Raw genomic sequence first — 144,179 nt, 5'->3', positions numbered from 1 at the left:
CCCCATCCAGATGTGTAACTGTCTAAATGCTTTTTAAAAGACAAAATTGTACCTGCCTCTACTATGCTACCAAAAAATACCTGTTGGACTTTAACCAGTTGTGAGATTCTTACTGTACTACTGCTTCTGGCAGCTTGTTCCAGACACTCACCATCCTCTGAAAAAATTACCTCTCTGTACTCTTTTTTATCTCTCCCCTCTCGGTTTAAGTTTTAGACTCTCCTACCTTGGGAAAAGATGTTGACTACCTATCTTACCTACGCTCCACATTATTTTGCAGACCTCTATAAGATCATCCTTAAGCCTCCTATGCTCCAGGGGAAAAAAGTCCTAATCTTTCCAGCCTGTCTTATAACTCAAACCATCAAGTCCTGGTAGCATCCTAGTAAATCTTTTCTAATTTAATAATATCCTTTCTACAAGTCTTCGAAGGTGGCAGTACAAGTGGAGGAGGTTGTGAAGAAAGCCTATGGTATGTTAGCCTTTATAGGAAGGGGTATAGAATATAAGAGCTGGAGTCTAATGTTGCAGTTGTACAGAATGTTGGTTAGGCCGCATTTGGAGTACTGCGTCCAGTTCTGGTCGCCTTACTACCTGAAGGACGTGGAGACTCTGGAGAGAGTGAGGAGGAGGTTTACCAGGATGTTGCCTGGTATGGAAGGACTGGGTTATGAGGAAAGATTGAGCAAATTGGGGCTGTTTTCCCTTGAAAGACGGCGACTGAGGGGGGATCTAATAGAGGTATATAAGATTATGAAGGGTATAGATAGAGTAAACAGAGGTAAGCTATTTCCTATGTTAGAGACACACAGTACGAGGGGCCACAGGCTTAGGGTGAGGGGGGAGAGGTATAACACAGATATTAGAGGGAGGTGTTTCACACAGAGGGTAGTGGGGGTATGGAATGCTCTGCCAAGTAAGGTGGTGGAGGCAGGCACGCTCGAGTTGTTTAAGAGTAACTTAGACAGACACATGAATGGGTTGGAGATGGGAGGATATAGGAGATTGTTTTAAATAAGGTTCATTAGCATTGGGACGTCCCTGGTAATGTAAGAGGATGTGGTATGATAATAATGTTTTTCTCTTTTAATTCACAGGTTTTAAGTCGGTCTGCCTTGTTGTCCAACGAGGGGCATACACGCGATGGGTCGTACTTGGGCTGCTCTTGAATGTTCGAGATTGGCCTAGTGCTTCATGTCGTTAGTGTGTGCTTAAACTGGACCAGATACTGGGCAAGGCGACAGCTCAGTGACTATCACTGATTGCTGTGCAGACACATGGATTTGGGCCGGTGTCTGTGGGAGTTTGTGCATTCTCCCCGTGCTTGTGTGGGTTTTCTCCGGGTGCTCCGGTTTCCTCCCACACTCCAAAGATGTGCTGTTAGGCCGATTGGAGGTAATAAATTGTCCCTAAATTAGTTTCCCTCAATGTGGATGGCCGTAAAACATTAGATAAGGGCCATGGGTGGAGGGGGGACTGGTAATGTTAAAATGGCGGCACGGGCTCGTTGGGCCGAAGGGCCTGTTTCCCGGGCTGTTTTTGTTCTTAGTTCTTTGTTCTTTATAATAGGGTGACAAAATCTGGACACAGTATTTGAAATATGGCCTTTCCAATGTCTTGTAGAACTTCAACAAGACGTCCCAACTACTGTATTCAGTGTTCTGACCAACGAAACCAAAGGCCTGATTTTGAAAACATGTTAAAGTCAGGCGTGAGGCCATTAACACGATCCGTGCCCGCATTTACCAAACACCGTGCACTTTACCGAAACCTGGGAATGGCGGCGATTCGATTCGCGCCCAAAACAGGCGCAACAATGATTTAAATGCATTTGCATGTATTTAAATTGAATTAATGAACTGCCCACCCAACTTTATCAGCATTTCCTGCTTTACCACCGCGTATATCAATCCGGAACCGCACCATAATGGACCTGCGAATTAAAAGTCTGAATCGGGTGCTCCAGCTGCTGAAGAGCGTGTTCAGTGCTTCCAACGGCTCTCTGTCTCAGATCAGTGGGGGTGGGGGTGGGGGTGGGTCAGATCATTCTCTGGCTCGCGGGGGGGGGGGATGCAGGGGGAGTGAGGCCAGATCATTGTCTAGGTCGGGGGGGGGTTGGGGGAGATCACTCACTGGTGGGCGGGGGTTGCAGTTGGATCTCTGGTAGGGGGTCAGATGGATCTCTGGTGGGAGGGGTGCAGAGGGATTTCTGGTGGGGTAGGGGGTCAGCTGCCACTTTGCAGATGATTGGTGGGGGGAGGAGGGGGGCAGGGGTGGCAATCGGTCTGGGTAGGGGGGGGGTGTTGGATTAAGGAGACGTGATGTGTGTGGGTAGTGGGGAGGTGGATAAGGGGGACAGTGATGTGTGTGGGTAGCGGGGGGGTGGATAAGGGGGACAGTGATGTGTGTGGGTAGTGGGGAGGTGGATAAGGGGGACAGTGATGTGTGTGGGTAGTGGGGTGGGTGTGGATAAGGGGGACAGTGATGTGTGTGGGTAGCGGGGGGGTGGATAAGGGGGACAGTGATGTGTGTGGGTAGTGGGGAGGTGGATAAGGGGGACAGTGATGTGTGTGGGTAGTGGGGGGGTGGATAAGGGGGACAGTGATGTGTGTGGGTAGTGGGGGGGTGGATAAGGGGGGACAGTGATGTGTGTGGGTAGCGGGGGGGTGGATAAGGGGGACAGTGATGTGTGTGGGTAGTGGGGGGGTGGATAAGGGGGGACAGTGATGTGTGTGGGTAGCGGGGGGGTGGATAAGGGGGACAGTGATGTGTGTGGGTAGTGGGGGGGTGGATAAGGGGGACAGTGACGTGTGTGGGTAGTGGGGGTGTGGATAAGGGGGACAGTGATGTGTGTGGGTAGTGGGGGGGTGGATAAGGGGGACAGTGATGTGTGTGGGTAGTGGGGAGGTGGATAAGGGGGACAGTGATGTGTGTGGGTAGTGGGGTGGGTGTGGATAAGGGGGACAGTGATGTGTGTGGGTAGCGGGGGGGTGGATAAGGGGGACAGTGATGTGTGTGGGTAGTGGGGAGGTGGATAAGGGGGACAGTGATGTGTGTGGGTAGTGGGGGGGTGGATAAGGGGGACAGTGATGTGTGTGGGTAGTGGGGGGGTGGATAAGGGGGGACAGTGATGTGTGTGGGTAGCGGGGGGGTGGATAAGGGGGACAGTGATGTGTGTGGGTAGTGGGGGGGTGGATAAGGGGGGACAGTGATGTGTGTGGGTAGCGGGGGGGTGGATAAGGGGGACAGTGATGTGTGTGGGTAGTGGGGGGGTGGATAAGGGGGACAGTGACGTGTGTGGGTAGTGGGGGTGTGGATAAGGGGGACAGTGATGTGTGTGGGTAGCGGGGGGGTGGATAAGGGGGACAGTGATGTGTGTGGGTAGCGGGGGGGTGGATAAGGGGGACAGTGATATCTGTGGGTAGTGGGGGGGTGGATAAGGGGGACAGTGATGTGTGTGGGTAGCGGGGGGGTGGATAAGGGGGACAGTGATGTGTGTGGGTAGCGGGGGGGTGGATAAGGGGGACAGTGATGTGTGTGGGTAGCGGGGGGGGGTGGATAAGGGGGGGCAGTGATGTGTGTGGGTAGCGGGGGGGGTGGATAAGGGGGACAGTGATGTGTGTGGGTAGCGGGGGGGTGGATAAGGGGGACAGTGATATCTGTGGGTAGTGGGGGGGTGGATAAGGGGGGGCAGTGATGTGTGTGGGTAGTGGGGGGGTGGATAAGGGGGGGCAGTGATGTGTGTGGGAGCCATCCCTCCTGTTTGTTGCTCCCAAGCCACTTTCTCTGCTTTCTGCGGCCCGGGATTAATCTGACATGGGCACAATTTTTTGAATTTTTTTCTAACTGCACATGCACAGTCCAGAGGGCTAAACTCTGTCCACAGCACGAATGGGACTGGAGATGGCTGAGTGCATATGGAGGTGCCTGAGCGCAAATTTCTAAGTCGGATCTGCATTATGTCCAGATTCAGCACTTAGAATGGTAAAATCGGGCCCCAAGCATCCAAGTGTCTTCTTCACCACCCTGTCCACCTATGACTTCACTTTCAAGGAGCTATGAACCTGCATTCCTAGATCTCTTCATTCTATAACTCTTCCCAATCCCCTACCATTAACTGAGTAGGTTCTGCCCAGGCTTGATCTACCAAAATGCATCACCTCACATTTATCGCAGTTAAACTCCATCTGCCATTTATTGGCCCATCGGTCCAATTGATCAAGATTTTGTTGTAATCCCAGATGACCTTCTTCACTGTTGACTCTGCCACCGATCTTCATGTCATCTGCAAATTTACTAACAATGCCTCCTAAAGTCACATCCAAATCATTAAGATAAATAACAAATAACAGTGGACCCAGCACCAATCCTTGAGGCACACTGCTGGTCACAGGCCTCCAGTTTGAAGAACAACTCTCAACAACCACTCTCTGTTTTTTGTCATCAAACTAGTTCTGTATCCAATGGGCGACCTCAACCTGGTTCCCTTGAGGTTTAACCTTACGTAACAACCGACCAACCTATCAAAGGCCTTGCTTAAGTCCATGTAACACCATTTTTTAAAATAAAACATACGGGAGGAGCAGGTTATGCTAAATACCCCAGGTGAGTGAGCACAGAATGGTCTGATCAAAGCTGTAAATTGGAGTTGAGAGTTACAGTATTGGGTTTCCAAATGTTAGCCAGTGTAGCCTCAATGAAGGAATTGTTTGTCCAATTCCATCTGCAGCTTAAGGATACCTACCACTAGCTAACTCATACCAATCACAGATCAGCATATCAAGGAGGTGAAAGGCTCTAACTCAATGGGCACAAACATGGCTGAGAGTCTCTCAAGAAAGGGTACTTTCTTGCCTGTGACATACCCACCATGATCAAAAAGGTGTGGCAGACACACTTCCTAGCCTCAGTCCATCTTCCTTTTGATTTGCTGTTATGGGTCAAATACAATTAGTACAGATGAATGCCATAGAAGGAAGGAATTGTAGCCAGGACGATGTGCTGACTGAGGGAACATAACAGGTATAAACTCAGAGAGTGGAATCCCAAAATTTAACGGTGGGACATTCAGTGATGATAATGCCAATGTCAACATCCTGGGCATTATCATCCATCAGGAACTGAACTTGATCACTCATATAAATACTGTGGTTACCAGAGTAGCCCTAGCAAAACTAGAGTCAATGGGAACTGGGGGGAAATATCTCTGCTGGTTGGAATCATACTTGACACAAAGGAAGATGGCTGTGGTTGTTGGAAATTAATCAACTTCATTACGGGACTTCCGGCACTCCTAAGGATAGTGTCCTAGGCTCAACCATCTCCAGCTGCTTCATCATTGACCTTCCTTTCATTATAAGATCAGAAGTGGGGATGTTTGCTGATGATTTCACAGTCTTCAGCATCATTCATGGCTTCTTAGGTACTGAAACAGTCCATGTCCAAATGCTGGGAGACCTGGACAATATCTAGACTTGGGCAGACAAGTGGCAAGTAACATTGATGCCACACAAGTATCAGATAATAGCCCTCTCAAACAAAAGAGAATCCAACCATCACCCCATGACATTCAATGGCAGCACCAGTTCTGAATCCCCTACTATCAACTTCCTGGGGTTATCTTTAACCAGAAACTGAACTGGACGAGCCATATAAATACTGTGTCTACAAGAGAAGGTCGGAGGCTAGGAATCTTATGCTGAGTGGATGACACGGTGGCACACTGTGCTGCCTCACAGTGCCAGGCCTTGGGTTCAATTCTGGTCTTGGGCGATTGTGTGGAGTTTGCACATTCTCTTTGTGTCTGTGTGGGTTTCTTTCAGGTAGTTTCTTCCCAAAGTCCAAAGATGTGTGGGTTTTGGTTGACTGACCATGCTAAATTGTCCCTTAATGTCAGGGGATTACCAGAGTACATACAGGTGGTTATGGGGATAGGACCTGGGTGGAATTTTTTTGTTGTTTATATCCAATTCAATCCAATCAAAGTCCTATTCAAAGTCTGAACAAGTGAGACATTTTAGATCCGAGCTGACAAGACAGACTCACCACTGCCTGCCTTGGGCTTGATCTACATGGTCCAAACTACTTGGAGCAGGCATTGCACCAAGCCTTGATCTCATTTGCATCTTAGACAAAAAGCTGAGATGCTGCTTTAAGAAATTACTTCAAATGAAGCCTCAGTGTAACCTCATGACTTCAACCAGGTGCAGGACACCAAAACTACACTTCATCTTAGCCAAAAGGCCGATTGAATTATTGTCAATGTAACTGGCCACCTTCTGTACTGTAGGGATTCTATGAGTAACTCACCTCCTGACTCCTGAAGCCTATCCACAATATACCGTGCATAAGTCAGGAATGTGATGGAACACTTTCCACTTGCCTGGATGAGTGCAGCACACATACACCAACAACTCCATTTCTAACCACACATGTATTCACAGAGCCCCAAATACAAATATACACTCAGCACACATGCAGGTTGTATACACCCACTCTCACATACACCCAACAACACATATACACAGTTGTATACACACATATACACATGCACACACACCCATGTTACAGTAACACACCATTTTCCTATTTCATCCTTCTGAACCAAACCAAAGTTTGCCAATCAAAAAAGTATGTTCATTAATCTTATTGCTAGCTCTAGTCAGCAGAGGGCGATACTGTACCAGATTTCACATTAAATTCCAAATAAAGTATTGGTGGCAATGATTGAACAAAGATATTTGCTCAAATTAGTCAACTAGACGCATTCAGTGGTACACTTCGATCTTATAGTGTTAACTTTCTCTTTGTTGGCCCCCTGCATAACAGCATGTGGCAAGCAGATTATTGCTGTCCGTCACAAAAGTTATAAATGTTCTGAATTTTTCTTCTGGTTTTATCACAATTTTTTGCTTTCCTCTTAAAATGCTGATTAAGTTCCAAAGATGCTGGAAGTTCTCCAGTGTCTGGCAAGTCATGACTTTAAGACTTTCTAATTAAAATGATTTGGCACCAAAGAGCACAATGCATTCACTTATTGAACCGTGGGGAAAAATGGCCAACAAACTGATTAATTGTCAGGGGAGGAAAGGACAGAATTACAGCCTCAGCTGTATCCTGTCAAGCGAACTATGAATTTACACCGTGTGCCATATCCCGTTCTTAGGCATGGTAGCGCAGTGATCAGCACTGCTGCCTCACAGCGCCAGGGAAATGGGTTCAATTCCGATCTCAGGTCACTAACTGTATGGAGTTTGCTCATTCTCCCTAAGTCTGCATGGGTTTCCTCTGGGTGCTCCAGTTTCCTCCCACAGTGCAAAGATGTGCAGGTTAGGTTGATTAATCATGTTAAATTAATTCTAGTGTCAGGGAGATTAGCAGGTTAAATATGAGGACTTATGGGGATAGGGCCTGGGTGGGATTGTGATCGGTGCAGACTCAATGGGCTGAATGACTTCTTTCTGCACTCTAGATTCTACGATCGCACAATTGCAACGATCTAGGGGCTGTAGGCTCAAGATCTTATTGCTAACTCTAGTCAGTAGAGGGCGATAGTGTACCAGATTAAAGAGAATCATAGAACATTGGTAGTGCAAAAGGAGGCCATTCAGCCCATCATACATGCTGGTTCTCTGAATGAGCAATTCACTAAGTGCCACACCCTTGCTTTTTCCATGTGGCCCTGCAACTTATTCTCTTACAGATAATGATCCAATTCTGTTTAGAAAGCTCCAGTTGACCCTGTCTCCACCACAGCCTCAGACAGTGACCTTGTCTTGACCACACTCTCAGACAGTGACCCTGTCTCCACCACACTCTCAGACAGTGACCTTGTCTCCACCACATTCTCAGACAGTGACCCTGTCTCCACCACACTCTCAGACAGTGACCTTGTCTCCACCACATTCTCAGACAGTGATCCTGTCTCCACCATACTCTCAGACAGTGACCCTGTCTCCACCATGCTCTCAGACAGTGACCTTGTCTCGACCACACTCTCAGACAGTGACCCTGTCTCCACCACATTCTCAGACAGTGATCCTGTCTCCACCACATTCTCAGACAGTGATCCTGTCTCCACCATACTCTCAGACAGTGACCCTGTCTCCACCACACTTTCAGATATGATCTTGTCTACACCAAACTCTCAGGCAGTGATTTTGGCTCCACCACACTTTCAGACAGTGACACTGTCTCCACCACACTCTCAAACAGTGAACCTGTCTCCACTACACTCTCAGACAGTGACACTGTCTCCACCACACTCTCAGACAGTGACCTTGTCTTCACCACACTGTCAAACAGTGACACTGTCTCCACCACACTCTCAGACAGTGACCCTCTCTCCACCACACTCTCAGACAGTGACACTTTATCCACCACACTCTCAGACAGTAACCCTGTCTCCACCACATTCTCAGACAGTGACCCTGTCTCCATCACATTCTCAGACAGCGATCCTGTCTCCACCGCATGCTCAGACAGTGACCCCGCCTCCAACACACTCTCAGACAGTAACACTGTCTCTACCACACTCTCAGACAGTGATCTTGTTTTCACCACACTTTCAGAGAGTGACCACGTCTCCACCATACTCAGACAGTGTCCTTGTCTCCACCACACTCTAAGATAGTGACACTTTATCCAACATACACTCAGACAGTGATCTTTTCTCCATCATACTCGCAGACGGTGATCCTATCTCAACCACACTCTCAGATAGTGACTCTGTCTCCCTGAGGTGTCATCTTTCAAATGAGGTATTAAACAAGGTCCTCTCTGTCCTCATAGGGTGATATACAAGTTCTGATGGCTTCATTTTGAAAAACTGTAGATGCCTGTTTATCCCTCACTGAATGATTTGCTTATTATCACATTGTTGATTGTGGAATCTTGCTGTTTGCAAATTGGCTGCTGCATGTCAACAGTCTCTACTCTTCAAAAATATTAATGACCTGCCAAGTGCTTTGAGACACTCTGATGTTGCTGTACAAATGGAACTTCTTTGTCTCTCATGTTCTTTTTTAAACCACTGTTATGAATATTGTGATTTCTTTTTGTGTGTGTTGCAATATTTTGGTTATCTGGTACATCTGGTGCAATGCCCTCAGTGGGTGGGGTAGAGTGCCCGTAACGGGTGGGTAGATAGAGTGCCCGCAGTGGGTGGGTTAGAGTGACCACAATGGGTGGGGTAGAGTGCCTACATCGTGGAGAACATTGCTTTCTGGAGTGTGAGTGGATGATTTACTTTTTGACAAACTGATGAATGAAAATTACGAAGTTAAACTATAAGTGGACAAATGAAGCAAAAGTGGCAAGGGATAGAGAAGCTGAAAGGTTTAAAGGCTCAATCACTGGGGAAGCAGAAAACAAACAGATTGTTCAATGGTCATAATCTATTGATTGCCACATTTCATCTCATAGAGGCAAGCCTGGAAGAGATACTACACTGGAGTATTTTTAGCTGAAAATGTAATCTAAGGATAAGCTCATACAGTCGTAAAGTGGGATACCATGTACACCTAGCGATAACATTGAGGGCCACTGTTGGATAAATTTACTACAGCTCAACTTTGCCCCACAGGGCAGAGCCCCACATTTGCTCTGTTTGAAATCAGTAAGGAGAGAAAAGGACCAGTGTAGCGTGGAAATAGCTGTCAGGTTCTGACTTCACATAGTTGAGCGTGCTGGCTGTGAGGAGCTGACGAACCTCTTTAAAGATGGCACAAACTTACTCACGCAAAATATTTTCAGCCCACAAGCTGCAAAATATGCATTTATATACAAAAAAAATCAACATTATTATGCCTGCGAGCACTTCCAATTTACAAATCATTACACAAACAAAATACTGTGTGTGCTGGGAATCTGAAATATGAGTTAAAAATGCAAGAAATGTTTAGCGGATGTGACAGCAATAATGGAGAGAGAAACAGAGTTAATGGGAAAGGGGTGAGTTTTCTGCAGGCGATGGGAGTCGAGGCTGCCAGCTGGAGAACCTAAGACCCACACTGCCTCCTTTGGGGAAGGCTGACAAATTATGAGCTAATCAGGCAATTCACTGGCCAGCACAGCAGGCTTGCCACTGGATCAGGACCCCAGATGGGAAAGTCCCTGCTGCTGGCCAATCAGAGGCCAGGAGTTCTTTTGCTCAGCAGTGCCACTGCGGGGCTGTGGCTGCTGATGGAATGTATTCAAGAGGTGGCTGGATACAGCACTTGGGACGAATGGGATCAAAGGTTATGGGGAAAAAGCAGGATTAGGAATTGGATGATCAGCCATGATCGTAATGAATGGTGGAACAGGCCTGAAGGGCCAAATGACATCCTCCTGTTCCTAATTTCTATGTTTCTTTATAATACCATCATAAGGCCCAACTTCACAGAGTGACCTGACCTGAGGTAAGTGATGATTGTAGGGGTTTTGCATTTTAGAGATCACAAGGGGGAGGGTTGAGGAGGTAGGTGGGTATGGCAGCAAGGGCAGAGGGTTGGCTTTCAGTAGGCTTCTGTTCCTGATGCTGTGTCCCTCAATCGCATGTTGAGTGCCTTTGAACTTTGTACATCTCCTTCCCACTGCCTAGAAGATCACAAGAAACCTGCATGAGCTTTGTATGTTATGCTCCCTGCATGGTGTTAGACCCGCTCAACGCTGAGTTAATGCCAGAATCAATGGAAGGTTGCCCTTGATTGGGCATTAATCGGCCCTTCAGATCCTTAAATGGCAGCAGGAAGGGAGGACTGTCCGGGGGCCTTCTTGCCATGGATTTAATCAGAGAGGTGGCAGAGTCCCCACTCGCTAACACCCCGCCTCACCACCAAATCCACCAATGAACTTTGTCGAAAGTGAAAAATGTTAGAGATACAATAGGTTTTAAACAAGTATATAGACAGGGGAAAGTGTGGAGGGGCAGGGGAGAGAATAAATGGAAAGTTCTGTAATGAGGGACAGGAGGAATTAAAGGATAAAAAAGAATGATGGTGCAAGACAAAAAGGGGATATTATTAGGACAAGAAAAGATAGAGAAGCTGCAAACATTAGCACTTTTTTATCCACAATAATTTTAATAAATTGATGCGAAAGCATTTATAATAAAAATTGCACAGGTAAATTTGTCACATTGTAATTACACCTTCCTGCCAGTAGTGTCCAGTTTTAGGAATCTCAGCTTCTCAGCCTATGTAATAATCTTTCAGTGTTATACAGCCTTAATTTAAACACCTTCCAAACATTCCAGTTCAATGAGACAAACAAGGACAGTAATTCAATTATTTCTTTATTTACCAACTCAAACATAAACAGTTGCAACTCATTCGCTCTTTACTCAACTTTAACTGAACATCAATCTTCAACTGCACTTTAACTCTGAAACTGCACTAACTTTAACTGAACGTCAACTTTTACCTATTTAACTGAAAATAGATACTACCGAGTTTAGGGAAACCTTGGCCCAGAGCATTGCTCTAGGTTTGTGGTTGATCAGTTCAGGAGGAGCACCGTCAGATTGCTCTTGGAAAGTGCTGGCACGAGCATGATGGGCTGATTAACATCAATCCATCTGATATTAGTCTATAATCCCATGGCTGCAAAATTTGATTGCAAAGAGCAAGATTGTTTGGCACTGTGAATGCTACTTTGCCTCCAAAATACCATCCATGTCATTTGCAGGCACACATCTGGTATGAGTCACGATGAGAATGTCACATATATAGGCGTATGTTCAGCATATGTATGGGGAGTGGGCAAATTGTGGCAGTAATCAACTGCTGTTGTTGCTCATAACTACTCCTATCAAGAGATCTGCTGTCATGGTATATCAGGCTTGTCTGCCTTGCACCACCCTCACACCCACATTGTCTCCCCTGCACCCACATTGTGACATCTATCTATCATCCAACTGCACCTCAGTCTCTTTTCACTTGTCTTATGATCTGTATGTGAAGGTTGAGTATATGGATTAGCATCCACATTTTAAAGGCTTTTATTTCTTCCACAGATCTTCACTTATCATCCTGATTTCTGAGGCATACAAGAAAGTGGCTAGAATGTAGAATCTTAGACTTTTCCCTGTTACAAGATAAGTCTTATAATTAACACATCTTCCACCTTCAAAAAAATTACTTCTCGCTATGACTAACCTTCATCTGACTGCATTTCACCAATCTCTAATTGAAATGTGTTATTATTTCTTTATATTTTGATTTTCAAGATTGCTTTAATGAGATGACTCATATAGTTCTAAAATGATGGCACTCCATTGCTTTCAGTTTCTCAGGTTACTTAAGAAAGAATGAATGTCTCAAGTCACTTGGACTGTATTCTTTGGTTTATATTTCTCATCACTTCTTATACTGTATCTCCAATGGCTTTTCTTATTCTATCAATGCCTGGGGCTTTTCCTGTACTCCTCAGTTTCAAATAATTCTTTATCGCTGATATTGAGGCATAGACAGGGTGGATGGTCAGAGGCTTTCTCCTAGGGTAGAAGTGTCAATTACGAGGGATTCAAAGTGAGAAGGGGAAAGTTTAAGGGAGACGTGCAGGGGAACGTTTTCACCCAGAGGGCAGAATTTTACTGCCACGTCTGCCCAAGTTTCGCACGATCCTCCCCAAGGCCAACAGAGAAAGCCATTCTCCGAGCCAAGCCTGTCCCTTGAATCGGGGCTGGCATGCCGGTAAAATTCCGGCCAGAGAGTGGTGGGTGCCTGGAACTGCCAGAGGAGGTGGTGGAAACAGGCACTTAGTGACACGTAAGAGGCATCTGAATGGGTAGATGAATAGAGAGGGTACAGAGGGATATGGGCCTAGTAAGGGCAGAAGGTTTTTTTTTAGTTTAATTCAGGCATCATGAATGCACAGGTTTGGGGCATCGAATGGCCTGTTCCTATACTGTGCGTTTCTTTATATTGTAATGATTGATCCAGAATTTGCCTCTATGTTTTGAGGCCTACCAAGATTTGGACCATCATAAAATTCACTTAAGTATTCCATCCATCTATGCGCTACAGCATCCCTTTCAAACAATATTTTACCATCTTTATCTTCAATGAACCCACCATTTGTTGTTATCCCTTTCTTTCTGTCTGTCAACCATTTCAACTTCTGGTGCCTAACTCTTATGTTGTGATTTCACTCTCATTTTGCAATTTCATTCCAGCTCCAATACTTCCTCACACATCTCCTTATACCATTTTGCTTTAGCCACCTACAGGCATTCATTATTTTCGTTTCAAGTTCCTCGTTCTCAGGTATGTTTCTTTCCTTTCCCCTGTCTGTCATCATTATCAGTCTCTCATCTGTCATCCACTTGTTGGTCTGCATTTTTTGTGCCCCCACCATGTTTTCGATGGTAGGGGGAGGGAGCATGCAAAACAGGGTGGCTGTGTGCCCTTCCACCTTCCTATCCGGCCCTGAGCACACCTCTACGATATGGGAAGAGTGGGCTGCCTTAGAAATTAGCAGCTCACCCACCATATTTAACTAACTAATCAATGATCAGATGGGCTTGTTAACAAGTCAATTAACACCAATAATTTGATAAAATTAGCAAAATACTGCAGATGCTGGAATCGGAAACAAGAATGGAGAATGCTGGAAAAGCTTAGCAGGTCTGGCAGCATCTGGAAGGAGAGGATACAGAGTTAACATTTCTGATCCTTTTGGCTCTTCATTAGAACAGAGCCCAGTAATACATTGCCCATGGCATAAAATGGTTGGCATGAGCAGTTGGGCATATTATATTTTTAAAAACATTCTCCAAGGGTAGGGAAGTAAAGTGGGTCTGGGGGGGTGGGCAGAGCATGGCACTATCATTGTGGATCAGAACCCCCTAAGATAGAACATCACCTTTCTTCCTATCCACCTGCTCCATTAAACATACCATCCCAGACTTAACTGGCTCTGGGTTCATGGGCACCTTGTTCCTGGTTGCAGTCCTGGCAGCACCCACTAATAGTGTTGCTGTGACTGATGGAGCTGGAGGCCAATTGGATTAGGTGGCAGCTCCCAAGAGCGGGCGCCCTCCCCAGTGAGTGTTAAAAGCCCCATGTTATGGCTGCCTGGCAGACTGGCATGGAGTGAGGTGGCTCCACACTAACTTTGCATCCAGTGGGGGTGAGCTATTCCCCCCTCACCCTCTCCCCTTATATTTTGTCCCTTGACTCTTTTTCTTTTCTTACTTGGGAATGTTTCTGTTGTTTTTCCATTTGCTTTGTATATCTGGTTCTGAGACCGCAGTTTGTTCTGATTTCTCAATCAAAAGACATTTGTACATTTTTTTAACTTTGAGAGTAAATGCCTCTCTGATGTTCTCATCCTTCAGTATGTCAAGATCTAAATGGTAACTTTTTTTTCTCTTTTCATAATTTCAGTTTCACCTTAATTTTTGCCACAAGGAGACAATGAGTTGAATTTATATCCGCATTGGGATACATATGCATGTTTTTTATAGTCTTTCTAAAATGTTGTTTCATCATCGCATAGCACTATAACACTGCGTTGACACTTTGGAGCTGAACACTATAATTGACGCCACCTCTTAAGTTCAGCCAGCTGAATATGTAGAAAGGAGCCCCCGTGGCAGTGTTCTTTATTTATGGTTTACTGCTAACTGTTTTCTGCTGATACTTGCTGATATTGTTGAAGATTTTGCTGGTTTCTAGTGTTGTTAAAGTTGAGGTCCAAAGAGAATGGTGTTGCATATGACATGTCCAGTACAGGTATGTCATATTATGAACTTCCAGTCAATAGTTTTAAAAATTGGGCACAAACAAGCGTAGCTGCAACAAATCTTTTGGCATTTGGACGATGGACAGTAACTGCGTGTACCTCACAACCATTTATAGAATTCACACACCTTGTTGTTTAAGGATGGGTCAACACCTAAAGCCAGCAGAGTTTCCAGGCTGCCTGTCTCATATTTCATAATGGACAAGGGAGGATCAAAACTCAATGGCTATTGATGGCCTCCCTTTCCAAACCAAACTGGATAGATCACAGAAGTGTTAACCCAGCCATGATTGAAGCTGATTTCAGTGACTGCATCCTTATTGACCCAGGACACAGGAGATCCGAACCATCAGTCATCAGCCAGTTTGAGAATCAGATTCTGAAATTAGTTGTAAGTAATTAAACAGCTGAAATGTTTAACCTGTTCCACTTTCAACTTTCACCTGAGAACCAACCTCCTAAATATTCAGCTGCAAGAAACCTTGCAACCTGCTATGAAGCACTCAATTTGTAAGACACATACTTTAACTCCAACTCATCAGATCCATTCAAGATTGCCATTGACATCAAGAAAGAATTTGACTGAATGTGGCATCAAGCAGCTTTAGTAAAACTGAAGTCAATGGGAAGTGTGGGGACAACTCTCTGCTCTTTAGAGTCATGCCTAACACAAAGAAAAATGGTTGTGGTTGTTGGAGGGCAATCACCTCAGTCCCAGGACACTGCAGGAGTTCCTCAGGGTAATGACCTAGACTCAACTTTCTTCAGCTGCTTCAGCAATGACCTTCCTTCCAGAAAGTCAGAAGCAGGGATGTTTGCTGATGATTACGCCAAGTTCAGCAAAATCCATAACTCCTCAGATACTGAAGCAGTCCATGCCAGTGTGCAGCGAGATATGGACAAAATCCAGGCTTGGGTTAATAAGTAGCAAGTGACACTCAGACTACTCAAAAGCCTGGCAATTGCCACCTCCAACAAGAGAGAATCTAACCATCTCCCCTTGACATATCAAATCCTGGGGGTCACCATTAACTAGAAACTGCACAGGACCAGCTATGTAAATGCCGTGACTGCAAGAGCAGGTCAGAGGCTGTGTGTTCTGTGGTGAGTAACTGACTCCCCAAAGCCTGTCCACCATCTACAAGGCCCAGATTATGAGTGTGATGGAGTACTCTCCACTTGTCTGGATGAGTGCTGCTCCATCAACTCAAGAAGCTCGACACCACCCAGAACAAAGCAGCCCGCTTCATTACCATCCCATCCATCACCTCGAGCATTCATTGCCTCTACCATCGACACATGATAGCAGCAGTGTGCACCGTCTACACATTGCACTACATGAACTTACCAAGGCTCCATCAGCAGCACCTTCAAAACTCCTAACCTCTGCCACCTAGAAAGACAATGACAGCAGATATATGGGAACACCACCACTTGCAAATTCCCTTCCAAGTCACGCACCATTCCAACTTGGAATGATATCGTCGTTCCTTCATTGCTACTGGAATTCCCTTCCTACCACATGGACTGCAGCACTTCAAGAAGGTAGCTCACCACCACCTCAAGGGCAATTGGTGGGGGGGCGCAATAAGTGCTGGTCTAGCCGGAGATACCCACTTGCTGTGAAAGAATAAAAAATAATACATTCTGTTCTGCAACTGTGTCCCAGTCTCTGCTGGAGTTTCCCCTTTAAGAGGTGCAGAATGACTTTAAGTAGAGCATGCTTGCTTTTCCTCATGCTAGCCCGTTATGATTTTGCAACCCGTGCTCTGACCTGCACCAAAAGCCCCTTTCGCTCTGCCTGTACATTGCAATCATTGAAATGAATCAGCAACATAAAGTTTGCAGGTTTTCTGTGCTGTAAGCTGTGAGTGTGGATTAATCATGCCTGCAGTCCTCATGCCCATTTTCAGATCTTATTGAATTTCACAGTGATATGATTCCATAATCCTGTACTACAATGAATTCCATTTCTTTGCTTCTCCAATTGCACAGTGTTTTATTTAACCATGCATTATAAAATAAAGGAATGTTTCTACTCAGCAATGTTTACAATACCCCACAAAGTGCCCAGGCCAACACAAAAGATGCAGTGTCAGGCGATGTTACTCCAGCCTGCAGTTAAAAAGTTTCACAGCACCATGTGCAGCACATTCTGCTTGCAAAGCAGAAGAGAACATTCCTGGATAGTGTGATTTACATCTGGTCATCCCTGATGCTAATTCTAACCAGCTGTTCTTGATATTTTCTTCTGGGTACAACTCACAATAAACACATTTTTTTCCCAGAAGACTGGCTTGTATCTTTTGAGTCTCCCCTCATTCTGCAGCCATCCTGACAAGAACAATCCCTTGTCAATGGATTTCTCCTCCCTGATAACTCCCGTGACAGGCCACATTTTGTTCAAAAACCTCTTGGTGGGTGCCAAGAATAACTTGGAAGCTATTTCTCAACTCTAAACTGAACTGTCCTGTCTTATTTCTCAGGTGGGTGTAAAATTGATGGGACTAATTGAAAAAGAGCATAGAAACGAGAAACAGGAGTAGGCCGTTTGGCCCTTCAAGCCTGCTCTGCCATTCATTTTGATCATGACTGATTATTGAATTCAATATCTTGATCTCCTTTTCCTCCCTTATCTCTTGATCCCTTTAGCTCCAAGAGCTATATCTAATTTCTTTTTGAAATCAGACAGTATTTTACCCTTAAGTACTTTCTGTGTAAGTGAATTCCACAGTTCCACCACTCTCTGGGTGAAGGAATTTCTCCTCACCTCTGAAAGGTTTACCCCTTATCCCCAAACTATGACCCCTAGTTCTTGACTTCCCCACCATTGGGAACATTCTTTCTGAATCTACCCTGTTATAATTTTACAAGTTTCAATGAGATCCCCTCTCACTCTTCTAAACTCCAGTGAATATAATCCTAACCGACTTAATCTCTCCTCATATGACAGACCTGCCATCTCAGGAATCAGCCTGGTAAATCTTCACTATGCTCCCTCTAAAGAAAAGATATCCTTCCATAGATAGGGACACCAAAACTGCACACAATACTCCAGTGTGACCTCAAAAACGCCCTAGACAATTGTAGCAAAACATCAGACGTTCTGACCTCCATCATTCTTTCTGCCAACAAAAGAGGTTAATTAGCCATTGATTCTAGTTCTGGTTGTGAGATCCAGCCATGTGGCAGCTCTATTAAGCTATATTGCAATTGTTATGGATGGGAAAAAATGGTTTTCTCTCATCACCTGCTTGTAAGCAGAAACTATTTCAATTTTTAAAAATGTGGAGTGGCATGGTTTCCCAATCCCTTGGGTTTTTTTATCTGATGTATTAGTAATCTGCAGCAGAGTGAGGATTAACTCGGAAGGCTAATATAATTTGACGTACAAAGCCCAGGGGAGGAGTGTTAGCAACTTTGCACACGTACCCATGCGCATATCCACACGTGCACCTATTCACCCAAACCCACACATGCCCTACACACACACCCACACGCTCACCTCCACACACATCCATGCGCGCACTCGTACATTCACACATACATCCACACACACACCCTCGTAGTCACATATCAACACACATTCACACACACTCACACATGTACACACAATCTCTCACATACATCACACCAATACCCTCACACACTTTCACACACATACACACAGACACCTGCACACACACTCTCACACATGCACTTGCACTCTCAAACATGTACACGTACACTCACACGCACGACATGCACATGCACACACACCTGCACACACCCACAGGCACACCAACTAACTGCACATACACATACACTCAAACTCACCCATACACTCACCACTCCCCACGCAGATAAAAACCCACACAAATATCCACATGTGCACAACCCCACACACTCACTTACACACAATAAAGGGGAACAGATAAAGGAATTTTACAGTATAAGGACCACAGAAACAAATACTAATTTATGCAATTCCAGAGCCCCAAATTAAGAGACCAATGAGGAATTTGTTCATGTAGGAGCTTGAGTTCTGCTGGCTGAAGTCCGGAGTAGTCATATTCACTTTTCAGTTAGTGCTGAACAAGATGAAACAGGTACGCAGAGACTAGATCAGTTCTGTTGATATGAAATCTTCTAGCAAAGACAGGCTTGTTAAGTAGCCTATTATTCTGCCTGGAGGGGCCAGCGTCTTGGTGGCTCACTAGTTGGACATTAAAACAGAAGACTGACTTAGTTCTCAATGGTAGATAGAGATTTCAAAATGGCCACTTGAATCATGTGACCTTTCTCCACAATGGCTTCAAAAAGGATGCTTATCCAATGTCTGAAATTGGCTTTGATTTCTGGGTTGATATTGTCCCAGTCATTAGTTGTTGATAGAATAACTAGCAGTATTGAAGGTCTAGTTTTGGAAAGCTATTATCTTGGCTGACCTGTTGCCTCTGCTAGCAAAGTGAGCTTATCAGATGCCATTGATTTCCCTTTGGTTCCCTTTTGAAACGGCCCTGGACAGTCCTATGTCTGATGTGAGTCTGTTAGCAGCTTAGTGGTCATAGTGAGTTTCGATGTGTGAGCCTCTTGGTTTTGTGAATATCAGGAGTCTGTTTGATGAGGTACGAGATTCCAGAGGCTGAGAAAATAATTTTTTTGTTCTTGGAATCTCTGAAAAATATCTCCCAGGCAAAAGGTCAACTGTGTGGTCATATCACTTGTAGCAGCCATCTTTAGGTATAGCAGGAAATCCATTTTTAAAAATAGCAATGAGGATTGAGTTTTGGTTTTTGGATTTCTTCTCATGTTGTAGGAACCCAAGTGTGACTGGATTTCAAAGTAATCCATTCTATATGAAGCACTTAGGTATGTCCCAAGAGATGTGAGATGGTGCCAAACAAATATACCCTCCCCTTCAATATAGATTCTGATTATAAGGTTAGAGGTTTCAAATGGATGGTGCAGATAAGAATTGCAAAAGATTTATACTGGTGCTTTAAGACATGTAGACTGGTTGGAGAGATAAACTACTTCACTAAAGCATGTCTGTGAATCTCCATGCCATATGGTATAATTGTTTAAAATATGATATAAACCTACACAGAGAATTTCCACAAGGGTTGTCCAATCATTTGCCATACCTTAGTGTGGAAGATCAGTGGTAACCATTTTGCTGCTTCGCTAAGGTCTCTGACAATCTTATACTGACGTTGGGAGAACTCCCACTGAATTCCTACTACACAATATTTGGAAACTAACACCTATCTGCTCACTTCATAACTTTATACTCAAATGGTCAATGGACTTAGTTGAAGGTAAGTAAACACCTCAATCAGAGTAGCAGGGAATGGGATTACATATTAATGTCCCAGGGTATTCATTTATAAAACATTGATCATTTCAATGCATATTTCCTTCAATTTATTGTGGCCCTTTTGTACCTAATAAGAGATAGAGGAGCTGTTCGATATGATGCTGTGCTTAAATTCCATTTTGTATTCAGGACAGGATTTTACAGGAGAGCGAGGCAGTAAAATTCCAATCTCAATCTCCAAGCCCCCTTTTGTAAAGGCTGGTACCAAGTACCATCAGAGAAAATAGATTCCAATTGCTTGCGTATTTTTGGCTTCCTAATTGGTACATCTATCAATTTGACAACTCTATGCTTGTCTTTCCTGTACAGATAAGGGATTCAAAACAACCTTTTCATTTGTCCTGATGCCCATTATTTCAAATTTTATCAGGAAATTCTAAAAATATATGCACTATAGTTTGAACAAGTCAATACGTCTAGAAATGAATGGGTTTTCCCCAAATATTATGACTTGTATACACAGGGAGGTGATGGTCTGGCGATTTTATCACTAGAATATTAATCCAGAAACTCAGCTAATGTTCTGGGGACCTGGGTTCGAATTCTACCACGGCAGACATTGGAATTTATACTCAATTAAAAAAATCTGGAATTAAGTGTCTACTGATGACCATGAAACCATTGTCGATTGTCAGAAAAACCCATCTGGTTCACTAATGTTCTTTAGGGAAGAAAATCTGCTATCCTTACTTGGTCTGGACCACATGTGATTCCAGAGCCACAGCAATGTCGGTGACTCTCAACAACCCACTGAAATGGCCGAGCAAGCCACTCAGTTCAAGGGTGATCAGGAATGAACAATAAATGGCCAGCCAGCAATGTCCCGTAAATGAATTAAAAAGAAACAGCAGTCTATGGAATTCACTGGAATTGACCTCAACACTAGATTTAATCTACAAATTCAACCGTATGCAAAGAGAATCTTTGTGTATTTTGCTTTCAAACAGTACAAATGACAGACATCATTTGGTTAATATATTACATTAAGAATCCTTTTTAAAATAGAGAAACTAGCAGAATATATGCTACTGAAGAACAAACAAAGAACAGTTCAGCACAGGAACAGGCCCTTCGGCCCACCAAGCCCACCCCAAACAGGTTATCCTAGCTAGACCAACTGCTTGTATCTCTCTATTCCCCACCTGTTCATGTATCTATCCAGGTAAGCCTTAAATGCCACTACTGTGTCTGCCTTAACCACCTCACTTGGCACTGCATTCCAGATACTCTCTGTAAAAAATCTTCCCCGCATATCTCTACTGAACTATTTCCCCCTTACCTTGGACTTGTGCTCCCTTGTAATTGTCATTTCTGCCCTGGGAAAAAAGCTTCCATTTGTTCACCTTACTATGCCCCTTATAATTTTATAAACTTCTATCAGGAAGTTGAGGGAAATGAACCGGCAGTGTTTCTAGCTTTAGCTGCTGAGGCACAGGACTTCGAGTTTAATTTCCCATAGTGTACAGAACGTCTGCAAAGGAGGCTGGCATTAATTAAGAGACATTATAAGTGCCGGCTTGAAATTCTGCAGGAAATGAAATATTCTGCAGAAGGCTTGAAGCAGAGATGTGCTCAGATATCTTTCACTGGATGTCTCCATTGACCTGAACTAACCTGCTGCAGCTTTGATTTTTGATGCATCATTTGTTTTTCTCAAGTCAGAAAATGTGTGCGTGAGCTGGGCACAATTAGAATAACAACGTGTCTAGCTGGCTATATCAGAAGGACATTTTTTCCCAATCCATCGACATGCTTATGCATGCAGAATAATTGACCTACGAGGACCTGACATGACTCATTGAAGGGACATGTGTTCTTGGTACGTGCAGTATTTCTCAAACCATTAAAAGTGCAGTTTTCAGCAAGCAGAATCAAGGAAAATTGTTCATCAGCAGTAAGTAGGGTCACAGATTTCTGCATCTTATTAACAGAGGCTGTACATATAGGCCAGGTCCACAATTTGTGGTTAGGTATATTGAAGATCCACGATCGTGTCAGTAGATTTAAACATTGGTTTATTTGATGTTAATTATTATGATTTTCGTTCACTGTGCAAATTCCTAAAATCAACATATGAATGCCCTGTACTTTGTGAGATGAATTTAAGGCAAACTATGAAATCATTGTATGGGATTACACATTACTCACTGAGAGAGGAAAGCCTGCTTAACACACTAATTCCAGTGCACAAAACAGCCTAACTGCTGTGTATATTACCCAAGTAACGTTACCACTTATTTTGAGAATTTCATAAATTCTTTGCTGGGTTATTGGAAGAAGGTGGGGTGGGATTCTCCCATGTTCCCTTGCCAATGAGTTCAATAGTGGGCAGGGGAGGGAGAATACGGCGAGATGCCCAAAATTAGTTTTATGATCGTGTGAATTTCCTGCGGGATCTTCCGCTGGCGCCCACTATGTCTGACTGGGAAATCGCTGGAGGACAGCATGAAACTGATTTGCATCCCACTAGTGGGCTACAGATGAAGGCTGGACTGGCTTACTCCCCCCCGATCCTGATTCTCCATATGCCAGTCAGAAAATATGCTGGAACAAGACACATCTGCAACAATGTGATGGGCAGAAGTCAGGACTCATCAAAAGAATGCCTGAGCTGCCTCTGGAATTTGGGATGGAAATCGCCAGCAACCCTGGATCCCAGAACACTACAGCAGAGTATTAAAGCTGCATCAAGTGGATCTTCCAAATGCAGTGTCATCGATGAGATCCATCAGCTGGTATCAGTTGAGATCATTACAGACCAGGTCAACTGGTTCAAATATAGCAGTTTCATACAAATTAAAGATTTGTGAAATGGGAAATATAAAAAAAAGCAACTACTCCACTAGGACAGCACAGTGGTTAGTGCAGCTGCCTCATAGTGCAAGGGACCTAGGTTCGATTCTGGCTTTGGGTGACACTCTGTGTGGAGTTTGCACTTTCTCCCCATGTCTGCGAGGGGTTCGTCCGGGTGGTCCAGTTCCCTCCCTGTCCAAAATGTGCAAGTTAGGTGGATACGGCACGCTTAATTGCCCCTTAGTGCCCAAAGATGTGTCGGTTATGTGGATTAGTCACGGTAAATGGTAAATTATAGGTATAAGGCATGGTTAAGATGCTCTTTTGGAGAGTCGGCATAGCTGTGATGGGCTGAAAGACCTCCTTCTGTACCGGAGGGAATCTTGGGATTATGTACTCAAGTAAAGAAAACACATATGTTTTCTGTCATTTGTGTAGATCAAGTGCTTGACGCAACTAAATAAACTGAAAATAATGACTGCATTGTAAGCGTCAAATTTTATTGGGATGCCAGGAGAACTCAATTAAATCACAGCTGCAATATGTTACATCTAGAAAATACAAATTCACATTTGAACATTATTTACACAATAGAAATTTTGCCAGATTTCAGCCTTTTACTGAATGGATTCTCTCTCAGATACAGTTATTCATTTTTCTGACCTCTTTTCTTACAGACTCTGCACATAGCCCCTGGGTGTGGAGATGGTGCATGAAACAGGCTGTGACAAAATAATGGAAGGATTATATGAACCTTGAGTCATAGTAGAAAACGGACTTGGAAAGTGGTGAGAGAGATTTGTAAACTAGAAACATGGAACGTCTACTGGAAAAGGTGACAACAATTTAAGATAAGAAATGCCTGTGTGTTACCTTTGTCAGGTCCCTGTATATTATGCACTTTCAGTCAAATAGTTTTCTTAAGCTGAACACAAGCAGACTATTAAAATGGCTACTGTGAATTATGTAACCTTTAGCATTTTGAGCTTCAGTCGATCCTAAATCTCAAGTGAATATCTAATGAAATATGGACATTCACAGCCATCCAGGGAATTTACACTACCTTTTGTTTGAGGATGGATCCAACCAAAAAACCTATAACATTCCAAATAAACTGGCTCTTGTTGTTTCACTTTGGACAAATGGGGACATTGAAATTCAGTTTGTGTAAGGTGGATGTGAACAGATTGTACCAACCTTCCATTGTATTATGAAGATTTCCCGTATCCAAACTAAACGGGGTGAATCACAAGGACAGCATGGTGGCACAGTAGTTAGTGTGGCTGCCTCATAGCGCAAGGGATCTGGGTTCGATTCTTGCTTTGGGTGACTCTCTGTGTGGAGTTTGAACTTTCTCCCCATGTCTGTGTGGGTTTCCTCTGGGTACTCCAACAGCAACACAGGATGATTAGAATCATCATGTACACCATTCTTTGTTTTGAAAAAGGACGTTAAATTTGTGGAAGACACATGATGAGGGAATCATTTTGCTGTCTCATTTTACAATCAGCAAGAAACTGCTTTCAGAGTTCTGCCAAAACCTATTAAACTAGCTGTAAGTCACCTAAGCAGCCAGTGTATTAAACAGCAATACCTTGAAAGTGGGAGATCCTACAGAGAGAGAACTCCTTGACCTGATCCAGTTAAAGTTCACCTAAAAACTAGTTCTTTAGAAATTCAACAAGAAACCTTCACTTTACCAATCCTTTGTTTCAACTTCAAAGCATCAAGACTATCCAAGAAACAACAAGCCTGCTTCATGCTAGTCTAAATCAGAGAATGGGATAATTATAACAGTATATTAGTTTAATTCATATCTAATTTTTGTGTATTTGTGAGATGTCACATTTAGTACAGGGTGAATTTGTGAGAATTAATAGCCTTTTATTTAAATTCACAAAAGTTTGTTGCTATGTTATTTAATTGGGGAGAACAATCTGAGGGTAAAAAAAAACACCCTTTTACACAAATGTACTGATTACAGACAATTAAAGGAAATAGATGAATTCTGTTCATGACATAGGTAACAGAACTTAACATCCATGAGAGTGAAGGCTTTGCAGTACCTCCAACATTGACAAATCCTGGGCATACTCTCCCATTGACCAAAGTGTCCCTGAGCATGATAGATCCCCAGATGGCAAAACCCAAGAACTTAAAGAATAGTGAATCAGGACCCAGTTCAGGCTTGCACTGATTTTTTTAAAAGCTCTAAACTGCTGGTCTAATATTGAGAGATGAAGGGTAGAGAGAAAGAGAGAGAAGGTATTCTCAGAGCATGCATGAGAGAGAGGGGAACCCACAGAGATAGTGATAGAGAGAGACAGAAGAGAGAGAAAATATGGTGAGAGCAAGAGGGAGAATCAGAGAGAGAAAGGGGAGCATAAAGAGATAAAGATATAGAGAAGGACATACAGAGTGACAGAAATACAGAGAGCGAGAGAGAATGGCAGCATATAAATGCAGCAGGAGATGAGATGACCTTCTGAGGATTTCCAGCATTTTTCTATTTATTTTTGTTTACCAGCATCTGAAGGGTTTTGTTCTTGTTTCATTTTCAGTTCTATGTAGATTTATCAGGGGGCCGGTGTGGTGAAACAGAAACTGACCACCCCATACTGGGGAGAGGAACTCACAAACGCATTCATATTACTGATCTAAAACCAGATCAAGATACTGTGGCACCAATATTGACTCAATGGTGGTTGGCATTGTAGAGTAAAGGGGAGGTTAATCTAGTGCTAGCTACTGAGCATGTGTGTGAAAATGATGTCATTTACTGAAGCAAGAGAGCTGTGAAGCTAATAGCTCCAGCTTTGCCTTAGTCTTAATTAACCTTTATAAGTAGTATGTAAATAAATGTATTTTCAACAAATGATCATTTTCTCCAGTAAGATCTCATCTATCATTGAATCATAGAATTCCCACAGAGCAGAAGGAGGTCATTCGGCCCATCGAGTCTGCACCGACAACAATTCTACCCAGGCCCTATTCCTGTAACTCCACATATTAACCCTGCTAATCCCCTGACACTACGGGGCAGATTAGCATGGCCAATCTACCCAACCTATACATCTTTGGAGTGTGGGAGGAAACCGGAGAACCCGGAGGAAACCCATGCATTCACAGGGAGAACGTGCAGACTCCACACAGACAGTGACCCAAGCCAGGAACCTGGGTCACTGGCTCTATGAGGAAGCAGTGCTAACAACTGTGCCACCACGCTGTCCCAAGATTCATTAGTTTCTCATTCTAGCTTAGGATCGGCATGATGGCACAGTGGCTAGCACTGCTGCCTCACAAAGCCAGGGATCCGAGTTCAATTCTGGCCTCGGGTGATTGTCTGTGTGGAGTTTGCACATTCTCCCCATGTCTGCATGGGTTTCCTCCGGGTATTCTGGTTTCCTCCCACAGTCCAATGATGTGCGATTAAGTTGATTGGCCATGATAAATTGTCCCTTATTATCAGGGGGCTTAGCAGGGTAAATATGTGAGGTTACAGGGATAGGATGGTGGGTGGGAATGTTGTCTGTGCAGGCTCAATTGGCTGAATGACCTCCTTCTGCGCTGTAGGGATTCTATGATAAAAATCTTAGTAACAGAGGCACAGCCAGGACAGCCATGGGTAATGCAGCACAATGGGGAATGACAGTGGTGGCCAAGCCTAACTGATATAACAACAAGCTGCAGCCCAACCTCCACATCAAGCAATGAAAATTTATTTTCAACAAGTTTCAGGAAGGTGACAACTTAGACTTCAGAAGGAAAAAGGGAAATAAGAATACTAGTTGAAGTGTTTTTTTCCCTTCTGGCTGAGAGCATGGCACTTTTCTTGGTGAGACTATAATCTTTCTTACACCAACCAATACAGAGGTAGACACTTTCAGAGGCTATGTCAGCTATTCGAAATTTCGGGTTCATTCTGTTCATAGAACATAGAACATAGAACATTACAGCGCAGAACAGGCCCTTCGGCCCACGATGTTGCGCTGACCAATTAAAAAAGCAATGACCCTCTAACCTAAACCAATCCCTTTCCATCCATAAACCTATCCACGGACCTCTTAAACGCCCCCAAACTAGGCGCATCTACAACTGCAGCAGGCAGGGCATTCCAATCCCTCACCACCCTCTGGGTAAAGAACCTACCTCTGACATCCGTCCTATAACTACCACCCCTTAATTTAAAGCTATGCCCCCTCGTGAATGATTTGATAGGAAACTTGAGAAAAATGAGTCTACTTGAAGAGGCCGCTGACAAAAATAGGGCTTATGAAGGATCACTGACAGAGGAGTCAGATACAGGTATTAATCCCTATTGTAAATAAACCTCAGGAAATTAAAAATGCAATGACGATTGAAACACCGATTTTCATGTTGAGACGGATGAAAGAAGCTTTATCCATCAGTATTCACAACATGAATATATAGCCTAGGATCGTGAAGAACATACCTGACTGAATATTTTGGGACAGCTGTATCTAACTTCTTCATGAAATTTTTGGGCAACATTAAACTTCTTGGTTAACTTCTGCACACTGCATGTTTTCTTTGCAGATGGTGCTGCTGAAAATACACACATATCTGAAAATGAACAAATTCCCAATGCCGGTGGAAATGTGGCAGGAGATTTCTCCCATAAGCCTTTCAACATGAGCCCCCTGTTGCCTTGGTGTACCCCCTGGGTCTTATAAACACATTCTCCCATACCCATGCCTCAGGATCAATAGTGGGTTGGAGGGGGAGTGGGAGGGAGAATTTGGTGGGAGACCCAAACTTTAGTTTCACACTGGCGTGAATTTACAGCCAGGACTTACTGAAAGAAGGCCTGGGGTGGAGGCCGTCACTGACCCTGGACCCTGGACCACCAGAGCAGTGGATGGGGAGAGCATCTTTCAGATGGATCTTGCAGCTTCAGGATCATCCAGGAAGCCCACCTTCCTGCCTCAGAGTGTTCACAGTGTTCATTTTCTTCTTCAATGATGGTTCAGTGATGTCTTTTCAATATGGCACCCGAGTATGATGGCAGGACGTGAGTCATCAAAATGGCTCAAAACACCCGATGCATGATTAGTTGCACCAGAGATGGAAGATATGTTTTTCTGACAGCCTCCATAGCAGGTCCCTATCCCCATCCCTGCCTCAGGACTTAGTTCCAGGTGGGGGAATTCTGCCCATTGTTTGGGAAATGGACTTTTCAGTCCACCAAATTACTTCTCAGAAAGATGTTTTCCAGCAATGTAACTCACCTATGCTTCCACTTCCATTGTCTGTATTGTTACTGTTATGTTAATGTATTCTGATTTGTTAATAAAGGTGAAATCCCATGCCCCAATTAGAATTGAGTGTGTGTTGTTGAAGATCTAAACAATGGCAATTATTTTGTTACTGCAAGCCTGACTTCATAAGTGAGGACGCTGCTGTGGAGAGATGGAATTAAAGAGAATCTAAGGCACTGGGACACCTCCAGAAATTAGGAAGTAGAGGAAATTACTGAGGACGTATGTGATGGAGCCTGTTACTAGATTGTGCCTGCAGATGGCAACAACTTAGTGCTAGAAATAACTTGTCATACATTATCAATTATGATGGACTCCCAGCATCTAAGTCTTCCAAATATTCATTATGGCTGATATATCTAATGAGTAATGAATACCAACCCCATCCCCCCATCCCCACCCCCACCCCTCCTGCCTTTCCCCATCTAAATTAAGAGCCAATGACCTTATTCTTGTTGGAATGTGGTTCAGAATGTGCAAATCCAAAATGGAAATATGCCTACACAAATTTACAAATGAAATGAGGAAACTATGTAATTAAGGAGGCTGGGGTTTTATGACTAACAGCAGATTGTTTGCATATTACTGCTATGTGGATTCTCCAACACATGCAGCAATGCAAAATGCAGTCAAATTCAATAGATATTGTGGAAGTTGGAGTTGTTACCACCCTGGGGAAACAGTAGTTGGTTTGTCAAGTATTCAACAGCTTGTCAAGTATTCAACAGTCTGTGCAAGTTGCAAAGATTTGCTGGTCTCTGCATTTTACGTGTTTCCTGAACAACTTGTCCCAGATAAGTGAGTGGGCAAAAATATGGCAAATGGAATTCAATATGGGCAAGTGTGAAATCATCCAGTTTGGACCCAAAACAAATAAATTGGAGTATTATGTAAATGATGAGAAACTATGAATTATCGAGTTTTAGGATGCCAGAACAGAAATGCCAAGGTATATTATGAAGCCAGACTAGACCGCAATTATTTTTCTACTTTTTGGCATAAATGTGAGAAAAGGGTGTTTTCACCTCAGGAGCGACAAATTAGGGATCTTTTTATCAAAACCAGCTTTATTTATAACACAGTTAAACACTTCAGTGTTGAACAATCTTTAAACATGAAAAGAAACAATTCTTAACTCTAACACTTCACATTCAGTTCCAATTAAGTAATATTTTTCTTATAGTCTTAAACCCCGGTTTAAAATTAGCAAATACGTGCATACTTGCTTTGACTTTGGTTAACAGTTTTGAAGCTCCCAGAAAAATAATTTATAGAGAGGGAGAGCTGTTTGTAGATTTCAATCTTTAAACAATCCTCTCCAGCAACTGAATCCACAAAGCTGCTCTTCTCAGCCACAAACCTAGCTTCTCTTATTCCTAGTATCACGTGATTATATGTTCCTATGTACCTAACTCACCTTCCATTAATTTAATCAAGAAACATCCCAAGGGTTCTTTTCTTTGGTAAACAAAAGTTCATTAAGCCTTCTGCTAAATAAAAGCTCACATGGCTAAAATGAGTGATTATCCTGCTTTCCAGGATCTGCCAAACCAACTGATTGTAACAAAACACAAGCAATCCCCACTTAAACATATATTAATAGTACAGTATTATTACATAAGTAACAAAGAAATTGGGAGTCCACACTCATGAATCATTTATAACAGATAATAGAGCCGACGAGAAGTTTAATCATTCTGGAGTATAGAAAAGAGAAGACTTGGTGTGGGTCTTTCAAAACTGTCAAGGCTTAGAGGCTTCAATCATGAGAACGGGCTGCAGAAACTTTATTCTCTTGAACGTAAGTGATTGAACAGAGAACTGATTGAAAAGTTTAAAATATTAGAAGGAATTAATAGGCAGACAAAGAAATATTATTTCCTTTTATGGGAGAAATCAAGAAAAAGAACACATAGCCTTAACAAGTGAGCCAGGCCATTCTGCACTGAAATCAGGAAGCACTTTTACGCAAAGGCTGTTAGAAATCTGGAATTGTCCCAGGCTGTGAACGTTGGAAGAATTGGATTGTTGGATTTTTGTATAATGAGGCTATCATGGAGCAAGGCAGAGTAAATGGATTGAAGTACAACTAGTATTTATATCTTTAATCTTTAACGGATTCTCAGGACAGGCTCAAGGGGCTCATTCTTGCTTTGATGGTCCAAACTGTCCCATCTGGTCCAAAATCGACAATGAGTCTAAAATGTTGGCCAGTGAGACTTGCTACCAATGTGAGCTTCTAAATGAAAATAATAAACTGCATTTGGTTTCTGTAGTTTTGAGTAATGCTCATTAGATTCTGTTTAATACTATCTCTCCACAGGAGCGTCCTTATCTATGAAGTCAAACTTGCAGTCACAAAAAAATTGTCATTGTTTAGATCTGGTTCCAGAGATGTGGGGGTGTAGGCACTTCAGTTGCACAGGAAGTAGAGAAGATGAAATTATTTTCTGTAGAGCTGAAAAGGTTAAAGGGAGATTTAATAGGGCAGTTCAAAATCAGAAGCGGTTCGAATAGAGTAAATGTGGGGGAATTGTTTCGAATGACAGGAGGATCAATAACCAGAGGTCACAGATCTAAGGTAACTGGGAAAAGAACCAGAGGAGAAAGAGAGGGCACAGTTTTAAAGCAGTAATTTGTTATGATCTGAAATAGGATATTGGATGGTTTGATAAAGTCTGTTTAGAATGTTTATTTTATGTTGGTTTTTAATTCAATATTGCGGCCAGGGGCAAGGTAAGACATGGAACTCTTAGTAAATAGGGGTTTGGGGTAACATTTACTGATACTGGAATCAGCAGAGTCAATCATGAACAGTCCAGTGAGAAAAGTGATATGTTTATTACCTTCTCCTTTGCCCTGCTCTTCCCTTCCTCTGTGGCTGTTTGCCATTAGACCTCGTGGTAAGAGTTGTACCCTCATAATGGCAAAGTTGTGCAGGATGCAATGGACCATCATAAACTTTAATATCCAGCCTGCTGAGTATGCCTGGTTTCACCAGGGCAGTTAATCTTTTTGACTAAACAATAAACTAAATCAAATTAACTGAGGGCCAAATTAAAAGGGAAGCTCCCAAAAAGAAAGGAACCACCCGAAAGTGAAAACAACTCAGAAAGGAAACTCAAAACATCAAACCAAAATGTGGTTAAAGGGGTCAATAATAAACCCCAGCTCTTACGGTGCCCAATGAGCATGGACGGCCTCAACAGTGCCCTCGGACATCATATGCTCCCTCTCCAGGGATCAGGGCAGTCCAGGCAGCTGAAATATTGCCTAAGCAGCCCAATGGTCGACTCAATTACACTTTGTGTAGCAGCATGTCTTTCATTATATCCATGCTATACATGATTGTGTCATGTGTGCACTGGAGTTGTGAACCCTGAGGTCAGCAGATAACCCTTGTTGTCCACTACTTGATCTGCAATTGTGCCTCAAATGCTGATGGTATAACATGTGGATTGGTGCAGAATGACAGCACCATGACTGCTTCCAGGAAACCTGGTACTCAACTACATGATATGATGAATATAGTCACACACCAGCCAAACTTTAAAGAGCTAAAATTCCTTTTGCTTTTGGTCAATCACAGCATTGACATCCACCATTCGCAAAATGATGCGTCCAGTCAATAAAATCCTGCATCATGGGGATTTTTGTGATGCCATGTGTTCCCTCAGCTTGCTTCACAATAAAGAGACAATAAAGTGTGTTTAGTTCTTTTTGCATAAGGAGACTCTATGACCATCCCTCCCACTCCCCACTTAATGCAGCAAATTGGCAGATGTAGCAAACATCACCTAATTCAACTTGGAAGGAGCCAGATGCATAAATGTTCACAGGCACAGTCACCTTCACAGCCACTGACAATGTGGGTTTTGCTCTGTTTTGAGGCCATGGTTGTCGCTGAAGCAGATAGAAGATTTCATTGAGTATGTTTTGTCTAAATGGAACGTCTGATGCACTTTTTTTCACTGAAGTTGGAGAATTGTAACCCAAAATGAATGTGATCCCTGGCAGAAATTCTTCCCCTCCTCCTTCTTCCAGCATCTTGCTCTCCTCTGTTTCACCTCTGTTTATTCTCCCTTTAGGTAATTGGGGATGGAAACTACTGAACCCACAGTGAGACTGGAGTGGTCTAATCAGAATTCTTAAAGTCAGGGCAAAGTACTTCCTGCCACAAATTCCTGATGGACTTCACCAATTTTAAATGGAAAATAAATTGCCAAACATTTCAACAAACCTAGCGAGAGCCAACAGCACTCAATAAACATCTAATCTGGAAGTAGCTAATGATTTTTTAACTAACTTGTAAGGATCCTTCCTGCATGTTTAGCTAGGCTAGATTATTTTCTGATTGTATAATTTAAAGGCTACAATTTTAAAATTATGATTCAGAGTGAGCATTACCTAGAAGACTGAGTTCCAGGATGAGAATGTAAATTGCATGCTCATTGATGTCATGATCTGCCTATTCTGTATACTGTTAGGAACACTGTGTAGCTTTAAATTTCATTGATATTTATATTTGTGTGTTCAGAAAAGTGGAACATGGTTTCAGGTTCCTTTTCTTTTTTGAGAGATTGGTACCAGGAAGTCCCTGCTAGCAAAAAAGGCAGGTTTTCGGGATTTGTTTGTATACATACATTTTGAGTGAGGCTTTTCAACCTGAGATGGGTTATAATGTAATTTAGTAGCATGGTGATTTGGGGAAAAATAAACAAAGTAGAGAGAGTGCTGCTGTTGACGAATGACAGGGGTTCAGTGAAACAGACACCAGGAAAGACAAGTTCAGAGTGAGCATATCAGAGAACGCAGGAGTTTTAAGCTCTTTCAGAAGAAATACTGAAAGGCTGAGTTTAGGGAACTCATGTGTTTCTTCTGCTGCTGAAGTAATAGCCAGTTTGAAGTACAGTTATGGTTGTCTCAGGAAGAGATGCTAGCTAGGGAAAAAAAAAATTTGGTGAATGCTCAGAAATCAGCTCAAAGTAACCATTTGCAACTAGGCCTGCCCAAGCAAAAAACCCTGGTGTAAGATAGTGGTAAATCTTCACTGGGTTTTTGTGTCTATAAGTATATTGTTGGGATAAAAGAATTAGTGTGAATTTGAATCATTTTCTGGTACTAGTATTGGAATCTTTCTAATCTTTCTGTTTGGTGTAATGTAGTTCACTTTTCCTAGCTAATAAATACATTATTACTTATGCTTAAAGTTCAACTTCTGTGAATTTATTCAGTATCTTTCCTCCATAGTTTCCATAAAAAACCCAGCAAAGTTAGGATCTGCCAAGTCAGGCTTTACCCTGGGATTTAACTTGTCCAGTATTAACTGGGATCGTCACAATACTTGCAATGCACACTCTCTGTGCAAACACTAACACCCTACCCAAAATGGTATTTGGTGTGGCTTGTAATGGAAATATGGTAAAATCGGGGGACGTCACTTTGGAAGCAAAATGATACCCATAACACAGATGTCTGTGTATGAAGGAACTGTGGCTTATAATTTTTAGTTTATAATTCTCAGACTCTCTCATTTTAAGACTGTGATCTTAAGATCCTAAACTGTAAAACATTATCATCTTAAGATCTCATAATGATAGATCATGAGTATTGTGGAAAATTCCAGTACTATGATTCTAATTTTTAAAATAATTCTAAACCTCCATGACCTGTAGGATTGTATTTTAAGATTATGATTCTATAAGTCGCGATGGTTAAGAATCCATGATCCTAAAGTCTTATCATTTAAGGCTACATACTGCCTAATTCTAAGACTGTACAATTTTAAGGTTAACTATGTTTGTTCAGGCGGTGTAAGGTTCTATAATTTAGAATTAAAGCTTTGATTCCAAGATTGTACAATTCCAAGCTTCGGTTATTGTCTGACTGTATAATTTTAAGGCTGCGATTCTAAGATTGCGAAAGCCCAAGAATCTGTGTCTATACGATCTCGCGTTGCTGCTCGGGATTTGAGTAGTCGATGCTTGAGAAATGTTGTTTGAAGCTTGCTACTACCACACTGCAGAGCAGACAGAGTTAGTTCTTTTCCTGTCTGCTGTGTTCCCTGCTCTCGCTCTCCTGTTGGCTCCGCTACATTTCTGGCATTCCATCATCACCGCCTCCCCCCCCCCTCCACATTCCGGTTGAACCATGGTGATCAAAGTTTTTATCGCCTCCTCCTCTGGCTCCAAAGCGGTAAGAGAAATAAAACAAAAATGCTCTATAGAAATAATTTACAAACTGTCCTTCAGCTGGTCAGGCTAGAACAAAGAAAATAAACCAAAAACAAGTTAAGAGAGAAACTTCATTCAGGGGGATTTAATTTCTCCCTGGCGGGTTGATTGGTTGATTCCAGCATCCGCAGTAATTTGCTTTGATGTGATATTGATTGGGGTTAGTTTTTGCTGCGAAGTTGAATGCTGTGTAAGCGTTGTTGTTTTAATTTTAAATATTTGGGGATGTTGTAACTTTTCTCTCTTTTTAAACAATGTCCCCCAGGACTGATGACAGTTACTTGAGCAGAGTGTCTTAAAGACGAGTTGGATTTCCCGAATGGTTATTGATTCAGTTGCAAAGCCGGTGTGGCATTGAACGGGCAATGTACATTTATCTCAGCTGATCTGGACAATGGGAGAGGGGGGTTTAAATGGCCTCTGAGCAGCGTTTCGTTCTGCTGGTTTTCAGGATACGCTTTTGTTAACCAGGGCAGACGAAACTTCGGTGGCCGCTGCTCCATTTATGCTGAAGTCTCCGCTCATTCTGATACGGGACAGGAACTGTTCATGCAAAAATCCAAGTTTTTTTTTCTCGCAGAGTCGTACAGTAAATGGGAAGCAAAATGCAAGTTAATTTAGTAATGTAATATATCCCATGCTCTGATCAGTTGGTTCGTGGGACTCCTGTGCCGGAGTTTCAGCTTGTTTTAGACTGGAACTTCCAGTCCAGACAGCCAAAGGCTGACAGTTATTGTAAATACATTTAACTGTGATTGCCAGAAACTTTAGCATGAGTCAAATCTCTGGTGAGATGTTTGTGCTTCTGGAACATGGAGAAAACAAGAAAAACAAGTATAACTTGGCGGAATTTGGAATTTTGTACAGTTAACAAAGCCTTGCCGTCCACCACCAGAATGTTTGGGCAATTAAGTTTTCATCTGATTTATTATTGTCACATGTATTGAAAAACAGTGAAAAGTATTGTTTCTTGTGTGCTATACAGACAAAACATGTCATAGAATACATAAGGGAGAAGGAAAGAAGTGTACAGAATATAGTGTTACAGTCACAGGGTATGGAGAAAGATCAGCTTGATATAAGGGAGGTCTATTCAAGAGTCTGACGGCGGCCGTTCTTGAGTCGGTTGGTACATGATCTCAGACTTTTGTATCTTTTTCCGGATGGAAGAAGGTGGAAGAGAGAATGTCTGAAGTGCGTGGTGTCCTTGATTATGCTGGCTGTTTTCCCAAGATAGCAGGAAGTGTAGATGGAGCGAATGGAGTGTGCAGCCCATGAAGTTACACTCTCTTCCTGCTGTTTTTCAAATCTTCAGCCTTAGATTTTCACAGAAGTCAGACCTCAGCTCCAGAAGGGACTCTATTGCACATTGAGATTGCACAATTTTATAAAAATTAAACAAAAATCTGCATCTGTAGGTCAATTTGTTTAACCAACAAACATTTTGCAGAAGATCTAGAGTCAGTTTGTTCACTTTGTCTACTTCATTATCCCCATTGAAACTTGCGTGTTGTCGAAATTGAAGTTGCATTTTGGTTTTGTCACGATGAAGAAAAAGAACCTGCACTTACATAACACAACCTAGGCTTCATCCCCAATCAATGTACCTTTGAAGTGTAGTCACTGTTAGAATGTAGGGGAACACAATTTAACACATGGTCAGGTTCTACAACCAATAATCTGATAAATATTCTGTTTTAGTAATCTGGTTGAAGGATAAATAATGGTTGGGATATTGAGAGATCTTCCCTGTTGTTCTTTGAATAGTGCACTAGAATCCAACTGAGAAGACAGGTAGTGCTTTAGCATAATGTCTCATTGGGAAAATAATTGGTATTTCCCAAAAATTCACTGGAATGTCAGTCTAGATTATGTGCTCAAGTCTCTTGAATGAGGCTCGAACCTGTGATTTCAGACTTGAGGTGAAACAACAACCAGTACTGATTGAGTAGCAATACAAAGTAGTTTCCATAGCCAGCTATGTTCCTTCCACAATGAACATGGAGCAATATCATTTATAATAGTTCCACAGAAACAACATGAGGAATGAAGGAACAACTTATCAATAAATTAGCTAGGAGAGGAAGAGATGATGCAACAGTGTACTCCTAAAGGTGAGTATAATGGTCATGGTCAGTGCTTTGTTCTCAAAGATCTGAAGTGAAATAGAATGGGTGCAACCAAAACAAGTTGAACAAAAACACAATGCTGTCATCAGCCTTTGGTTAGTGGTGGCACTGACAATTTTGAGGGTTGGAAGCTGTGGGGCCAAACCCCAAACAAGGCATGGGCACATAATTGAGGCTGTGAAAATTTAGGGAATGCTGCATTGTTGAAAGTGCCATCTTTCAGATGAGACATGAAACCAAGGCTCGCTGATGTTTTTAATTCACTCGTAGGACATGGGCATCACTGGCTGGCCAGCATTTACTGCCTATCCCTAGTTACCTGAGAGCAGTTAAGAGTCAACCACATAGATGAGGCTTTGGAGTCACATGTAGGCCAGTCCAGAAGAGGATGGCAGATTTCCCTCCCTAAAGGACATCAGTAAAGCAGATGAGTTTTTCTGACAATTGACAATAGTTTCAAGGTCATCAGTAGAAGGTCCCATGGCACTAACTGAAGAAAGATTTTTGAATTCATCTAATATTTAAGTCCAATATTTATCCCTAAACAGATTTAATTCATGGTAAATGCTCAGGGTTACAGGGAAAGAATGGGGGGAGGGGGGCATGGGTAAGATGTTCTGTAAGAAAGTCGGTGTATACTCAACAGGCCGAAGGCCTTCTTCTGCACTGCAGGGATTCTATGATTCTTTGTGATACTTTACACTGTACTTACTTGCCAAACAAAAATGGTGACTGTTCAATGGCTGTATATGGCATAATGGGGCATAGACTAAGGGAGTGATTGTATAAAGCACTGTGTCCAGATTATGTTTACTGTTAATAAGGGCAGTCTGAAAGAATGGGTCAACAAATATCATGATCTACATTGATGACTTGGATGAGGGGACAGTGTGGTAGCCAACTAAAGAGATAGATGGAAAAGGAAGCTGTGAGGAGAACATAAAGAGCTGAAAATTCTGGCTACGCCAAGAGTAGGAATGGAAGTGCGTGGGTCCAAAGTGCCAGTGTTGGCCAATGTGCCAGTTTACCACTGTAGTTACTGTGCTAGCCATTTTTGCAGGCTTTGGATCTGGCAGGACTATCCTTCCCCCTTTGTGATGGGTAGCTGGTTAGGCTTGTTAAGAGTTTCATTAGAGCCAATTACAAGAGGCAAACTATTATTTTCCAGCACTCCCGACAGACTGAGAGATCCTCTCTATCTGCCAGAGTCAGGGTGGGTCAAACTACCTGCTGCTTTGGCCCCCATTTCTCACCCCACCTCATCTCAACTCTTCGCCCTCAAGCCCTATGATCCTACTCTCACCCAAAGTAGTGGCTGTATCAGTTTTTCACTTAAAGATTTAAAAATGTTGGGGAGTATTCATGTTGAGGCATCGTCTCTGTTACTTACCTTCCAATATAAACTTCTACTGTTCTCAGCTGGGAAGCGTCTGGCCATTCACCATTGAGAGCCCACCCACTATCCTTACATGGACAAGGAAAATCCCAATGAGTGATTGTTTCACCATGAAGATGAGTTCAGGACTTGTGAATAGTCCTGATTCTCGTTTCCCACTCCCCAAGGGAAAATCCATCCTGAAGATCCTACAAAGTGATATGTAGCAGTTAAGGCAGTGGGAAAAGAAAATGATGGATGTTGTATAATGTGGGAAAATCTGAGGTTGTCCACTTTGGTAGGATGAATAGAAAAACAATGTTATTTAAATGGAGAGAGATTGCAGAATGCTGCAGTACAGAAAGATTTGAGTGTCATTGCAAATGCATCACAAAACATGAGCATGAAGGTACAGCAAGTAGTTATGAAGGCAAAAGAAGTTTTGGCCTTTATTGGAAGTGGGATGGAATATTAAGCTGTAGAGGTTATTGGTGAGACCACACCAAGAGAACTGCAAATAGTTTTGGTCTCCTTTCATCAGGAGGGATATATTTGCATTGGCAGCAGTTCAGTGAAAGTTCACCAAACTGATTCTTAGGATGAAGGGATTGTTTTGTGATGAAAGGTTGAGCAGGTTGGGATTATACTGATTGGAGTTTAGAAGAACGAGAAGGATCTTACTGAAACATTTAAAATCCTGGGCAGACTAATCAGGGGAGATGCTGAAAGGATGTTTCCCTTCTTGGGGGAAGCTAGATCGAGGGGGAACAGTTTCAGAATGAGGGATTTCTATTTAAGATGACAACAAGAAGAAATTTCTCCTCTCAGAGAGTTGTGAATGTTTAGAATTTTTATCTTAGTTAGCAGTGAAGGCTGACTCCATGAATGTGTTCAAGGTGAGATAGACATTTATTAACTATCAAGGAGTTAAGCATTATGGGAACAGCTAAGAAAGTGGAATTGAGAGCAAGATCAGGCCAGCGGTGATCTTATTAAATGGCGTAGAAGATTTAAAGGGGCTGAATGCTCCTATTTGTTTTATTATGTTTGTGCTGTTGAGATATGAAGTTAGGGGAAACTCAGTGAAGGATTTCAATGTGTTCTCATTGCATGGAAGGAAATTGCAGGAATGAGAAATGATCCAAGTGCATCAACATGGGTATGGTCACACTTTCTAACAACTCACTTCAAAATGCTTTCTCAGCAGATGAATAAGCTGAGTGCAGGTAAACCATAAAGTTGTGACATTCTTGACAAGTACAATTTTTCCTTAGTGCAAACATGATAGTTAATGTGACGGTACAATTGTCCCATTGTGTGTCAGCTGTTTCCAAACCTGGAAGCGTCCATTTACCAAAATGACAAAGAACCTTTCAAGAGTGAATGGAGGTGAGAGACTGTCGAGAGGTATTTTGTGAACATGAGGAATTGAGCACCTTATTAGCTAAGGGAACAATGAATTGATTGTAACTTAAGGAGTATCTTCATACTTAACAACTGTCACCTAGCCCAGTGATTATTTTTGTTTGCGGGGAGGCCAGGGTGCAGTGGTTTTGTAGTTGGACTCATAAACCAAAGACCCAGAGTAATGTTCAGAGAACCTGGGATCAAATCCCATCATGGAAGATGGTGAAATTTGAATCTAATAGAAATGTGGAATTAAAAGTCTATGACATGAAACAATTTTGTAAAAACTCATCTGGTTCACTAATGTCCTTAGGGAAGGAAATTGGCTGTCCTCACTGGACTGGCCTATGTGTAACTACAAATACACAGCAAAATGCCCTGAGGGATGGGCAATAAGTGCTGGCCCAGCGAGTGAATCCCACATCCCATGAACAAATCAGAAAAAGGAACTGAATAGATTAGTGCAAGAAATGTACTTTTATTTATAGTGCTTTTAAAATGAGATTCAGATTTAAGTAGGAGCAAAGAAGGAGAAAAAGGGAGATGATTGAAAATATGAAGCCTTTCAGGAGGTTTTTGGAGGTGGCAAGCATGAGGGGTTTAGGATGAGAGTTCCAGAGTGTAGGAAGCAAACGTGGCTGGAAATATAAATGTATTCAAAAAGACAGGAATGGAAAAGGCCAGCTGGCTCGAGTCATAGAATGATAAAATCCTACAGTGCAGAAGGAGGTCATTCGGCCCATTGAGTCTACGCCGACAAAATCCCACCCAGGCCTTATCTCTGTAAACCCCATGTATTTATTCTAGCTAGTTCCTCTGACAATAAGGGACAATTTAGCATGGCCAATCCACCTAACGCGCACGTCTTTGGACTGTGGGAGGAAACTAGAGCACCCAGAGTCTATGTTATTCAGTTATGGTTCATCACATGGATCCTAGTGCCCCCACCCACCAGCCCCCATGAAATAGGCAGGAAAAGGCAAACAAATACTCAGACACCCTTGGCCAACTCAAGGAGCAAGGGATCCAGGAAAATTTCTTAACCCTGTTCCCTTGAAGTCGAGTTGCAGAAGAGAACAATGAACAGAAAATAAATGACCTGAAATGCCATCTACTATTGGTGCCATAATGGTAGAAGGAAGAGGAAGGGAAAGGCCTTAGATCAATAGGAATATTGGAATATGATCTTGACACTAAAATAGAAGAGAGATGAAGGTGCTGGTGGATCCTGAATCAAGGAATTAAAGAATGGATGAACTGAATATTTTTTTCTCATGCACCCCTGTTTTGAAAAAAGTGTAGTTGGGTGAGTTGCTTTTAAATGTTCATTGTCAGCACTGAACAGTTGCTGGACATACTCACAACAGATCTGTAATATACAGTAGACAGCTGTAATGACAACCATCTGAACTCAAAGGTACAGCCTCAAGAGGAGGAAATGTGCTGCTTCATGTTATCGTGAATCCCCCATTCCACTGAACCACTCCGGTATGCTGGTGGTCCCTGAATATTCTAGCCCACCTCCCTTCTTCACCATTCTGCACCCCTCCTGACCCGTGCTGTTGGCCAGCAGGGTGTAAGAGACAGACGATTTCCTGCTCTCTCTGGCCATTGAGCTGCCCATTTCAGCCTTTATAGCTCACTGGCCATTTGTTGATGAGGGCTGATCACCAGCATGGTTTGCTTGGGCTGCTTCCCCCTGTATCCAGGAGAGATGCGATCACAAAAGCTGACTGCCTACTCCATTACTATTCTCAATTGAAACAACCTGATCCCTGGAAATTAGGAGGTGACGGGCTTTTCGTATGTTTCTGCATTTCCTCACTTACTGACATGCTTTTTTGCAAGTTTGAATGGGAAGAGGGGTCTTTGTGAATGTCATGGAATACTTGCATTTATATAGCACCATTCACAACATCAGGAGTGCTTCACAGTCAAAAAAGAATTTGGATAATTTACACATGGTAAGCTTCCACAAGCAGCACTGTGACCAGATAATGTTTTTTGATGTTGGTTGAAGGATAAATACTAAACAGGGGACTAAAGACAGCTTCCTTACTCTTTCTCAAAATAATGCCATGGGATCTTTCAAGTTCACCCCAGAGAGGGCAGATGAAGCAGGGTCTAATGCATCATTCAAAAGATGGTGTCTTCAACAGTGCAGCATCCACTTGGTACTGCACTCAGTGTTGGCATTTGCAAAGGGTTATTTAGGAAAGAATGAAAATCATGGGCTGATTCCGAGTCAGTGATTGATTTGATGCTATAGATTTAAAATTAACACAAAATTATTGCTTTTAAGAAATATTCATAGAATCAGAGAATCCCTACAGTGCAGAAAGAGGCCATTCGGCCCATTGAATCTGCACCAACCACATTCCCACCCAGGCCCTAACCCCATAACCTCATGCATTTACCTTAGCGAGTCTCCCAGACACTAAGGGACACATCTAACCTGCACATCTTTGAACTGTGGGAGGAAACCGGAGCACCCGGAGGAAACCCACACAGGGAGAATGTGCAAAGTATTCCAAACAGCAAAATCTCTAATGTTTGATAGACTGAGAGAGGTCACTCTTCTCCTTTATAAACAGGTCCTAAAGTGAGTTTACACGTACTGCACAGGAGAGAGGCCATGCATGTTGGAGGCAGCTTGGTTGACTGGGACTGGATCTGTTAGTTTTGTTTTGTGGTTGTTAGTTTTGTCTGTTTTGCCACCAATTGTGAATTATCTGGCCTGCCCCTTCCAAATCCACCCTTTGGATAACTCCCAGCGTTCTGCAGTGAGAGTGGAGCTTCTTACAGCAAGACTGGGGTGGGGAGGTTACTTGGGACCGCCACTGTTTACTGCTCACCGATACATCCCCACACACCCATTCCAGCATGAAGCTGAGTTACTGAACCTACGTGTGGGCCTGGGCTTTTTGAAATCTCCAGTTTGCTTGGGAAGGCATCAACTTGCTAATTGCACAAACAAGTGGAAGGAGGGGACAGTGCATGAGTTGAGAGAAAGCAGGTTTTTTTAATGTGAGAAGGAAGAGAAGCTTCTGTTAATAAATGAGCCACTGTTCAAAGGTGCGCTCCTCTCTTGTGGTATAGTTCATCACCGTGGTTACAGTTTGAGACATTTTGAACAATGAAACTTTTGAAAAGGTGCTCTCAGCAATGAAACTAGCTCCACGATGCAGAGATTCTCTGAGGGGAAAGTAGATTTTTATTTTTATAAAGCTTTAGGTTGACTATTTTTATGTTGCCCAGCCCTTTATTGGGCTGGGGAGAAAAGCAATTACTGTTTAGCCATTTTAGAGCCTGTGTTTCGGTTTACTTGGAAGCCACAGGATGATGCTGAAAGGCTGTGGAAGATAATGTTGGATGGATATATTTCTGAGGCTTTATGTATACATTGCATGTTATGGCAAAGCCTTGCATTCTCTAATGACGCTTTGTATATGGCATAATGAAGCTTCAGATAAACAGTACATCTATGACCAACATTTGTATATACCGTGTGTCTCACATAATGAAACTTTGTTTACCTATTAGATCCTTTTAAATTTGCAATGTGCAGTGTCTTTTGTGCCAAAATTTCACACATATTTACATTACTTCTGCTAATGAAACCTTTTTCTGTGTGACTGGAGAATTGTGACACTATTGACACCAAGGTTCTCCCCTGTTTCTGTCTACCTGACATTTGTTATTAGGTTGAGTTGGAATGTCCTTTCTACTCAACATGGTAAAATCAGAAGAATTTTGGACAGTATTCTCCCAAAAATTTCTAAGCCCCCAATGTATAGGAAAATGGGAGTAAATCCCGCTGTTTTTTCCAGTGTGATTTCCAGAATGAATCTCTGACACTCTGTGCATCACAGAATGCCTCAGCGGGATTCGCTGTGAAAATCAGCGGTCGGGGCCTATTCCCACACGAGAGCTGGCAGCATAGTGCTGAGTGGTTCATTGCACATGTGCCAATCTGTTAGAGCGGAGTCAACGCACGCACAGTGCTCCCCCTCCCACCTCATTGCGGGTCTCCTGATCGCTGGCCAACCCTGCAACCCTCCCATTGCTGGCCTTCTGAACCCTAGACTTCCCCGGCCAGCCTAGATGTCCCACTCCCTGTTGGACAGTCCCAGCACCTGCGGCCCCCACCAATCCAGATGGTCAGCCCCAACAGCCCTCACTCCCTCTCTCTCCTAGTCATCTCAAGTGCAATGTGGCAGTGGGTCCTACCCACCCCCCCCTCCAACCCCCCCGCCCACCGCCCCCCCCTCACTCACCACCGCCAACCCCCCCCCCCCTCACCACCGATCATTCCACTCCCTTAGCACTGCTTGGACGTGCTAATCATATTAAAATTATGACTTTAATATGATAATCAGCTCCATGCCGATTTCCAGCACAGAGCTGATGACGCTAAAATACGTGGTCCTGGAAATGTGTGGAGTCTGTGATGCCAGCGGGAATCTGGTCGAATGGCCCCCCTCTGATGTCTCCTGGCCGCTGCACTACCCGAGCAGGACAGCAGGCTGGAAGGATCACCCCGTTTATCTCTCTTCTTGATGTCCTAAAGTGATTCACATCAAATGATTATTTTTCCAAAAGCATAATCGTTATTAGGGGAACTGTGGCATTGAAGTCACACATGCCCGAGTGCCACAAATAGCAGATGAGATGAGCAGATTAATCTATTTTCGTTCTATTGGTTGAAATAACAATGGTGTCCAGGAAAACACTACTTCTCTTTGAATATGCCTCTGGCTAACCTCATTATTGAGGTTATGGTTTAGTGCCTCATTTGAAAGATGGCATCTTTGCCAATGCAGCATTCCGTCAAACTAATACTCCGGTGTCCGCCTCGATTGTGTGCTCAAGCCAGTAGTCGTGAGGCTTGACTATTCCAAGGCTGGCCTGATTATCTTCCCATCTCAAGAACCTTTGTAAACCTGAGCTTATCCAGGCCCCCAAAACTTCTGAGAACTCCGCTCTCCTTGAATTCTGGCCTGTTCTACATCCCTGCTTTTCTTTGCTCCACCATTGCTGGCCAAGCTTTCAGTTGGTTCAAAAATTCTCCCCCTTTACCTTTCTGCCTCACCAACTCTTTTATTTAAGGAGTTCCTTTAAACCCTGCGAAAAAGCTTTTGGTCACCTGCTCGAATGTCTCCTTCTTTGGCTTGATATCAGTTTATTTTGTTTGATTATACTCTTGGGAAGTGCTCTGTTAAAGGCACTGAGGGGAGGCAGTGGCATAGTGGTGTCGTCACTGGGCCAGCAATCTAGGTAATGCTCTGGGGACTCAGATTCAAATTCCACTAGAGCAGATGGTGAAATTTGAATTCAATTAGGAAAAATCTTGAATTAAAATCTAATGATGACCATAAAACTACTGTCAATTGTTTTAAAAACCCATCTGGCTCACTAATGTCCTTTAGAAAATTAAATCCACCATTCTTATCTGGTCTGGCCTACATGTGATTACAGATCCACAGCAATGCAGTTGACACTTGAATGCCACTCCATTCAAGGGCAATTAAAGATGGGCACTAAATGTTGGCCCAGCCACTAATGCCCACATCCCATGAATTGAAGTAAAAAAGCAAGTTATTATTATGGAGTTCCAAATCAGAGTCAAGAGTGGCATTGGCATAAGCCGCCCTTTTTGGTTTCTGCCAGTCCTTGTGACCCTGGCTCTGATTCCATTACTGCTTTGGGTGCAGTAGCTTTCGATCTGCTGGACCCTTGAGTTTAGTTTTGTACCCTATGTCTGGTGAATCACAAGGCCTCTGGAACATTGTCCTCTCTCTTCCATATCTGATGAAATCTAAATCCAGGCTTGCAGTTTGGCTTCCCGACCTCCAATGATTAGAATTTCATAAATATGGTCCTCTCACACACCCAAGTAGCTCAAAGCTTTCCAGGACCAAGAAATCCACTTGATTATCACCGAATGCACCACTTTAAAGGTGTGCTCTCAACACTGCCAGCACAAGCGCACAGAATCCACACTGTGCACCATCTGAAAGATGCATTGCTGCAATTGGCCAAATTTTCTTTGACAGGGGACCTCCCCATGATCTCCGCCATCAAGAACAAGGCACAAGGTGCTTGGGAGTACCTTTCAGTTTTCCAAGTCGCAGAGCATCCCGATTTGGATATTTGCATCGCTGCAGGGTGCCAGTCCTGGAATTCCCTATCCACTTCCTAGAATTGTGACAGTACCTGTCCCACATGGCTGAAGAAGAGAGTGAACCACCATCTTCTTAAGGAGAAGGTGGTGGGGAAGAGGGGGACAGTGAGTAAAAATGCTGGTCTTTCCAGCAATGCCCACACACTGTGAGGGGATATTTTTATTTATTCATTCAAATTCTGCTCATCTATCTCTCCTACCTTTGTGTCAAGTTTATGACCCACATCTCAGATCTTCCCATATCCTTGTTACAGCATTTATCTCCCTCCCTCTGCTCCACTATCTGTGGATCTCCTCCTGTTAACTCGTTGTCTCCTTTTTAAAAAAATTCTTTGCTTCACAAATAGGTTTACATTAATGCTGCAATGAAGTTAATGTGAAAATCCCATCATTGACTCAGTCACTTTTGGCATTCTCCCTCAAAACCATTTTGGCACCTTCAGTTGTACCTTTTGTTTTATTTCCCCCCATATTATTCCTTTTCTTGCTTGGTCTCAACCTTATGAAAGACTCTGAGACATTCTCTTGTGTAAGGTGTGCTATATAATTCAAGTTGCAGTAATCCTTATGTCTGCACAGAAGTATTCAACCTTATTATTCAACAGCTTCTTGTCTGGATTCAAACCATTTTATTGTGTCTAGATTCCTAGCTTTATACAAAACAACCTTTCCCTTCATTGTTAGTTAGCAGTTGTCATCTAACCTTACACAAATGGATTACATTCTTTGTCACGTATCTCAATTTTCTGATTCTGAGTTCACAGTAGAACTATCCCTTTTCCACACCCTTAACATCCACCCCCCCCCCCCGCCCCCCCAAATCCTTCATCTGCCAATCCCAAAATAAGTAGTTTTGTGCAGTCCAGTTTGTCAACACACTTGTATTTTCTTCAAGTGTTCATTCCCCTTTTTTTTGTTTAAATTCAGAATCCAGGTTCCTGTGGGCATTATTTCTAAAGAAAGAAGGAACTTTCCATTTGTGTAGCACCTATCACAACCTCAGAATACCCCAAAAGTGCTTTTCAGATAAGTAAAGCTTGTTTGAATTATAGTCACGGTTGTAGCTTAGGAAGAATGGCAGCCAATTTATGCACAGCAAAATCCCACAGACAACAATGCGATAAAAGACTTGGTAGGTTGGCAGTTTTAGTTGTGGCTGAGAAAGAAACATAGAAGGATTTTTCTGCACACATGAGGCCATTCAGCCCATTGTTTCTGTGCCAGCTGAAAAGATTTATCCACCTTTATGCCACTTTCAGCTCTTGTCTGTAGCCTTGTCAGCTATGGCACCTCAAGTGCATATCCAAATAATTTTTAAATGCAATAATTGTTTTCACCTCTCTTATATTTAATAAGTCACAGATGCCCATGACATACAGATTAAAAGTAATTGGAGTGAGAATTAGAGAAAAAAAATTCTCCTCTATTCTCACTCCAATTACTTTAAATCTATACTTCCTGGTCATTGGATGGGATTTCTGGATTGGTCAATCTATTAAAGTCCCTTATCATTTTGAACATCTCAATAAAACCTTTCTGTGGCCTCCTCTGCGCCAAAGCAAAAAAATCCAGCCTATCCAATCTTTTGCCTTGGCTATAATTCTCCATTCCTGGCAACAACCTTGTACATTTCCTCTGTACCATCTCTGCTGTCATCACATTCTTCCTCTAATGTGTGATCAGAACTGTATGCAGTAGTCTATCTGCGGTCTAACCAGTTTTCTATACAGATCTAGCATTGCCTCTCTGCAGTTGTGCTCTAGCATTTGGTCAATAATGGAAAGTAGCCCATGTTCCTTCCTGACCACTTTATCTGCCTGATTTGGTAGCCTTGCAATCTGCAAACATGAACTCCAAGGTCCTTCAATTCCTTCATATTTTTTCAGAAATCTTACCATTTATTGTGCATTCCCTTGCCTTATTTATCCCCCCCAAATGCATTACCGCACATTGTATTGAAATCCATTTGCCACTTTTTTGTCTAATCCATTGATAATTTCCTCCAGTCCACAACTTTCTTCCTCACTATCAACGACACAACCAAAATTTCTTCATCATACCAACTAAATTTCATTCTAATCATTGATATATACCACAAACATGAGGGGACCCAGTACTGATCTCCATGAAATGTCAATGGAAACTATATTCCAGTTACAAAAGCACCAGTCAGCCATTACCTTTTGCTTCCTGTCACAAAAGCTATTTTAGCTGCAACTTGCCACTTTCCCTTGGATCCCATCAGCTTTTAACTTACTGTCCAGTCTACTGTGTGTGACTTTGTGAAAAACCTTCCTAAGTTCCATATGGACTACATCAAACTTGCTATCCTTGTCGATCATCTATTTCAAAGATTCAGTCAAGTTAGTCAGTCGTGAACTGGCCTTAACAAATCCATGCTGACTGCCCTTGATGAATCCATATCTCTCTAAATGATTTTATATGATTTCCCAGAATTTAATCCAATAATTTTCCCATTGCGAGTTTAGATTAACAGGCTGATAATGAATTACTCTGGCTATCCCTTCCTCCCTGTCATAATGGTACAATGTTAGTCATCCTGCAGACGTCTGACATGACTTGGAAGGATTGGAAAGTGATGGCCAGAGTCTCCACTATTTCTACTCTTGCTTCCCTTCACAGCCTGGGGCACACTTAATTAATTTTGTTACCCACTTTGAAGGATCCTGAACATGTCACTATTTCCTTCCTCAATATTAACCCATCCAATATTCCCCATTTCTTAACTGCAACATTTGCTGCCTCTCTCTTTCTTTTGTGAAAACAAATGTAAATGATAAGCGGCACAGTGGTTAGCACTGCTGCCTCACAGTGCCAGGGACCTCAGTTTGATTCCCAGTTTGGTCGTGGGTCACTGTCTGTGTGGAGTTTTCATATTCTCCCTGTGATGCGTGGAAACTAGGTGCCCTGGTTTCCTCCCACAGTCTTAGGATGTGTGGGTTAGGTTGATTGGCCATGCTAAATTGACCCTAGTGTCAGGGGATTAGTGGGGTGAATATGTGGGGCTACGGGGATCGTGCCTGGGTGGGATTGTTGTCGGTGCAGGCTTGATGGGCTGAATGGTCTCCTTCTGCACTGTTAGGATTCTATGATGATTCTATGATTCTATTCATTAAGAACCATATCCACATCTTGTGCCTCCATACACACGTTTTCATACTGTTCTGTCACAGCCCTTCTCTTTCCTTACGAAATGTCTACAATTATTGGCCTGGGCATCAGGTGTCTGTATAGGACTTGAAATGTCAACTCTGTTTTTCTGCCTAAATGCTGTCAGATTTACTGAGCTTTTCCAGAACATTCTGTTCTTGCATTAGGATAACTCCCCTACTTTTCTTCAAATTGTACCACAGGATCCTTCACATCCACCTCAAATGGGATAGTTGGTTGAACAAGTCATCCAAAAAAACTGCTTTTCCAACATTGTAGAAATCCCTCAGTATTGTTCAGAAGTCAGTCTGTATTCTGTGTTCAAATCCCCGAATCAGAGCCGAAGACCAATAACAACAACTTATATTTAGATAGAATCATAGAATTCATTATCCACACAGTGCAGAGGGAGGCCATTTGGCCCATCGAGCCTGCACTCACAACAATCTCACCCAGGTTTTATCCCTGTTAATGCCATGTATTTATCTTGCTAATCCTCCTGACAGTAATTGGCCATGCTAAAATGCCCATCAGCCTAACCCACACATCTTTGGACTGTGGGACGAAACTGGAACACCTGGAGAAAATCCATGCAGATATGGGGAGAATGTGCAGACTCCACACAGACAGTGATCTGAGGCTGGAATTGAACCCAGGGCCCTGGCGCTGTCAGGCAGCAGTGCGAGCCACTGTGCCACCATGCTCCTCACACTAGTTAATATAGTAAAGAACAATACAGCATAGAAACTGGCCCATCGGCCCACCATCTACGTTGATACTAGACATTTTTTCTAAACAAAAGACCTTTTGCCACTACACGGTCCATATCCCTCTATTTCCTACCTATTCCTGTACCTGCCAAGATGCTTCTTAAACATTGCTGTTGTATCTGGTTCTAGCACCTCTTCTGGCAGCGCATTCCAGGCACATAACATCTTCTGTGTAAAAAAAACTTGTCTCTCACATCTCCTTTAGACTTCCCCCTTTTAACCTTAAACCTATGCCCCCTAGTAATTGACATTTCTACCCTGGGAAATGACTATCTATTCTATTCATGCCTCTCATAATTTTGTAAACTTCTATCAGGTTGTCCCTCAGCCTCCAACCCTCACGTTGAAAACAAACCAAGTTTGGCCAATCTCTCCTCATAGCTAATACCTTCCAAACTAGGCAACATGTTGGTAAATTGTTTCTGCACTCTCTCCAAAGCCTCCGTATCCTTCCGACACTGTAGTAACCAGAACTTTACACAATATTCCAAATGTTCCAATATTCCAACATGACCTGCCAATTTTTATACTCTATGCTCTGACAGATAAAGGCAAGCATGCCATGTACCTTCTATGCCACTTTACCCATTTGAATTGCCACTTTCAGGGAACTGTGGACCTGTACATTTAGATCCCTCTGTAACTGTTCCAAGGCACTTAGAGAGACATCAAGCTCAATGTGAAATTTAGAGTCATCAGGAAATACTCGATCTGATGACTGAAGAAATGGTTAGAGAGGTAGGTTTTAAGGAGTGTCTTAGAGAAGGATAAAGATATAGAGAGGCAGAGAAGTTGGTGGTGTGGAGGGGGTGGGGGATGTATTGCAGTCCTAGAGACCATGGCCTAGACAGATGAAGATTTGGCCGCCAGTAGTGAAGCAAAGCAAGCAGGGACACGTAAGAGATTAGAATTAAAGGAGTGTGAAGTTCTGAGGCAGGTTTGGAAAGTTAAAGGTTACAGGGATAAGGAGGGGAGAGGTTAAAGGAAGATGAGAATTGAAAAACTGAGGCCACGTCAGACGGGAAGTCACTGTAGGGCAGCGAACACAGGAGTGATGGGTGAAAACAGGGCTATGACCTTTTGACTCAGAAACTGGAGTGCTATCATCGAATGAAGACTGATACTTGGCATATGGTGAGTCTGCTCTCATTTCCTGTTCTTTTGAGGCCACAGTTGTTTTCTTTACAATCTCTCTGGCTCTGTTCTGTGAAATTTAGGCTTTGGTTCGCGGAGTCATTTTGAACACAATGCAATGAATAAAGACTTGCACTAAAAGAGAAATGCAGAGCTGGGGTAAGGCAAAAAAATCTTGTCAGGAAACTTCAAACGGTTTCCTGGCAATTATTCAAAAGCTCCTTTCTCCTCGTCCTGTTTTCCTCCTTATTAAGGAGTGAATAATAATCTTATGGATAAGTCATGCAGGATTTGATGGTATCAAAATCTTGCAAATTTCAAACATTTCACAGGAGTTTGAGTAATGCAATGCAATGGAGTTTGGTTCAGGGTGAGTTTGAGCTCCACCCAATGGCAGACATCAAGAACTACAGTTTTTCATTGCACTACCCAGGTGTAATCCTTTTAATGAGGATAATTCCAAAAGCATGCACAATAGCCTGTGACATGATGTTAAAGAAAGTAGTGTTGAATCATAGAATCCTACAGAGCAGAAGGAGGCCATTCATAAGAACATAAGAAATAGGAGCAGGAGTAGGCCATCTAGTCCTTCGAGCCAGCCCCGCCATTCAATAAGATCATGGCTGATCTGAAGTGGATCAGCTCCACTTTCCCGCTTTCTCCCCATAACCCTTAATTCCCCTGTCTATCAGAAACCTATCTACCCGTGACTTAAATATATTCAGCGAGGTAGCCTCCACCACTTCAACAGGCAGAGAATTCCAGAGATTCACCACCCTTTGAATGAAGAAGTTCCTCCTTAACTCCGTTCTAAACTGCCCCTCCCTTATCTTGAGGCTGTGCCCTCTAGTGTTGCTGTCCTTTTTGAGTGGGAAGAATCTCTCTACCTCTACCCTATCTATCCCCTTCATTATCTTATACGTCTCTATAAGATCCCCCCTCAGCCTTCTAAACTCTAACGAGTACAAGCCCAGTCTATTCAGTCTCTCTTCATAGGCTAACCCCCTCACCTCCGGTATCAGCCTAGTGAACCTCCTCTGCACTCCCTGCAAGGCCAATATATCCTCCTGCAATGTGGTGACCAAAACTGCACACAGTACTCCAGCTGTGGCCTCACCAGTACCCTGTACAGTTGCAGCAAGACCTCCCTGCTTTTATATTCTATCCCCTATTCAGCCCATCAAGTCTGCACCAATCACAATCCCACCCAGGCCCTATCCCCATAACCCCATGCATTTACCGTGATCGTCCCCCTGACACTGAGGGGCAATTTAGCATGGCCACTCAACCTAATCTGCACATCTTTGGACTGTGGGACGAAGCAGGAGTACCTGGAGGAAACCCAAGCAGACACGGGAGAGAATGTGTAAACTCCACACAGTGACCCAAGCCTGGAATCGAACCTGGGTCCCTGGCGCTCTGAGGCAACAGTGCTAATCTTTTTGCCACCGTGCTGCTTAGTGTGTAAGAATGCATTGATATTATGCACTTTGCAAAACATCCATGAATTGTTGCTTTTTTTACATTTTTAAAAATGCTGTCCTTGTTGAAACTGAGGAGTTGTAAAAGACTCTCAAAGTCCTCCGAATTCACCTCTACTATCCTAATAGCCACATAATAAAAACAATAATGTAGTGGCTTATTAATCACAGCAATCAGTCTCTAGCAACTAGTGTACCACAGACTCAGACATGAGATGAGGAAATCACTAGTGGAGGGTTTTGAGAACCATAGGCCCAAAGCCATTGATCCTCCCAATGTTACATCTGCCATGTTTTTACTCCTATGAAAATCACCGCAGACACTGGAAATGCAAGAGGGGAAAGGGCTTTGAATATGACAAGTGGATATATGCTTGCTGAATAGGAAATGTACCTGTGCTCTGCTGCTGTAGCAAATGCTTTGCTACAGCGTGCTCTCTGATATTAAAGGTTCCTATCAGTGAGGAACAAGAGATCTGGATGGTAATGTTGACTGCATAGATCAAAAGGGAAAACCCAGGGCCGTGTGTCTTGTGATGATAGGGAGAGAAAAACAATTGCATAGTGAAGGGGGATGTGCCATGTTACACAAATACAGTCTACATAGAGAACAAAGGAAGACTTGCATTTATATAGCACCTTTTACAACTTCAGGATATCCTAAAACACAGGCAGTGAAATACTTTTAAAAAATGTATTCACTGTGGGAGCGCAGGAGCCAATTTCTGCACAGCTTCCAGAAACAGCAATGTTGTAAATATCTGTAAATCTGTTTTATTGATGTTAGTGAGGGATAAATGATAGCCATAGGATCTTTTACATACACCTGAGAGGCAAGATGGGACTTCAGTTTAGCATGTCTGATAGTCCGTGTGTACTGCATTGGAGTGTCAGTCTAGATAATGTGTCCCAGTCCAATATCAATATTCTGGGGGTTATCACTGATCAGAAACTGATCTGGCCAGTCATATAAATACTGCGGCTGCAAGAGTAGGTCAGAGTCTGACCCCTAAAGTTTGTCCGCCATGTACAAGGCACCAGTTAGGAGTGTGATGGAACATTCTCCACTGGCGTGGATGAGTGCAGCTCCAGTAACACTCAAGAAGCTTGACACCATCCAGGACAATGCAGCCCACTTAATAGCACCCCATCCACCACCTTAAGTGTTCACTCTCTGCATCACTGACACACAGTAGCAGCAGCATGTGCCATTTGCAAGGAGCTCTGCAGCAAGCCATCAAGGCTTCTATGACAGCACCTAACTCACAACCTCTACACCTAGAAGGGTAAGTGTATCAGTTGCAGGGGAACACCACCACCTGCAAATGCCCCATCAAGTCACACACCACCTTAACATGGAAATATATTGCTGTTTGTTCAGTATTGTTGGATCAGAATGCTGGAACACCCTTCCTAACAGCACTGTAGGTATACCTATGCCTCACGCACTGCAATGGTTCAAGAAGGTGGCTCGCCACCACTTTTCCAAGGGTAATTAGGGATGGGCAGTCAATTCTGGCAAAGACAGTGATGCCCAGAGCCCATGAAAAATTAAATAAAATTCTCTGGAGCAGTTTTTGAACTCATGAGCCTGTGGGTAAGAGATGACAGTATGAAGATTTACAGCTGAATGGCAATGGAGAGAGGAAATTAAACCAATTCTGTGAGGTTTCAGAATCACGTGCACTGTCAAACTAATTGTACAATTTGGATTTCCCGTAATTCAAACACCCTAAACTTCTGCTTTTGCCATTTCTTAGAAATTACAAGCTAGCACTGGCTATTTGTTAGTCATCCCCAAAAATCCGGGAAAGATCAAGTTTTAAAAAGAATCATAGAACCCTACAGTGCAGAAAGAGGCCCTTCGGCCCATCGAGTCTGCACTATCCCACCCAGGCCCTACCCCCAAATCCCAACATATTTTACCCGCTAATCCCTCTAACCTAAGCATCCTAGTACACTAAGGGGCAATTTTTTCACATGACCAATCAACCTAACCCGCACATCTTTGGACTGTGGGAGGAAACCGGAGCACCTGGAGGAAACCCACACAGACATGAGGAGAATGTGCAAGCTCCACATAGACAGTGACCCGAGCCGGGAATCAAACCCAGCTCCCTGGAGCTGTGAAGCAGCAGTGCTAACCACTGTGCTACCATGTATAAAGACAGGCACTCAGTGCAGAAAGGCAACAAAAATCTTTTACACCAACTTGGCTAAGAATGCAGTGTTGGTATATCACAGATTGCATAGGAATATATGCACATAGGAACAGGAATAGACCATTCAGCCCATCGGATCTGTTCTGCCATAATAGCGTAAGATATAGGAGCAGAATTAGGCCACTTGGCCCATCGAGTCTGTTCCGCCATTCAATCATGGCTGTTTTTTTTTATCCCCATTCTCCTGCCTTTTCCCCTCAACCTCTGATCTCCTTATTTATCAAGAACCTATCTATCTGTGTCTTAAAAACACTCCCCAGCCTTCTGCCACAAAGAGTTCCACAGATTCACCACTCTCTGGCTGAAGAAATTCCTCCTTATCTCTGTTCCAAAGTATCGTCTCTTTAGCTTGAGATTGTGCCCTCTGATTCCAGTATTTTCTACTCATGGAAACATCCTCTCCACGTCCACTCTATCCTGGCCTCACACTATACTGTAAGTTTCAGTAAAATCCCCCCCCTCATCCTTCTAAACTCCAATGAGTCCTCAACCGTTCCTCATACGACAGCTCTTCATTCCAGAGATCATTCTTGTGAACTTTTTCTGGACCCTTTCCAAGGCCGGCATATCCTTCCTTAGATACGGAGCCCAAAACTGCTCACAGTATTCCAAGTGAGGTCTGACCAGATCATTATACAGCCTCAGAAATACAATATGATCATGGCTGATCATCCAGTTCAATGCCTTTCCCCGTATACTATCCCCAAACCCCTTTAAGCCATTGGTATTTAATAATCTGTTGACCTCTATCTTGAACACACTCGAATGACTGAGCTTCCAAAGCCCTGTCCAGAGACACACAACCTGCTGAGTAAAAACAAATGCCTCCACATCTTGGTCCTAAGTGACTTCCTCCTTATTTCAGTCGACACGGGTCAGCGGGCCACACATTTCACATGTAAGGATCTGCTCATTTATCTGATTTCCTGGACATTTTAATGGTTTTCCTTCTGCTTGCTTAAGTGATTTAACTGTTGCTGGTAAGAATGTTTAATCTCTCCTGGGCTCTGCCTGTTCCACTTGCAGCTCTCCAAATACTCCATAAATTGCCATAAGCTTTGTAAGTCATTTACAGTAAATATTCTAAACATATCAGCAGTTAGCACTGATTGATCTTATCGCTCTGTTTCTTTTATATAGGGAAAACATTTACACATAGGCCCATCGCACAGCAGGTCCAGGAACACACTGAGGAAGTGAGCATGGCAACCTGTTAGCACCAGGCCACTGTGACAGCTCCTCATAGGTAGACTGGAGTGTGGTTTCTGATATACAAAGGCACAGCAAAACAAGGGGAGAGGGCGGGATATGAATCAGGAATTGAGAACAGTGTGATGGGGGGGCGGAGCTCTTGGAATAGAGACAGGATTTGTAAGTTGAGCACAATAGGAGGGGTTGGGGATCAAAGATAGTGAGGGAGAATCAAGTGCAGGCCAGTGAGGGAGTCAGAACTCAAGGGCAGTGTTGGAATTAGTTGGGTGGGAATATAGGGAGTGGGGAGAGGGGAGATGGTTCAGAGATTAAGGATAGTAGGGGTATATGTGGGAATTGGGGCCAGGAAGTGAAGGGAGGTAACTTAAAGTTCAAGCATATTATACCTTGGTCTGAAATCTGTACAGAACTGATCCTAAATCTTTAAAGTTACGTGGAACGCTGTGTTGCAAATTACACATCTAGGATCTGAAAGTTAACGTCTTAAAGATTATTAAACTACATGTTGTTGAGGCTACATAAATTCCAAATTTATCCTGCGATAGAAATATTGAGAAAATACAGAATGTTTGTTTCGTCACATTAGAGAAAACATCAAAGCACCGTCAACCCTTTGGGTAATGTTAATTGAAAACCAAATTCAAATGAAATGAAATTTCATTGGAGAGGCACATCTCACTTTGCAGAAAACAGAAATCATAATTGGAAAGTCTGATGATGATAGGAAAGATTGATGGGAAAAGAGATCTAGTCAGATAAAGAATAATCGTTCTAAAGAGCCTCATGAACTGGATAATGTTCCATCAATGAAGACGATCCATGCCTCCTGAGCAAGATTAACATGGAGGACCATGGTCACCAATGCCCTTTTAGAGCATGGTAACGGAGGAGCTCGTTAATGGCATTGGGCAGGTTGGCATTGTAAATGTTAATGGTGATTTCATCAAACCTGAACAGGCTGGCACACTACAAAATACACAGGTTGTAAGAAGGTGTCTGAGAGGAGGAGAGGGATTGGAGGACATTGAAAAGTTTAGGGCCTTTAGGATTGATGGATAAAGGCTGGCCTTGGGTGGGTGGGGTGGGAGTAGGAGAAAGGCATGAGTCCAAGTAGGAGTAGGAGAAAGACAAGAAGTCAAAATACAGAGTTTGGAACTGGATTTTTAGGATTGGAGAAGGTTACAGAGGCAGAGATGAAACAATGAAAGGATTCGATAAAAGCATGGAAATTTTCAGAAGTTTTTCCCAGACCGTGGCAGTGAATTTGGGATATTATGTGTCGTAATGTGGAGTTTGAATGGTCTGGCTGATGCCAGGTGTTTAACACACACTGAAAGTTTGAATGACTAGATGATATGAGAGTCACTGTCAATTGCTGTTGGTTAAATTTCTCACAGCAGAGAAACAGTCTTGTACTTAATTTTTGTGTGGCACATTGCAGTGAATTACAAGCAGGAATGATGTTAACCGTGCTGAAATCACGCTTGCACAATCTCAAATTAGACTGACAGGCAGTAGTGATCCGTGAACCTTTGCTGGTAAATTTTTCAGTATAATCATTCTATCGACATGTCCTGTGCAATGTAAAACCAGGGCAGACAAACTGTGACTGTCACATCAGTGTGACTGATCAATTCACTTGTTTTTGGCATCAATACAATGTCTCCTCTGTCCCTACAAAAGCAATTGGTTTGCCTCAGTTTTGTTTAGATTGCCCAGAGAAAGAGGAGTATCAAATAGCGACAATCATTTCACAAGCTCTGTGCTGCAGAGTACAAGCCTGTCCAACAGCCGCTGAGACAAATCCAAGCCGGTATCCCTCACAGAAGTTCATAAAAATTTAGGATATGGATGTCACTAGCAGGGCCTGTATTTATTTCCCATCCTTAGTTGCCTCTGAGGAGGTGATGAGCCTCTGCAGTCTGTGGTTCGGATATCTCCCACAGTGCTGTTAGATAACGATTTGCAGGACATTGAATCAGTGGTTGGATCGTGTGTGGTTTTGAGGTGATGGTGCTGTCTGTTCCCTGGTGCCTCACATTTTCCATATCTTTTGCCTAAACACGTAGAGCAAAATTTTCACGTTTAAAGCCTGCACATTTAGGGCTTTTTATTGCAGAGATTTTGTACAGTAATGTGACTTGTTAATTAATACTAAAGAATCTGATGTAAGATAAAAATCAACCTATGCTTAGTCGGGGGCGGGGGGGTGGTGGTGGGGGGGCTAAAATTGGCTTGTGTGCCTTGAGGTGGAGAGAAGGGAAAATCCCAACCGGAGGTGCCACCTTTGAACATTGTGCCGGGATGTCTGTGTGTGTTTGTCTTTGTGGAGCCCTCCATAACTCTCCACAAATGATTCAACCCAGCCTGAGAATTTAGTGTAGTGGGTTCGTGGCCAGCAGCAATCAGATCTCCAGGCTTGCCAGGCTGACTGGTTGAGGGAACTGTGCAGCTCAGTAAGCTGAGCTGGAATTGTGCCCTGATCTTGTGTGGGCAGTGTCTAAACTAACATCACTCAATTAGCTCCCCAGTGTGGAGCAATATACCACACATAGCAATGTGATATACCAGGTCATTATCTCAACACTGTTTGTGGGAGCTTGCTGTGCACAGTTTGGCTGCCATGTTTCCTCCATTACAACAGTGACCATACTTCAAAAGTTTTGCGTTAGTCTGTAAAGTGCTTTCGAACAACCTGAAATTGTGAGAGCCCCAAAACAAATACACAATTTTCTTCATTTTTACACGTACTGCAGTTCACAGTTCACTTTTTATTTGTTCTGTGTGGGCATTGGGATAATCACTGTAAACTTTGCATTTGGCTTTTTTTTACAAAATTTGGCATTTTTAATATTAGTGTCACTTTATCAATAGTGCAATAAAGAAACATTTTGAATCTTATTAAGGAGATCACCCCTTGTTGCAATGCCCCATGTGTCGAGAAAAATAAAAATAGAATTGTGCAAAAATTGAGTGTCTCCTTCAAATGAGTGAGGGTATTTTTTTCTTTTAATCGCCATGGCGTATGGAGTTTAAGCAGGGATTAATCTGACAATTAATGATGCGATTCCAACACACAGCAAGAAGTTTGCTGGGAACCTGAGTTACATGATGAGGTGGGGGATTGTTTGGGAGAGGGATTGCTCTTTGAGTTGCTTCTGCATATCAAATCCTCAAACCAGGATTTTTAGTGTACAAAGAGCAGCCGGCAGCATTTGCTCATTTCCTCAATTAATCCTAAAACATTCTTTTGCAGACTGAACAGTTCCAGTAGTGTCTGAGTGTCACCCTGGTATTTTCAGTACTTCCAAGCTGAGACTGACTATTAATCTCATTCTTGCCTGACTTTTTTCCTCTGGATTTGGATTTTGAAGACAGTGGAAAATGGCTGTTGCCCAATTTAAATATTATTGTATCCAGGACACTCTTACTGTGCTCAGTCCCTGTCCCCAAATTTGTACTGCTTTGGCTAATTATAAAATCCTGCAGTGAGACCCCGAAAGACAAGTCATTTGAAAACCATAAAATTCTCAATCAGGTCATTCTGTTAAGCATTTGTAATAAAAATAGAAAATGCCAGAAAAACTCAGTAGGTTTCATGGCAGCGTCTGTGGAGAGAGAAATCAAGTCCAGCTTGACTTCTTTGGAACAGTCAAGAACAACTCTCTTCTTTGAGTTCTGAAAAAGGGTCATATTGGACTCAAAACGTTAATTCTGTTTCTCTCTCCACAGATAGAATCATAGAACCCCTACAGTGCAGAAAGAGGCCATTCAGCCCATACTGACCACAATTCCACCTAGGCCCTATCCCCATCACCCTGCTTGCTTACCGTGCTAATCCCCCGACACTAAGGGGCAATTTAGCATGGCACCTCTTTGGACTGTGAGAGGAAACCGGAACACTCAGAGGAAATCCACGCAGACACAGGGAGAATGTGGAAACTCCACACAGACAGTCACCTGAGGCTGGAATTGAACCTGGGACCCCAGCGCTGTGAGATAGCAGTGCTAACCACTGTGCCAGCATGCTAAACCGGCTGAGTTCGATCCGACATTGCATTTGTTGTCTCCTAACTTGTATTGCTCTGTATTAAGTAAGAGAATCAAATATCTCCGGTTTCAGGCAGGAGAATTTGTTTTTGTTTGTCGTTAATGCAATGATGCCCATCAGTGCCAAGTTCTATAAAGGTTTCCCTCTTGCTAATTTTATTTCTCTTTTCCACAATTCCTCAGCTGGGTCTTCAAGCTGGAACGTGGGGGTAGAATCTTCCTTGTCCTGCGGGGGTGGGGAGGGACTAGAAGGTGGGCCTAGGATGATTTCACACAGGTTGGCGTGAGCAGAGGGGCTGACCTGACATTAGCGGCTGGCAAATCTATGTAGACTTTTGGGCTGATTGAGGGTGCCACAGGGACCTCCCCAGCAGCAGACCTGCCTACCCACAGCTCTCCCAGTCCCTCATCTCTGCCACACATAACTGGCACTGTGGGCCAAACCCAGTAGGTACCTGGGGATAACTTTCAGTGGTTGACCTGGGAAACCTTAGGAAGCCCCCCACACTCACCCCTACAATGGAGCCACCATCAGCAATGAGGCCATATGAAGATTCCGCTGCTAGCAAATGGTACACTGCCCCCCGCCACTGAGAAAAACACCAAGCGATATCCCAGCGATAGTGCTGCTACTCCCTAAGATTCCTCACTTCATTTTCTTCCCATTGCCTATTCTGTTGATTAAATGTTTCACCTTTACTTCCATCTTCTCCTGGCTTTGAAGCAAAATCTGTCCATATTGGGGCAGCATGGAGGCAAAGGGTGGGGTGGTTGGGGGATCTTGATGGCTTTGGCGGTAGCCACAATCTGATAGTTGATATTGGGTCAAAATCCTGGAACTAACAACAATGTGGAATTACCATCACCTTCCCAAGGCAACCTAGAGATGGGCATTATAACTTTAAAAAATGGAATATATTTCAATTTGTGAACTAAAGTGGCTATGTCACTTTAATCCACTGATAATGAGTAATGCTAATAAAAAAGTGTCCTAAAATTCCAGGTTCACAAAAGATCAAGTAAGACAATTGACAGAATAAAAAATATAAGGTCAAATGGGGCCTAGTTGCAGAGCTTGGCACCCATGTGACCCTGGCACACGCCGTCAAAAATCGAGCAGCAGTGTTTTGGAGAGCTTTGCTTTGGGGTGTTTCCTACACTTTAAAGGCATCACCTGATGAGGTTGAGGAGACAATTCCAATCTACTTCATGCCAAAGTGAACAAAATGAGCACCTCTGCTGGTGGGCATACTGTGAGTAGCTGCTACATGTTCAGCCTTTTGTGTCTGACTGCTGGCAAATTGACTGGCTGCGTAGCTCTTGAATTGCGATTGAATTTGAAATCAGGCTGCCTCTTGTTGCTACCAAATTTGGTCATTAACTGCTTGGCAACAGTTCAATTTGAGAATCCTCTGTTTTTTACTTTCCCATAAATGGAAGGCCATTGCTGCTGTTTTGATCTGGATTACATTAATATCCAAGCAACGGTCGCATTAGATCCTGAGCATAATTTATTGATAAATGATGTTCACATTGATTGTGACAGTGTGTGGGTAAAATTCTGTTGCTGCATAAGCCTTAATTGATTTAATTATAGGCTTCACGTATAGACTTGGGAGGCTGTGTTTGATAGTATTGTGCACTGTTTGATTAGATTAGTAGCATAGTAGAGTGGCGCATTTTGATTCCTGGTTAATGGCATTTATATTTTGTTGTGTTGGTGTGACATACTAGACAGACTGGACGGGGACTGCCTTTGGACTGACCTGACAAACACTGCTCCTGCAATGTCACTCTGGACTTTATCCTACTGTATTGATTTTAACATCTCGAGGCAATGGCACTGTGCCATTATTCTCAAAGGAAATGACCCCTCAATGGCCTATTGACGGCAATAGCAGAAGGCATTGAACCTTTTGTTTTTCTCCCTGCTCCCTTCTGTTTTGCAAATGGTTTGACCTACTCATGACTTCACGAAACGAACAAGTATCCCCCACTCCCTCACCAATGCAGAAGGCTGTTGCTGCTTTGGGACAGTTTGTTAATTTGGTGCTTTATGAAAACAAAGCTGGATGGCTGCTTTTGCAATATTTCCATGTTTGTCCCCTTCAAGTGTTTTGTTTAACTGTTTCAACAAAATATGTTCCTGAACAGTGGAAAGACATCGTGACCAGATTTGACTATTCAGAAATTTTGTTCTAATATTGGGAGAGTTAAATACTTTTCTCCTTTTTCTTATTTTACTCCCGGACTAAAGCATAGAATGGTGGGATGTACTAAAACCTTTTCTACAGTGCCTCAGTAATGTACTCAATCTCAGTCTAGAGCAGTCCTCTCCACAACCCCACTGAGACATTGCTCTGTCCGACACACCAGCCATTTTGTGGCCTCCCTAAATTATGGAAGGTTTTATCACAGACATCAGCTAACATGCATCTCCACAAGTGTTGATATCTATAAGTTGAAACAAGAAGCTATACTATACAGATCAGGAAAATCCCCAGCTCGATCTCTAGTCTGTATTGAGTTTTGTTAATCTTAAACAGAGTGCTGGTGGGACCACCACTGGTGCTGTTAGCAAAATGATATTCATTGGAATTTCTGCTCCTGCTCATTGGGCAGAAAATCCTGTCAGAAAGTGCAAGTGCGATGCAGATGCAGGATTGGACTGTGTTGCCAATTCTGCTGGATATCAATAGCCTATCAGCATTATATGTTATAAAATATACAACACGGAAACAAGCCACTCCATCCAAAAGGTCCATGATGGTATTTCTGCTCAGCTTTATTCCTTTTGTTCTTCTATATCCAACTCTATCAGTGGAACCCACCATTTGTTTTTCACAGATATGTTTATCAAGCCTCTTCCTAAATCTTTTTTCTCCTTAATGCATCTATACTATTTGCTTCAGTCACTGCTGTGATAGTAAGTTACGTATTCTCACCACTCTCTCGGTTACTTCTGAATCCCTGATTGAGTGTTTTGGTAACTATCTTATATTGAAAGCCTTTAGTTTTGCGCTTCCCACAAAACACGCACGTCCAAATCTTTCAGATCACTCTTTGGCCTTCACTTTCAACAAAAAACTGACTGTGTCCTGTAGGCACAATGGTTAGCACTGCTGCCTCACAATGTCAGGGACCCCGGTTTGATCCTGGCCTTAGGTGACTGTGTGTCGAGTTTGCACATTCTCCCTGTGTTTGCGTGAGTTTCCTCTTGGTGCTCCGGTCTCCTAACACAGGGGCCATGCTAAATTGCCCCTTAGTGTCCTAAGATATATAGTTTAGGGGGATTAAGGAATAAATATATGTAGTTATTGGGATGGGGGGGATGAGCCTCTGTCGGAGAGTTGGTGCAGACTCAAGGGGCTGAATGGCCTCCTTCTGCACTAATCTGATTTCTTTTTTTCCTGAAGGGATGATCTTTCAGCTTTTGTATTAATTCTAGCGAAAGTAAGTTTAGCATCTTCTCCACTGCCTCTGTATTGGTATTATAATGTGGTGATGAGAACTGTGCTAGGTGTGATCTAACCAAAACTTGAAATAAGTTTTGCATAACTTCTCTATATTTCAATACTATCCCTTCAGAAATAAATCCTTGTACTTTGTTTGTTTTCTTTATTAAGCTGTCTCATTACTTTTAGTGATTGTTGTGATATGCCTTTTAGGGATAATAGCATGGCATCAATAATAGGGAAGTGTGTCATGTAATACAGTCTCAGTTTCACTTCAGCCTGTGAGCAGAGCACAACACACTCAGCTCTGCTGTTGATGTCTTCAAGCCTTTCTACCTTCTCATAGATGCTCTCATGTACCAAGGCTCACTGAACTCACACCCCTTATGAATGATTTTTGCCTTTATATCAATATAAAAAGATGACAGTGATTTGCGTATTTGTCCTCTATTTCCTTTTCTTAGCAAAATGTATTCTTTATTTTATTGAAACCTATTTGCAAGTTGCGTGATGGAAAAATTGATGATGAGAAATGAGACAGACGTTAAGCACATGGACAGAGCGGGGGAGGGAGCATGATGATGAGGGAGAATGCAGAGAAAAAGAGAGAAATAGAAAAAAACAAATAGGAAGACAAGGAAGAACTGTGAAATCAAATTATCAAGGAACATAAAACTTTGGAATTAAAAATATGATTTCCAAACTTGTGGAAGGCAACAAATTTGGGGGGGAGGGGCAGCGAGAGTCACTAGAGGAGAATATTGATAAACTGTCAGAATGGGCAGGAATTGCCCTCTGCAGTAAGTGCTGGTGAGCCAGCAATGTCTATATCCCAAGGATAAATTAAAACAAAGAGTGCTTCTCTCAGGCCCACAGAGGAAATAGATGTTGTGGCCAGATTGGAAGGTGGGCCATTCATCCATTACCAAACTTGTGTATCTAGGTAGAACTGTGCTGGTAGTAACAGACAAAGAACATATTATGTATCATTAAGATAATGACTACTAAAGGATCAGCACAGTGTATATTTAGTCTGTAGTTTTAGAATGAGTAACTGCCAGGCTGTGCACAAGCTCCTCGGGCACTGGGGCCTCCTTTATGTGTTTCTGCATTAAAATAATTGGTGTATTGGTTTCATTTGCAGATCAAGAAACAGCAACAGGAGGTATTGGATTACCTACAGGCCAACAAAATAGAGTTTGAAAGATGTGACATTGCAGTCAATGAAGAAAACAAAATGTTTATGAGGGAGAATGTTCCTGAGAACTGCCGACCTGTAAGTGGAAACCCACTTCCACCTCAGATCTTCAATAACGACCATTACTGTGGGGTAAGGCGACCTCTCACAAACATTGTCTCTCTATTAGTATTTGTGAGCTTTTCTTGAAAATTCAATAACTTATCTGACTGACTGAAAACATGCTTCAGGATTTTAATAGGCCTAGAAAGGAATATTGTTGATATCAGTGGACGAATGTTTAATTGTGCAATATCACCTATGTTAGTGATTTTCTACTTCCTTAGTATTCTGTTATACATCCTTCTCTGCTCCAAAACCATGACTTTCTCTCTATGTCTCAGCTCAGCCATGTGGCCACTTGATCAGAAACTTCACTCCTGTCATTTTGACCTTGCATCTCATCCTCTATCATTTTTAACCACCCATCCACTCTTCCAAAATTCTTCTCCAGGTTCCACAACCCAAGCCTCTTGTTTGTTACTCTTCTCCTGCGCAATTTTCCTTAAACTGACCTGCTCTGAGGCATCTTCCTGTGTGTGAGGAATGCCTTAGATCTCCAGGTGGTTGTGCACCTGTGCCTTTGCCCACTCTTGGAGTAAAGGTATTAACCATTTTGAACCTATGTAAAAAATGATGACAAAGAAATACATTTACATATCAGCTTTCTAAAACTTAAGGTTCCTGTAATAATCTCTCTCTTCATCAGCTATTGCGAGCTGTAGTGTCACTTTATTGATTAAAGCTGCTCAAATGATTCAAATCTCCAAAACTTATGGTTATTTCTTTTAACACCCTATTTAATACCAGAAATCAACCCTGGATTTGAGAGAAAATGACGTGGAAATGCCAGCGTTGGACTGAAGTAAACACAGTAAGAAGTCTCACAAATCAGGTTAAAGTCCAACAAGTTTATTTGGTAGCACAAGCCATTAGCTTTCGGAGCACTGCTCCTTCATCAGGTAAGTGGGAGTTCTGTTCACATACAGGGCATATAAAGACAAACTCAAATTACAAAATAATGGTTGGAATGCGAGTTTTTACAGGTAATCAAGTCTTAAAAGGTATAGACAATGTGAGTGGAGAGAGCGTTAAGCACAGGTTAAAACATGTGTATTGTCTCCAGCCAGGACTGCTAGTGAGATTTTGCAAGCCCGGGCAAGTCGTGGGGGTTACAGGTAGTGTGACAATAACACAAGATCCCGGTTGAGGCCATCCTTATATGTGCGGAACTTGGCTATCAGTCTCAGCTCAGCGACTCTGTGTTGTCATGTGTCGTGAAGGCTGCCTTGGAGAATGCATACCTGAAGATCAGAGGCCGAATGGCCGTGACCGCTGAAGTGTTCGCCAACAAGAAGAGAACACTGTTGCCTGGTGATTGTTGAGCAGTGTTCATTCATCCATTGTCATAGCATCTGCATGGTCTCCCCAGTGTACCAAGCCTCGGGACATCCTTTTCTGCAGCATATTAGGTAGGCAACGTTGGCTGAGTTGCAAGAGTATGTACCTGGCGGATGGTGTTCTCACGTGAGATGATGGCATCCTTATCGATGATCTGGCACGTCTTGCAAAGGTTGCTGTGGCAGGATTGTGTGGTGTCATGGTCACTGTTCTCCTGAAGGCTGGGTAGTTTGCGGACAATGGTTCGTTTGAGGTTGTGCGGTTGTTTGAAAGCAAGAAGTGGGGATGTGGGGTTGGCCTTGGCGAGATGTTTGGCTTTATCAATGACTTGTTGAAGGCTCCAGAGAAGATGTCGTAGCTTCTCTGCTCGAAGGAATGCTGGACATCGAAGGGTACTCTGTCTGCCGTGTCCTGTGTTTGTCTTCAGAGGAGGTCGGTACAGTTTTTTGCTGTGGCGTGTTGGAACTGTTGGTCGATGAGTCAAACGCCATACCCTGTTCTTATGAGGGCAGCTTTCAGTGGCTGGAGGTGTCTGTTGCTATCCTCCTCATCTGAGCAGATCCTATGAATATGGAGGGCTTGTCTGTAAGGAATGGCTTCTTTAACATTTTAGGGTGGAAGCTGGAGAAGTGGAGCATCGTGAGGTTATCCGTGGGCTTGCGGTGCGGTGAAGTGCTGAGGTGACCATCCTTGATGGAGATGCGTGTATCCAAGAATGCAACCAATTCCAGAGACTAGTCTATGGTGGGTCTGATGGTGAGATGGAACTTATTGATGTCATCATATAGTTGTTTCAGTGATTGTTTACCACGTGTCCAAAGGAAAAAAATGTCATCGATGTATCTAGTGTATAGCATTGTTTGAAGGTTCTGTGCGGTGAAGAAGTCTTATTCGAGCCTGTGCATGAAGATGTTGGCGTATTGAGGTGCGAAAAAGAGAGAAATAAAAAAAAGACAACACATCCTTCGGGATTCTCAATCTTGGTCACAGAGAACAGTGTCAATGCCCCTAACTTTACTATCCCCAATTATGACTAAGTCTCTTTTTTCTCCCCCCACTTGAACGGCTCCCTGTACCATGGTGCTGTGGTCAGTTTGCTCATCCTCCCTACATCCCTGTTCCTGTCCACACTGGGAGCAAGAATCTCAAACCTATTGGACAGGTTCAGGGACTGAGGCTCCTGGAACTCTATCTCCTGGATCCCTCTACCTGCCTCACTCGCAGCCACACCCTCTTGTCCCTGATCACTGGCTGAATTCAAGTAAGTTAGTCTAAGGGGTGCGACTGTCTCCTGAAACACAGCGTCCAGGTAACTCTCACCCTCCCTGATTTGTTGCAGTGTCTGAGGCTCAGAATCCAGCTCATCAACCGTGAGCCTGAGTTCCTCAAGCAACCAACACTTACTGCAGACATGCTCACTGGTAACCACAATGGAGTCCACCAACTCCAACATCATGCAGGAACAACACATCATCTGACCCTCCATCCTTATTTTATTTACTTAGTTTTTAACAAACTAAGAACTAAACCTACCCTGTCTCACCCATTTCTACCTAAGCCCGTTGAGCCAAAGCCTTTCAGCCTTTACTCTGCTACCTGCACATTCCGTGCCTGCTACCGACGTTGCCCGCTGTATAGTGCGGCCTGCTTTTTAAACCTCGCGCGCTAACAAACCCTTCCCAGGTCACCCCATGGCCTACTCCTGCTTTACCTTTAAAAAACTTGGAAAAAAGAGAAACCCCGCGAAAAACTAAGAAAAAAGGTCAATCGCTTACCCTTAACACTCCTGCCACAAATTGCTCCTCTCTGCTTGCTTTGGTCGATCAATGAACACTTCTGCGGTCATGGGCATTTGGCTTCTGATCTTCGGGTAAGCGTTCTCCAAGGTGGCCTTCACGACACACGACAGTGCTGAGAGAGACTGATAGCCAAGTTCCGCACACATGACGACGGCCTCAACCAGGACCTTGGGTTCATGTCACACTATCTGTAACCCCCACGACTTGCCTGGGCTTGCAAAATCTTACTAACTGACCTGGCTGGAGACAATACACATCTCTTTAACCTGTGCTTAACTCTCTCTCCACTCACATTGTCTGTACCTTTAAGACTTGATTACCTGTAAAGACTCACATTCCACCCATTATTTTGTAAACTGAGCTTGTGTCTTTGTATGTCCTGTTTGTGAACGGAACTCCCACTTACCTGATGAAGTGGCAGCGCTCCAAAAACTAGTGGCTCGTGCTATCAAATAAACCTGTTGGACTTTAACCTGGTGTTGTGAGTCTTCTTACTTTGGAGAGAAAACCCAGAGAACAAAGTTCTTCTTGATAATGGTTTGGCATTGATGATGATCAATGATTTCTGAGTTTAACCCTGGCAAGCTTCATTGTTTATCATGCAACGTTGTTTGATCTATTTGTGCATATTTAATGCAATACATTAGTTAAAAAGCAGGAGCAAGGTGAATACACTTCAGTGCGGGTATGCAATGAGAACTGATGTTTTTAAAAATAAAACTTCACCGAAAATAAATCCTTACCTAATACAGAATGTTTGAAATGTAGCACTGATGATCAAATTTGAAGGTCGGAGACAACGGCTGGGATTCTCTGGCCATTCACGTCGCACAGCCACTGCCAGCGAGAACAGAGAATTTGGCGCTTGGCCAAATCTCTGTTCACTGCAGCGGGACTGGAGAATCTCAGCTCTGCGTGTGGTCAGAGAATCTGACCCAATGTGTGAGAATTCATCAAACCAGTGGGAAACATTTTATCAAAAATAATTCAAATGAGCAACACAGAGTTTAAGATGCTTTGAAACTCATTCCAGTACGTTTGTGTGGATTGTTTTTTTCCTGTTGACAAGTTTCCAAACTTTGTGTGGAGTCATTTGGAACTATTAATACATTCCTAGGTCAGGATGTCCCCCTGGTGGGGAGCGAGGGCCAATTAAATTGCCGTTTACTTGGCAGAACTGTAATATCCCACAGGCCATGAGGGGCTTACAGTCTTGACCCTGCTTTACATTCCAGGAAGCCAGGTGAAGGATAGACCTGGAACCAATCTTGATATACTTTGAGTTTTTTTTTATAGATATGAATTCCTAACCTAACAGCCACAGGTTAAGTCTGTGTTAGAGTTAAAGCGAATCCTCCTGTTAATACCCACCCTCTGCATTCAATTGGACACAAATAATATACAATTAACTCTATTTAAGTAAACAGAGTTTTTATGTGCTATCAAACTTCTAAAACAAATGAAATCAAAGACCTCCATATTCTTAAAGCACTTCATTGCAAAATATCCCCACTTGAGGATCCTAACTAATTTCTTTGTTAAACAAAATTAAATGAATAGACAAGTCAGACAGTTGTAAATTTACATCCACCCATTTAACTTCAGAGACATCATTGCTTTCCAACATGCTCCATGTCAAGTTTTAGCTGAGCCTTTTCCAAAGGTTTACTCAGCAGCAGCAAAGGTACCGCACTGTAGATTATGTCAATATTTATAAAATGACCTATTTTAGCTATTCTTGATAGAAATATAACCCCCTTTACTCATCTCAATATGCTACCATCATAAAACCTCCAGCAAATAGTACTTTTATATTCTTTAATTGTGCATTGATCCTCATCAATGAGTCAAGATAACATTTTAACCCATCTGTCCCACATACTGTTGAACTTCAAGCATCATCTAGTACTGCACAGTTAACTTGTTCATCAAAGGCTAAATTTCTTTGTGACTGTTACACTTTATTTGGATTCAGCATTATTTTCATCTTCCTCATGTATCATTTAAAGGACCTTGAGTGCCTACTTTGGGCATAATGATATTAGTTGTTCCTGAGATTTATTTGCCCATTATTCTGGTTCTAATTTTGTTCTGTTATGATGATCAAATGTACTAAAAGTACTTTCATCCTCTTTCTGTCTGTACTTAACTCTGCTGTTGGTTTGTTGCCTTCATCTTGCATCTGGATTATTTCGACTCTGCCAATCATTGAATCTTCTATTCTTTGTGTCACATTTGTTCCACAAAAGCTGGAGAAAATGACTTTCTTCAGGATTTTCTTAATGCAGCACCCATCTGATCAGAGTCTCCTTCACTGAGAACTAAAGATCAGTTAGTACCAGTTGCCTTCCCAAATGAGACACATTGGCACATTGCAGTAATTGAAATGCTAGTACCAATCCAGATAGCCCTGAATTAAATTTAATCCATCTTTTGTACTGTATATATTAATGTGCATGAAATAGCAACTTGACAAAACGGGCACAATTTTATAATCTCACTTGTCCTGAGACTGTAAAATCACACGAGGTCAACAGACCTTCCCATTATCTGCCCCTCACCTGCTACGATTTCCGTGGCAGGTGGTATGGTAAAATTCCAGCCAATCTATCAGATTCTGACCATGCCTCATAGACATTTAATCGATCTTTTTTCATGTAGATTTTATCCAAGAACCCTAACTAAATATCCAAACCTTTCTTATTAGGCAACTGATGGAGATGCACATCACTAAGTAGTCTACCTTGTTTCCTATTGGTAAAAGCATAATCCATGTTCACACTCATCCACTAGTCATATGATTCAGGCTCCAAAACTGAAATTATCAAAGAGTAATCACACCCTGAAAGTTTACACTTGCTTTCTACCATTTTCCACAGTGGCCAATAGGGTTTTAGTTTTATGTCTCAAAGTTATTTGTTTCCAACTTTCACCTTAAGGCAACAATGTTAAATTCCAGAAAGCCATGTCGTTAAGGATAAAACTAGAGCTAATCTTTACACATTCCTAAGCTTTCTCTTCATTGAGATACATACCAAAAAAGTACTTCCAAACCATATACCCACTTTGTTCCTATGCATATGAGCACAAGTGAATCCCCAATTGCCTATTGCCTGTAATCAATTAAGCACAATTAGCATGCAATTAATACCCAGGATTTCATGGAACGTATGATATATTCACAAGGAGTCACTGGAGCCATTGACACATTCCTGAAAGTTCCCTGGAGCCATTGACAACCCACTGGAAATTCTTCTGGAACTATTGGTATCTCTTTCAACACCAACCAAATAAACAAACTCAAATTAAGGACAAATTAAAAGGGGCAGCTCCCCAAAAGGAAGGAGGAACAATTATTGGTACACTCTCAGGAATTTTCCTAGAACTATTGTACGCTCCTGGGAATTTTAGAACTATTGAGACACTCCCGGGATATTCTGGATAGTTTTGGCATCCTGACTTTAGAAAGGATATAATTGCATTAGAAGCAGTTTAAAAATGGTTTATTGGACTGATTCCTGGCATGAAGACATGCCTTATGAGGAAAGGTTGATTCCATTGGCGTTTAGAAGAATGAGAGATGATTTTGTTGAAAGATATAAGATCCTGTGTGTTCATTTATAGTTTAGTATATATTTGACACATCCATTTAGATCTTGCATGACAATTTGCAAACCAGTTCGTTCTTCCAGATATTATTGAGAAATGCATTTATTGAAAAGTAGTAGAGAAAACAAGGGCTAATTGCTCTCCCTTATGAAGTGCTGGTAACCCAAGCTCCCGGATTCCGCGCCTATTGGGCACCGCAGGGGCTGAGGTGCGTTATAGACCACGACAATCACATTTTGATTTGACGTGTCTTAAGTTTCCTTTGTACTTTTTTGTTTCTGTTCGGGCCGTTCCCCCTCCTTCTGGGGAGCCGCCCCCTTTTTCTTTGTCCTAATGTAATTTGAGTTTGTTACTTGGTTTGACCCGAAAGACCCACCCCCCCCCAAGCTCCCGGATGCAAATTAATTGGTTATGTTTGTTGCAATGAGCTGTTATGATCTCAGATGCACTGCCTCAAAGGGTAATGGAAGAAGGTTTAATTGGAAATCTCAAAAGGGAATTGCATAAATATTTGAAGGGGAAATATGTAAGATCCGTGGAGCCATTTGGATAGCTCTTTTAAAGAGTCAGCACAGACATGATTGGCCAAATGGCCTCCGTGTGTGTTGTATCATTCTATGATTCTATGATTCTATCTTCTCTCTTTCTAGAACTTTGAAGCGTTTTTTGATGCCAGAGAGAATAATGCTGTGTATGCATTTCTAGGCCTGACACCTCCACCTGGATCAAAGGTCAGATTTAGAATAAGCTGAGACTTTCCATTAACTTTGAAGTGCATAAACCAGATTTTTAAAAATTGATTTGAAGGATTGTCAGTTGGTCCCAATTGAACTGTGTTGAAATCACCACCAACCATGTTTTCATACAAGCACTTTAATATTTTCCATATCAAATTTTGCTTCTCCTTTTATTTTAGCAGAAATATTAATCCATGATCACAGAGGAATTGAATATGAATAGATACAAACACACACCAACATCACTCACAATATTTGTAGTCATGCGTTTTGAAATTGGCTTCTTTTATATATCTCTGAGAAAGATTTTCTGTTCCTTGATGTTCAGTAAGATTACCATCACTGAACATGTCACTATCAACATTCTGGGGGTTACCATGAGCTAGAGATTTAACTGGAACTGCCACATAAACCCTGTGGCTACAAGAGCAGGTTAAAGGCTTGGAATTCTGCAGTGAATTACACCCCTCCTGATTCCCCAGAGCCTGTCCACTATCTACAAGGCAGAAGTCAAGAGTATGATGGAATACTCTCCACTTGTCTGAAGCTCCAACAACATTCAAGGTTTGACACTGTCCAGGACAAAGAAGCCCACTTGATCATCACTCCACCTCAAACGTTCACTACATCCACTCCAGGCGCACAGTGGCAGCAGTGTGTGCCATTTACAAGATGCACTGCAGCAACTCACCAAGGCTTCTTCAACAACACTTTCCAAACCTGTGACCTCTACCATCTAGTAGGACCAAGGACAGCAGAGACATGGAAACACTACCACCTGCAAGTTCCCCTCTAAATCACACACCACCCTGACTTCGGGCTTTATCACCATTCCTTCACTGTTCCTGGGTAAAATTCCTAAAACTGCTTTGCTTAGTACTGTGGGTGTAGCTACACCACATGGTGTGCAGTGGTTCAAGAAGGCGACTCACCACCTTCTCAAGGGCAGTTAGGAGGGGGCAACAAAAACTGGCCCAGCTAGCGACACCCACCCCACAAGAACGAGTTTTTAAAAAACCCTGAATGTTCCTCCAGATTTAAGAGTTTCCGAGCTTGTATACAGCCACGTAGTATGTACATACACTGAAGCTAAGGGGGCTTTGTTCCTTTAGTGTTGATAGACTTTACAAATCAAATGACTGTGGGGAAAGTTTTCCCGTTCTGTCTGCCATGGGAATTGGAGCGGGTGAGACGCGGACCATGGAAAGGCCCATTGAGCTCAGGTGGGATTTTGCAGTTTCAGGGTGTGTGTGACTAGAAAATCCTGCCCTGTGATGAAGCTAAATGGTGGACATTGAAATGGCATTGTGGAAAATCAGTGCGTGCCACACTTTCCCAAATTTCCCTATTCTGCTGTTTGACTCATGCTGTTAATTTGTTTTAGATGGTTCAGGTTTTCCACTGGAGAGGACTTTTCCATATTGAGTATTGTTATATTAATGTGAAAAGTGCAATGTTTATTCTGCACTGTTGTATAATTTTGTTTATCCTCTAATTCATGATACAAATACCTGGGTCATAACTTCTGCTCTCCTCTTTCTGTTGTGTTTGATGTGTGACTATTTTCACCTCCGTTTATTATGTGCTGTTAAAGAGGGTGCCTATTTTGCCTCTGTAATAGCTAACATTACAGACATTTATTTACATTTGATGTGGTGGTCTTTCATGCATCATGAACTCTTATAGAACAGAAGGAGGCCATTCAGCCCATTGTGTCTGTGTAGATTCTTTGGTTCAGCTATCCAATTGGTCCCACCCTCTTTCTCCATATTTTAACCACTGACCCGATTACCTTTCAGGTAGTGCATTCCAGACCATAATAACACGATAATAATAACAGTATAATAACAATTATGTATTGGCAGGGAATAAGTTTGGACGGTGCTGTGATTCTTAATGCAGTTGAGCAGCTGCCAGTGGTGACAGTTTGAGCCTGTGTATCATAGAATTGTCACTCCACTGAAGTACTGCATGGCCACTGACCCCTATTGGGATTGTTCCTGGATTTTCATCACCCAGGTGGCAGCGGGAGCCAGGAAACTTCCCAGCTCCACATACCCGCCTGGGAGAATGTGCATGCAAAGTCAGGATTTTCAATGTCTGGTGGTGGTGGGTTGTTGGTAGTGGGTGATGGCTGCAGACTGCAACGCAAACCCAGGTAAGAATTTGGAGACAGCCACAGGGGGCAGTCTGGTGCCAAGGTGGGCTATTTAAAAGGCCCATCTTGGTACTGTGAGACTTCATCCTAGTTGTAACAAGAAAAGGTTAGGCCCCTATACTTCACCCCTCATGCTCCACACACTCCCTACGCCCTAACCATGCCACCTCTTGCCCCCTATGACTGGCTGCAGCTCTCCACCCTACCACCATGACCATTCATGCCCCCTTGCCAAGCCATGGCACTTTTATGCCGATTGACCCATTGTATACCGTATAGGATCACCGAACTCTATAGTAACAATCAGATGTATATAAAAAGGCTCCCAGATGAAGATATATAATGAAGCTTGGCTGAGAGCCCAGGCATCTATTACTCTTGTTGAAACACCTACACACAAGAGAAAACATTGCTTGACTGATGTTGTTGGGTTTCTGATCTCTCCTGTCAAAAGCACAATGTTTCTTTATACACAGTTAAGGGCTTTCATGTGCTTACAGTTTATGTTATTGATACTTTAAAGGGTCTGGATAACTGACACTTCTATTGCTTTGTAAGGATTTTTTGAACAAATTGGAAAGTAATGAATGAATAACTTTTAAGATTTTTTTTTGGATGGAAAGACATAGCTTGGCATGGAGGGTGCATGAAGGGCCATGGAGGTTAGATGCAAAGCCTGGAATGGGGGACATCAAGAGGACCTTTTGACCTTACGTTTCAAATGTTCCCTTATGCTGACTGTGATTCACAAAATCATTCTGGGTGCAGTCTGTGATCCATGACTCTTGGTAAAGCTGGCCTCAGTCCATGAAAATTGCAGATTCCCACAATGGAACCAGCCAGGTGGAGAATGTTGGGTGCAGTCTCATAATCTGAAGCAGCCCCTTCAAAAGACACTCCCAAAAAAATCAGAAAGCCAGAAAAGCAGTCCAGAATCTTGGAATTGGGACCCACCCGCTTCTGCTTGCTCCAAACTTAGTGAAAATCCAAGCCTAAATGTACCTTTCAAGAGGCAAGAGCAAAGTTGAAAGAGTGAGGTGGAAGGGAGGAAAATTTTTTAACCAAAAATAAAGTTAACTTTACTGTAAAATCCAGGCTGTAAATTAAACCCACGAAATTGCCACAAGGCACACTGCTCGCAAAACGCAAATATTGGTCAGATAAGCGAATCTTAAAAGAATCTCAGATTTATATGTCATTGAAACTTGTACGAAGATGAGGTTTAAGCACTGAATGCAGTTTCTCACAACGCTCAGCAGCAATTGGGACAATAGCTTACATAAGATATAGGAGCAGAATTGGGTCATTTGGCCCATTGAATCCGCTCCGCCATTTGATCATGGCTGATATGCTCCTCATTACCATTTTCCTGCCTTCTCTCCATAATCTTTCAACCCGATGCCAATTAAAAATCGTCTAACTCCTCCTTAAATTTGCTTACTGTCCCAGCATCCGCTGCACTCTGGTGTGGTGAATTCCACAGATTCACTACCCTTTGGGAGAAGTAGTTTCTCCTTAACTCAGATTTGCTGCCTCTTAGCCTAAGACTATGACCTCTCGCCCTAGAATGCCCCACAAGAAGAAGCATCCGCTCCACGTTTACTTTATCCATACCTTTTATCATCTCGTATATCTCAATTTGATCTCCCACTCATTCTTCTAAATCCCAGAGAATATAGGCCTAAACTGTTCAATCTCTCTTCATACGATATTTATATTTACATTTATATAACATCTTGAGGCACTTCAAATGTCCCAAAGCACTTCCAACAGCTGCACGGGTCAAACATCTGGTCAATGATTTACCGTAGTCTGTGGTGTATAAGTCGACATAACATATAAGTGATCTGATTTATTTTCCATACCAAAATGCAGTCTTGGCATATGTGCCCAATTTTCAGTGAATGGTTGCATGTTTAGAGCTATACTCGCTTGAGGAATTAGCCTTAATTTTTCAGCCCAGAATTATGTGTTCGGAGTAATAAGTCTCTCCTTATAAATCAAAACATGGGATCAAGTCACATGGGATATTGCTAAGGAGATGTGCAAACGTTTAAGATATGCCCACTTAGAGAAGACTGCACGTAGTGGCTGATGAGCTGAAATGGGTCCTCCTGTAAATAGAATGAAGTACAAAGCTGGTTTCAGTTAGAAGTCATCATATTTGTTAACATGTGAAATAACGACTGCAATTAGGGAATTTGGTGTTAGTGAAAAGTTGGTGCAAAAATGGAAGAGTGATTTGGTCTTCAATGAAGACACTCGAGATCAAATTCACCTTAAGAACAGGGAGCAACGTGTTCTTGCGAAGTGTGTATCGAATGAGTCCTCAAATCAACAGAGTGGTTACATTTTCACCAGAAATGCAATGTGTATATGTGCAGTGAACAGACCAAAACAAATCCTGAGCCCAGCAAAGATTTCACAGCAACAGCTTGTTGCTTTATGCAGCAAGATCTGAATCAAATCTAGGCTTGGGCTGACGTTTGGCAAATAACATTCACGTCACACAAATGCCAAGTAATGACCATCTCCAACAAGAGTGAATCTAACCATCTCCACTTGACATTCAATGGTGTTACCATCACTGAATCCCCCTGAACATCCTTGGAGTTACAATTGACCAGAAATTCAACTGGATTGACCACATAAAAACAGTGGCTGAAGAGCAGATCAAAGGCTGGGAATTCTGCGGTGAGTAACTCACCTCTTGACTCCCCAAAGCCTGTCCACCATCTACAGGGCACAAGTCAGGAGTATGATGGAATACTCCCCACTTGCCTGGATGGGTGCAGCTCCAATATTCTAGAAGCTTGACACCATTCAGGACAAAGCAGCCCCCTTGATTCGCAGCACATTTACAAACATTCACTCTCACTACCACTGACAAACAGTGACAGCAGCGTACACCATCTGCAAGATGCACCATAGGGCTCCTTTGACAGTATTTTCCAAACCCATAATCACTGCCATCTAGAAGGACAAGGGCACATGGGAACACCATCATCTGCAAGCTCTCCTCAAAGCCATTCACTATCCTAGCTTGGAAATATATTGCCATTCCTTCTCTGTTGCTGGTTCAAAATCCTGGAACTCCCCCCCTAACAGCACTGTCAGTGTACCTAAACCATAGGGACTGCAGCAGTTGAAGAAGGCGGCTCATCACCACATTCTCAGACGTAATTAGGGATGGGCAGTAAATACTGGCCTAGCCAGCGACACTCACATCCCATAAATGATTTAAAAAAATTGTCGAAAGATCCATGGATTCCTAAATGCCCAGCGACTGAACTGTGGAGTGGGAATGTTTGAAAACATTCTGGTGAAAACCATAGACTATGAGAAAATGAAATTCACAGTAGCACTCTTCTGTATGGCCAGCTGAACACAATTAAAGCCCACGGTAATTTTCAAACATAAAGCCACGCCAAAAACTAAGTTCTCTGCAAGGGTTTTTAGGCATATCCATGCCAGCAGGATGAGGATGGAGTGAAGATTTGGATCAGTAATTTGAGGAAAAGGCATTTTGGTGGCCCACGTTAAGATCGCAGTTTAGTAGAATGGGATTTTTCAGATTCCACATAACTGGTGAGATTAAGAGGTGTCAACAAAATGAATAAAACCCAAATTGTATTAATACCATGGAGCCTAACATGTGTAGTTCGGCCTTTGGCTATGTGCATTGACAAACCATTTGAGGATCATGTTCACGCTCAATGAAATAGGTTGATGGTTTATGGAGGAGAAAAAGTTTGCAAAGAATGGCAAATGTGTTTGTATTTTGTGTGGTTTCCTCATCAAATTGTGGGAGGCTATTAATGTACAAAGTGTCATCAGATTATTCAAAACTTGAAATATCCAATTCAGTGCTTAGAGAGGAAGATGATGTGTTGTGGATGGATAGTTCTGAAACAGAAAGTGCCAAATCTGATCCAAAGTGGGATTTTTGAAATGATGCCATAACCAAAGTGATTTCAGATCAGTTTGATGAAATCTACGGCAGATGTGGATGATAATACATTTGACAGTTCATTAGGGTTGAAACTATCCTTACAAACTGATTTCATTAAATAAAATGTGACACGTTGATTTAATTTGAAATGCAGTGTTATGCCTTTTCACAGTGCAAAATGATGACTTTAACAAGATCAGTTGACAGTTCATACTTGGTGTAGAAATTGCTTTTGAGGGATTTTGCAAAGGTTGACTTGTATATTGTGATCTACAGTAGGTTTTGAAAGCATTGAAAAAGAAAAGGGAGAGATAAGGAGGCAGAGTGGTTAAGGGAGAGCATTCCAGAGCTTCGGTCCTTGACAGTTAAAAGCACGGGGCACCAATGGTGTGAAGGATATCAGAAATGTACAAGCAGCCATAATGGGGCAAAAACAGAGATCTTGGAAGGTTGTAGTTTTGGGGGAATTTAGAGATAGGGAGCAGAGAGACTAAAATTTATGAAGTGATGTAAATCAGTGATGTAACCCTGGTGTGTCAGTGAAAGCACCCAGAAACAAGTTAGCAGGTTTGTTAAAAGGGATTTTGAACTGCCAAATGAGTAAAGCTGGCCTTCATTTGAGAATTTTTTTGTCAGCATGCTGCCACAAATAAAATTCAATCCTGTGGTTAGTTCTCAAGCAGAGAATTGAAATGTATGAAGAAGATGAGGCCACACTAGGGTATTTCCACTGAAGCAGATTATTAGTGAACTAGAATTTCTGTCTGTTGCCAAATGTAAAAATTCTCCCCATCCTTCAAGCTGAGAAATTGTTTTATATTTTAACAAACAGAATGTTAGTTTGTTATTGAGACTATACTGATCAGAGTTGATCCTGTGAAATTTACCATTTACACAGGATAAATCTCAGTCCTAATAATGAGGTAATGAATGCTCCCTGTTACTATATTATTCAGATTTTATTCAGGTATTTTTAAGTTTATTTATTAGTGTCACAATTAGGCTTACATTAACACTGCAATGAAATTACTATGAAAACCCCATGGTCGCCACACTCTGGTGCCTGTTCGGGTACACTGAAGGAGAATTTAGCTTGGCCAGTGCACCTAACCAGCACGTCATTCAGACTGTGAGAGGAAACCGGAGTGCTCAGAGAAAACCAATGCAGACACAGGGAGAACATGCAGACTCACACAGACAGTAACCTAAGCTGTGAATCAAACCGGGATCCCTGGCGCTGTGAGGCAGCAGTGCTAACCACTGTGCCACCCTACGGTTATAGTTCAATGTCAGGGTTAACACCCATCCAGTGGTTTCAGACATGGTGTGAATGGTTGTGACGCCAGCAGGAATGGATCTCTCCAGGCAAGGGTTCAATATAGGGATCTGATGTGGATGGCCATTGTCGCAATTCAGCTGTTCCTCATGTTCCACTTGTGTTCCTGCTACTTGTGCTGTGTAGAAATAATATCATATCAAATGGTGGTTAAAAGGCCAGTGCATTTCTCGGGTGCTTCATTGATGGGAGTTTGGGGGCATCCTTTTCTGCAGGATGACATACACTGTAATCTCTCTATTTTTACACCTGCGTTGTAGTTTTTCAGACTTTATCCAATATAATTCTGTGATGTTATATCAGCCAGTAAGTGTTGTTAGATTTAGTCTGCTGTAACCCAATATGTGGGTATGCCGGCGTTGGTTAACCCAATACCTCATAGAAGGTCTTGAGGTGCAGTGGATTGTGTCCCAGCCTCTGAGCCAGAAGCTCTGGGCTCGAGTCCCACTCCAGCATTTTAATGGCCAAGAAAGGTGCGTTCATAACGTGGTCGGACAGATTGCATATCAACCTGTAAATCCTTCCAAACATACCAATGGCTAGCAGCAAAAGTGAGAGAGACTCCTAGCCAGCCGGCTTTGATGCACAGTGGCACCCGTCAGGGTATAAGCCTCTGGCGACAGACTGCTTTTCTTTAAATTAATTTTTAAATCGGGTACTCCAGTCCCACCGACGAGCTATCATGTCTGGTTCCCATTGGTGGGGACCATCTGTGATTCTCGCTGGTGAGGAACTCCACATGTGAGGTCGGAGAGCTAAGTGAGCCTGGAATATTGCATCCTAGGCTCACTGATAATATTAAAGTGAACGAATACATATTTAAATCAGTCTTGCATGCTTCTCAGGCACGAGGCTGATTACATCAATAAAAACGGCCTGAGAGGATTGCGACTAGCCTGACATTTTTAGCCTCCTGCTAAAATTTCCCACTCAGCTCGGTTACTCGGCCAATGCAGTCGGATGGAATGATCACACCCATTGTGTTCTTCTGAACCATATTGTTCCCTGTCCCCTTCTCAGAATTTCCTGAATATCCTCTTAAAATCAACTTATCTGCTGGTACAAGTTTAATCAGTGAAGATTTAGCAGATCATTTGTACTCTAAGGTATTTATGAAGCAAAATCTAGCCCTATTTCTTGCATTTTGAGTTCACAAAATTGCTCAGGGGATTTTTGTGATTACATAGAACCAATTCCTGTCTGCCATTTGGATGCATTGTTTGAGCATGAGTATGTCAAAAATGATCAGAAGTTTGACAGCTGAATGCGGTGCTTGGAGATCTTGGGCTAATTTTAGAGTGGTGGAAAGGGCCCTCTAGGCTATTCAGCTTGTGTTGAAGTATTTGCAATACTAAAACAAAGTCACCTGTCTGCTCCAGCAAATCTACTTGCCTTCACTAAAGGAAGAGACAAGTTTATTTTTATGTAATGGCAAACGTCACTGTGTCAGTGATATGGGTGGCACGGTGGCTCAGTGGTTAGCACTGCTGTCTCACAGCGCCAGGGACCTGGGTTCAATTTCTGGCTTGGGTCATTGCCTGTGCAGAGTTTGCACGTTCTCCTTGTGTTTGCGTGGGTTTCCCTCGGGTGCTCCGATTTCTTCCCACAGTCTGGTTAGTTGCATTGACCCAAACGAATGCCGGAATGTGGCAACTAGGGGAATTTCACAGTGACTTCATTGCAGTGTTAATGTAAGCCTTACTTGTGACTAATAAATAAACTTTACTTTATAACTGCGCTCTCGTTCAGACACCAAATCCATTTCCAATTGCATCTGGAAAAGGCTTTATTTATTTGTTTACAGGATGTGGATATTTATTGCCCATCCTTAACTGGTGCTGGTGATCCACCTTCTTGATCCACTGCATTTTGTATGGCACCAGTCCCAGGATTTTGACCCAGTGATATTGGAAGGAGGGGCAATATTTTTCCCTCAATAATAATAACTTGGGTGTCCCACTGAGCGACAACCACCATCAGATTACTGCACCAACCAGGCTTCTCTGTGCCTTGACATATGGCTCCCCTTTGTTGGCCCAGTCTTCCAAGTCCAACTTCTCCAGAAATGCGGAAACTATAATTCATTGCAGCAGAGTAGCAACAGTGAGGTAAGTCTTCCCCTTTTTACAGCGTGAGTTACCATATGGTAAGGTTGACTGTCCAGTGTGATTATTAATGAATAGTCCGTAGGGTGGGGGTAGGTGTGTGAGATAAGCAGGTAGTATGGCAGTGGGTAAGATGCCAAGTGAGCACTTCAAGGTGGGTTGGGAAGGGTAGTCAGCTTTGAGCCTAGTTAGGTTGGATCAATGGGTAGTTAAGTGGTGGGGGATAATCAACTCTCTTTGGCAGATCATCTCAGGGGAGTCAGGGTGGTCAGATCGGGAGGGGTAATGGGGTGGTCGGGCTGGGTCATGGATTGGTCAGGTGATTAACAGGTTGGTCATGGGATAGTTAGGGCTGAAGAGTGTGGGAGTCAAGTGGGTGGAATCAGTGGGAGTGATTGGAGGTCAGTAGCTACCCAGGAATTAGATTTGAATTTTCTGTCTTAATATTTCTTGGCTAACGATCAAGTTAAATAGGTTGGATCTGTTTGAAATCTAAGACTCTATAAGATGGAATCAAAGATATTTGCGGAGGGCCCCACGGGAATCACCCATCGGAAGTTCAATTTCAGACTATTTTGGGCAGTTTCCACAGAGATCAGTGCATCAGGACTTCCATGGGATCTCAGCAGCCGTCTTGAGTCTGCAATGATCTGGGGAATGGAAGGTCTAGGCCAATATTCCCAAGATTTAGCCAAAGTTAGCAGAATATGTAAATGGAGATCTAAACATGCCAAACCATTTCTAATTCAATGACAAAGTCAGCTATGTCTCAGTAACAGCACTCTTACCTTAGCCTCAGTGTGGGCTACTGTACTCATTCTATCACTGGCTTTCATCAGAGTTAAAAGCAAGACTGAGGATGCTGGAATCTGAAACAAAAACCGAAAATGCTGGAAAGTCCCAACAGGTCTGACAGCATCTGTGGAGAGAGAGGATAGAGGCAATGTTTCGAGTCTGGATGACTCTTTGTCCTCTGACAAAGCATTCCAGCCCATGAGATTTTTAAAAAACGATTTTGAGAGGTTTCATCTATTGTCCCAGAGTCTGTGCCAAAAAACAAAAAGCTCAATCAAAATTAGTGTCGCAAAATAGTTATCTCAAAATGCAACATTTTATTGGGGAAAGCTAGGTTTTCAGTGTTTAAAATATTAATCAGTGTAATCTATTAAGAATACAAGTGTTTCTATATAACAATATATAATGAACACACAACCTGTTTGCAGACACTGCAAGGAGAGACACATTTGTCTACTATTTCTTTTCCATCATTCACAAAAGAATGAATGTGTGTAGTGGAAAGAAGCTGAATAAATCTAAAAATGTGAAGGCCTTTAAATGTAGTGCAGCTACAGCACCCCAAAAATATTTAAATACTTAATATCAGCAGTACAGCACATCAGTGCACTGATACGGAAACAACACACTGTGGAATAAATGGGCATGTCTTCTCTCTCCCAAAGATTTCAACCAGCAGCATCCAGAAATAGTGCCACACACAGGTATAGCTGTATTTAAATGGCATTATCTCATAGAATTGTCCATGTCATGGAGTGAGTCACAGCATTCCTTTTATGGGACAGATTTGCATTATAATAAAGGGACAAAATTATCAGCTTCAATGTTTACAAAGCAGACTAAGAACTCTGCATGACTCACTCATGATAGAATAAAACTATACTTTGCATTGGTTAATAAGGCGGTTGGTATCTTTTATACAGAGTAAACTTGAATGTGTGTGTGAGTGTGTATGTGTAAGTCAGTATGATTGTGTAAGTGTGTGTATATATGTGTGTATGGATGGTGAATGTGTTTGTGTGTGAGTGCTTGTGTATGAATGTGTCCACCCACGTGTGTATGGATGAGTTGGGGTGTGTGTGTGGATCTGTGTGTGTGTATATATATGGATGTGTGTGTATATGTGCTTGTCTGTGGATGTGTGTGTATATATGGATGTGTGTGGATATGTGCTTGTGTGTGAATATGTGTGTGCATGAGCATATTGATACTTGTACGAAATTTCAATAGAAATCATCTGACTTTTGAAGTAAAAGGGAGAAAGCCAGCTATTTCTTGTGGGATTTTTTTTTTCTGATTTTGATCATGTGGGTTCCCAGTGATCAGAGTTGTGAATTTATTAATTTAATGGGCAGACCCAATCCCTTATCCTGCAACTTCAACATATTCCTTGCAGCCTCCATCCTGCCAAAGAATGGCCCTCAGGCTGAACTTAATCAAACCATATGACCACCCCTATAGCCTTAAAGTGATGGAACAAGTTGAATTCAGTTGCGCTTTGACAGGTAATTGTGTGGCCTAGCTTCCAGTGAGCTACGACCAATTATGAAGGTTGAAATACAATCAAACTGATTTGGAAACTGTTGCAGAACAGGGGAAGCCTTATCTTTTCTAAAACCCAGACTGAACCAGTTTGCCATTTTCCCAACTACATTCTAATTTCTACTCTTTGACAGTTGAGTGTTTCTCTGCAGTTCTAAATAGTCGCCATGGCTACCTGCAGAAGGAGGTGACGATTGCTGGTTGATTGATTGGTGAGGGGGTACAGTTGCAGTGAATCCATCATGGGACAGGAAGAGCCCAGAGATACAGGAACACTTATACATCCATTCTAATGGAGGAAATAACACAGCCATTGTGTATTCAGTGAGGATTGTCATGAGTAATTATGCTGCATGTGGGTCAGGAAGGATTAAACTGTAGCTCAATGGATGGTATGTCACTCAGGATCCTTTCAATCAAAGCCAGGTACCATATTTCTATCTGTTTAAATTTTACACACTGGTTTGTTCTAAAATGTCACAGGCCTGTAGGTTTGGAAAAGAATATTGAAGTGTTGGCAGATGAGTCCCAAATCAGAACAAGATCTCTTCCAATAATCAATAAATAGTGGGATAGAGTGCAAATTTGCATAAATCATTGGTTAGATCTCAGCTGGAGTGTTGTTTAAAAGTTTATTTTATTAATGTCACATGTAGGCTTACATGAGCACAGTAACAGTGAAGTTACTGTGAAAATCCCCTAGTTGCCACACTCTGACACCTGTCTGGATACACTAAGGGGCAATTTAGCATGACTAATGCACCTAACTAGCATATTTTTTGGACTGTAGGAGGAAAGCTGAGCACCTGGAGGAAACCCATGCAAACACGGGGAGAATGTGCAAACTCCACACAGAAAGTGACTCAAGCCAGGAATCAAACGCAGGTCCCTGGTGCAGCGAGGCAGCAGTACTAACCACTGTGCCACTGTACCACCACACAGATAGTCACCCAAATTGGAAACCTAAGCCCGGCACTACAGGAAGGCTATAAAAGTCATGAGCAGAGGACGTACTAAAATGGTGTCAGAGGTAAGGGGCTTCAGTTAGGTGATTAGACTAGAGAACTTGGAATTGTTCCCCTGCAAGCAAAGAGGGTTAAAATGAAGGTTTATCAGAGCAGTTTGATATTACGGAGGGTTTTAATGCCATAAGTGCCACTTATTGGGTTGATCACCGAGAACACAATTTTAAACTGCCAGTCAACCGAGATGGGGAAATGAGGAGAATGTTTTAATGTTAGGATCTGGAATGCACTGAGTGAAAAAGGAAGCAGATGCAACAAATAACTTTCAAAATAGAATTGGATACACTTGAAAAGGGAAAACAATGAAGGCCAAGGAAGGCGCAAGAGCAAAAGAGTGGGACCAATCAGACAAAGACAAGACAAAACACAAGAGGGTCAGTGGCTTCCTTCTGGGTTGTAAGGCTCAAAGATATAATTAAATGGCATCAATAACTTGGACTACATGCAAACCAATGGAAGCAGTGATTTAAACTTCCTATGTGGCTTGCAAGAAGACCAAAACATTGAATGGTCACATGGTGGGATATTCTTATGTTATGCCTGGCAACATTAATTAATGTTTTTGCCTTTTTAGGAGGCCGAAGCCCTTGCAAAGCAAGCATCTTAAACTCCAACTTCACGGCAACCAATATTATCAGCAAACCAGACTATTCTATTTTGTTTTGGGGCCAAGTGGTTATTTAATAGGGAAGTCTCTCTCTGTTAGTTAAAACATGTATCTAGGTGACAATGGATCACCAGGCTAATAGCAAACACATCATTGAATATAATTACTTTTTTTAATAGCTTATTTTAGCTTATGTTTTTACATGGTCATCTGATTTAAGCAGGCACCCAAAATGTTACCAAAAAAAAATCAAGTCATGGTAAAAATTTATTGACTTTAATTTTGTTATTTCCAAGTTTTATACTTTTGATTTTGACAATCCCATAAAACAAACTCTTTTTGACACTGAAGTTTTAACTTTGAGAGGAATTTCACTGCTAATTCCACAGCTGTCCTCCTTTTCCATTCCCCATCAGATTATTTACCTCGTGTTGGAGCTTGTTTTATTCCAAAATCTTGTGCTGGTCTCCAATCCCTGAACCAAAGGGCAAGTAAGGTAAATTGTTCCATTTTACCTGGTGCATTAAGTGGAGCTTATAATCATGTTTTAAGATTTTCAACAGCGATCTCACAGAAGCGGCTGGAGCGAGACTGCAAGAACTTCACTCTCAGTAATGCCAGGTGAAGCACGCTTCAAACGGAATTTCCTTGTTCTCACTCTTTTGTACAGCTCTACTTGCTGCACCTGATCATTCTGCTTCTATGTGACTGACAGAGCAGTGTTGTGTCTGGGCCTGATTTTAGGTGCACCCAGTAATTGACAGGCCACAGGCCTCAGCCAATTCACTTCTGTCTACATTCTTCTGCATTCAAAATGCTTCGATAAGAAAGTAAAATTAAGTTGGCATTTTGAAATAGCTACAAACCAATTGTGCGATTATTCAGTTGTTACTTTGACTTGGCTATTGGGATGTTCATGCAGAAACCTCCCTCCCCAAAGGTTCTTCACTTTCCCAGCAGACCAATCTCCAGGCTCACACCTTGATGATATTGGAAATTATTTTAGAATGCTTTATTAGGTTTGATGCTTTCAAAAAATCTTAAATGGATTGCTGAGAAGGAGACGCAAAAGCATTTCACCATTCCTCACACTCCTTCTCAGTGTATTTGCAGGTTATTTTTGCAGCATCTAGCTTTACTCAGATTCTTAAGTTATTTTCAGCCATATCTTCAAGACCAGACAGCTTTGTGCATGAAACCAGCTTTAAAAATAATATGGCAGATGCTCCATACCCTTCGTACCATTACAGATCCCATCACTTCTAGTTGGCACCTTCATGCCAACACCATTTTCTCAATATAGGGACCCACAATATCAAAAAAAGTGAGGATATATTAGACTCTCTCAGCTGAGTGCAAGCTGATGTTATCATCAGATTTTAGGGTTTTTTTTAGCCACGCTTAGCATGCAATTTGTTTTCTATCAGATTGTCTTCAAAGCTTTCAGTAAACTCCCTACCTATCCCCTGGAAATAATTCCCATTGAGGAAATGTCAGTAATATTTGTTGCTTCAGTAAAAGTGATGGCAAATGTAACCATCATATCTGCAGAGCAAGAGAGCAAAATTCTTACATCCCCTGTTGTTGCTGACTATATTAAGCGTAACATTACAGAGAATACATAGCGTTTACGACAGCAGAAATAGGCATCCAGCCCAACAAGTCTTTACCGATGTTTATGCTCTGCACGAACCCATCTTACTCCATATCATCCTGTCAACATATCCTTCTATTCTTTTCTCCTTCAGGTAGCTAGCTTCCCCTTAAATTCAAATATGCTATTCATTTCCACTGCTGCTTGTGGTAGTGACTTCCGTATTCTCTGCACCCTGTGAGTAAGGAAGCATAGCATTCGAGACACTGCAACCAACAACCTTGAAACTGATGTTAATGCAGATGGATATTGGCTATCCCTATTTTGGTCGGTACAAGTGATTGTCAGTTTCTAATATGAATGTTTTAAATGGTGGGGACTTTATAGTAGGGAGAGAATGACTTGAGATCACAAGAATGGAGATTGCATCCTGATTCTGCATTTGTGAGCTTGACTTGATGGAGGTCATTCTTGGAGTTCTCTGCCAATCTGGCCTGGTGGCTGTGGATTTATAATGAATGCTGGTCGCAGGGTGCCATCATGCCGCAACATGCCAACTCCCATCATGTCCGCGGAAAGTATCACGTGTTGTCAGATTAGTACTTTCCATTGATTTGTGGGACATATTGTAGCTTATGCATTCAAATAAATCTTTATGTCTCTGATTTATTGCATTTGCTGTTAAGAACATGTATACTTCAGAAAGTAAACAAAAAATGAAATTAATAAAATATTACATTTGAAGGAACGTTCATGAGTGTCTTTGTTCAAGTCCTTTTGTCATAACTTTATTTGAACTTGATTTCTTCCCTCTTCAGGTAGAGATCCACTAAAGCCCTCATCTTGCTGTGACCTTAGCATTGCACATCATCCTGTCTTCATACACTTTCCAGACATAAATATCTCCAAGTTTAGCAACAACAAGTGAGGTTCCTGGAAATCTATTTTTCACAACTTTTATACTGTTCTACATGGAGGCAAACATCTCAAGGCACATTGCAGGGCAGGTGGACAGTGAATGGGAAAGAAAAGAAAGGAAGCCTTTGAAGGGAGGGTGATTATAAATTTATAGGTTTATTTATTAGTGTCACAAGTAGGCTTATATTAACACAGCAATGAAGTTAGTGTGAAAATCCCTTAGTTGCCACATTTCGGTGCCTGTTTGGGAACTGATGGAGAATTAAGCATGGGTTAAGGTGAAGTTATGAGTTTCAGAAAGTGGGCGATTGGAGGGTGTGGAGGATGAGTAGAGACTATGCTCAGAAATGAAGAAGAATGGGATCCTGGAAGAAGGGAGGGATGAGGTCATGGAGGTTCGAAGTCTCCATAAAAAGCTTAAAGTTGGTTGTGTAGAACGTGAAGAGCCAGTGAAGCTAATGAGGTTATGAATAATGGAAACACATTTTAGATGGCATAATTAGGGAGGACAAGTCCAGTCATAAGCAGGTGAAGGATTTGTTTATCTGGGTATGTAATAAGTGCTGAATCGGATGAAATTATTTCTGAAATGCTGAATATGTGATTCCAGGGTTTACTGCCTGACACCATGTCATTAATAGCATGCAATTTTCAAATAGTTGTATTTGCTGGCTCCTCACTGAATTATTATGCAACATGTTAATTGGAGACAGGTGACTGCATTTCCCTCTGTTGGTTTGTGGAAAATAAAATGGGAAAACGGAGTGAGCAGCTCCAATTGTTCTTGACATCATTTCCGCCAGCACGTACATAATAATTAAGCTTTCCCATTCCAAATAGCTGAAGCTTTCTCAGTGAGGCAAGACTCGTATTATGCTGGGCTGGAAAGAAATGTGCCTATTGTTTGCCTGCAAGCAGTCTAGCCAATCTAAAATGATCTTCATTGTGTAAACAAAAGCACAAACCAGCGTTTTACCTGTGTCAACAAACAAAAGTGCTAATTGCCCCATATTCAGACTTATTTGTCTTTACAGTGCTGTGATTTCTGCTGCCCCAACTTCCTTCACGACAACATAGATTATAACTGAGGTTTCATTTGCTTATCTATGTTTTAGTAGCTTCTATTCTCAAATATGACCCCTATTAGAAGAATAACAAACCATACTACCAGATTTTAATCTGCCTTCTTAGGTTTCCTATCATTTGTTTGTAAATCCACTAAAGCACAGTCCCATTGTAATATACTCCCCTTTAACAGTCACATTACAGCACAGTCCCTTTGTAATATACTCCCCCTTTAACAGTCACATTAAAGTGCAGTCCCATTGTAATATAGTCCCAGTTTAGCACAGTCCCATTGTAATGTACTCCCACCTTAACAGTCACATTAAAGTGCAGTCCCATTGTAATATAGTCCCAGTTCAGCACAGTCACATTAAAGCTCAGTCCCATTATAATATGGTCCCAGTTTAACACAGTCACATTAAAGCACAGTCCCATTGTAATACAGTCCTAGTCACATTAAAGCACAGTCCCATTGTAATATAGTCCCAGTTTAACACAGTCACATTAAAGCACAGTCCCATTATAATATGGTCCCAGTTTAACACAGTCACATTAAAGCGCAGTCCCATTGTAATATAGTCCTAGTTTAACGCAGTCACATTAAAGCGCAGTCCCATTATAATATATTGCCAGTTTAACAGTCACATTAAAGCGCAGTCTTATTCTAACATATTTCATTGTACAGTAATTAGAAACAGGGTCCAACTTTATGGCCCAACACTTTGATATCAGCAGCTTTGCAGGCAGGGGATCCATTATCTGCTATGGTGTCCTGCCTGCACCATGCCCCAGCTGCAATTATACCTGTGGTGGTGGGAAGTGCTGGAAAGTCTGCCTACCTATGGGAAGTGTCTATCCTGGCAGCTTTCATTGCGTGAACTGGTGATGGGCAAGGAGAGGATGCCAGCTTAATGGACCTTCTTTGGCCCATTGATGGCCCCTCACCCACTTCAACTTACCCACTGCTCCCCTTGAATCCATGTACACCCTGGCACACCAACCACCTGCCCCCGCATTGAAATCTTTAAACTGCCCCAAGTGATACCCAAAAACCTCCTCAACACTGACCTTTCACTCCAGCTGCAGCTCCTCAGTCTGGTCACTGTTCGATTGAATGGCAGCTTTTAGAAATGAGACTTCTTACCAAGATGGAGAAAGAAGTCCCACTTCAAGTGCAGTTAATGCCTCTCTGAGCAAAACTGCCAGAGTCTTTCTGCTACTGGGCAGTGAGGAAGATCAGTAACTCTTTAAATGCAGCCCATACTAAACTTACAGCACACCTGGGCAAGGCCATGCTGCCTCATAGTGCCAGGGACCCGGGTTCAATTCCTGGTTTGGGTCTGTGTGGAGTCAGCACATTCTCCCTGTGTCTGTGTGGGTTTCGTCCGGGTGCTTCAGTTCCTCCCACAATCCGAAAGACGTACTGGTTAGATGCATTGGCCATGCTAAAATTCTCTCTCAGTATATCTGAACAGGCAGTGGAGTGTGGTGACTAGGGGGTTTTCACAGTAACTTCATTGCCGTGTTAATGTAAGGATACTTACATTATATTTCTGTGCAGAAACAATCGGGCAGTAGTACGGATTTCAACTACCCTCAAATTAACTAGGACAACATCAACATCAAAAGTATAGAGGATTCAGAATTCTTATTATTGGTTTTGGAAATGAATTGCAGCTGGTGGAAAGTTTGAGTAGTATTTGACATAATTCAATTAGATTTATAGTAGTTATGGAAAAGGATGAAGGTGGACCAAAAGTAAAAGTTTTCACCTGGAGAAAGGACAAAATTTCTTAGCTGAGAAATGATTTGGCAAAAGTGGACTGGAATCAGCCACTTGAAGGTAAATCAGTGTCAGAGCTCCGGGAGGTTCAAGGAGAAAGAAAATGTTCAGGACAAATACCTTCCAACAAATAAAAAGATTGGCACTCACAAATATAGGTCCTATTCTTCTCTCCACCTCCCCCAACCCTCCCTAAAGTGCAGACAGTGTAGCTTATTGAAGAAAGTAAGAGCTTAAATCTGAAGAACAGAGCTCAAAAGTGCAGGAAGTCGAAAGAAGTATGGAAGGTATGGTGGGGTTTGGGGGGGGCACAGAGGAGAGGGGGGCTGGTATTTCTGCTTTAGATGGGCTGGATACCTATTGCAGGCCCCTTTACAATGTTGGATCAAGACTGACCCCATTCTGTATTTCATTTTCTCAGATAAACAGCAGCCAAACTGCTGGTCTTTGGAAGAGGCATTTTAAAAGATGAGTAAAAGAATCTAACTCTGGAAGGAATGGAATGCTTCACCTAGCTCCCCATAAAAAAATGAGCCACTCCTCCCGTACACTCCTCCCCTTCCCCACCAGCCAGTTTTGCTCTTGGAGCGCAGTTGGCACACTGACTGTTATGGTGGAGCTGCCATTTTAATGGCGCCTGGTTCTTTCTCACCAGTTTTGACATGGTGCTTTGTGCCTGATACTGAGTTTGTGCCCAAATTGGTCACCAGTTTCAGGGTCCATACTTTTAATGCTTGGAGTTCAAACTTCCTTTGTCAATTTTCATTTGTACACATTATTTGGATAATTGAAACCCGAAGCGGGGTGGTGGGGGGGAGTTCCGAAATCAACCATTCACTGACTAACACACCCCCTCACAATTTAAAGCATCTGCTTCTGGTAATGTTTGTGTTATTCAAGACATCACAGATGCCAGCTTTAAATAGACACAACGCATCAGTTAATATTTTGACATTTCCTGGTGATGGAGATAAGATCAGCTCTGGAATCTTTGAGCTATACTTGTTCTCAAAAACATTTCTTATTAATTCACCATTGGCTCTGTTCTGAAGTAACGTTGACGTGAGTCACAAGTTCCATCTGAAGGCAACATTAAAGTGAAAAATCTTATTCTGTTCCATTATTAATATTTCAAAAAACGGTTATGATTTTCAAATAAACTTGTTTATTTTGGTGATTACTGCAAAAGTGAAGTCCAGAAAACACAACTTTACACAGCCTGTCTCAAGACTAATTTATGGATTCTTGGCATGATGCATGTTTTGTGAAATGACCCCATTCCATTCATTATATGTGCATTATGACAACTTTTGGCCTGGAAGTATAGTAAGGAAAATTTGTAATTCTTTAAAATGCCTGTGGAATCTCTAATGTTTTTAAGAATGTTTAAAAATGATCTTTAAGAGTTTGCAACACTTGTAAAAGAACCAATTGTAATTTTCTTGAGTAATGAGGAATACCAGTCCATGTGACTTGGTGACCCTTGACCATCTCAAGGCAGTAACAACAGGAAGGAAGTTAAGAATGCGGTGTGGCCAACCACTGAGAAGATAGACAAAGAAGCTACTACTGTAAAGAGAACAGGAATTCTTGGACGCACTGTGTGAGCTGGCTAAAGAAGTCTAAAACCTGGAACGCGTGTGAATAGTTCAGAGATGCTGAAATGATGGGTATTTTACCAGAAGTGGTCAAAGCATGAACAAGTATTATTGGTTGGTTGATTGAAAAGGCACTTTGAAAGCGATACCAAAAGGACTGTTATGACCTGAGAGAGAAAAGGTTTGTTGAAGTGTGTTTTTCCAATCGCAATTACGCCCATGAAGCTTTTAAAGTGAAAACTGCAAATGGATAGCACTCCTTCCCCACCCTGACAATAGTTGAGCATTGGTGGCACAGTGGCACAGTTGTTAGCACTGCTGCTTCACAGCACTAGAGACCCGGGTTTGATCGCAGCCTTGGGTTTGCACATACAATGTCTTTAAAATATTTTAAACGTTAACTCACCGTCTGAGAATGGATTGCTTGTTCACTGCAGCCTGCTGACCTGCTTGTATTAAGAAAGGTCCGGGGATGGGGGGGGGGGGGGGGGGGTGTTCGAATTTTAAGGTACTCTCTATGCTTCTGAGGATAGGTCAGTAACCTGGGCCCACGGTTTTCTCTCTCTGTGGACGGTCCGCTGAGTGATATTAGCATTTTTCTGTTTTTTTTTCATCAAGTAGACATCATGCTTTAAGGCCAGGTTCAGCTGTATAAATAGGTTGTTGTCTGTTTCATGAATCATGGGTGACTGAGCATTCATGTAACTGTCAGCGTCCAACGCTGAGGGCCCTGGATCATCAACATTTTTCCATCTGATTGCACCTTTGTGAATCGATATTTAAAAATAAAATGCCTACAGCTCCACTGCTTCCAAATGATTTTGACCTGCTGTTCAGAATGCTCATTACTTCAGACAGATCAATTTTGCAGTTCAGCATCTGCCAAGAAAGAGCTAGTTTATCAAAGCTTAAGTTGATCTGTTGATGGCAAATTCCACATTAGGTTCTTCAATACATCTCAGCCCTCTTTGCTGACTGTCTGCTTCTTTTTGGTCTGTTGACATTACAAATCATCAAATGGCTGTACTCAGGAGATTCACTGAGTGTTCTGACAGCATACACAAGTCTACTGAGGCCCTCTACAGGATATGTTTTTTTCCTCATGCAGCAAGAATGCATTCAGATAGTCCAACCTTTTGACCAATTATGCAGAAGTTTTTTTTCCCCCCCAGTTTTGCCCTCCAAGTAAATCAAGCATCTACCTGCCATATCACCCACTGCTTTCTACATTTACCTGCTCCACCCCACTAGTTTGCATTAGCTGCAGACTATCATCTACAGGATGCACTTAAACAACCTGCCAATTCTTTTTTAACACCCTGACTATCCAAAAGGACAAGGATGGAAGGTGCATAGGAACACCAAAACTTGCATTATCCCCTCCACGTCATGCACCATCCTGACGTGGAATTATATGGTCACACTTTCATCATCGCTGGATTAAAATTCTATTGGTTTTAAAATCGCTATGGAGAAAGATAGGTCTGGCCGAAAAGTTAAAATTCTAAATTGGGGCAAGGCCAATTTTGATGGTATCAGGCAGGAACTTTCAAAAGTTAATTGGGGGAGTCTGTGGGAAGGCAAAGGGATATCTGATAAGTGGCACGCTTTCAAAAGCGTGGGTTCAGGGGAAGTACATTCCTCTTAGAGTGAAAGACGAGGCTAGCAGAAGTAGGGAACCCTGGATGACTCAGGATATTGAGGCCCTGGTCAAGAAGAAGAAAGAGATACATGATATGTATAGGCAGCTGGAGTCAAGTGAATCCCTTGAAGAGTATAGGGAGTGTAGGAGTAGCGTTAAGAGAGAAATCAGGAGGGCTAAAAGGGGACACAAGATTGTTTTGGCGGATAAGGCAAAGGAGAATCCAATGAGCTTCTACAAATACATGAAGGACAAAAGAGTAACAAGGGAGACAGTAGGGCCTCTTAAGGATCAACAGGGTCATCTATGTGCAGATCCACAAGAGATGGGTGAGATCCTTTATTTATTGTATTTACTGCTTTAAGAATTCTGAGGGAGTGGTTAGCAGGCAGTTGTGGGCCATCAGCTTTAAATATCAACTGACCACACGGTGAAGCCTTCCATTGTTTGCTGGAGCAGACGAGTGAAGGAGCAGAGAGAGAGCTAAGATTTTACCTGTTAAAAACCTGTTTAAAATAAGTTTAAAGCACTTTGTTCTTTGTAGAACTGTTTAAAGCATTTATTTATTGTATTTACTGCTTTAAGAATTCTGAGGGAGTGGTTAGCAGGCAGTTGTGGGCCATCAGCTTTAAATCGGCGCCAGGTTTAAAAGGAGGCCTGGTGTAGACAGCGGGCAGCGTCTGAGCGGGCAGTGGAGTGAGTGGGAAGCAGAGTGAGCTACTAGGGCTTAATATCAAAAAGGGCTGGAAGGAAAAAAGGCCAGGTGAGTTCGTTTGAAAAACAAAAAAAACAAAAAAAGATTTTTTCAAAACTACTACAGTGAATAATGGAGGGGCATGTGATGTGTGGTTTCTGTATGATGTGGGAACTGGTGGACCCTAGGGTTCATCCCAGTGACCATGTCTGCAGTAAGTGCAGGTTGCTGGAGGAGCTCCAGCTCAGGGTAAAGGAGCTGGCCTCTGAGCTACAGACACTGAGGCTCATCAAGGGGAGAGAGGGTGCCATTGTCAATGGGGTGCAAGTGACATCCACCCCCCCTAGACTGGCTAACTCTAAGGGTCAGGGACAAGAGGGGGCTGTTGGGAGGAGAAAGGGGGGTGAGGAGCGGAGGCCTCAGCCTCTTAATCTGCATAACAGGTTTGAGGTTCTTGCTTCCAGGCTGGACGAGAACGAGGCAGGTGAGGTTGGTGAGCAAGCTGCACACGGTACAGTGATGCAGCAGGACATAGGCAAAGAGAAGGGGAAAAGGAACGTAGTAGTGATTGGGGATAGTGGGGTGAAGGGTATTGACACTGTCCTTTGTCACAATGACAAAGTGCACAGAAGGGTGTGTTGTCTGCCTGGTGCTCGGGTCCGGGATGTCGCAGCTGGGCTGCAGAGGAACCTGGAGTGGGAGGGTGAGAATCCGGTCGTTGTGGTTCATGTGGGTGCCGGCGACGTAAGCAAAATGCAGACTGAGGATCTGGGGAGGGAGTATGAAAAGCTGGGAATGGAATTAAAAAGTAGAACCAACAAGGTGGTTATCTCTGGGCTACTGCCTGAACCGTGTGCAGATGGGCGTAGGGTTGACAGGATTAAGGAAGTGAATGGGTGGCTCAGGGATTGGTGTGGGAGGAATGGGTTTGAATTTATGGGGCATTGGCACCAGTATTGGGGTAGGTGGGACCTGTTCGGGTGGGATGGGGTTGGTCTGAACCGTGCTGGGACCAGAGTGCTGGCGAATCGAGTAAAGAGGACTGTAGACAGGGCTTTAAACTAATTAGGGGGGGGGAGGGTGCGAGGGTAGGTGACCTTACGAGGTCTAAAGTTAAGGAGAATGTACATGTAAGGGAAGAGGCCGAGGATGTCCCAATAATAGAGGGAGTAGGGGGCGTGAGTATAGTTGGTGGCGTTGCGGCAAATAGGGTCCAGGTGAAGGCTGGGATGAAAGCACTTTATCTGAATGCACGAAGCATTCGGAATAAAGTGGATGAGCTGGTGGCGCAGATCGACACAAATGGATATGATCTGGTGGCCATTACAGAGACGTGGCTGCAGGGTGACAGGGACTGGGAGCTGAATGTACAGGGCTATCAAGTGTTTAGGAAGGATAGGCAGGAGGGAAAAGGGGGGGGCGTAGCTCTGCTGATTAAGGATAGCATCACGGTGGTAGCAAGGGATGATATTGGAGCCAAGGAGCAGAGGGTGGAATCGTTGTGGGTGGAGATTAGGAACAGCAAAGGGAAGAAGACGCTGGTGGGTGTCGTCTATAGGCCCCCGAATAATGATCTGGAGATGGGGCGGGCTGTTAACGCGCAAATAAGTGCGGCGTGCAGGAATGGAACGGCCGTAGTTATGGGGGATTTCAATCTGCATATTGATTGGTCGACCCATGTTGGACGTGGGGGGCTCGAGGAAGAGTTCTTGGAATGCTGCCGGGATAGTTTCCTCGAACAGTGTGTGTTGGAGCCGACAAGGGAGCGAGCTATCTTGGATCTGGTGCTATGTAATGAAGCGGGTAGAATTAGGGACCTTGTGGTGAAGGATCCTCTTGGGGAGAGTGATCATTGTATGGTGAAGTTTCTGGTGCAGATGGAGGAGGAGAAAGTGGGTTCCCGGACACGCGTCCTTTGTTTGAATAGAGGGGAGTACGGTAGGATGAGAGAAGAATTGGCGAATGTGGACTGGGAGAGCGCGTTGGAGGGAGGGTCTGTTGAGGAGCAGTGGAGGATCTTTAAGGAGATCTTTCTTGGTGCTCAACGGAAATTTATTCCGATGGTCAAAAAGGATAGTAGGAGGAGAGGTAATAAGCCGTGGATAACGAAGGAGGTGAAGGAAAGTGTTAAACTAAAAGCGGAGGAATTTAGAGTAGCTAAGAGTAGTGGGCGAGAAGAGGATTGGGAGAGGTTTAAATGTCAACAAAGATTGACAAAGAAGTTGATAAGGAAGGGTAGGAGAAACTATAAAGCTGGGCTAGTGCTTAATATAAAAAAGGATAGCAAGAGTTTTTATAAATATATAAAAAGGAAGAGGCTGGCTAGGGTGAATGTTGGTCCTTTAGAGGATGAGAAAGGGGACCTAGTGGTAGGGGATGCGGATATGGCTAAGGTATTGAATAACTTTTTTGTTTCTGTCTTCACGGAGGAGGACGTGAATAATTTGCCGGGTGTTAGTGATGGAAAGGTGGTAGGACTGGAGGGTCTTAATGACATTACTGTTACTAGAAAGGCGGTGCTCGACAGACTGGAGGGGCTGATTGTGGACAAGTCCCCAGGACCGGATGGAATGCATCCGAGGGTTCTGAAAGAAATGGCGGAGGTGATAGTGGATGCCTTGGTGGTTATTTTCCAAACGTCGCTGGATTCCGGGGAAGTGCCGGATGATTGGAAAACGGCTAATGTTACGCCGTTGTTTAAGAAGGGTGCCAGGCAAAAGGCGGGGAATTATAGGCCGGTTAGTTTAACGTCTGTGGTACGTAAAATGTTAGAATCTGTCATTAAGGAGGAAATTGCGAGGCATCTTGAAGGGAATTGCTTGATAGAGCAGACGCAGCACGGTTTCATTAAAGGGAAGTCGTGTCTGACAAATTTACTGGAGTTCTATGAGGATGTGTCTAGGGCGGTGGATAGAGGAGAGCCGGTGGATGTGGTCTTTCTAGATTTTCAGAAGGCGTTTGACAAAGTGCCTCACAAGAGGTTATTGCAGAAGGTCGAGGGACATGGAGTTGGGGGTAGGGTGTTAGCGTGGATAGAGGATTGGTTGTCAAATAGGAGGCAGAGAGTGGGGGTCAACGGGTGCTATTCGGATTGGTGGATGGTGACTAATGGAGTACCCCAGGGGTCAGTGCTGGGGCCTCAGCTTTTTACCATTTATATAGATGATCTGGAGGAGGGAACCGAGTGTAGAGTGTCGAAATTTGCTGATGACACCAAGATTGGGGGAACGGCAAATTGTGCGGAAGGTGTGGAGAGTCTGCAGAAGGATCTAGATAGGCTGGGCGAATGGGCCAGGAAATGGCAAATGGAATTTAATGTTGGCAAGTGTGAGGTGGTCCACTTTGGTAGGAAGAATGGTAGGAAGGACTATTACTTACGGGGCGAAAAACTGCAGCAGGCGACGGTGCAGAGGGACCTCGGGGTCCTTGTGCATGAGTCGCAAAAACCCAGCTTGCAGGTGCAACAGGTGGTCAGGAAGGCGAATGGGATGCTGGCCTTCATAGCGAGGGGGATTGAATATAAAAGTAGGGAGGTCTTGCTGCAGCTGTATCGGGCATTGGTGAGGCCGCAACTGGAGTACTGTGTGCATTTTTGGGCGCCGCACCTGCGCAAAGATATTTTGGCCTTGGAGGGAGTGCAGAGGAGGTTTACTAGGCTGATACCGGAGTTGAGGGGGTTGAGCTATGAGGAGAGGCTGAATAAACTGGGCTTGTACTCGTTAGAGTTTAGAAGAATGAGAGGAGATCTCATTGAGACGTATAAGATGATGAACGGGATGGATAGGATAGAGGTGGAAAGACTCTTCCCGCTCAAAAAAGACAATAGGACTAGGGGGCACAGCCTCAAGATAAAAGGGGGGCGGTTTAGAACGGAGTTGAGGAGGAACTTCTTCACTCAAAGGGTGGTGAATCTCTGGAATTCTCTGCCCGTTGAAGTGGTGGAGGCTGCCTCGCTAAATATTTTTAAGACGCGGGTTGATGGGTTTTTGGTAGGAGAGGGGATTAAGGGTTATGGAGAGAGGGTGGGAAAGTGGAACTGAGCAGCGACAGATCAGCCATGATCTTATTGAATGGCGGGGCAGGCTCGAAGGGCTGGATGGCCTACTCCTGCTCCTATTTCTTATGTTCTTATCCTAAATGAATATTTCTCATTAGTATTTACTTTTGAGAAAAGCATGGATGTTAGGGAACTTGGGGGAAATAAATAGTGATGTTTTGAGGGTGTACATATTACAGAGAAGGAGGTGCTGGAAGTCTTAAAGCTCATCAAGGTAGGTAAATCTCCAGGACCTGATGAAGTGTACCCCAGGATATTGTGGGAGGCTCGGGAAGAAATTGCAGGTCCCCTAGCCGAGATATTTGAATCATCGATAGTCACGGGTGAGGTGCCTGAAGAGGGTGGCAAATGTTATGCTTTTGCTTAAAAAGGGCTGCAGGGAAAAGCCTGGGAACTACAGGCCGGTGAGCTTCACATCTGTGGTGGGTAAATTGTTGGAAGGTATTTTGAGATACAGGATCTACAGGCATTTAGAGACGCAAGGACTGATTAGGGACAGTCAGCATGGCTTTGTGAGTGGAAAATCATGTCTCACAAATTTGATTGAATTTTTTGAATGGGAATCAAGATGGTAGATGAGGGCAGCACAGTTGATGTTGTCTACATGGACTTTAGCAAGGTCTTTGACAAGGTACCGCATAGTGGGTTGTTGCATAAGGTTAAATCTCACGGGAGCCAGGGTGAGGTGATACAAGGAGTTACACAAGGCATTGATAAGGCCACACTTGGAATACTGTGTGCAATTCTGGTCACCCTATTATAGAATGGACATTATTAAACGAGAAAGAGTGCAGAAAAGATTTACTAGGATGCTACTGGGAGTTGATGGATTGAGTTATAAGGAGAGGCTGGATAGACAGGGACTTTTTTCTCTGGAGCGTAGGAGGCTGAGGGGTGATCTTATAGAGGTCTATAAAATAATGAGGGGCATAGAGCAGCTGGATAGTCAATATCTTTTAGGGGAGTCTAAAACTAGAGGGCATAGATTTAAGGTGAGAGGGGAGAGATACAGAAGTGTCCAGAGGGGCAGTTTTTTCACACAGAGGGTGGTGAGTGTCTGGAATGAGCTGCCAGAGGTAGTAGTAGAGGTGGGTACAATTTTGTCTTTTAAAAAGCATTTAGATAGTTACATGGGTAAGAAGGGTATAGAAGGATATGGGCTAAATGCGGGCAATTGGGGTTAGCTTAGGGGTTTTAATAAAAAGGATGGCATGGACAAATTGGGCCAAGGGCCTGTTTCCATACTGTAAACCTCTATGACTCTATGATTCTATGACTCCCTTAACAGCACTGTAGTGTACTTTCACTACACAGACTGTAATAGTTTAAGATGAAGGCTGAGGTTCAGTTTTTTTTTTATTCATTCAAGTGGTGGCATGGTGGCACAGTGGTTGCACTGCTGCCTCACAGCACCAGGAATATGGGTTCAATTCTAGCCTCGGGTCACTGTCTGTATGGAATTTGCATGTTCTCTCCATGTCTGCGGGGGTTTCCTCTGGGTGCTCTAGTATCCTTCGACAGTCCAAGGATGTGCAGGTTAGATGGATTTTCCACATTAATTTGTCCCTTAATATTCAAAGATATGTTGGTTGGTTGTGGGGTTGTAGGGATAGATAGAGGGGAGGGCCTGGATGGGATGTTCTTTTGGCAAGTGGGTGCTGACTCAATGGGCCGAATGACATCCTTCTGCACTGTATGGGTTCTATGTGAGCTTCACTGGCTAGACCAGCATTTATTGCCTATCCATAATTGCCCTCGAGAAGGCACTGCCTTCTTGAACCACTGCAGTCCCTGTGGTGTAGGTATTGTTATAAAGTAAAAGATGGGTAAATGTACCCTGACTAACTTTGACCAATTTGCAGTAATCCTTTTTAACTCAAGTGCTTACATCCTGAAACAGACAAAGAGGACAAGAGTCAGCTGAAGGTTCAACACAATTTTTGTTGAACACTTTATCAAGGAAAAACAATTCAATCTCATCAATCTCTTCACCAGACTTTTCAGTGAACAGTCTTAAAGCTCTAAGTAAACACTCTCAAATTGACACTGTCTACATCTAACATGCACTTCCATGGATTCACTACATTCCATCCACAAGTCCTAGTGTTAGAAGGATTCAAAATGCCCTGGAGCTAAAACACTAATAAAGACTATTAAAACAGAGTGAATTAACTTAGGATAAGAATCACAGACTGTCTTATATGTATATTTTACAAAGGTATTGTTTGCATAGAAATACATACAACTGGAGTTAGTGAATTGAAACATGTATTTCTGAAAAGTGTGTTATTGAAAAAACATATAATTTGGCTAAGGTTTATTAGAGTGGCACGGTAGCACAGTGGTGAGCACTGCTGTTTCACAGCTCTAGGGACCTGGGTTTGATTCCTGGCTTGGGTCACTGTCTGTGTGGAGTTTGCACATTCTCCTCGTGTCTGTGTGGGTTTCCTCTGGGTGTTCTGGTTTCCTCCCACAGTCCAAAGATATCTGGGTTAGGTTGATTGGCCATGTTAAAAATTGTCCCTTAGTGTCCTGAGATGTATAGATTAGCAGATAAAATATGTAGGGATATAGGAGTAGGGCCTGGGTGGCATTGTTGTTGGTGTAGACTTGATGGGCCAAATGGCTTCTTTCTGCACTGTAAGGATTCTATGATCTGTGATTAGTGGCACAGAGTTCTAAGGCATCATGGGAAATATTCAAATAAAGTGAACCACATTCTTTATAACAATACCACTCACAGGAACATAGCTCTTATTGGCATGTGCTGTAGACTATTCTCAGAAATAGAAATCCATCAGCCAAGGGTGAAGCTAGAGATCCCAAATGCTTAATGAATAGACAAAGTGTTAAACCATTTAAGATGGTTTGGTTCAATCAACAGGTGACCATGGGAAAGACGGTCAGAAATCACCTGTTATCACAGTTCCCATGCTGTCAGAGAATAAATGAGGTTGGCCAAAGTATATGACATTTACTAATAATGATTGACCTGTACTAATGATGATTGATTCATTTCTGACTGGGATGAACTGGTGGGTGTGTAAAATGACTTTTAAAAATTGTATAATTATACTGCCAATGTGATGTGACTTCAGAGAAGTTTTGGAATGCCCAACATTTGTCTCCCAGCATATGTTGGTCAATAAAAAATGTCTTTCACCAGGATACTGTCATTGCAAGTCTTTATATTAGCTAAAGTTCAGCTGGATACTAAGCCTCTGACGAAATCCCTACAGAACTGGCATAGTTGGCAGGATTATTCACAGAAATCTGGAGGCAGGTCATGTCTCCTAAGTGTGGGTGAATATATTTTTGTTCAAGGAGTTACATGTCAGGCTGCTAGAGCTGCAAGCTGAGTGATCTGGGGATGCAAACACAGTATCACTGAGGAAAGAAGTCGTGCTTAATGCAGGAGAACATGGACAGGGACTCTTGTGTCTGCCTGAGGAGCAGAGCACAACAGCCACGTGACAGGAGAAGATGTTAGAGGCTAAGTTGTACTTAATGTGGGGACCAAAGACAGACTCTTGGATTGCCCTGAGGAGCGGAACACAACAGGGAAAGTGGCAAGGGATAAGAACCATAAAAAAAGGTGATGGTTCATCCAAGCACTAGGGGTCTCCGGTGAGGGACCCAAGAACAATAATGATAGCTGGTATTAGGGGACATGAACTGCACAATGGTGACAGCCAGGCCAACTGTGAGAGATCTCCAGTGGGGGACTGAAGAAAGTTTAATACAAGCAGTAGTAACGGGGCATGGGAAATTAATAAAGAAAATTATAGAGAAAGGGTATAATTCCGAAGCTCCCAACACTGAGCAGAAAGTGTGGCGGACAGGGCAAACAAAAAATAAATCAGAAATGGCAGCAATCATTTAGCTTTTATTGTGAGAAATCGCCTCCAGAGGGAGGCATACAAAAAGCAAATAGTCGCAGCAAAGGCAGCACAAGAAAAGAAATCATACATTCATCCGTAGGGCAGATGGTGACAGGATCATTATATTCTCCAACCCTGGATTAGGAGAAAAGAAAGGGGGGAGGGGGGGCGGTTTGGAGCAAAGGAGAGAGAGAGAGAGACAGACGCAGAGAGAGAGGGAGACACCCAGAGCAAATATTGTGAATTAATTGGCAAGATGCAAAAAACTGATTTGAGAAGACCTGAAGTTGAGCTGATAATTGAGTAGTTTTTTTGTATTTATGTGTTTGTATGGTCTGGCTGTTGTCACATTAGATTGAGAACACTAGCTGTTGAAGCCATTGTTTATTTTTGTAGAGTATTTATAACCAGAAGTAAATGCTATGTTTTATGCTTTAGTTCAACTTCAAGGGGGCTAAGAGTGCTAAATTTGTTGAAATTTAAGTTTAAAATCTTTTGGTTTTAATTTTTTTTGGAGTTTCAGTTTGGAAGAAAGAAGAATGAAGGCTGTTGTCTTCCATTTACATTTGTGTGTGAGTTCAATAAAGTACTCGTGTGAATGTTTTTGTTATATTGTTTGCTTTAATGCTTTAATGTTTCTTCCTCCAAATTGAGATTTTACGATAGTGGGTTTGATATAGAGTTTAAAATTAAATGGCAATTGGATTGGATTAAAGTGTAAACCAAAATAAGATACATTTTTGAAATTCCTTAATCTTCAGTATAATTGGTGGCCACAATTGTCCTCAAGAAAATACAGGGATTTAACAGAGATTTTGAGGTCTGTCACTCGAAGAAGCTGGAAGTGAAAAGTGACTTGTTTAAAATTTGTGAGCTGCAGCAATCTCCGTATCGCATGTTATGTTCCGCTTGAAGGCTTGAAATGTTAACTATTTCAGCAAACTAGTTCAGTTGATTTGAGTTTACATCACTCTGAAACTTATGCCAACATTAGTTTATGATAGCAGATTTGTGGGAAGTAAATTAAAAGTGCAAATTTTAAGTGTAGGCTAGAGGGATGTATTGAAAATGTGATAGTTTTAATTTGGTAGGTTTAATTAAAAGTTGGGATATTTGAAATGATTATGATAAATCTTGTTTTGGATTAATCTTGGATCACAACTTCTTGTTCGATTCAAAGACATATTCTCAATCCAATTGTCAATGAAAAGATAATTAGAGAATTAGATTCTGAGAAAAGAATTAGCCCTAGGTTCCAAATATTTGCCAAAAACAGAGCGACAATGTAATGACATCCATCTGAGAACTTTACTCCATCCCTTTCGAAATTAGCAAAGTTAATTAATCAATTCTACCCCAGCCAGGATTGATCTTAGATTTCATGATTTGCAGTAGCTTCAAGGCATTTATTTCAAGATTTCCAATGTAGCACAAATTATCCGCCTGAATCAAACTTGAGGAAGAGGAGACGGCATTTAGTGAGGAATTACAAAGGATAGAATGGGCAGGGGAATGTGAGGCTGCACTGACCAATAATTGAACAAATTTGGTAACAGCACCGGCCTTAGGACAGTCCGACAACAATGGGTATTATTGTACTGCCATAGTGACCCAACAGCATTCTAGCTGGGATGTGTGGTGTGGGTGCTCAAAGTTAGTGAACCAATCACAAGACTGGGAGAAGTATTTCCGAACACGAAGTATATCCTACTGCAAATTTTGAAGATGGGAAGGTTGAAAACTGTATCAGATATAAGGTGGGCTCGATGGGCCTCTTTCTGCACTGTAGGGTTTCTATGGTTTCTATGGTGTGCAGCATGGGAAGGCCCCACTGTGATTTCACGCCAGCGAGAAGACAATGATGTATCACACAAGCCCAATTTTTGGGCCTCGTGGCAAATATTCTCTCCCCCCCATCCCCACCTTGCCTTCGTCAAGCACTGAACTCACCAGTCATCTCAGTTCCAGGACATCTTAGCAGAAGTTCCTCAGGGTAGTGTCCTAAACCCAACCATCTTCAGCTACTTCATCTAATGACCTCCATCATAAGATCAGAAATGGGGATGTTCGCTAATGATTGCACAATGTTTAGAATCATTTATGACTCCTCAGATATTGAAGCAGTCCACGTCCAAACAGGACCTTGATAATATCCAGGCTTGGATATTATATCCAGGTGGGAAAGTGGAACTGAGCAGCGACAGATCAGCCATGATCTTATTGAATGGCGGGGCAGGCTCGAAGGGCTGGATGGCCTACTCCTGCTCCTATTTCTTATGTTCTTATGTTCTTATGTTCTTGGGCTGACAAGTGGCAGGTAACATTCACATCACACAGGCAATGACCATCACTAGTAAAAGAGACACTCTAACCACTGCCCCTTGACATTCAATGGTGTTACCATCACTGAATCCCCCTCTATCAACGTCCTCGCGGTTACCATTGACCAGGAACTCAACTGGAATCACCACATAAACACTGGCTACAAGACAGGTCAAAGGCTGGAACACTGTGGTGAGTAACTCACCTCCTGATTCCCCAAAGCCGTTCCGCCATCTACAATGTACAAGTCAGGACTGTAATGGAATACTCCCCACTTGCCTGAATGGGAGCAGCTCCAACAACAGCCAAGAAGCTTGACACAATCTAGGATGTGATAGACATCACATCTACAAACATTCAATCCCACAGTAGAGCAGTATGTACTACTTACAAGATGCGCTGCAGCAATTCACCAAAGATCCTTAGATAGCACCTTTCAAATGCATGAGCACTTCCATCTAGAAGGACAAGGGCAGCAGATACATGGGAGCACCACCATCTGCAAGTTCCCCTCCGAGCCACTCACCACCCTGACTTGGAAATATATTGCCATTCCTCCGCAGTTGCTGGATCAAAATCCTGGAACTTTCTCCCCAGTGGCACTGTGGGTTAACCCACAGCACACGGACTGCAGCGATTCAAGAAAGCAGCTCACCACCACCTTCTCAAGGGCAACTAGGGATGGGCAATAAATGCTGGTCAGCCAGCAATGCCCATGTCCCACATATGATTAAAAAAGTGATTTGAACCGCCACCATGTTATACATTTCCTCCTGCCACACCACCACCACCACACAATGGTGCATACACCACCTCTAAGATGCAACACAGTAGTAAATATCCTTTGACAGAAAGCCCACGGTCTCTATCCACTAGAACAACAAAGGCAGCAAGCAAATGAGAACATGACCACCTGCAGGTTCCTCTCCAAATCATACACCACCCTGACTTGGAAATAGATCACTGTTCTTTCAGTGTTGCTGGGTCAAAATTCTGGAACTCCCTCCCTAACAGCACTGTGGGTGTACAGATACTACATGAAACTCCCTCCCTAACAGCACTGTGGGTGTATCTACACCACATGGAACTCCCTAACAGCACTATGTGTGTACTTACACCATACATGGAATTCCCTCCCTAACACTGTGGGTATACCTACATCACATGAAACTACACCCCCTTGCAACAGCACTGTGGGTGTACCTACACCACATGGACCTCTCTCTGTAACAGCATTGCGGATAGCTACACCACATGGACCTCCCTCCCTAACAGCACTGTGGGTGTACCTACACCACATGGACCTCTCTATGTAACAGCATTGTGGGTGCACCTGTACGACATGAAACTTCCATGGACTGCTGGAACTTTCGAGCAAGCAGGGATAGGTAATAAATGCTAGCCTTGTCGGCAATGCTGACTTCCCAAGAATGAATAAAGAGAAGGTGAAGTTGAAGATTAGTCTGAATTTAATTGTTTGGAATTGTTTGGATTGCTGCTTTGTGCAGTTCCTGGTGTGGAAGCAGCAGGGGGCTGTATTTCACTGGAATCCCTGTACCTGAATAGAAGTTCTTCTGTACGTATACAGTCAGCAGGTAGATCAGAGTATTTATACCTAGCTTGTGAATTATTTTCTTATTTTTTACATGAGTTGTGGCTCTCTGTCCGTTGGGAAGATCAATCAGTGATCTGTGAGCAATAGCATTTGAGAGCTGTTTACACACTGGCCTTGTTTTTGCTTCAGATTCTGGCCCATCACATTTATGGGCCAGAATTTGGTGATTATATCCATCTCCCTTATCCTGATGAGTCTTTAAGTCTATGCAGTGGATACCAATCTCAAAACAGAGAAGTTTAAAGGAGGTTTAAATTATGACGGGCTTTGATCGAGTAAACAAAAAAGAACCATTTGTTCCCACTGGCAGGTTTGTCGGTAATGAGAAAACGCAATTTTAAGATCACAACCAAAGGATTAGAGGAAAGATGAGGAGATTTTCTTTTAATGCTGCAAATTGCTTAGAGCTGCAATGAATAGACTGGAAGTGTGGCGGAAGCAGATTCAATAGTAACTGTCAAGAGGGAAGTTATTTTTATTGCATGGGATGCAATGGCTAGCATCAATTGCCCATCACTAATTGCCCTCGAGAGGGTAGTAGTCAGCCCCTTTCTGTGCATGTTGTGTGTGTAGATATGTCCTCTTGGGGAGTGCAAGGGAGAGAGAGAGGGAGAGACAGAGTGTGTGAAGGGAAGAGAGGGCATTGAGAAGGAGGCAGTAAGTGCGAGGGGGAGTGAGATGGTATGAGGGGAGAGCGAGAGTGTGTCAGACTGGTGACTGCTCTGAACATCTACGCGACTGGCCCCTTCCAGAGCCTGACCGGAGATGTCTGTGACATCTCGCACACCTCAGAGCACCCCTGTGTCAAGCAGGACACCGAAGCCCTGTTTGCAAAGGCTGGGCAGTACATCAAATCCAACCTGGACCAGGCCCATCAGGAAGATCGGGCTGTGGGGTTCACTGCAATTGTGGGGATGCTGAATGTGCAGGGGATGGTTGACTGACCCATGTCGCCCTCAGGGCCCCCCTACAGAATCCACAATGATTTGTTAATAGGAAGGGTTCCACTCGCTGAATGTACAAATTGTGTGTGACCACAATATGACCATCATGTACGTCTGTGCCAGACATCCAGGTAGCGTGCATGACAGTTTCATTGTAAGGAGCTTGGACATCCCGCGAGCGTTTGAGGAGGAGTCCAGGCTGCAGTGGTGGCTCCTGGCTGATATGAGTTACCCGCTTCGGATATGGCTGATGACGGAGGTGAAGACCTGCAGTAATGAGGCCCATGCAACCACCCACGCAACAGTAGAGAGCTGTATTGGGCTCTTCAAGATGTGATTCCAGTGCCTGGATCGATCTGGAGGGGCCCTCCGGTACAGCCCCTGGTCTCCTCCTGTGTAGTGGTGGTGTGCTGTGCCTTGCACAACCTAGCTCTGCAGTGAGGTGATCTCTTGGAGGAGGAAGAGGATGTGGAGGATGGCCAAGAGGAGGAGGAGGAGGAAGAGGAGGAGGCGGAAGAGGAGGATCAGAATGCCTTGGAACACCAGCCGGACGGTGGAGGGCTGGCATCTCAGCTGAGGCATGCGAGAGTGTCTAGGGAGGCTCTGATAACCAGGCAGTTCAGTCGCTAGGAGATGGTGATTGTGGGTTTCATCTACCCCACCCCCACCCCTCCAAACACACACACACACACACACACACACATATACACAATGCCTTCCATTTATCCTGCACATTGTCACACCAGAGTGGTGGGCCTGGGTGCTCTGTGTTAGAACAAAAGAACAAAGAACAGCACAGCACAGGAAACAGGCCCTTCGGCCCTACAAGCCCGTGCCACCCATTTTAACACATTCAGTGAGTGCCTTACTCATGTCTTACGTTGCTATAGCTGCAGCTTCCTGGCTGGATGGCCCTGGCATGGTCTCGAGCCCTTCCTCCTCCCTTGGGGTCCCTTTTGGCCCCTGGGTCATCCCATGGGACACTGGTGCTTCTGCAGTGAGCTCCAGAAGCTCCAGTGTCACCTGGCACTGCCAGTCCTGGAGGGCAACCTGCATTCGACCCATGGTGGTCGATCCCTCTGCGATGGCCACTTGAATGGTGGGCCATCTCTCAATGGCTGCAGTGTGCCCTCTGAGACTGCCCTGCGAGACTCTGCAAGCCCTCAGCTCTGGCCTTCTGAGACTCTGCAGGCCCTCAGCTGTGGCCCTCTGAGATAGGCCCATGTTCTGCAATAGCTGCCTGAGACTGGGCCGCCTTCTCAAGGGGTTGCTGCCATTGTCCGCTGTGCCTCAGTGCTGTTCAGTTGGGTCTCCCGCAAGCTCTTGAGCCTCTCAGCCATGGGCTTCAGAATCTCGAGAAGCCTGCTCAGCTTCTCCACTGTGGCCTGCTGTGACTCGGCCATTGCTTGGAGTCTGCCACCCATGGTGAGGATCCCCTGCCCCAGGCTTTCCACTGCAGGTGCCACCCTTCAGTGTTGGCATTGGAAGTATGCAAGACAGGTAAGAGCTGGTCTGCCTGAAACCTTTGGGTCTCCTCCCAGCAGCCTCGCAGTTGGTCCAGTGTGGCCGTCAACCCCTCCTGCAACCCCTGCTCTGTTGCTGCATCTCCAGTAGCTGAGGGAGAAGTGATCCCAGAGGACCAGTGTGTAGCATGAGGCCAGCTGAGTCCTCATCTCCAACAAGCCTCCGCATGCCAGAAGCCTCGGATGTTTCCTCGTCCACCTGATGATCATCAGCAGATGTGTTATGCTCACCAGATTGTGACCCAGAAGCCTCAACACTAACTGGACCCACCGACGTGTCTGCTTCTGCGATGGTGAGGTGTGAGGTACAAGCTGATGAATAAATTGTGCCACCCTCGGAGGTCCCTTCACCCATATCCTCTGAGGACTCATCCCGAGCTTCCATTTTCAGGATGGATAGGAGCTGTACCTGGGGCCTGCGGTCCAGGAAGCCCCGGGGCATCAGGATCTATCCCTGAAACACAGGACACGAGGTTAAGCGCACGGGAAGGAGAGGAATTTGGGATGTCAAACACATGAATCACATGGCTCCCTTGAACATAGAACACTGAACCCAGGCAATTACATCACAGGGAGAGGCCCTTCAGCCCGCCATCCCTGTAGCGACCAGGCTGCCCATTTGATTTGTTTGCCTCTATCCTTCCGAGGGCCGTATGCTTCTATTCCCATCCCAGTCGGATAGCTGTAGAGATGCACCTTAAAATATCCCTAAAGTTTCCACTTCCACAACCTCCCCGGGCAGCGAGTTCCAGGCACCCATTATCCTCTCTATACAAATAAACATGCCTCAGACATCTGCTTTACACCTTGCCCCTTGCACCCGAAACTCGTGACCCCAAAAGTTGCTTCAAATTGAGTGTAGGAATGACAGGCCCTCACGTCTGGACGGCAGACCGACCGTGCTGTCGCTGACAGCTCGCGTCTCCCCTTCTCTGGTGAGCTCCAGTGCCCTCTCCTCAAACAGGGTGACGACCTGGAGGTCTGGCTCACCATCCCCTGTCTTTGCTCTCTCTTTGTGCTCACTTGTGGAGACAGAAGGGACCATGAAATAATTGGTGATGTGACTCATGCAGAGAATCAGGTGGTGACCCTTAGAGGGCAAACAGGGTGTGGCCCATTGGGGGTAACAGGAAGGAGGTGTTTGGGAGTCAGGAGCTTGAAACATGCAGGGTGCTGGGAATAGGAGGATCTGGGGGAGCATGCTAAATGGGGTTCAAGCATTCACTCTTGCTGCATGGATGAGGTCATTGATTTTTTTTTTCCAGCACTGCTTTGCGGTTCGGGGGCCAGTGCCCTGGCACTGACTGGGTGGTGACTGCCTCCCAGGCTGCATGGCCATCAGCCCCTCTGGGTCTACATCCTCCTGGGAGGATGAGGGTGTCCCGCCTCGCCTCTGCTGCATCCAGCAGCCTCCCCAAGTCGTCCTCAGAAAATCAGGGGGCTGGTCAGGTGCACATTGTTCTGTACTGCCTGTCCGTCCTGGGGTTTTTATGGAGCTGCCCCTCTTTAGGGCAGATCAGTTGTAGGCAGTTTGGTAGAGCATTCCAGCAAGTCCCATGCAGTTTGCTTGTTAGCATTGAGGGGAAAGCAAGTGAGCACTTGCGGGTGTTCTGCTGAGGAGGGGGGTGGGTGGTGGATGGGCGCCTCAATGATTAGATACAGGGGAGAGAGAAGGAGGTGTCACGCAGCCATCGGAGTGTAAGTGAGACGGGGCCTTGTGCGGGAGGGTCCAGGGTCGGGGTGAGGGGCAGCACTCTGCCTGATACCTGTTGGGTGGAAGGGGGAGGGTGAATCTGTCTGCCTGCGATCAGTGGGGGAAACGGGGGTTTCGCTGCCACTCTGCCTGAGATCGGCGGGGGGAACAGGGGAAGGGGGCCGTGATTGTTCTGGGTGATGGAGAGAGGTGGGAAAGATGGGTGGGACAATGTCTGTGGGGGCTAGGAGAAGGCATTATCCAACCCGGGAGCGACGTGACAGGCGCTCTTTTTCAATTTTTTCCTAACTGTGCATGTGCAGTTCAGAGCTCCGATCGTTTCGGGCACACTAAGCCCTGCCCACAACGCTAATGGAACTGGTGATTTTTTTTCTGGCTGAGAGCGTATAGGGGCGCCTGAACGCAGATTTCTAAGTCGGATCTGCATTACACCCAGATTCAGCACTTAGAATGAAAATCGGGCCCACAGAGTTTCACAGTATGCGTTTAGCTGAAACATCCTCTGAAGATACCCAGAAGCACCGAAAAAAGTGGTCACCCTCTCTGCCTCCTCTTGATTGGTAATGGGATCAAAGATTATAGGGAAAAGGCAGGAGAATAGAGTTGAGAAATTTATCAGCCATGATTGAATGGCAGAGTGGACTTGAAGGGCCAAATGGCCTAGTTCTGCTCCTATATCGTACAGTCTTATAATGCTTATGGTTTAACATGATTGCCAACTGCTGGTGAAAACAATATCCCTTCTAAAAAAATCCTTATTCACCAATTTCAGAAAAATGCACCTTATTTCTTTCCAAGTTGAACTATACAGAGGCTTGCAGCCTCTTGGCAGCAATCAGCTTCCAAGATGACTCTCAATATAAAAAACTCACACTTACCAGATTGATTCTCCCAACCTGCTCCTTGAGTTGTTCCCCAGCTCATGTGACCCTCTCTCTGCAGATTCACCCTTAAGGGACAATCACCATGCCTTCAAGCACATCCATTCACTGGCAAAGTCAGTAATTCTGTTCCCTTCCTGTTGGCGAACACTTCAGCGATCACGGGCATTTGGCCTCTGACCTTCGGGTAAGCATTCTCCAAGGCGGCCTTCATGACACACAACAGCACAGAATCGCTGAGCAGAGACTGATAGCCAAGTTCTGCACACGTGAGGACGGTCTCAACAGGGATCTTGGGTTCATGTCGTACTATCTGTAACCCCCGTGACTTGCCTGGTTTACTAAACCTCACTTATTGTATTGTCTGGAGACAATACACATCTCTTTAACCTAGGCTTGATGCTCCTTCCACTCACATTGTTGGCCTCTTTAAGACTAGAATAGCAGGCTAGTTGTAAAGACTCGCATTCTAATCAGTAATCTGTAAACTGTCTGTGCTGTTATATGCTCTGTCTGAGGCCAGAACTCTCCATTCACCTGACAAAGAGCAAAGCCCGAAAGCTTGTGAGTTTACCATCAAATAAATCGGTTGGACTTAAACCTGGTGTTGTCAGACTTCTTACTGTGTTTACCCCAGTCCAACACCGGCATCTCCACATCATGAAGTCAGTAATTTACAGTTTAAATTTACTAGACTTATAATACAGGTGACAAGCATATATCAGGGTGAAAATGTTAGGAGATTCTGAATGGCAAAAAGGCACATGCCTTAAGTGTAGTGCAATTACAAAGCTGTTCTTCAGTGATGCAGTTAGAACAATCTGTGTTCAGCAAATATCTTCACCATGCTGCTGAACGCTTTGATCCAAATCTTGTTTTGGACAACTTGTTTCCAATCACAGCTACTAAACAGAATTACTCTGAAACATCAGTAAATGTAAAATTCCTTAGATCTTGCCTTACTAAAGTTTTATTCTTATTTCAAAGAACAAAGAAAATTACAGCTCAGGAACAGGTCCTTTGGCCTCCAAGCCTGCATTGACCATGTTGCCTGATTGAACTAAATGCTCCTACCCTTCCAGGGACCATATATCTATCGGCATATTCATATTCATCGATATATTCATATCAGATATTTCTATTAGCACGGTGGCAGAGTGCTGGCATTGTGCTGGCACACTGTTCTGGCACACTGGTACTGCGGCCTCACAATGCCAGGGACCCGGGTTCAATTCTGGCCTCAGGTCACTGTCTGTGTGGAGTTTGCATGTTCCCCTCGTGTCTGTGTAGGCTTCCTCTGGATGCTCTGGTTTCTTCCCACACTCCAAAAGTGTGCAGGTTAGGTTGATTGGCCATGCTAAATTGCCCCTTAGTATCAGGGGAGATTGCAGGGTAAATACATGGGGTTAAGGGGATAGGGCCTGGGTGGGATTGTGGTCAGTGCAAATTTGATAGGCCGAATGGCCTCCTTTTGCACTGTAGGGATTCTATGATTCTGTTGACTGATAACAAACAAAGGGAAAAAATATCTTGGAAATGTAAAGAGTTGAAAGAACCTTTGCACTGAACAGCTCACACGGCCAAAAGTTATTTAGATTTGTTATTTTCGATTTCATCAAAATTTAAATAAAATGTTCATGTAATGGTCTAACCTCCAATGAGGATACAACCAATTCTTTGAAAATAGGGTGTATTATGAGAAAAATAAAATTCCCCATTGTTTATTAAAGCAGTTCCGCATTGACGCTGTAAATGCTGATTGTGACTATTGAATTAAGTTGCTTTATGGAAGCAGTCAATCCAGCCCCACGTCTATCTGTTATAGTTCAGGAACAGAAGAGGAACAGGAAAGGGGCCTATAGAACATCAAACAATAGGAAAGAGACAGAGCCACAAATATTTTGGCAAATTTCAGAAAAATGTAAAAATCATAAAGCAGCAGCTGAAGGAGACTTCATTTATCCTAACAGATTGCATCGGCACTTCCTGGTAAACCTTTGGTGGATAAAAATCATTCTAGTAACTGTGCAAAGTGCAAAATTATTTGGCATTATTACTTGTGCAAACTATAACACTGCGTAGTAGGCCATGGTGTTAGGAATGGTGAAACTTTCAAAGTTGCACCTTCACCCTGCTGCTGATAGGTGAGTGGCACCCAGAACTAAGATAGAGTCCCCCTTGTCCTTGCTTTTCACTCCACCAGCCTCTGCATTGAAAGGACCATCCTCTACCAATTCCACCATTTCACCAGCACAATGCCACCATTCAACACACTTCCCCCTCACTCCCCCTGTTAGCGCTCCACAGGGACTGTTCTTTCTGGGACACCCTGGTCCACTCCTCCATCACACCCAACACCTCACCCCCCACCCATGGCACTTCCCCACACAATCACAGAAGGTGTAACCCCTGCCTCTTTATCTCAGCCCTGCTCACCATCCAAGGGCCTAAACACTCTTTTCAGGTGAATCCTGCCGTGCACCTCCTTTAATCTAGTCTATTGTATTCGCTTCTCCCACTGCGACTGGAGAGACTAAACGCAGACTGGGTGACCACTTAGCACAACACCTTTGGTCCGTCCACAAGCAGGACACAAACATTCCAGCTGCTTGTCATTTCAGCCCACCACCCTGCTTTCTTATCCACATGTCCATCCTTGGCCTGTTGTAATGTTTCAGTGAAGCCCAACGCACACTGGAGGAACAGCATCTCATCTTCCAATCAGCCCTTTCAGTCTGAACATTGAATTCAACAACTTCAAAGCAAGAACTCTCTCCTCCAACTTCACTCCATTTCCATTTATGTTATTTTGTTTCATTTCGTCTCATTTATTTATTTTCATTTCATTCACCATTTCATTTCTCCACCTCTTTTAAAATCTCAACTTTCCCGTTTTATCCCCCTGCACTGTCTCCCTACCCCCACTCCACTAGGGCCGTCATTTATATGTCTCAGGTTGTTCTTTGACACTTGACTTACCTTTGTCTTGCCACTTACACATTCTGATCCCTTAATGGCTGCCATCAGCACCATTCTCAGCCACAATCACCACCACTTATAATCCCCTGGTCTGTTTGCCAATAACACCTTTGACACTCCCATCCCATCCCCCTTCACCGTAATAGTATAAGCATCATCCTATATTCTAATGTCTTCAGCTTTGACAAAGGGTCATCCAGACTCATAGAGCCCAATTTCACCATCGCATCATGCCTGTTTTCAGGCACGAAAACTTGCTAAAGTCGGGTATGAGGCCATTAACACGATCCATGCCCGCGTCCGCACAGATGACCACTTTATCAAAGCCTGAATCAGGCACAACAGCAATTTAAATGCATTTGCATATATTTAAATTGAATTAATGGGCTGCCTGGCCAACTTTATCAGCATTTTCATCTTCGCCATCACATTCATGCACCCAGATTAGGAGTGAAACAGACATGCTCAGCAAAGGTCTGTTTCGGGTGTTGCACCTTCTGAAGAGGTAAGTTCAGAGCTTCCAATGGTTCTCTGATCAGATCGATGGTGGGTGGTGGGGGTGGGGGATGGAGGTGGAGGGAGAGGGGGAGGCGGGTCAGATCCTTCTCTGGTGAGGGGGTGGGGGGAGGGAAGCCAGATCATTCTCTGATGGGTTTGGGGGGGGGGGGGCGAGGTAGGGAGGTCAGCTTGTTGCCTACTGGGGGAGAGGGCAGAGGGAGGCCAGATTGTTGCCTGGTGGAGGGTGGAGTGCAGAGGGAGGCCAGGTCACTTTCTAGTTGATTGGGGGGGGGAGGAGAGAGGCCTGGTCATTCTCTGGTGGGGGAAGGAGACAGGGAAGGGGGGGCAGGGGAGACTGCTGTCACTCTGTGGGCAATCGGTGGTGGGGAAGTGGGGCAGAGGGTCGCAATCGGTCTGGCTAGTGGAGGAGGGGGCGGGTGGATAAGGGAGACAGTTATGTTGTGGGGCTGGGGTGATGTCTGTGTGAGCCATCTTTCCTGCTTATCGCTCCTGGGCTGCTTTATCTGCTTTTTGTGGCCCAGGAACGGTGTGACAGGGGTGTGATTTTCAAATCATAAGAACATAACACAAGAACATAAGAAATAGGAGCAGGAGTAGGCCATCCAGCCCTTCGAGCCTGCCCCGCCATTCAATAAGATCATGGCTGATCTGTCGTGGCTCAGTTCCACATTCCCGCCCTCTCCCCATAACCCTTAATTCCCTTGTCTATCAGAAATCTAATCACGCATTTCAGATCCGATCATTTCAGGTGTGATAAGCCCCGCTCACAGCATGATTTTTTTTCAGGCCAAGTGTGTATGGGAGCGCCTGAAAGCAGATTTCCAACCCAGATCTGAATTGAGCCCAAATTCAGCACTGAGAATGGAAAAGGTAAAATCGGGCCTGTAATGTTAGCCCTATTTTCTCTCTACAGTTGCTGTCAGACATGCTGAGATTTTCCAGCATTTTCTGTTGCTGTACTTGAATTTGTTCACTGCCTCAATCTGTTGCCTATATAAACTTTCAAAAGGCATTTGATAAGCTGCATTTATATTAACCAGATTTCGCTATATGGAGCACAACTTCAGCTTTTAAACAGAGCGACACTGAGAATCAAACCAAAGATAGCTGTGGTCAAAAGAGCTTTAAAAGCAGAGGTAGATCCAAAGAGTAGCAATTTAGTAGGGACCAAAGGGGATAAGTCAGATCTGGAGGCAACTGCTGAGAAATGGCTGCAAAGGAGGATCTTATTGTATACACAGTCTGACAGGAAATCGGAATGGAATAACAATGATGGTGAACACAGGGTGAAAAAGACAAGTAGAAATCACAAAGAAGAGAGGAACAAAACTTGTTCAAGGCTACATTCCTGGAATTGAGGTAATTTAAACAGTAGAAATAGAAAGCAACAATAAAACAAAACTGGCAAAAATATTGGGAAAAAAATGTATGAAATGTGAAAAACATAGCAAGTCTGACATTCTGTGAAGAGAAAGAGAGAATGGCATTTTGGGCAGTGTTCTTTCCTATTGTGTTGCTACAATATACCATTTTTTTACAGTTAATTAAAAGTGCTAGAAAAGATTTAGTCTGGAGCTGTTTGCTTCAGTTCCTTCCCCTATTCATCCTTCTCTTTTGCACCTTCATGACTTGCAATTTTATTTTACGTGCTTAAATCATTAATAGCTTACTTTTAATCCCATGTTAATTTATTTATTGCCAGTGTAAACTGTTTTCTGATCGTAGTCCATCTTCCATTCATCTAAAATCTGATCAGAATCACAGATCTGTTACGGAGTACAAGGAGGCCATTTGGCCCATCGGTTCTGCACCGACCAAGGTGCACATCATTTTAAAGAAGGTAATGCAAAATATAATAGGGGCAGTCAAACAACTTTTAAAAGTGGTGGGTAATTATTTGTTGGAGAGAAAATTAAGTTGAGAGCTGACAGGTGTGGCGCAATAGGAATAAATTGATAACTCTTTCATGGGACAGCAGCAGAAACATTGGGCTGAATGGACTTGTTCTTTCCTATAAACTAAAGGGGCAGAATTTTATAGTCTCTCCCCCTCCCCCCCAACTCCCCTAACAATCTGCTGGCCTCACTAGCCAGCTTGGCTGGCATCTCTCTCAGATGTCAAAACCTGCTACCCTGCCCACTGTGCCAACATCTGACCCCCTTGCCATATATTGTGCCCAAACCCTCTCCGTTCACAAACTCTGGCACTAACGCGGCAGATTTTCTTCATGGAGATGATTGCAGTCCCAGAAGTGTCCACTACTGAGTTACAGAACCGATTGGCGGCCAACTCTCATGGGCAGGACTTCTTGTCTCAGTTGAGAATTCTGTCTTGGATGGCCGGCACGGTGGCACAGTGGTTAGCACTGCTGCCTCACAGCGCCAGGGATCCGGGCTCGATTCCTGGCTTGGGTCATTGTCTGTGTGGAGTTTGCATATTCTCCTTGTGCCTGTGTTGGTTTTCTCCGGGTGCTCTGGTTTCCTCCCAAAAGTGTGCAGGTTAGGTTGATTGGCCATGCTAAATTGACTCTAGTGTCAGGGGGATTTTCAGGGTAAATAGGTCCTGGGCAGGATTGTGGTCAGTGCAGGCTTGATAGGCCGAATGGCCTCCTTCTGCACTGTAGGGATTCTATGATTCTATGAGAAGGGTGACAGAGGCTGTGGATATCTCACACTCACTTCGTTCAGGCCACCCACATTGCTTTATCGTGTGGGGCTGCCTTCTTTAAAATCGGTCAGCTTGCAACTGACAGTAAGCGACCTCCCCCCTCCCCTCTCCCCACTGAGCCTCCACCCCCTGAACAATATACTTTTTGAAAGTAAAAGATACACTTCAGCGACCATGAAGAATAAATGAGGTAAGAGATAAATAAAGACTCATCTTAATGGAAGGTGAAGTGGAAATCCAGCGGACTGTAAGAGACATAACAAGGAATAAAAGCACATGTAGAAAGTAATCAGAGATGTAGAAAGATAATCAAGCCAGTCGTAATAAAACTTGGAAATATATTAAAGTAAAGATAGTTCTAAAGGGGAGCATGGGCCTATTAAAGACACATGCAGGCAAAACTATAAATGGGCAAAAAGGAAGTGGTAGATTTAATTTGAATGAGTACTTTGTGTCCATTTCACAGAAGAGGAAGATGACAGAAGCCAAGGGAACCTAAAACTAAGTCATATGGAGGAAGCTATAGATTTTCAGTTTAATGTCAGTTGTTGGAAAGTTACTGGAATTAATTATCAAGGACATAATGACTAGATACTTGGACAAGTATGAACTGATCAATGAAAGTCAAGGTGGATATCTGTCAGATTGAGCAGTCATGTCTGGCTAAGCTGGTTGAAAGTTTTGGGCAAGTCACTATCATTGGGATGGGAAAGTACCAAGGCATATTGTCCTGTTACAGTCTCAGTAGAGACAAATAGCTTTATAAAATAAATTCAAACTTTGATTAAATAGTTGGAAAGATGGCAGATTTTGACTTTTATTATAACAAACAAGCTAAAAGCAACATCGGCTAAACTCTAAAATTATCAAAATACAGCAGCTGCTGGTAGTCTTGTGGCACCGAAGAAGGGGTCTAAAAATCAGATCTGAAACACTCCCAGTTTCAAGTCTGCCCAGCACTTAGAATCGAAATGGTAAAATAGGGCCCAATATTTCGAATCTGTATGACTCTTCTTCAGTGTTAAAGAGAGAGAGAAGCGTGATAGATGATTTATTATGTGACCAAAGTCGAAGAGACAGATGGAAGTCCTGTTGGAGAGAAGAGAAGCATTTCTACAAGGTCGGCATCCAAGGATGAAAAATGGCAGTGAATTAAATTCTAAAATAAAAGCAAAACAGTGCAGATGCCAGAATCCAAAGCAAAAAACAGAACATGTTGGAAAAGCTCACCAGGTCAGGTAGCATCTGTGAAGCGAGAAAATAGAGTTAACATTTCAAGTCTGTACGCCTCTTGAACTTGGAGACTGAAATATGTGCACATGGAAGGGATATGGGATATGCAAAAGGAAATAGATGGATGATGACTAATATCCATTTATTGAGCACATTTCAATAGTGCTGGTCTAGAAGGAAGAAAAACTTACACAATTCACTGATAGTGTTACATTATGAATTTTACATGCAGGTTTCGTTACAATCATTTAATTTTGAACAGTGTTCTCAGAACCCTCGCTTAGTGAACTCTTGTTATGCCTAATGGCTTTAGTTTAGTTTATTTATTAGTGTCACAAGTAGGCTTACATTAATACTGTAATGAAGTTACTGTGAAAATCCCCTAGTCGCCACCCTCCAGTGCCTGTTCAGCTACACCGAGGAAGATTTTAGCATGGCCAATGCACCTAACCAGCATGTCTTTTGGACTGTGGGAGGAATCCGGAGCACCTGGAGGAAACCCATGCAGACACTTGGAGAATGTACAGCCTCTGAACAGACAGTGACTCAAGGCTAGAATTGAACTCGAGTTCCTGGTGTGGTGAGGCAGCAGTGCTGACCTGTGCCACCTAATATCGTTAACTGTAGCTCATTTATCTTTGCGAGAAATTTCATTTACTGCTAGCCTGTTGATTGCTCTGTGAATTTATTTTCAACCATGTGGATAGGGTTAACAAACAGAATGTGAAATTATACAATTAAAGGACAGAGAGATCTGCAGACAACTCAGAGAGATGAGCAGGGCAATAACATTGTATGAATTGCAACCATCTTCTTGATAGGGTTTGTTACAGGGAATGCATGTGGTTGAAATGGGAATTGCTTTTTTTGTGTGCAGTCCATTATTCTTCTCAGATTGATTTTTGCCAGTCCAACAAGGGAAGAAACAATGTTTGACTTAGTCTTGGGAAGCAAAATTTGACAAATGACTAGTATGAGAATGAGAAAAGAATTGGGAAAATAGCAAAAGCGAGGTCCAGGATGAAACTAGATTAGGATAACAAAGGATCAAATATGAAGGTGCTGGACTAAAAAAGGCAACCATTCCTGAACCAGAGGGTGTCAGGACCAGATTAATGAGGCAGAAACAGGGCAACAGATCAATTAGAAGGAACTTCAATTATGAGATATGCAGAATGGAAAATTAATAATTCTTATATAGTGAATAGGGAGGGTATTAAAGGAATGGTTAATGAAGGACTTGAGATACTGATATTATTTACATCAGAACAATAAAAGCTAAGATGAAAACAGCAATGCTTTAAAATAGTATGTAGGTAAGACCGATCAAGTCTTGCGTGACTCAGGTCCATATTACAGAACTGAACGACCTAAGCATCAGGCAGTCATAGACCTGCTTCTTTGCATACTGTGATTGATTGTCATCTGACTTCCTGCCTTGAACCTTAATGGGTACAGTCTTCCCTGAATTGCACTGTGAAAAGCTATGTGAAACTCGCCAACTCCACAGATGTCTTTCCTCAGCCATTTATTGGCAGTCTGTGCAATTTCAGAGTGTTGGCGACGATCACACAGCCAGCTGGAGGATTGGAGCAGAGCAGGGAATCTGAGACTGAAAGGTATCCCTTTTAAAGTTAAATTTATGCTCCCTTCCCCACCAGAACAGACATCGTAACACCTTTACAGCCTTCAAAAACCTCCCTGTGAGTAACAGGAACACCCCTCCAACTCCAAAATGCAGAATAGGGCCCACCCATATGCACTCCCCTCAAATTAGGGGAAACCTCTCACAAATGCAGGAAGGGAATCCCCCAACAGAAGAGCATAACACGTAACTCCCCCCCCCCCGCAATGCCAGGGGACAAAGCCCAAACATGACCTCAATCCCTGGGGCTACAGGCACCTCCGCATCCTGGCATGGTCATCAAGACCAGTTTTTGTTTTTGAAAACCAGTAATGATTTGCATTGGCAGGATGTCATGGGCAGAAATTATGCGGTCAAACTCAGTGATTATATGATAACTTAGGGAATGAGCCTGATTACATCACTAGGAAGGTGGAGCGGGGAAGGTTGGGAACATCTCAAACTGAGATCTCACCAGCGCAAATCCCACTTTTGGCCATACTCTCGAGATTTAGTGGTCATTATGGGATTTGCGCCCAGGGCTAACATGGTCGCTCGATTGTGCTTGATATGTTTTGCGTTGTAATGTATTTTGTTTGTTGGTGTTTGCTGTAAAGCTGTATTCTCAAAAGTAACAACGTTTTGAAGTGTAGTCAATTTCATGGAAGAAATGAGTGCAAAGTGAAGGAAATTAGTATTAGTAGGAAAATGGTGTTGGAGAAATTGATGGGATTGAAAGTTCTTTGGATTTCTGGCACTTGTTTCCTTGCTGCTTATTCCATTGTCTGGCTATTTTTCTAGCAAAGCCGTAAGAGATAGTCCCCCCTCCCTCCTTGCTAAGCTCCTGCTTCTGACAGAGTTGAGAGAGAATGAATTCAGCTAAGACACAATCATACGATCTCTCTCTCCTAAAATGGGCCCTGGTTGCTCAGTAACATATTATTTTCTGTAGCTTGGGTTTACTTTTCCAGTCGTAATTTCCCTCAGCACAATACAATTGTAGCATAAACTGAAACTCAAAAAAAACCACACATGCAAATGCCTTCGTTTAACATGCACCTAACTAGAGTTGTACCCTTTCCCATACCAAACACTAAATTAAACCCACTTAAATCTATAACTTACTTCTAATAATTAACAATAAAAAAAGTTACTAACACCTATCTCTGTTTCCTGATACCAATTAAACAGCCACAACCAGAAAAATTAAAGTGAGGTGAGTTGGTTAAACAGTGGTGGCCTTACCCCTGAAATCTATGTGAAGGATGTGGCTTCAATGTTTAACACATCCCATGGAGTTAGATTGCAGATCAGTCCTGATCTCATTCAATGGTGGAGCACACTCAAAGGGCTGTTCCTATGTTTTATGTTCCTACTCTCAGTGCATGTAAACCTTGGATCCCATGGACCTCTTGAGTTTGGCTAATCTAACCACTGAAGCCCACCAACTCATTGCTACTTGCACTTCTATTTCTCACTGTCTTGTTTTGTGAGCTTGGGGAAGGTGATTCTTCATGCTAAGCCTTACTGGTGAATCCATTCTAAATCAGAAGACCAAGATCTTTATGAAATTTATGAAAAGTATCGGGATTTAAATTTAACACCAAGACTCCAGGGCTAGATAGGTGTTACAAGCATTAGTCCTCACTGAAATGAAAGTAAAAACCACTGCTCCTGAAAGATTCTGGTTAGACGTAACCTTCTCTGGGAGCTCTTCACTTTCTCCTTCTTGCAGAAACATATTGTGCTCTGCATGTCCTCCTCATTATCCCAGTCACGCTCATTTCCCAGAGGAAGCCTGACCAGGCAAGGGTGTCTGGAAACAACTTGTTTCAGCACACAATCTTTAGCTAAACAGAAAGCTACTTGAGCATTGGCCAGTCCACTTCCTTCACACTCTTTGAAACTTTAGCCAAGTGTAGATAAGTCCCAATAACATATAGAATTACACTAGTAACCAGAATAACTAACTAATAACATGGTTCATGCCTCTCTTAAACAGTATCATAGAGTGTGCCTTCCTCAGCAGTGTAAGATTCAGGCAGGACATTGGCTGCAGCATACAACTGGACATTGCAATACTGTCATCAAATCAGCTTTGATCCCTGATTACATCATTATCTATTTGCTCTGCATGTTTCTGTTGAGTAATTGGGTGCACAAACCTCTTCACCAAGATGGCGTTCTGCACACTCTTAGAAATTTGCAATGCATCTCGAACTCCAACTTTGAGATTTAGGTGGCTATGCAGCACCTAAAAACTGGCATTGCCCATCCCATTTCAATTAGGTATCTCAATGATTATAATTTCCTCCCAGAACGTAAAGTTGAGAGACATAATGGCATTCTCTGGAACTTCTATAAAGGCTCCGAGTAATGTTAGGCCCCATCATTATTTGATTTGATTTGATTTATTATTGTCACATGTATTAACATACAGTGAAAAGTATCCTTTCTTAAATGCTATATAGACAAAACATACCGCTTAAAGAGAAGGAAATGAGAGAATGCAGAATGTAATGTTACAATCATAGCTAGAGTGTAGAGAAAGATCAACTTAATGCAAGGTAAGTCCATTCAGAAGTCTGACAGCAAAAGGGAAGAAGTTGTTCTTGAGTCGGTTGGTATGTGACCTCAGACTTTTTTTATCTTCTTTCCAAAGGAAGAAGGTGGAAGAGAGAATGTCCTGGTGTGTGGGATCCTTAATTTTGCTGGCTGCTTTGTCGAGGTAGCGGGAAGTGTAGACAGAGTCAATGGATGGGGAGCTGGTTTGAGTGATAAATTGGGCTACATTCACAAACTTTTGTAGTTCCTTGCGGTCTTGGGCAGAACAGGAGCTATACCAAGCTGTGATACAAGCAGAAAGAATGCTTTCTATGATGCATCTGTACAAGTTGGTGAGAGTCCTAGCTGAAATGCCAAATCTTCGGAGTCTTCTGAGAAAGTAGAGGCGTTGGTGGGCTTTCTTAACTGTAGTGTTGGCATGGAGGGGACCAGGACAGGTTGTTGGTGATCTGGACACATAAAAACTTGAAGCTCTCGACCCTTTCTACTTCATCCTCATTGATGGAGACAAGGGCATGTTCTCCTCTACGCTTCCGAAATCGATGACAATCTCCTTTGTTTTTTTGACATTGAGGGAGAAATTATTGTCGCCACAACAGTTCACCAGATTCTCTATCTCATTCCTGTACTCTGTCTCGTCACTGTTTGAGATCCAACCCATTCCGGTGATGTTGTCAGCAAACTTGAAAATCTAATTGGAGGGGATTTAGCCACACAATCATAGGTGTCTAAGGAGTATGGTGGGGGGCTGAGAACACATGCTTGTGGGGCACCGGTGTTGAGGATGATCATGGAGGAGGTGTTTTTGCCTATCCTTACTGATTGTAGTCTGTGAGTTAGGAAGTTCAGGATCCAGTCACAGAGGGAGATACCGAGACCCAGGCCATGGAGTTTGGAGATGCATTTCATGGGAATAATAGTGTTGAAAGTGAACTACCGTCAATAAATAGGAGTCTGACACAAGGTGTCCTTGTTATCTAGGGGGTTCCAGGGTTGAGCGCAGGGCCAGGGAAATGGCACCTGCTGTGGACCTGTTGCGTTGGTAGGCAAACTGTAATGGATTCAAGTAGTCTGGGAGGCTAGAATTGATTCATGCCATGACTAATCTTTCAGAAACACTTCATAATGATGGATGTCAGAGCCACCGGCCGATAGTCATTAAAGTACACTCTTTTGTTTTTCTTAGGTACCGGGATGATGGTCGTCTTCTTGAAGCAGATAGGAACCTCAAATTGTTGTAAAGAGAGGTTGAAGATGTCTGTGAATACCCTGCCAGCTGATCTGCATAGGATCTGAGTGCATGTCTGGATACCCCACCCGGGCCAGTTGCTTTCCATGGGTTGACCGTCAAGAAAGCTGCTTTGACGTCTGCAATGGTGACCCCAGATACAGGTTCATCCACAGCTTCCAGGGTAGAGAGCATGCTGTCACTGACCTCTTGCTCAAAACGGATGTAGAATACATTGAGCTCACCTGGGAGGGGTACATTAGAGCCGACGATTTTGCATGCTGTATGTCTCACAGACCTTGCCATAGTTGACAGGGGTCGGTGTGGCTAGCCTGGGACTCTAGCTTGGAGTCACTCGTCTACTTGGCAAAGACTTTGCTGCATCCAAAATATTGATAACCTGATCAAATTGTAAATATTTTAGTGCATAGTCAGGGAATATTAAATCCAGTCTGTCATTTTTGACATATTGGAAAAGGATTTGGGATCTGAAGGGTTAAAGTGTCAGCGATGTAATATCAGAAGCTTGCAAAACAAGGGGAAGTTATTTAAAACAAGTCATGTGAACAGTTTCGTTCTGAGCAATTATAAAGCTGTAACAAAGCCTCAGTTTTTTTTTATTAGATGTTGACTTATTCGGCAATGGACATGTTTAAATAGCACAGAGAGGAAACGCTTTCTTTAGATCGATATATCGGAATTATTAGCTGCTGTTGGCAAGAATTGATACTTAATAAATAAACTGAGGCCAAGAGTAACATCTGTATTGAGATCAAATTCTCATTAATCCCCCATTGGTAGGAAGAACCCAGATTGCAGGACTGCTTAAATCTGGTAAGTACAATTTGCCGATTTTATTCACCCGCTCGGGTTTCATCTGGCACTGTTTTGTCAAAGATTTCAAGAAGTCCTATAACTTCATTAAGGAGGACTTGCTTAAATTTAGTGAGTGCTTTAATCTGAAACCATTGGGTTGCTTAGTTTCATATGATAAACTGAACAAATGGGCAGAGAATTCCAGAGATTCACTACCCTCTGAGAGAAGAAGTTCCTCCTCAACTCTGTTCTAAACTGACACCACCCCCCCCTTTATTTTGAGGCTGTGTCCTCTAGTTCTTGTTTCCTTTCTATGTAGAAAGAATCCCTCTGCCTCTACCCTATCTAGCCCCTTCATTATCTTATATGTCTTTATAAGATCATCCCTCAGCCTTCTAAACTCTAATGAGTGCAGGCCCAATCTACTCAATCTCTCCTCATAATCTAACCCCCTCATCTCCGGTGTCAGCCTGGTGAACCTTCTCTGTACTCCCTCCAAGGCCAATATATCCTTTCGCAAATAAGGGGACCAAAACAGCACACAGTACTCTAGTTGCAGCCTCACCAGTGCCTTGTACAGTTGCAGCAAGACCTCCCTGCTTTTATATTCTATCTCCCTCGCTATAAAGGCCAATATTCCATTCGCCTTCTTGATCACCTGCTGTACCTGCAGACAGAGTTTTTGCGATTCGTGCACAAGGACCCCCAGGTCCCTCTGCACCGTAGCATGTTGTAATTTTTCACCATTTAAATAATAGTCCATTTTACTATTATTCCTGCCAAAGTGGATAACCTCTCTAAATTTGCATCCCTTTATTGTGGAGTCTAAGAGGCGTAGACAAAAGTCGTAGGTAAAAGAAGGATTAGAATGAGGCACTCACTGAATGTTAAAATGGGTGGTGCAGGCTTGTAGGGCCGAAGGGCCTGTTTCCTGTGCTGTGCTGTTCTTTGTTCAAAGAACAGTACAGCACAGGAACAGGTCCTTCGGCCCTCCAAGTCTGTGAACATAAGAACATAAGAAATAGGAGCAGGAGTAGGCCATCTAGCCCCTCGAGCCTGCCCCGCCATTCAACAAGATCATGGCTGATCTGTTGTGGCTCAGTTCCACATTCCCGCCCTCTCCCCATAACCCTTAATCCCCTCGCTTATCAAAAACCCATCAACCCGCGTCTTAAAAATATTTAGCGAGGCAGCCTCCACCACCTCAACGGGCAGAGAATTCCAGAGATTCACCACCCTTTGAGTGAAGAAGTTCCTCCTCAACTCCGTTCTAAACCGCCCCCCCTTTATCTTGAGGCTGTGCCCCCAAGTCCTACTGTCCTTTCTGAGCGGGAAGAGTCTCTCCACCTCTATCCTATCCATCCCATTCATCATCTTATACGTCTCAATGAGATCTCCCCTCATTCTTCTAAACTCTAACGAGTACAAGCCTAGTTTATTCAGCCTCTCCTCATAGCTCAACCCCCTCAACTCCGGTATCAGCCTAGTAAACCTCCTCTGCACTCCCTCCAAGGCCAAAATATCCTTGCGTAAGTGCGGCGACCAAAACTGCACATAGTACTCCAGCTGCGGCCTCACCAATGCCCTATACAGCTGCAGCAAGACCTCCCTACTTTTATATTCAATCCCCGTCGCTATGAAGGCCAGCATCCCATTCGCCTTCCTGACCACCTGCTGCACCTGCAGGCTGGGTTTTTGCGACTCATGCACAAGGACCCCGAGGTCCCTCTGCACCGTCGCCTGCTGCAGTTTTTCGCCCCGTAAGTAATAGTCCTTCCTACCATTATTCCTACCAAAGTAGACCACCTCACACTTGCCAACATTAAATTCCATTTGCCATTTCCTGGCCCAGTCGCCCAGCCTATCTAGATCCTTCTGCAGACTCTCCACACCCTCCGCACAATTTGCCATTCCACCAATCTTGGTGTCATCAGCAAATTTCGACACCATACACTCGGTTCCCTCCTCCAGATCATCTATATAAATGTGCCGACAGATGCCTCTCTAATCTAATATTTTCATGCCTTTATGTGGTCCATATCCCTCTATTCACTGCCTATTCATGTACCTATCCAGATGCTCTTGAATGTTGTTATGGAATCTGCTTCCACCACCTTCTCCAGCAGCCTATTCCAGGCATTCACCAACCTCTGTGTGAAAGACTCGCCCCTTATATCTCTTTTAAATTTTCCGCTTCACACTCTCAACCTATGCCCATGAGTAATTCGACCCTGGGAAAAAGATTCTAACTATCCATTCTATCCAAGTCTGTCATAATCCTTAAACCTCTATCAGATCCTCCCTCAACCTCCGATGCTCCAATGGAAACAATCCAAGTTTATTCCTAGTCCATATTCTCCAAACCAGGCAACATCCTGGTTAATCTCTTCTGCACCCTTTCCAATGCATCAAGATCCTCCTGGTAGTGTGGCGACCAGAATTGTACGCAATAATTCAAATGCGGCCTAACCAAAGTCTGATACAACTACAACATGATGTTTCAATTCCCATACTCAACGCCCCAACCGATGAAGGCCAGCATGCCATATGCCTTCTTGACAGCCTTGTCCACCTGAGTTGCCACCTTCAGGGAAGTGTGGATCTGCACACCTAGACCCCATCTGTATGCTAATATTTCTAAAGGTTCTACCATTTACTGTATACCTTCCTTCTGCGTAGACCTTCCAAATTGCATCACCTCACATTTATCTGGGTTAAATTCCATCTGCCATCTTTTGGCCCAGGTCTCTGGCTGATTTATACCTTGCAGTTTCCTCTGACAACCCTCCTCATTATCCGCTATTCCCCCAATTTTTGTATCATTTGCAAAGTTACTTATAAGACTACCTCGATTTTTCTCCAAATCATTTGCTGCAGAGTATAATGCAGTAAGTGTTTTTGCTCTTGCCTCATCTATTTGATGCATTTTCTGCTCTGGGGCAATGGTTATTTTGGCTGAAATCTGGTGCTGACTATTTAAGTTAGGCAGGACAATGATGCAATTGCACAAAAGAACATTATATTGACGAAAAAAAAATCAAAGTCCGCTCAGTTCACCTTCCACCATTCCGGCAGTGGCTTGAAATCAAGATAATGGAGATCATAGAATCATTACAGTGAAGAAGGGAGCCTTTCTGCCCATCAAATCTGTACCAACTCTCCCACAGAGCATCTCACTCAGGTCCATTCCTGCAGCCCCACATATTTACCCCACCAATCCTCCTATCCTGCACATCTTGGGACACTAAAGATTAATTTATCATGCCCTAATCTGTGCATCTTTGGATTGTGGGAAGAGACCACAGCACCCCGAGGAAACTCACGCAGACACATGTGCAAACTCCACACAGACCTAAGGATGGAACGAAACCTGGATCTCTGGCACTGTGAGGCAGCGGTGCCAACCACTGTGCCGCCATGCTACCCTAAACAATTGGCTTCTAATTCCAAGATTTTTCATCTGTTATGGCGGGATTTGAACCCAGGCCTCCAAAGCATTGCCTCGAGTTTCTGGATCACTGGTCCATTACACCACCACCTCCCCAGTACCTTGGGATGCTAACTAACTGTGCTGATTAATTGCTGTCAGTTCATTTACAATGGACTCTGATATTCAGAAAGAAAATCTCAGTGGTGGAAAATGGTGGGGATTGTAGGTCCAAAGACACCTGATCTTCAAATGCTACACTTACACATGTCAGGTCACAAGTTACTCACCCCAGATATTATTAGCTGAATGAAAACTTGAAATTTTCTATAATATAATTGCAGCGTTACCAGAAAAGAGCCAGGCAAGATGACTCACTAAAGTGTTGTCACAGACCTGTTGAGCTGAATGGCCTCCTTGTGTGGTCTGTTATGTAATAATATCTAATGCAGTACATGGTAAACTTCATTATGCTTCACTGAGTCTCCATGGAAAAAGTGGCCATTTTCATTTGCTAAATTCTTCTGTGAACAATTTGAAACATTTCATTCAATCTGAGTGGATTCCTTTTTATTCATTTATGGGAAGTGGACTTTGTTGGCTGGGCCAGTATTCCATCCCTAATTGCCCCTTGAGCTGAGTTGCTTGTTAAACCACTTCAAGAGACAACCACATTGCTGTGGATCTGGAGTCAAATATAGGTCAGACCAGGTGAAGACAGCTGATTTTCGTCCTTGAAGGGCATTAGGGAACCAGATAGGCTTTTACAACAATCAACACAGGTTTGATAGTCCAAATTTTTAATGAATTGAAACTTCATCATTTGCCTGGGCATGGCAGGATGGGGCATGGACCCTGGAGGTAATTTTCAACTTGCTCCCCTGAATGGTAGCTGGCTGGAATGGACTGACTAACTGCCAGGCAATCTATCTGATTTTTGTTCCACTAATTTATGAATGACATGAGAACAGTGTTTGATTCACTCCACAAAATTATTGCCCGTTGGCCAAGTTGAAAATTACCAGGGACCACATTCAAGCCTTGGTAAGACTCACTCGGCCTTTCACTCCTTGAGTGGATGAAACAAACAGGGTGAGCCAGAGTCTGCCGGAACCATGTACCATGTCTGTTCAATATCACAGGCACCTTCTTTGGGCTATTGTATATACAAGGGGAGCTCAGAACTGCCTTCTGCCTCTCTCCGATTAACATAGTAGAGTAAGTCCAGCTCTTCCTGACCAATTTTCAGGAAGGGACACAACATGAGAGACATCAGCTACAAATGATAAGCCCAACTCAACTGGCACAGTGAATGAGTGTGATGGGCAGTCTCTGATGGTAGGGGGGGTGCATCATCAGCCACCACCCAGGTGAGGCAGCCTCCTGACAGTGAGATGTTCAGTAAGACGCTGACCCATCATTGTCCATCTCCTCCAGTGGGTGCTTGGAACTTGGAAGTTCTGCTCATCAGGACATTAAAAAAATGTTAACCTTCTCAGCAAATGCGGCAGAGACTACCATTTTGGATTAGGGCTCCTGATCAAACCAGGTCATGCTTAACGCTGAGTTGACCAGCACAATATATTGATCGTAAAATGATAAGAGCTAGGTGCAATTGTAGGCCATTTGGCCCCTTGAGCCTGCTCCTCCATTCAGTAAGAATGGTTCATCTAATGGTGGCCTTAACTCCACTTTGGTTAGCTCAGTTGGCTGGACACATGGTTCATAATGCAGAGTAATGCCTAGAGTGTGGCTTCAATTCCTGTACTGCCTGATGTTATTCATGAAGGTCCCACTTTCTCAACCTGGCTGTTCACCTGAGGTGTGGTGATCATCAGGTTAAATCAGCACCAGTCACAATGGTCATCTGAGGTTATGGCAACTTTAACTCCACTTTCCTGCCCATCTCCCAAAATGCTTGACTCCCTTGTCAATCAGAAATCTGCCTAACCCAGCTTCCACTATTCACTCAGGGGAGAATGTTCCAAACAAAAACTGCAAATGCTGGAGAAACTCTGACAGGTCTGACAGGATCTATGGACAATGACCCTTCATCAGGGCTCTAATGAAGGGTCGTCCAGACTCAAAATTTGGCTCCACTCGCTCTCCTCAGATCCTGTCAGACCTGCTGAGTTTCTCCACATTTTCTGTTTTTGTTTCTGATTCAAGCAACCACAGCATTTTGCCTTTATCTTACAGAATATGCCAAAGACTAACAGGCCTTTAGAAGAAATTCTCCCTAATTTCTGTCTTGAATGGGGGAACCCTTATTCTGAACCCATGCCCCCAAGATCTAGATTCTCCCACAAGGAGGAAATTTCAAAAGGTACTGAGTCAAGAACCCTTCAAATCTTCTATGTTTCACTGTGAGCATCTCTTCTAAACTCCAATGAGCGTAGGCCCAACCTTTCCTCACAAGGCAACCTCTTCACACCTGGAATCAGCCAAGTGAACCTCCCCTAAATTTTTCAAATGCAGGTTTTCTTTTAATCATGTGGGCATTGCTGCAGAGACCCGCATTTATTGCCCATCCCTTGTTGCCCTTATATATGTCTCTTCTTAAGTAATAAGAGTAGAACTGTACTCAACACCATAGATACAGCCTCATCAGTGTCCTTAGCAACTATAACAAGACTTATCTACATTTATGCTCCATGCCTCTTATAATTCATATATTAGAACACCCAGACTCCTTAATGGATCAGTGTGGAAGGAGGCCATTTAGCCTATCTTGTCTGCATTGACTCTCCAACAGAGCACCTTACCCAGATCGTATCCTTTAACACTTACAACAAAATTACATGAGTGGATCGGGACCTGTTCTAGAATGTTCCTCACCCCAAGAATTTGAAAGGCATCAATTCCTAAAAGGGGAATGGAACCATTGTCACTCTAAGATCCTGCTAAACCTTACTTAGTGGATGTACATAGAATTTACCCTGCTAATTCCCCCTAACCTACACACCTTTGGACTGTGGGAGGAAATCAGAGCATCTGGAGGAAACCCATGCAGACACAGGGAGAACATGCAAACTCCATACAGACAGTGACCCAAGCTGGAAATCGAACCTGGGTGCCTGATATTGTAAGGCAGCAGTGTTAATCACTGTGCCACAGTGTGGCCCGTTGTACTGTCATATCGCATTCTGCAGTATCTCACTGAGTCCTATTTTAATTTTCAATTCTTTCAGCCAGAGTGGATAAGTTCATCTTTTCCCACATCATGCTCCATCTGTCAATTTTTTTCCTATTTTCTTATGAGACTGAAGGCAGCCACCCCAATTCTGCTGCCACACCTACAAAAGCTGCAAACTCTACCCACCAGAAGGACAAGGGCAGCAGGCATAAGGGGCACACCAATACCTTTGAAACACTGTTGCAATCACATGCCATTATAACCTGGAAATATACCACCATGCCCTCATTGTCACTGGGTCAAAATCCTTGAATTCCTTACATGCCAGCACTGTGGGAATACCTTCACTACAGAGGCCCCTTCCACCTGGAATTTGCTATATAATCACGGCTGGCAGGATTTGATTCGAATGATGGTGCACCATCTTTTAAGTGAGGAAGTTTGCATGTCATTTCTTAAGAAAAGGAAGTAAGATATTAAATTGGGATGGGGATTCCCTCAGAGCTGCGTCCATTTCTCCATTGTAACCACTGCTCAGAGTGTGGTGACCCAGTTTTAACACTCACAACAAAATTACATGAGTGGTTCGGGAGCTATTCTAGAACGTTCCTTGCCCCAAGAATTTGAAAGGCAACAATTCCTAAAAGGGGAATGGAATCATTGTCACTCTAAAATAAGATACTGCTAACCTTACTTAGCGGATGTACATAGAAACCTTAAACAGTAAATGTGCAAATTCAATCCCTCCCTTACTCTAATTCTTTGCTGAAGGTAAGATGGTCCCTTGGTGCCTCTCTCAACTTCAACTGTCAGTTTGGCTCATTTCTGAGCACTCTGGGGCTCAGGTCAGAAGGTCATAGGTTCAAACCTCACTCCAAGGGTGACACCTCACTGAGGAATTAGGTGCTACCTTGGTAAGGAGATACTTTTCTTCAGATGTGATGCTAAACTATAGAGTTGTCCAACTGATCAGGTAACTGTTAAAAATCTCTTGGCACCATTCGAAGAAGAGCCAGGAGATGTCTGATTAACAAAAAAGAACTTAGCAGAGGCTGGAATTTTAAGCCTGGATGAGAAGGCCCAGAATTAGGCCTTATTGTCCATGTCAACATACCAGTCCATTGCCACCTTCCTGCCTCAGCATTTTCCTGGAGCTGGGGTTGGAAGGGGGAAGTGCCACATGCCCAGATGCCGTTTGTCAATCATAGAATCATAGAAACCCTAAAGTGCAGAAGGAGGCCATTCAGCCCATTGAGTCTGCACTAACAACAATCCCACCCCAAACCCTATCCCCACAACCCCACACATTTATCCCACTAATCCCTCTAACCTACACATCTTGGGACACTAAGAGACAATTCAGCATGGCCAATGCACCTAACCTGCATATCTTTGGATCAAACCCCTTTAAAGGCCAGTCTGGAATAATTTCAAATTAACAAGTCTAAAAGGTTAGACAGAGGAAGCTTCACCTTGAAGCACTGCCTCTTACTGACCTAAAAAGATCTGTTTTAGGGTGTGGCAGAGATGCTCCTAATGACTCTGAGAGCCTGCCGGTCCTCTGGCAATTAATTGACCAATTTAGGGAAAATCACTGTCAGTTGACACTACAATGCAGGCTTAGGACCTCCATTTGACCTTGACTTTGGGGCCTCAAAGCTCACTGGGAAAATGTCACACCTGAGATCTTGCTTTGTGTAAATGACTGCCGTGCTCACCAACAATAACACATTTAAAGCAATTGACAATCTGCATGATATAAATTCTTGTTGTTGCTTTCTTCCCACAGGGGTCAATTTGCATGGAACATTCAGGGAGGCAGTGTCTCTGGACTATTAACCTAGAGACAGAGGGTGGCCTAGCAAACCACTCAGTTCAAGGGCAATTAGGGATGCACAATAAATGTTGGCCTAGCCAGCAGTGACCATCCCCAAACGACTAAGAAAAACATTGCAGTCAGACCCAATATTATTGGGTATGGTAATTGGCTTCTCCTGATCCACTCACTTGGCACAATATTTCTTTTTGCAAAAGTGGATCGAATTTGAGATTGTTGTGGAAGCTGACCTTGATTGATTTTGTGTAAATTTGGGCAGCTTTGCTATCACATCTTGCTAACCAGTAATCCACCTGTTGAAATGTTAAGTCAGTTTAAAGGTTTCAGGTGTCCCGTGATCATAGAATTATAAAATCCCTACAGTGCAGAAGGAGGCCATTTAGCCCATCAAGTCTGCACCGACTACAATCCCACCCAGACCCTATCTCTGTCACCCCACATATTTACCTTGCTAATCCTGCTGACACATGGGGTAATTTGGTACGATCAAACAACCTAACCCGCACATCTTTGGGCTGTGGGAGTTTGAACCCATGGGCATTATCCTGGGTTTCTGGATTACTAGCCCAATGACAATACCACTACATCACCAATTCCACTTACCCTTAAGTTTGAACACTGAAGGAGCGACTGCTGCCCTATTTTGATGACTTTGCACATCAATGGCCATTTCTTACACTTGGGCTTAAACAGCAAGCATCAGTGTGTGCTCTTCGACCAGGGCGACACCTGTGCGGAGACTGATCTTGCCCAACATTTCAAAAGGGCCACTATTTATTCTGTGATATATAGACCTTGAGGGCAATGGTCAGCAGGTGCTCATTTAAGTGCTGCTACATTAGTTGGCATTCAGTGAAATTCTGGTTACTGCACGCAAGTGGGTTGCCCATTGAGCTTTTGTTGGCAGAATGGGAGAAGCTCCAAAAATATTCAAGGCCCCAGCTATGTTTTATTGTTTGTGGCTTTTGTACTCCCCAGGTCCTGAATGTTCTCACCAAATTTCTTTATTCTCAACGTCACCCAGGAAGATCAAAAGTTCTTCCAGATACAAGTTGTTATATGCAATAGATTTTTGATGACTAAATTGTCATTGGCTTCCATTTGGCTAACAAACAGCTTTGTGTCTTAACAGCTTCTGTCATGTTAGCTGAAGGGTTCCTCACTGGGATTGGTTATAGCCATCATCAAAAGGAGTGCATCCACCAGGAGAACTGTGTACACTCCAGGAGGAAACCCAAAAGCAGGAGTGGGTCTTGGGAAGAGCTCTTCAGTTCACTGGAACTCACAGACAGCCTTGAACATGAAAAGTGTAGCGCAGAAGAAAACAGTCAATCCTTGGATGGCACCATTCACAAGCAGGGAGAATCACTCCACTTTCAAAGTGAAAAGGCAGCAGCAGACCTGAACACCAGGGTGCCCAAGTTTGAAAGAAAGACCTCCAATATTTTAGACATCCCAAAGTCTGCCAGATACAATGAAAACAATTTGGATTTGTACCGATCGTGGTCCACCACTTGTCAGAGTTACACAGATTTACAGATTGGAGGAGATAATGTTACACCCAACAGTCCTACTAACTCATGCTGCTTTATGGATCATGATTATGAAGTCTATGACTGGCCCACATTTCAGCTCAAGAACCCATCTGTGGGGCCGTTCATACCTGGCTCTTTGTACGAAGGCGGGCAACATTCGGGAATGGATGCATTCTTTAACAGTGACAAAAGCATTGCTTTGCTGAAAGAACCATTATCCAATTCTGTGCTCAACAGGTACATGGAAAATAAGATTACAGAACTCTACAAGCAGTACCTCGAGGACAACATGACAAAGTGCGCGTCTCCAACAAAAATACTGGGCTCCCATTTCCTGATGACCAACATTGATCAAATCAGCCTGCAGATCTCTCATGAGAAAAATATGGAACCTACAAAAGCTAAGGATATTGTTCTAAACTGCCTTCTTAGTGTTGCATGTGCTACCAATTCATCTGATATCTGTACCCCAAACTTGCAGATATCAAGTCAACAAACTGATAGGCCACAATTATGATTTTAAACTTGCTTAACAGCAGAATTGCAATCCAATTGATCTTTTGTTTAGAAACTATTGAAATCTGTCTAATTTAAATTGATGATCTGTCTGAAACTGTACTGTGCCATTCATTAAGTAATATCCACCCACAAATCTGCCTCTTAGCTCTAAGTACCGGAACCAAACTGAGCTGCTCAATGTGCAGAACAATGAGGAATGAATTCCCTTATATAGAAATTCGTTTCAATGTATTGCACTGAAATGTATTTTTCAGTGTGACTAATTTCCTACGGAATTTAATCAGCGTATTGCATAAAAACCTAAAATCAAGTGTTAGATATGTATGTTGTGCTTCAGACTTTGTCCCATTGTTCCAGTTCCAAAAAACCTGATGAATAGAATTTTTATTACTTTTTGAAACAATATAGTGGATTATTAGTGGGCAAGTATTTAAAAAGAGTTTTTTTTCCTGACAGATGATTGTTGCCCCATACTGGTTAACATGTTCAGAGTAACCAGAGGTTATGGTTGCCAAAACAGTCCTGAAAACACAAATTGATGAACAGCGGGAATGCGGGACACGGTGGAACGATGAATTCAATTCACTGGGTCAGATTGCAGTTTCCTTGAATTGAATGAACTTCCAGAGTATTACCCATAGCATGACAGAATCACAGCATGGGTACAGCACAGAAAGAGGCCATTCCGCTTGCTTTGTCCATGGAGGCTCTCCAAATAAGCCATACAAACATACAAAATAGGAGCAGAAGGAGGCCATGCAGCCCCTTGAGTCTATTCCACCATTCAGTAAAATCATGGCTAATCTGTTTGTGTTCAGTTCCCCACCTGCCCCACAGTGCCATTTCTCTTCCTTCTCCCCATTGCCCTGCACATACTTCCTTTTCAGATGATATAATTTGCTTGATTGAATCAACCTCCACCATGCTCTCAGGCAGTGCAAAACCACACGCTATATGAGAAAGTTTCTCCTCCTGTCTCCATTGCTCCTTTTCCTGGTTACGTGAAATCTATGCTCTCTGTTTCGTGATTATTCTACCAATGGGGACAGTTTCTCCCTATCTGCTCTTTCTAGACCCCTCATGATTTTGAATACCTAAATCCAATTTCCTTGAAACCTTCCCTTCTCCAAGGAAAAAAGTCCCAAAATCTCCAATCTATTGGACCCAATCTCTGAGTTGTGGTTGAACCATGATTTAATGCAACCTTCTTGCTCTTGTGCTTCATGCTCCCATTAATAAAGCCTAAGATATTGGATGCTAACTGCGCTTTCAATTTGCCCTGCCACATTCAATGACATACATCTATACACCTAGGTTCCTCTGCTCTTGCACCCTCTTTAGAATTTTAACCTATGGACCCAGCAGAACACATTCAAGCTGACTTTACAGGAGTGCTCAAGAATGCAGAATATCAAGAGAGATTTACCAGCAGATACGGGCTCCAGCCTGCAGCCTCCTTTATTCTGAACATCACCATTTCACTCATTCAGGCCACCGAGATTTCCACTTCAGCCAGTACTAGGTTCAGTACATTTGGATATCAGAGATGGAAGTACTTATCTCCAAGGTGCAAGTAAGTCACTTGATGGATACCTCCAGGGGATAGTAACATTGTGAACATAGTACTCATGCTTCACTACTTAGGTCTCCAGATGGGATCTTTTCATTTGAAGTCCTACTTCCTCTAGTAGATACTTATGAGCACAACTCACATATTTTAAAGTGCACAATCTTTTGTGTTAACTTTGTGAAAATATCTGACGTTTGATTGGAAAACAGGCCCATATGCATTTCCCACCATATTTCTACCAGATCGTTGGAGATAATGGTGCAAATTGGTTCTATACCATTTCTAGAATCATAGAATCCCTACAGTACAGAAGGAGGTCATTTGGCCCATCATGTCTGTACTGACCACAATCCCACTCAGGCCCTATTCCCATAACAGTACTCATTTACCCAATTAATTTCCTGTACACTAGGGTCAATTTAGCATGGCAAATCAACCTAATCTGCAGATCTTTGGACTGTGGGAGGAAACCTGAGCACCCAGAGGAAACCCATGCAGACAAAGGGAGAATGTGCAAACTCCACACAGTGACCGAAGCCAGAATTGAACCAGGGTCTCTGGCGCTGTGAGGCAGCAGTGCTAACCACTGTGTCACTGTGCAGCCCATGGGACACTGACTGCATGATTTCAGGTACAAGTAAGTGGAATTTCCATCGTACCAAGAGTTGAATGATCAAAACCAATGCTTGAGTGTTACTCAATGCCAGTAATTGTTACTTCATTTTCTATGGGCCCAGGAATAACAGATTTGCTGCTGTGGAACCCATCCATCCCTCTACCATCTCATGTGAGGCTTCCTCGACCCTGGGATCACTTCACATTACCCTCACTCTTACTTGCAGGTCATCGCCACATGAGAGCTGACCCACGACTGACTAGCCACATGGGTATGACATCCATTTTCAGCCCACAAGTCTAAGTTCTCAAGCTCTCATCTAGCAAGATCAAATGTAATCACTTCAGTGGCTATCATTGCTTTGGTACCCAAAACCACTTCATGATTGACTCTTCAGTCAATGTTTCATATGACACATGGGATAGGATTTTATGCTCCCCCTAATGTGGGTTCTGAGATGGTGGTGGGTGAGGAGTAAACTTGAATGGACTGGATTCCTCCAGGGAAGTTGCCCATCCAAACACACATACTAATTGGGCAGGCAAGACCTCAGGTGAGAAACCTGCCCATTCACCTATCAAACGGCCACCTATTGGCCTCTTCTTGCCCAGCCTCAATGTTTAGGCTGGCGGGAGCAAGTGCAGCTAGGGTGGGATAGTGACATTAAGGGGGCGATCTTACCAAAAGAATTCTAAATTCAGAATGGATGTGAAAACAGGAGGGTTCTCAGATTTTGTTTTGGACAAATTCAAAAATACTATCCTATGCACTCAGTGCATAAAAAAGCCAGCAGAAACTGTTTCTCACCTGTAGAGGGAGAGTGGCGGGCCTTAAATTGCCCAAGTGCTGACTGGGAGCTGCAGAGGGTGCCATTGTGCATGCGCAGCTCTCCAGCAGGACAGACCTGTCATTCAGCCTCTGCTGCTCTCAGCTTGCCTTCATAGCCTCCACAAAGCACCCCCTCCCCAGCTACCACAGAGGCCTGCAGCCTATTGCAACACACACCCATCCATCCACCGATACCCCTGTCTTTCCCCCTCCCACGATCGACAGCCCAATCCCTCCCACCCCCCTCCCGTGATCAGCCATCCAACCCCTCTGTGATTGGCCGCCCGACCCCCCTGGGATCAGGGGCCCGACATCCCCACAATCGGCTGCCCAATCTCATTGTGGCCAGCCTAGATTGTCCCCTCCCTTTCGCCACTGATCACATTGTAGAGTGGGCAGCGGATTCTGCCACCCCCAACCAGACTGGCCATCCCCAGTTTGGCCCAAACTCCCCACCCCGACCACACTCCCTTGGCACTATCTAGTGCCGAGTGGACAATTCTAGGGTGCCAGGCTAAGGGGCACCCAAGGGGCACTTTCCAATGCCCCCTCCCCAAGGGCCTCAATGGCCTCCGGTTCAACCGGCGAGGCCATGACAATTGGTCTGCATTGCTGGGGACCAGCTACGCTTCTTGCTAGAGAGAATCTCTCCCAGCGAGGTCTCATAGGCAAGTTAGCCTGGATGGTTCCATCCCATGTTCGTTACATCAATGTAAAACAGATTTTAAATATATTTGTGTAAATCTTTCAGCTTTGCACCAGAAATGGGCACAAGGCTGGTCTCGCTGGAAATCCAGTGCCAGCCAGATTGAGAGAGGTGAGAAACTGAGCACGATTCTGATTTCTCGGCTCTCTCACAATCTTACTGGCTCGCCCTGCCCACCGGGCGGCAGAGCACAATGGTAAGATCGCCTCTGAAATCTTTTCTCCTTCGAGGAAGGAAGTCGGAGTGGCCACTCATTCTGAAAGCCACTTCAGAGTTGGGTGTCCCCCTACCCCTTGGACATTGGAGCTCCAAGACCCCTCCTCTCCTGTCCTGCCGTGAGAGCTCCAGGACTTACAAAGGCCCGGGAACTTAGTTGGCCGACAGCCCTCACAGTGGGACCTCCTTCCAAGGTTGGACAGACGTCCTGCCAGATGCTAATCAATACTCAAGTGTGTGTTAAATAGCAGTGGGAGTTTGAGAGTCAGCAGCTGTGCAGTAGGCAGCAATTCTTGGGATGGCAATCTCCCATTGCTCACCACCCTTAAAATCTTATGCATAATCCTGTATGCCTATTTATAAGTATAGAGGAAATGTTCCATTTCAGGATAATCCAAATCGAGGGACCATCAGTGAAAGAGAGTCAATAATAAATTGAATACCAGATTTACAAGAAACATCTTTGCCAAGACAATGATTAGAAAATGGAACTTGCTGACATCTGAAAGTGTTGAGTTGAACATAATAGATGCACTTAAGAGGAAGCTAGGTCAGTGCTTGAGGAATAAAGAAATGGAATGATAAGCAATGTGTTAGCACAATGGTTAGCACTGCTACCCCATTGTGCCAGGGACCCGACTTCAATTCTGGCCTTGGATGACTGTCTATGTGGAGTTTGCACATTCTCCCCATGTTTACGTGTGTTTCCTCTGGGTGCTCCGGTTTCCTCCCACAGTCCAAAGATGTGTGGGTTGGGTTGATTGGCCATAGTAAATTGCCCCTTAGTGCAAGGGCAAATAAGTGGAGTTATGGGGCTAAGACCTGGGTGGGATTGTGGTCAATGCAGACTCGATGGTCCATATGGCCCCCTTCTGCATTGTAGGGATTCTATGATTATGGTAATGAAGTTAGTTGAAGTAGAAGAATATTGATGGGAGAAAGCATCTGTGGTGGATCATAAACAATGATGTAGTCCCAATGGGCTTGAATGATTTGTCCATGTGCTGTCAATTCTATGTCATTCTCTGTAATTCATTGAAAGTAAATCTGATTGTTTTTATTCCATCTCTTTATGGCATCTCTTTCCATTACATTACAAAACAAAATATGACATTTAAGGAGATATTAGTTCAGATGATCAAAGACTTCATCAAAATGATGGGTTTCAAGACAAGTCTTAAAGGAAGGAAGTGAAGGAAATAGGTGGAAAAGTGTAGGAGAGAATTTCAGAATTTGCTATCTAGGCAACTGGAGACACAGACACAAGTGGCAGAGCAATTATAATCAGGAATGTGCAAGAGGACAGAGATAAGAACATAAGAACATAAGAACATAAGAAATAGGAGCAGGAGTAGGCCATCTAGCCCTTCGAGCCTGCCCCGCCATTCAATAAGATCATGGCTGATCTGTCGTGGCTCAGTTCCACTTTCCCGCCCTCTCCCCATAACCCTTAATCCCCTCTCTTATCAAAAACCCATCAACCTGCTTCTTAAAAATATTTAGCGAGGCAGCCTCCACCACTTCAACGGGCAGAGAATTCCAGAGATTCACCACCCTTTGAGTGAGAGAGATACGTCACAGGGTTGTGGGACCAGAGGCCATTCCAGTGGTCGGAAGGTGTGAGTTCAAAGGGGGAATTGAAAACAAAGATGGGAATTTGAAAGCCACAGCATTACTTGGCTGCTCAACAGGAAAGGAGTAATCAGACTTGCTATGTGTTAAGACATGGGGAGCAGAGTTTTAGATGACCTCAGGTTTACTGAAGACCAGCTGGGATTGCATTGGAATAGTCAAGCCTAGAGGTAATAAGTGGCAAGAATTAAGGTTTCAGTTGCAGACGAGTTGAGGCCAGAGTGGAGTTAGGCAGTTTTACAGAAGTGGAAATAAGCATTCTTACACGTGGCCCAAAGCTCGTCTCAGGATTAAATGTTACACGAAGATTATGAACAGACTGGCTTAATTTCAGACTGTTGCTAGGGAGAAGGATGGAGTGAATATTGAGAGCACCGAGATTCGAGGGAGGATTGAAGACTTCTATCTTCATAAGGCATAATTGGAGGAAATTTCTGCACAAACTGTGCTGGAGATGCAGCCTGATCATTTAGTAATAATGGATGAGTCAAGAGAGGTGATGGTAAGAGAGAGTGAATGATGTGCTTTCAGATGAGATTGTTGAGAGAACAGAATGCAGATAAGAAATAGGAAAGGGCGAGAGATTCAAAGTCTTCAGTGCAGCCAAGGGCAAACGAGTGCACCAAGGCTTAGAGTGTAAGGTTGAGGTTAGGTAAATGAGAAGTTTGGTGACGTGGTTGTTAAGCCTGTCAGTTACAGTCCAGTAATAAAAGACAATGCAAGTCCAGCTTCTCCAGAAACTCTTTATTCTCTTTACCATTCCACATACATATACCCAACACCCAATGCCACCTGTAACCCTTTTATGTATCCTGATGAGGACTATTAACATACAAATTAGGTTCTAAAGCAGAAAATTGCAATTAACGCATTCCTAGCAGTGGGGTGTCGGAGGAATTTGTTTCCCTTTGCTTTTTCTATCTTTCTCACCCTTTAGGATTGGTTGTTACTCTATGACAAGGAAAGGAGTCAACAGTTTGATGAGAATCTGGTAAGTAGGTAAGTTCTGCTCTATCCATTTAAAACAACTCGATGGTTATTTCACAAAATATAGAAAAAGCACTGTAAATGAATAAATAATTGAAGTAATAAATTAAAACACATTAAAGATGGCAAAAAAGATAATGTGTAAAAGCTGCAGCATGTGGGATAACATTGTGATCTGGGGCAAAAATGTCTGCAGTAAGTGTTTGCGGATTGAGGAGAGTGGGTTCAATATTAATTTTTAAATGATGATCCCGCTGCCTCCTAAGGATTTTGGAGTTCACTGTTCTCCGCTTGGACTGAGTCTAACTACTGCTTGACAGCATATTTGCTGCACTTCTATTGGCATTGGCTGTTCCAGTTTGGAAATATCCCAATCACTGAGTTTTAGGGTCAGGTCAATACCCTGAAGGGTTAATGGCTTCCCTGATAACTTCACACGAGTTCAATGTAGGTGAAGCACTGTGGGGCTTCAAAGTGATGAAGCACATTTTAAATATATACTTTTTCAACACAGTCGGCAAGTGATATAATAGGTGAAGCAGGAGAACACCTATAGCTCATACAAAAGCATTTGCAATTTTGAGTGTCTGGGGCCTCTTAAAAATTATTGATAAGTAAAAGAAAATGAACACAATGGATGCCAAGGATTTTTTAAAAATGTGCTCCCTCCTTCAATAATAACTCAGATTTTTATAGCACCTTTAACATTGGTAAAAATCATTGTAAAGCATTTTGCCGAAGAATTACTAAATGAAAATTAACATTAAGACAAACACTTCATCCCGAAAACAGTGGCTATATGGACCCACCAGTAGCTTATTAATGGAGTTTAATTTAGATAAATGTGAGGTGATGCATTTTGGTAGATAGAATGTTGCCCTGACTCAATCAGGCATGAAGGCATCATCATGCCAGTCTGGGTTAATATGGTTAGCAAGTGTGTTTGGAAATCAGGAGTCCACTACTTCTACATAAATTAATGACAATAGGCTTGTTCTGCTCATTAAAAAAGCAGTTGGCTGCCATCATATGTGTAGAATGGAATGAAACACGTTCAGAATAGGATTTAAGTCAGCAATATTTTGAGTTTTTTGGTCAGGCAAGCTATAATTGTGTCTGAGAGTGGATCTAAATCCTGGCTGACCAGTGTTTTTTGGCTGCTGGAAGTGTCTAGTGAAAGATGTGGAGCTATACTGTATAAATTTATGATTCAAAAACCTGAAACTTTTATGCCGAGAGATCCATTTCTGCATTGAACTGCTGAAGAGGCCAGAGTGGCCCTTTAAATTACAGGCCATGATCTGGGTTCGAGTCATGGCTGACAAACTCCAATGCTGGGTACTCCCACTCTACCACTCTGATCGGGCAGGATATGCCCACTCTGCAACTCTGATCCCATAGAGCACTCTTGATTAACTCAACTGATGCTTTATTTGGCACCTTTGGGCTGTGGCCTCAGAAGTCTGAATATCGAATGCTTCCAGATAGGTAGCTCACAAACTGCACCGGCACATATTATTCAGCCTTAGGATACCAGTGTTTGGAAAGGAAAGGCTTCAAGGTTTTCCTGGTAGGAGTCATGGAAGTCAGCAGTCTCTGACTACTCACCATTCATCGCGATCTATGGGACCCACTAGTAGCTTATTAATGGAATTTAATTTAGATAAATGTGAGGTGATGCATTTTGGTAGATTGAATCGGGGCAGAGCCTACTCAGTTAATGACAGGGCATTAGGGAGAGTTATAGAACAAAGTGATCTAGGGGCACAGGTTCATAGCTGCTTGAAAGTGGAGTCACAGATGGACAGGGTGGTGAAGAAGGCATTTGCATGCTTGATTTCATCAGTCAGAACATTGAATACAGGAGTTGGAATGTCTTGTTGAAATTGTACAAGACATTGGTAAGGCCACACTTGGAATACTGTGTACAATTCAGGTCACCCTATTACAGAAAGGATATTATTAAACCAGAAATGGTACAGAAAACATTTACTAGGATGCTACTGGGACTTGATGGTTTGAGT

At 43.3% G+C, this 144,179-nt stretch overlaps 2 protein-coding genes across 3 annotated transcripts; both read left to right on the top strand.

Annotated features, from left to right (window-relative positions):
• Nucleotides 1–23,608: 23,608 nt before the first annotated feature.
• sh3bgrl (SH3 domain binding glutamate-rich protein like) lies at nucleotides 23,609–87,622 on the top strand. Of its 2 annotated transcripts, none has more exons than XM_080187384.1 (4): nucleotides 23,609–23,714; nucleotides 64,126–64,311; nucleotides 71,678–71,758; nucleotides 85,252–87,622. In XM_080187384.1, exons 1-4 carry the CDS (start codon nucleotides 23,694–23,696, stop codon nucleotides 85,282–85,284), a joined length of 321 nt encoding a protein of 106 aa, XP_080043510.1. In that variant the 5' UTR covers nucleotides 23,609–23,693; the 3' UTR covers nucleotides 85,285–87,622. The 2 variants fall into 2 exon arrangements, with proteins under 2 accessions (XP_080043510.1, XP_080043509.1); XM_080187383.1 differs by lacking the exon at nucleotides 23,609–23,714 and adding an exon at nucleotides 34,163–34,353.
• A 37,314-nt stretch (nucleotides 87,623–124,936) lies between these two features.
• On the top strand, nucleotides 124,937–136,297 carry LOC145342644 (TLR adapter interacting with SLC15A4 on the lysosome-like). Its single transcript, XM_080188190.1, has 2 exons — nucleotides 124,937–125,164; nucleotides 134,679–136,297. Exon 2 carries the CDS (start codon nucleotides 134,687–134,689, stop codon nucleotides 135,596–135,598), a length of 912 nt encoding a protein of 303 aa, XP_080044316.1. The 5' UTR covers nucleotides 124,937–125,164; nucleotides 134,679–134,686; the 3' UTR covers nucleotides 135,599–136,297.
• The last annotated feature ends 7,882 nt before the right edge of the window (nucleotides 136,298–144,179 follow it).

Source organism: Carcharhinus amblyrhynchos, chromosome 4, assembly GCF_965287045.1.
Source record: "Carcharhinus amblyrhynchos chromosome 4, sCarAmb.v2.hapA, whole genome shotgun sequence".
NCBI lineage: Eukaryota > Metazoa > Chordata > Chondrichthyes > Carcharhiniformes > Carcharhinidae > Carcharhinus > Carcharhinus amblyrhynchos.
This window is presented reverse-complemented; position numbering and strand designations above follow the sequence as displayed.

Coding starts and splice junctions, on each gene's coding strand:
- sh3bgrl (XM_080187383.1), top strand. CDS start 34,309: ATGGTGATCAAAGTTTTTATCGCCTCCTCCTCTGGCTCCAAAGCG. Junction 34,354..64,125: donor CCTCCTCTGGCTCCAAAGCG/GTAAGAGAAATA, acceptor TTTCATTTGCAG/ATCAAGAAACAGCAACAGGA. Junction 64,312..71,677: donor ATAACGACCATTACTGTGGG/GTAAGGCGACCT, acceptor CTCTCTTTCTAG/AACTTTGAAGCGTTTTTTGA.
- LOC145342644 (XM_080188190.1), top strand. CDS start 134,687: ATGTTAGCTGAAGGGTTCCTCACTGGGATTGGTTATAGCCATCATCAA.